Raw genomic sequence first — 119,778 nt, 5'->3', positions numbered from 1 at the left:
ATGCTGGTCCGACGGACCAAATACGACGCAAGGGAAGGTATTGGCTACTGGCTATTGAACTTCTTTTTTTTAGTCCCGTCTTACCTCATCACCTTTAAAACTAACGGATTTTTGAACGGACATAGTTTGCACGTGTGTGGCCAAGTCCGTTCGTTTGGAAAGTCCGTCGGAACTCCGCTGAAAGTCCATCGGGAAGACCGTCTGACCTAGTCTGCCGGAAAGTCAGGTCGTGTTTACGAGGCATGAGAAATAGCTTGTTCAAATGGCAATTGGAAATGGAAATTATTGAATTTCTTAATTTTCTAAAAAAAAATTGTGACAAAATACATTACAACTTCAAAAAACTTGCCTCTCACTAAATACCTCTGTCTGTCTACTGACTGTCTACTTTCCTAAAAGGGGTCCTTTGTGGGTATTTGTACTGTCCTGGCATTTTAGGGCCTCAAGCAATGAGATCGTCCATCGCTGCATAAGGATTGATCAATTTTCAAATATATATTCCATAGAGCTGGGATCTTCAAACAGTGGTCCCCCAGCTGTTGTGGAACTACATGTCCCATGAAGCATTGCAAAACTCTGAAATTCACAGACATGAATAATAGGCATGATGGGAATTGTAGTTTGGGCCATAGTTTGTAGACTCTATAACTTTCACACAAACCAATTAATACACGCTTATTGTGATTTTTTTTTTTTTTTTTTTTTACCAAAGACATGTAGCAGAATACATTTTGGCCTATTTATGAAAAAATAAATATTTTTTTTAACATTTTTTTTTTATTGGATATACACTATTTTACAGTATTTTACAGAAAGTAGAAAATATAGTTTTTTTTGTTTGCAAAATTTTCATTTTTTTTTGTTTATATCGCAAAAAAATAATAAACCCAGTGCTGATTAAGTACCACCAAAAGAAAGCTCTATTATATTATATATATTATATATATAATAGATGTAGAAATTACATCTATTTTATTTGGGTACAGCATTGCATGACCGCGCAATTACCAGTTAAAGTAGCGCAGGGCCAAATGAAGAAGGTAAAATCCTAAAGAGGTAAAATGGTTAATAAAAGTTCAAGTCGAAATGTAATGGGTTCAATGTTTTATTATTTTTAATTGCTGGTTATATTTTACATTTCGAGTTGGGGGGGAGGGGGGGGGGTGACAGCTTAGAATCCACACAGAGCCCATTGCTACATACAGAGAGTCACCCCAGGGAGGATCATAAATATGTGAGAGCCCAATAGGAGGATGGGAGAAGTATCTGACCCCATAGGGTACCCTAAGGACTGCCAGAAGTTATATATGGAAGGTCAGGAGTCATATAAGATCTGATGCAATCCAATGATAAAAACAGGATAGGCTGTATAGGACAGTGATTGGACTGTGTATGCAAACACTAAGAATCGGGGTCCATCTTTAATATTGATTGGACCCTGGGCAAACATTTTCTTGCCCTTCCATGTAATTTCGCTCTCCTCCCCAACATTCCAAAAAAAAAACAAATAAACACAGTCATGCTCAAGGGGCCGCTGCTTTGGGCCCCACAACAATGACTGGGCCCGGGGGAAGCTGCCCCTTGTGCCCTATGTTAAAGACGGCCCTGCTAAGATTGTACAATCAGAATCATTATACCCGTGAGCTAATCTCTACATACCAATTGTAAAAAAAAAAAAATGTATCAAAGCCATATGGAGACACTTTAACAATATCCAACTGTAAACATAAGAAATTAGAAAAGTAAGGAGCACATTTTGAAAATGCATGGCTAGGTTAAAGAAGCTCTCCGATCAAACAAAATACCTGTGTGATTAGTGTCAGATGGAGGCTGCCGCCGTCTAGCTTCCAGCTTTCAGGGCTGTGCAGCTTCCACCATCGGAACCCTCTCCAGTTCGAACGTTTCTTTACTCCAGACTCCTGTTAGGTGTCATTATTAGATGTATGTGCTCTTTATCCATCTATGTGTTTATATCACTCATATGGATATATATATATATATTTATTTTTTTTATTGCTAATCCAACACACAAGGATTCTGACAGCTGTCATGAATAATCTTCATAAGTTGCCCAATATGTTTATTTACTATGATCATCAGCTCCATCTGGTGGCCATATTGAGGTGTTTTCTTATTTGAGGTATTTCAGGAAATGACCACCTTCTGACCACTAGATGGAGCTGATGCTCATAAAATGTAGTGCCCTGGGGTTTAGTCAGGGAGCTCCTCACAGGTTTACTTGCCAGAAGCTTAGTTGCCCTGGTCAATTGCTAGAGATCCATTGATTTCTCCCTAAGTTTGGCCTGGTTGCACTTTTCTCTTCTACCGCTAGGTGGCCGGGTACTTGGTGGTGCTAGATAAGAGAAGGGCAACCAAAGGTCAGGTTGTGGGTATATGGGGTATCTCAGCCAATGGGCAGGGGTTTTCTTCAATCCCTTGGCCTGCTGGGAGAACCTATATATTCGGGTGAGGTCAGGTGATCTGTATTCTGTGCCATCTGGATGGCTATCTGGGTGGGAGGTGTGTTGGACGCCCCGAGCTGCTAGGCTGGAGATTGGCCCTTAGTGTTGCCACATCATCCCTTTAATCCGGGACACCTATGAATTACTCGGGTTCTGAGGCTGATTTAATGCAGATAAGGCACCAAGTGAATTTAATTACCACCTTAATCAGTCACAGAACTCGTGTAATTAATGTGTGTCCTGGATTAAAGGGATGATGTGGCAACCCTATTGGTTCTATCCCAGGGGCATCTGGCTGCCAGGCTGTGTGAGGGCCTATCCAGAAGTAAGAGAGCAGTGCAGGGTTGGGATTGCGGCTTGCAGTCCAACCAAAAGTGACGGATCCGCCAGCCGGAGAACCTGTCGTGGTCGGAGGTAGAAGAAAAGCTGTCGCCACTAAGGGTCCAATCACCTTTACCAGGGACCACAATGAGTAACTGAAGCAAGTACCAGAGCAGCATTCTCACCAAACGGGCACGGTGGAGAATCTGGAAATTTTAGGCGGTGATCAAGTCAGGGGCCCAACCAGCGGAAGTGACGCTTGCAGAGCAGCCTTGTGAGTCAAGCCAGGGACCGAGCCAGTCAGCAGGGGGTGAAGCTTGAGAGGTATCTGGAGTGCCAAGCTAGGGAGCCAGCAGAGAAGCGGGGGTGATGCTTGAGGGAGATACCACCACAAACCTTGGAGGAGCTCCAGGGATTCATAATCAGTGAATCAGAGGGCCCAGTGAGAGACCAGGAGCTCAAGGGGCTGACGAACTACAAGTAGAAGTTGTAGTGAAGCAAAGAGGACTGTAATGATTTGTGTTAGGAACTGTTAAAGACTCTTGCCATAAGACATAGCAATCCTGCACGTGCAGAGGTGGCGCCTTGCTGGGGGCCTTTCCCTGTATGGCTGTCCTGCTATTCAAGTCTTGGAGTCTGCCAACTGAAATTGCAACTGCTTAAGGGTGTCCTGGCCCTAACCCTCTTCCCCCCTCAAAATATAAAAAGGACTATTAGGAGAAATAAAACCTCTTTTACATCCAAGAAGTGTCTGGCACCCAATAACGTCATCCACCTTCTACCCACTATGCCCCACAACCCACCACATACAGAAGGATGTCGGCTATCTTTGGCTCTGAACGTTCTCATTAGACTGGAGGAGGACGGAGACTTTGCTACCTACATTTGCAATGGGAAATTTTTATTTAGACCCCTGAAAGTGTATGTCGAGGCAAATCTTTATTTTATTTTTTTTATTTTTTTTGTGTGATGATGGATTAGGACCTCTGTCAGGTTTTAACTGCTATCCAAGGCTCCATTAAAGAATATTCCCCTCCACCAAACAGGAAGTGAGTAAAAATCTCCGAACAGGGTAAAAGACAGGAAATCAAAGCTGATCAGGGGGTCTTGCCTTCCCCTTCTCTGCTCGGTATTGCTGTTGTATTGCCTGGCTACAGACGCACGTTACAGTTAGTAGGCTTGTGCAATTTGTTTCGTAACGAATCGAAATTCGGGCGAATTTTGCATTTTTCGGACATTCGGATGCATCCGAATGTCCGAATAAAAAAAATAACGAATAACAACGAATGCGAAAGAAATATAACGAATGAATTTGAATGAATTCAACATGATTCGAAATTATTTCAACATGATTCGAAATTATTTCAACCGCATTCGAAAATATTTTGTGACCCGACTTTAGGGCCATGTATCTCGGGGTCACTTGGTGCTAGACACTTCAAATTTGGATATGTTGTAGTGCTAGTATTATTGTGTTTGCATACCAAATTTGGGGTTTCTAGCTATAAGTGACCCCGAGATATGTGGCCCCAAAATCGGGTCGCAAAATGTTATTAGTTATTAGAGCAGAGAATGACATTTTGCGACCCGATTTTGGGGCCACATATCTCGGGGTCACTTACAGCTAGAAACCCCCAATTTGGTATGCAAACACAATAGTACTAGCACTACAACATATCCAAATTTGAAGTGTCTAGCACCAAGTGACCCCAAGATACATAGCCCTAAACTCGGGTCACAAAATATTTTCGAATGTGGTTGAAATAATGTCGAATCATGTTGAAATAATTTCGAATGCATTCGAAATGATTTCAACATGATTCAACATTATTTCAACTGCATTCGAAATGATTTCAACAATATTTTGTGACTCAACTTTAGGGCCATGTATCTCGGGGTCACTTGGTGCTAGACACTTCAAATTTGGATATGTTGTAGTGCTAGTATTATTGTGTTTGCATACCAAATTTGGGGTTTCTAGCTATAAGTGACCCCGAGATATGTGGCCCCAAAATCGGGTCGCAAAATGTTATTAGTTATTAGAGCAGAGAATGGCATTTTGCGACCCGATTTTGGGGCCACATATCTCGGGGTCACTTATAGCTAGAAACCCCAAATTTGGTTTGCAAACACAATAGTACTAGCACTACAACATATCCAAATTTGGAGTTTCTAGCACCAAGTGACCCCGAGATACATGGCCCTAAAGTTGGGTCACAAAATATTTTTGAATGTGGTTGAAATAATGTCGAATCATGTTGAAATCATTTCGCATCCGGTAGAAATATTTTCGAATTTGGTTGAAATATTTTCGAATGTGGCCGATTTTTCGAATTCGGTAGAAAACTAAACGAAATCCGAAAACTAATTTAAGGAAGTTAACGAATATAACTAAAAGAAATTAATGAATTAACGAATTAAAACGAAACGAAACTAAACGAATTTTTTCCTTTTGCACATGTCTAATTAGAGAGTTCCTTTGAAGCTGATCAGAGAGAGGATTTGTTTGATAAGAGTTACTTTAAGGAAGCCAACAGGCACCTTAAGGCAATATCCTTCAGGCCAGAAGGCAAAGTAAGGCACAAACAGCAGTTAAAAAACGAGTGTGCTCCAAGAGGAGTGATCTTGTCAGGTGATGCTGCGAGCTGTACAGGGAAGCTGCTGAGAGTCTTGACACTTCTCCATAGTCTACATTGTGTTCTCTGAGGTCACTTGGTGAAGGTGATGAGGTATTCCGGATAGGCCTGGACGTCATTAAATATCACGAACACTGAGGGTGTTGATAGGTTATCTGTGGCGCTGTCATACAGGTCGGTGGGGTTTGATGGGCTCTTGGCTGGAGGGACGATCATCGCGGCATTCCCAACACAGTATACACCGGTGAGGACACGGGCCAGGTACATGTATTTGTATCCATTTGTATCCGGTTTGGAGTATGTGTCTTCCGCAGAGTAAATGGCTTCAGCAGCGAAATACGTCCCTTTTCCCAACTTTGCAGCTGTACTCATAGAAAGAGAAAGAAAAGTATTCATCACAGATCAGAAATACAACACAGAATATAGACACGAGGATACCTATGTCACATCTGAGATATTATATTACTATTATTTTACCAACCCCCATAATGCACAAGGAGGAGAGACACACAATCTACAGTCACATCAATTGCTGCACCAGAGGAGCTTACAATCTAATGTCCCCTACCTCACAGTCACACACTATTATTATTATACAGCTCTGACATATACCGAAGTGTTATACAGAGATCACTGAGCCAGTCAAATCAGTCTCTGTACCAGAGGCGCTTCTCCACCAGGTGGTGCTGTTTTGAGGAAACGTCAAGCCTGGGCCTGTCCTGCAGGCTTCTCCCCCAACCACTAGATGAAGGTGGAGGATCTCTAGAGGCGCTGAGGCCTATGCATGTGCTCAAGCTGCAATGGATCCTGGGCCTGTCCCTATGCAAGGGGAGTCCTTGCCAGTCTTTCAGGATAGAGTGGTGATTGGTGAACTGACTTTGCCACATTACTAAGGAGGAAAAGAAACTTGCTGTCATGAAAGAGGATTTCAGGAAAAAGAAATCCCTGCACTGTAAGTCTGGAAGCAGTAAGAGGGAAGTCTTCAAGCTGAAGTCTCTGGAGGAGGCATATAAAAAGCAGGAGAACTTGGTCGCCTCTCTAAAGCAAAGCAGCGGTGTGTTCAATGAGAAATATGAGAATGAAGAGAGATTCCAACAGATGAACAGATGGACAGATGGGTGGCACAGTGGTGTAGTGGTTAGCACTCTCACCTAGCAGTAAAAAGGGTCGCTGGTTCGAATCCCAACCACGACACTACCTGCCTGGAGTTTGCATGTTCTCCCTGTGCCTGTGTGGGTTTCCGCCGGGCACTCCGGTTTCCTCCCACACTCCAAAGACATGCAGGTAGGTTAATTGGCTTCTGTCCAAAATTGGCCCTAGTATATGAATGGGGACCTTAGATTGTGGGCTCCTTGAGGGTAGGGACTGATGAGAGTGTGCAATGTACAGGGATAGGGACAATTGTAGACACTCACTCAGGTTGAACTGGATGGACTGGTGTCTTTATTCAACCTTACTAACTATGAAACTATGAAGGAGAGTGCCTGTGCTAGTACCAGCCAGAGGGTGGATACCACCGCAACAGTATGGATGGGGGGTAAGGAAGTGGCTTCACATGGTGGCCCCAATACTGCCCCTGTCTCAGGATCTGTTGCACCTGAGTCAGTATGTGCCCCCAACCCTCCCCAGCAGCCTGGGTCATGTCAGGAGGAGGTTGAGGAAAATGGTGGATTGCTACAGGCCATTACAGAAATGGAATGGCACCGATTAATCAGATGAAGATCTTGGTAAAGGAGTGCTTGCTGAAAATCTCTCTCAGTGTATGGAGGACTTTCCTGAGATTCTACCTGCCAACAGATATCCTTGCAATCGGCAGGGAATGCTGGAGGAGCTAGCATGTATCCAAACAGAGAAGATTCTACTGGCTGTGAGAAGGAGTCCCCCATGGACACTAAGACTGCAGAGCAGGAATGTTGCATGAACATTGAAACTGCAGAGCAGGAGGGCTGAGAAAGCTGGTGTTTTTTCTAAATGGAAGACTTTACTGGATGACGGGACTGCTGGTAACTGTGATACCTCTTGGACTATGGTGAGTGGACTGTTGTGCTGGAGGGGAGGAGGGAGGATCAAGTGGTCGATAATTTACCAAACCAGATTTCAGAGGTTCCTATGCAGCCAGTTAATATTTCCATGCAGCCAGTTGATGTGTCATCTGTCCTAGTTAGGACTGTTAAAGCGGTTCTTCACCCTAAAGGGGAAGTTCCTCTAATCTGATCCCTCCCCCCCTCCGGTGCCACAATCGGCACCTTTCAGGGGGGAGGGGGGTGCAGATACCTGGATAATCCAGGTATCTGCACCCACTTCCGGGCAGACCGCCGCAGACCCCCGCAGACGCCCCGCAGACGCCCCGCCCCGTTGTGTTCTGGGAAATACACAGTTCCCAGGACACAGCGGGGGATCTGAAGAGACGCGCAGCGTGACTCGCGCATGCGCAGTAGGGAACCGGGCAGTGAAGCCGTCATGCTTCACTTCCCGATTCCCTGACAGAGGATGGCGGCGGTGGCAGCAGCAAGACGAGCGATCGATCGTCATCTGCCGCCGACATCGCTGGACCCTGGGACAGGTAAGTGTGATTTTATTAAAAGTCAGCAGCTGCAATATTAGTAGCTGCTGGCTTTTAATATTTTTTTTTTTAGGTGCAGCTCCTCTTTAAGGCTGTGTCAGGACAAAGTCATGCTACTGGTGGTGGAAGGGAGCCAGTTGTGCAACTTTCACCTAACGCACCTTCCATTAAACGCAGGGATGTGGTACAGCTCAGGTGGGAAGGAGGAGGTATTTCACCTATCAGGAGGGTGATCGTGGATAAGATTCTAACCATGGGATTTAAGGCGGAGGATATTTATGCTCTTATCAGTACGGTTTGTTCCTATGAATACGATTTGTCATTTGTACGTCCAGAGTTACTGGAACTGTTTTGGGAATGGTTTGAGTATGTAAATGGGGGCCAGCCGGACTCATGACAGCCCTTGATAAAGAATGTAACTATCTTGACAAGGAATGAGTTTATACCCCCTGAGGATTTATGGATCTGGTTGAGGAGGTTTGGTGACATTTTGTACTTCCTAAAAAAAAGATTATGGATGATAGAGGAATCTGGACGGGTGGGTGGTCGGTGTCAATGAGGTTGAGAGTGTGTGAGAATGTGTGAGAATATGGTCAAGGATTTGCCCTCCTCTGCCTTTATTGATAGAGATAGAATTACTGTCTTCTACCCTGGTCAACCTAAGCTGTGCCATAAATGTGGAGTCAAGGGACATTTCTCCTCTTCCTGTCCAGAACAGGAGTGCTCTTTGTGTCACGAACTGGGGCATCTCCCGAGGGACTGTAGGATCATTAAATGTAACCTATGTGATAAGGTTGGTCACTCTTATAGCTGGTGCCCTGAAGCTTTGCACAATAAGCCAGAGTTAGTGGAGGAATTCTTCCGTCTGGATAGAGAAGAGTCTGGGTTGGCGGAGGTTGTACTAGGGGATCCTAGTGCCTCTGTCTCATCAGAATCTGTGTCTGTGAGGCCGGCTGTGGTGTCAGTGTCCCCCCCAGTCTGTGGTTCTCCCAGTCAGTGTCAGAAAGTGGGTTTGTCAAGTCTGTGTCCGCTCCTATTGTTTCTCCTAGTGTAGTGAAGGCAGTGGAGGGTGCTGGACCAGAATGTATGGGGGTGCCAACCCCTCTTCCTCAGCATTGCAGAAGTGCGGCTGGAGGTCATCAGACACCGAAGGGTGGAGTAAGTGATGGACTGGATGATAGTGGAGGGGGAGGTGGGAAGGGAATGAGGGTGGCTGGTGCAGAATGCAAGGTGAATGATGTGGAAGACAGGGTGAAAGATGTGTAAGCTGGGGTGAATGAAGTGGGGGAAGGGTTAATGGCGGGGTTTTGGAATTGGTGAGGGTGGTGGTATCAAATACGTTTGAGGTGTTTTCTGAGGTGGAGGGTGAGGATTCAACTGTTGAGAAGTCGGTGACTTCTATGGAGGAGGAACAGAATAATACAAACAATACAGAAGGATAGCGGTGGGGGGGGGAGGGGGGGGGGGAGGGGGTGGGGTGTTTCTTCTCACCATTGCTCCCAGCGTAGGCTCTGTTGAACCCATTGAGATTTATATTATCTGTTGTTGAACTCTCGGTGCCATGGAAAAGCCTCTTCTCGTTGCTCTTGTTACCATTCTTGGTATCGATACTGTTCTTCTTAATTTGGTAGTTCTGATGCAAATGTTTGTTCTGTATTCTCTCAATCTGGGGTGGAAGGAAATAAAACAGAATCATCATCTGTGCTCACTGACCATGTGAAAAGAAGAACAGAGAAAAGTGACGCAGGGTTCTCACAAATGCAGAGTAAGAAGCTCCACTAGTTCTGTTCAGAGCAGAGAAAGTTGATCTTGCAGCTTTCTCCGAGTTTTGTAATTAGCCGTCCGGGGTCTGGAGTCCATGAGGCTTCAAAGAGCTTTGGGAGGAAGAAAGACTGTAATCCTGTGTCCAGGTCTTACTGGAGACCCGCGGGCTTTGTGTGTACAGGTGTGCACAGCAGGGCTGGACTGGGACAGAAATTTGGCCCTGGACTTCATCCAGACTGGCCCACTTACATTTTGAGTGTCCCATCACCCGCCACTTACAACAGTGTGTCCCATCAGCACCACCTTACATGAGAGTGTCCCATTACCAGCCCCCTTACATGAGAGTGCCCCATCAACACCACCTTACATGAGAGTGTCCCATCACCAGCCACTTACAACAGTGTGTCCCATCAGCACCACCTTACATGAGAGTGCCCCATCAACACCACCTTACATGAGAGTGTCCCATTACCAGCCCCCTTACATCAGTGTCCCATCAGCACCCTCCTTAAATCAGAGTGTCCCATCACCAGACCTCTTACATCAGAGTGTCCCATCACCAGCCCCCTTACATCAGAGTGTCCCATCAGCACCCCCTTACATCAGAGTGTCCCGTCACCAGCCCCCTTACATCAGAGTGGCCCATCACCACCCCTTACATCAGAGTGTCCCATCACCAGCCCCCTTACATCAGAGTGGCCCATCACCAGCCCCCTTACATCAGAGTGTCCCATCACCAGCCCCCTTACATCAGAGTGGCCCATCACCAGCCCCCTTACATCAGAGTGTCCCGTCACCAGCCCCCTTACATCAGAGTGGCCCATCACCACCCCTTACATCAGAGTGTCCCATCACCAGCCCCCTTACATCAGAGTGGCCCATCACCAGCCCCTTACATCAGAGTGTTCCATCACCAGCCCCCTTACATCAGAGTGGCCCATCACCAGCCCCTTACATCAGAGTGTTCCATCAGCACCCCCCTTACATCAGAGTGGCCCATCACCAGCCCCCTTACATCAGAGTGTCCCATCAGCACCCCCTTACATCAGTGTCCCATCACCAGCCCCCTTACATCAGTGTGTCCCATTACCAGCCCCCTTACATCAGAGTGGCCCATCACCAGCCCCTTACATCAGAGTGTTCCATCAGCACCCCCCTTACATCAGAGTGGCCCATCACCAGCTCCCTTACATCAGAGTGTTCCATCACCAGCCCCCTTACAACAGAGTGTTCCATCAGCACCCCCTTACATCAGAGTGTCCCATCACCAGCCCCCTTACAACAGAGTGTTCCATCACCAGCCCCCTTACATCAGAGTGTCCCATCACCAGCCCCCTTACATCAGAGTGTCCCATCACCAGCCCCTTACATCAGAGTGTTCCATCACCAGCCCCCTTACAACAGAGTGTTCCATCAGCACCCCCTTACATCAGAGTGTCCCATCACCAGCCCCCTTACAACAGAGTGTTCCATCACCAGCCCCCTTACATCAGAGTGTCCCATCACCAGCCCCCTTACATCAGAGTGTCCCATCACCAGCCCCCTTACATCAGAGTGTCCCATCACCAGCCCCCTTACATCAGAGTGTCCCATCACCAGCCCCCTTACATCAGAGTGTCTCACCACCCCCCTTACATCAGAGTGTCCCATCACCAGCCCCCTTACATCAGAGTGTCCCATCACCAGCCCCCTTACATCAGAGTGTCCCATCACCACCCCCTTACATCAGAGTGTTCCATCAGCACCCCCTTACATCAGAGTGTCCCATCAGCAGCCCCCTTACATCAGAGTGTCCCATCACCAGCCCCCTTACATCAGAGTGTCCCATCACCAGCCCCTTACATCAGAGTGTTCCATCACCAGCCCCCTTACAACAGAGTGTTCCATCAGCACCCCCTTACATCAGAGTGTCCCATCACCAGCCCCCTTACAACAGAGTGTTCCATCACCAGCCCCCTTACATCAGAGTGTCCCATCACCAGCCCCTTACATCAGAGTGTTCCATCACCAGCCCCCTTACATCAGAGTGTCCCATCACCAGCCCCCTTACATCAGAGTGTCCCATCACCAGCCCCCTTACATCAGAGTGTCCCATCACCAGCCCCCTTACATCAGAGTGTCCCATCACCAGCCCCCTTACATCAGAGTGTCTCACCACCCCCCTTACATCAGAGTGTCCCATCACCAGCCCCCTTACATCAGAGTGTCCCATCACCAGCCCCCTTACATCAGAGTGTCCCATCACCACCCCCTTACATCAGAGTGTTCCATCAGCACCCCCTTACATCAGAGTGTCCCATCAGCAGCCCCCTTACATCAGAGTGTCCCATCACCAGCCCCCTTACATCAGAGTGTCCCATCACCACCCCCTTACATCAGAGTGTCCCATCACCAGCCCCCTTACATCAGAGTGTCCCATCACCAGCCCCCTTACATCAGAGTGTCCCATCAGCAGCCCCCTTACATCAGAGTGTGCCATCAGCAGCCCCCTTACATCAGAGTGTCCCATCAGCACCCCCTTATATCAGAGTGTCCCATCACCAGCCCCCTTACATCAGAGTGTCCCATCACCAGCCCCCTTACATCAGAGTGGCCCACTGAGCCATCGGCCCACCGGGAAACTCCCGGTAGTCCCAATGGCCAGTACATGCCTGGTGCACAGTCCTTATAATCTAGGGAAGGCCTATAATCATAATAAGGTTTATAATTATTGGCTTGGGATAGTTCAGGGCTCCATCTTCCCCAGGAACCCATGAGACTTTAAAGAGTTCTGGGAAGGAAGAAGCCTGTAATCCTGCATCCAGGTTTTACTAGAGGAAACAAAAAAGAAAAAAAAAAAAGGAAAAAGGAAAAAGGAGAGCGCACTGACCTAGAGAATTACCACAAATAGAGCTTTATTTAATAAAAACACAGCAAAATCTATACTATATATCTATACAAACGAGTATTGATAGAAGGCATAATCAATAAAGCAGGGTCAGCTTTTCCAAACATCGACAAGCCAGGACCTGATGACATTCTTCTTAGTAGCTTTCCTAGGCAGGGATACTATTGGCTTGTCCACTTGGAGAATAGAGCACACCAGTCACTAGAGCCCTGGTCTCAAGTCAGTACTCACTCCCAGTACAAACTCCCAGTACTCACTCCCAGTACTCACTCCCAGTACTTCACTAGAGCCCTGGTCTCAAGTCACTACTCACTCCCAGCACCCACTCCCAGCACCCACTCCCAGCACCCACTCCCAGCACCCACTCCCAGTATCCACTCCCAGTATCCACTCCCAGCACTCACTCCCAGTATCCACTCCCAGCACTCACTCCCAGCATCCACTCCCAGCACTCACTCCCAGCATCCACTCCCAGCACTCACTCCCAGCACTCACTCCTAGCACTCACTCCCAGCACTCACTCCCAGCACTCACTCCCAGCACTCACTCCCAGCACTCACTCCCAGCACTCACTCCCAGCACTCACTCCCAGCACTCACTCCCAGCACTCACTCCCAGCACTCACTCCCAGCATCCACTCCCAGCACTCACTCCCAGCATCCACTCCCAGCACTCACTCCCAGCATCCACTCCCAGCATCCACTCCCAGCACTCACTCCCAGCACTCACTCCCAGCACTCACTCCTAGCACTCACTCCCAGCACTCACTCCCAGCACTCACTCCCAGCACTCACTCCCAGCACTCACTCCTAGCACTCACTCCCAGCACTTACTCCCAGCACTCACTCCCAGTATCCACTCCCAGCACTCACTCCCAGCATCCACTCCCAGCACTCACTCCCAGTATCCACTCCCAGCACTCACTCCCAGCATCCACTCCCAGCACTCACTCCCAGCACTCACTCCCAGTACTTCACTAGAGCCCTGGTCTCAAGTCACTACTCACTCCCAGCACCCACTCCCAGCACCCACTCCCAGCACTCACTCCCAGCATCCACTCCCAGCACTCACTCCCAGCATCCACTCCCAGCACTCACTCCCAGCATCCACTCCCAGCACTCACTCCCAGCATCCACTCCCAGCACTCACTCCCAGCACTCACTCCCAGCACTCACTCCCAGCACTCACTCCCAGCACTCACTCCCAGCACTCACTCCCAGCACTCACTCCCAGCACTCACTCCCAGCACTCACTCCCAGCACTCACTCCTAGCACTCACTCCCAGCACTCACTCCCAGCACTCACTCCCAGCACTCACTCCCAGCACTCACTCCCAGCACTCACTCCCAGCACTCACTCCTAGCACTCACTCCCAGCACTCACTCCCAGCACTCACTCCTAGCACTCACTCCCAGCACTTACTCCCAGCACTCACTCCCAGTATCCACTCCCAGCACTCACTCCCAGCATCCACTCCCAGCACTCACTCCCAGTATCCACTCCCAGCACTCACTCCCAGCATCCACTCCCAGCACTCACTCCCAGCACTCACTCCCAGTACTTCACTAGAGCCCTGGTCTCAAGTCACTACTCACTCCCAGCACCCACTCCCAGCACCCACTCCCAGCACTCACTCCCAGCATCCACTCCCAGCACTCACTCCCAGCATCCACTCCCAGCACTCACTCCCAGCACTCACTCCCAGCACTCACTCCCAGCACTCACTCCCAGCACTCACTCCCAGCACTCACTCCTAGCACTCACTCCCAGCACTCACTCCTAGCACTCACTCCCAGCACTCACTCCCAGCACTCACTACCAGCACTCACTCCCAGCACTCACTCCCAGCACTCACTCCCAGCACTCACTCCTAGCACTCACTCCCAGCACTTACTCCCAGCACTTACTCCCAGTATCCACTCCCAGCACTCACTCCCAGTATCCACTCCCAGCACTCACTCCCAGCATCCACTCCCAGCACTCACTCCCAGTATCCACTCCCAGCACTCACTCCCAGCATCCACTCCCAGCACTCACTCCCAGCACTCACTCCCAGCACTCACTCCCAGCACTCACTCCCAGCACTCACTCCCAGCACTCACTCCTAGCACTCACTCCCAGCACTCACTCCCAGCACTCACTCCCAGCACTCACTCCCAGCACTCACTCCCAGCACTCACTCCTAGCACTCACTCCCAGCACTTACTCCCAGCACTTACTCCTAGCACTCACTCCCAGTATCCACTCCCAGCACTCACTCCCAGCATCCACTCCCAGCACTCACTCCCAGTATCCACTCCCAGCACTCACTCCCAGCATCCACTCCCAGCACTCACTCCCAGCACTCACTCCCAGCACTCACTCCCAGCACTCACTCCCAGCACTCACTCCTAGCACTCACTCCCAGCACTCACTCCCAGCACTCACTCCCAGCACTCACTCCCAGCACTCACTCCTAGCACTCACTCCCAGCACTCACTCCCAGTATCCACTGGACATAGTTCATTGAGCTCTCCAGACCAGGTTCCCAGGTGAGGAATCCCTTGACTATCTCCGAAAAAAGGGATCCTGGGGCCTAAATGAAAAATTCTTTAAATCAGGATAGCTGCTGCAGAAGGGGGAAGCAAGCCCCCCCCCCCCCCATCCCACCTAGGAAACGCACCTGGGTGACACCCTCCAGAGGAGGTGACACCAGGGCCACTGATAGGGGGTGCCACCAGGCCTCCTGGTGGTGACACACAGGTGGGCCCGTACAGCAGGGGGGGATAGTGAGGCGAGATGGAGGGACATTTACAGAGCTATGCACCTTGTCTGTGTCTCTCCCTCCAGCAGCTTAAAGCCGGTTTCTTCCCCTCTGCCTCCTGCCAGCTTTCAATGGGCATATGTCTCCTATTTTGGCATATGGACAAGGAAGGGACCTATAAGAAAGGTATATCCACCTTGCATACTGATTATATAAGTACGTATATCTGTACTTATACGATACATGATACATGTTCCATCTATTGTTACTATATATTCTTCTGGTGTACGGAATTTCAAGTTTTGTTTATTTACTCCCCCCCATTTTTGGATGGGGGGGGGCCCTGGCTGTCATGTTGTGGGTAGGACATGGATCATGTGTTAAGGTATTTATTTTGTCCTGTACTGTTCTATGGTGACACCCCTGTGCTGTTCTATGGTGACAAGTGACAACCCCGGACTGTTCTATGGTGTGGCAGGTAATAAACCCCATTGGGAGATCCAATCAGATCAGGTGACACCCCTGTGGCATTCTATGGTGACAAGTGACACCCCTGTACAGTTCTATGGTGACACCCCGGTACTGTTCTATGGTGACACTCCTGTGCCGTTCTATGGTGACACCCCTGTACTGTTCTATGGTGACACCCCTGTACTGTTCTATGGTGACACCCCCTGTACTGTTCTATGGTGACACCCCTGTACTGTTCTATGGTGACACCCCCTGTACTGTTCTATGGTGACACCCCTGTACTGTTCTATGGAGACACCCCTGTACTGTTCTATGGTGACACCCCCTGTACTGTTCTATGGTGACACCCCTGTACTGTTCTATGGTGATAACCCTGTACTGTTCTATGGTGACACCCCTGTACTGTTCTATGGTGACACCCCTGTACCGTTCTATGGTGACACCCCTGTACAGTTCTATGGTGACACCCTTGTACTGTTCTATGGTGACACCCCTGTACATTTCTACGGTGTCACCCCTGTACTGTTCTACGGTGACACCCCTGCACTGTTCTATGGTGACAACCCTGTACTGTTCTATGGTGACACCCCTGTACTGTTCTATGGGGACACCCATGTACTGTTCTATGGTGACACCCCTGTACAGTTCTATGGTGACACCCCTGTACAGTTCTATGGTGACACCCCTGTACAGTTCTATGGTGACAAGTGACACCCCTGTACAGTTCTATGGTGACACCCCGGTACTGTTCTATGGTGACACTCCTGTGCCGTTCTATGGTGACACCCTTGTACTGTTCTATGGTGACACCCCTGTACTGTTCTATGGTGACACCCCTGTACTGTTCTATGGTGACACCCCGGTACTGTTCTATGGTGATAGCCCTGTACCGTTCTATGGTGACAGCCCTGTACAGTTCTATGGTGATACCCCTGTACTGTTCTATGGTGACACCCTTGTACTGTTCTATGGTGACACCCCTGTACATTTCTACGGTGTCACCCCTGTACATTTCTATGGTGACACCCTGGTACTGTTCTATGGTGACACCCTGGTACTGTTCTATGGTGACACCCCTGTACTGTTCTATGGGGACACCCATGTACTGTTCTATGGTGACACCCCTGTACTGTTCTATGGTGACACCCCTGTACTGTTCTATGGTGACACCCCTGTACTGTTCTATGGTGACACCCCTGTACTGTTCTATGGTGACACCCCTGTACAGTTCTATGGTGACACCCCTGTGGCGTTCTATGGTGACAAGTGACAACCTCGGACTGTTCTATGGTGACAAGTGACACCCCTGTACTGTTCTATGGTGACACCCCCTGTACTGTTCTATGGTGACACCCCCTGTACTGTTCTATGGTGACACCCCTGTACTGTTCTATGGTGACACCCCTGTACTGTTCTATGGTGACACCCCCTGTACTGTTCTATGGTGACACCCCTGTACTGTTCTATGGTGACACCCCTGTACTGTTCTGTGGTGACACCCCTGTACTGTTCTATGGTGACACCCCTGTACTGTTCTATGGTGACACTCCTGTGCCGTTCTATGGTGACACCCCTGTACTGTTCTATGGTGACACCCCTGTACTGTTCTATGGTGACACCCCTGTACTGTTCTATGGTGACACCCCTGTATTGTTCTATGGTGACACCCTTGTGCCGTTCTATGGTGACACCCTTGTGCCGTTCTATGGTGACACCCCTGTACTGTTCTATGGTGACACCCCTGTACTGTTCTATGGTGACACCCCTGTACTGTTCTATGGTGACACCCCTGTACTGTTCTATGGTGACACCCCTGTACCGTTCTATGGTGACACCCCTGTACCGTTCTATGGTGACACCCATGTACTGTTCTACGGTGACACCCCTGTACTGTTCTATGGTGACACCCCTGTACTGTTCTATGGTGACACTCCTGTACTGTTCTATGGTGACACCCCTGTACTGTTCTACGGTGACACCCCTGTACTGTTCTACGGTGACACCCCTGTACTGTTCTACGGTGACGCCCCTGTACTGTTCTATGGTGACGCCCCTGTACTGTTCTATGGTGACGCCCCTGTACTGTTCTATGGTGACACCCCTGTACTGTTCTATGGTGACACCCCTGTACTGTTCTATGGTGACACCCCTGTACTGTTCTATGGTGACACCCCTGTACTGTTCTATGGTGACACTCCTGTACCGTTCTATGGTGACACCCCTGTACCGTTCTATGGTGACACTCCTGTACCGTTCTATGGTGACACCCCTGTACTGTTCTATGGTGACACTCCTGTACCGTTCTACGGTGACACCCCTGTGCCGTTCTATGGTGACAAGTGGCACCCCTGTACTGTTCTATGGTGTGGCAGGTAATAAACCCCATCGGGAGATCCAATCAGATTGAACATTAGTAGGAGGAGGGAGGAGACGCAGGGGAAGCGAGGAAGCAGCTGATTGAAGCTTGGAGAGAAGCCATCGCCCAGAGGGCTCCCCACAAGTGCGGGGACCCGACCTAATGACTGACTGGGGGGTGGGCGATGTTGGGGGCCACCCGTGACCCGACTGGGTCCCCCTCCAAAAAAAAAAAAAAAAAAAAAAAAAACCTCACCAGCCCACCAGCCGCCACTGACCTTAATTATTCTCATTTGACACGTCTGTGTGAAGAGTCCTTCGACCTCTGAGTAGTCCGAGTTGCTGCTGTTCAGCGGTACCACCTTCAGGTTAGTGCCCTCCATCTTATCCCAATACGGAGGGGTTACAAGGGACTCGGCTGTAATATGAAGAGTTACATTTTGGTTTCATTGTGGAATTATCAACCATCAGTGTACATCATAGGTGTGTGAAGCCTATTGCATTCGGGTGTGCCCCCCAAAGCTCAAAACATACATGCGTGTGTGTATACAGTGCCTTGAAAAAGTATTCATACCCCTTGAGATTTTCCACATTTTCTCACCTTACAACCAAAAACATAAAATGTATTTTATTGGGATTTTATGTGAGGGACCAACACAAAGTGGCACATAATTGTGAAGTGGAAGGAAAATTCTAAATGTTTTTTAAAATATTTTACCAATAAATATCCGGAAAACTGTGTGGTACATTTGTATTCAGCCCCCTTTACTCTGATACCCCTAACTAAAATCTAGTGGAACCAATTGCCTTCAGAAGTCACCTAATTAGTAAATAGAGTCCAGCTGTGTGTCATTTAATCTCTGCTGTTCTGTGAAGCCCTCAGAGGTTTGTTAGAGAACCTTAGTGAACAAACCGCATCATGAAGGCCAAGGAACACACCAGACAGGTCAGGGATAAAGTTGTGGAGAAGTATAAAGCAGGGTTAGGTTGTAAAGAAATCTCCCAAGCTTTGAACATCTCACGGAGCTCTGTTCAATTCAGGAGGATTTTAACCCTGAAGATTTGGAGAATGCATTACTGAATGAAAAAGCATCCCCTGCCCTAATGAAGCAAATAGAAATGTAGCGGCGGCTCCTGAAGAGCTCGAGCAATGTGTTTTTCAAAGTTAAAGTTATGCCTGAACTGCTGTTTGGTTTGGGTACAATTGTCTAAATTTAGACTTCAGCATCAGTCTGACTGGACTGTGAGATGTTCAGCCTGGCCACAGGGGGCACTGTCTCTTCTGGCAGGCATGGAACTGTGGTCTGGTCAGGTGCTTAAGTTACTCTCTCTCGGAGCCGCCCAGTGGGAGTGACGTTCTTGCTGTGCTTTCTGGGAGAGAGTATTTAAGATGCGGATGTCACGTGGTTCGGGGATTTCCAGTCCAGAAGGATGTACTGACTTCATGGTCCTGGCCCTCCTGAGCAGCCCCCAGGAAGGCTATGGCCTGGGGTGCGGATCCACTTGATCTTGTTGTCTCGGAGATGGCTAGCCCGAGGCAAGGAAACTAAAGGAGGATTCTGAGGTGGTTGGGAGCCGTCTCCGGTTTGGGAGAGACCCAGTGACTTTATGCTATCCAGGGGAGGACTCTTCAGAAGAAGGCCATGTACGGGATGGTTTCTTAGTAAGGGCCTGGAGGAGCTGAAGTACCCTAGAGCAGTGGTCATCAACCCTGTCCTCAGGGCCCACTAGCAGGCCAGGTTTGCAAGATAACTGAAATACATCACAGGTGATATAATTTGCTGCTCAGTGATTGCAGCATTCTAGTCTGCATCTCCCCAAGGTAATACATAAAACCTGGCCTGTTAGTGGGCCCTGGGGACAGGGTCGATGACCACTGCCCTAGAGAATCCGGTCTCGTGGATATCACCAAGCTGGCTGAAAGATCCAGGTATCCTATGAGTGTTCTACAAGTTTAGTTTTCCTACATGTTCTACAACGTCTGTGGCAGAGACTTGTTCCTGAGTAAACACCTTGTTGGCTGCTAGACCTTGTGAGAGGGACTGTCCAACCTGAGTGATCATCCAGCTGCGAATGGCTATTCTCTGGATGCAGTCAAAGTAAGCAAACGTTACAATATTGACTTTGACATTAAGAGTGCCTGAACTTCCTTTCCAACCCTCTGATCACATTTTAAAGAGACTGTTCATTGTCTACGTTTCCGCAAATAAAATCCATTCAAGTGGATCTGTTGTCAGTCTCTCGAGTTACTGGGCCATCTACCACGGGACACCCCTAGATGCGAGTGAGGAGAAAAGGAGGTAACGGTAAGCCCAATCTAACCAGCAGCTCTTTCGGGGGTTAGTGCTACAGAAAGTATGTTTAAAAAGCTTTAAAAAGCACTTCTGACCACATAACAAATAACCGCACCATAGAGATCAGAGAAATGGGTCATCGCGTGACATTACTTAAGTGTATTTGGTCAATAGCTTTAGCAAGACTTTGGTATGATATCCTGGTAAGGCAGAGAGATGCTGAGGGAGTAGGTCTGCCTCAACTGGAACTATACTATACAGCGGCACTACTTAGCAGAATATCAGACTGGTTCCTTCATGGCCCTTTCAAGCTGTGGGTTACTCTTGAGTCAGATTTATCATCAGTACCATTAACCTCTCTTCCATGGTTGCTTCCAACGGACCGCCCGCCTTCTTCGGAGCTAACACTCCTGCTTTCCTCACTTTTATACATCTGGGATAAGGCTATTGCTTCAGTATATCTTCGCACCCGGGGCCTCTTACCCCGATTTTGGGGAATCCAGAGTTGCCCCCAGAGCAATCAGACAAGAGTTTTTTATGCTGGCAACCACCACAACCAGCTCCTATCCTATATACAATCACCTCGAAGGGCTTAAAAGCTCTGAGTGAGCTTAGCTCTCCATCTAGTGTTGGCCGAGGAGACTGGCTTCACTATTTCCAACTATGTCACTTGCATGACGGATTGGCCAAGGAGCGGCTTTATATGTTTCTTACCAAGTTTGAGGAGCTGTGTCTCTCTGGCCAAAAATGTATACATACCCTTTCCAAAATATATGGAATGCTCCGGGCTCATGCATTTCTTCACTGTCCCTTTTATATCCGAGACTGGGAGCGAGAATTAGGCATTAAATTGGCTGATGAGGAATGGGATAAAGTCTTTTTTCTTATATTTAAGTCAACCTTTGCTTCCCACTCCCAAGAAAGAAACTATAAAATCATAACCAGATGGTATCGCTGCCCGGCACCATTAAATAAAATCAATCCAGCTATACCAGACCAATGTTGGTGATGTGGCGAGCCTATCTACACATATGGTGGTCTTGTTCCGGCAAATAAATCATACTGGTCCGCCATATTCCATCAAAGCCAGTTGATCTCCGGTAAGAACTGGCCAGAGACCCCAGAGGTTGCCCTCTTATATTTGAATCTGGGATCAATTACATCTATCAAAAAGGAAATATTTCGATTTTTTCTGATGGCGGGTAGAGCTTTGATACCCATAAATTGGAAATCGACAGAAATACCAACAGTACGGGAATGGGATGCAGAAGTAAACCACAGCATGCGCATGGCAATGGAGATGGAAGCCTCAGCTAATGAAAAGGATTCTAAGTTAAAGCGGAAGTAAACCCATCCATAAAATAGATTGATTTCAGGCACGTGCCGGAAATGTAACACACTCAGTGGTTGTGCTCTCAACCAAACTGTCAAACCATCCAATGGCTGGTGTCTAAACTGATCACATGTGCAGCATCATGGCAGTTGTAGATTAAACAGAGGCAAAGATGACAGCTTCCTTGGCTGAAAATGATGGGAGGGTTTACTTCCACTTTAAGGGTGATATGGACCGCATGGGTGCAGTTTCTTGAATCTCCTATACTCTTATCCTTTGTGAGTTAATAGACTTAGCTGAATAGCTACACTGGCACTGTCTTGGTCTAGATAACCTGAATTATTAGTTAGCTAAAAGTTTATGTATAGTTCTATATATGTAAAGGTACAGATACAAAAGCCTTCCTCCTCTATAGTAATAAACTAGGAATGATGGCTTGGCCCGCTCCCCCATTGTACTCCCTTTATTCCCCCCTCCCTTTTTTCTTTTTTTTTTTATCTCAATCTAGATCCAACCCCTCCGAATTTGTTGGATATGATCATTTTGTTAATGCTTTATTATATTAAAACTATACAACTCTATGCAGGGGCGGACTGACCATTGGGCCACTCGGGCACTGCCCGAGGGCCCCATGCCACTAGGGGGCCCCATCAGGGTTGCCAGACTCAGTAAAACCAGGGACAGTATGTAAAAATTTGTGGTTCTTTTTTTATATCTGTCTCTGAAATGTCCCTTACCGACATCCTTTTGGTCTAAAAATCCCAAGATTATAGCTGCCCCACCTCTCCAGTACCTTCTCAGCCAATAGAAACATGTCTGTGTATACTGTGTGATTGTATACTGTGTGTGTGTGTTTGTGTATACTGTGTGGCCCCATAATCTCTGTTGCCTGGGGGCCCCATAATTTCCTATTGCCCGGGGGCCCCATGAGTTGTCAGTCCGCCCCTGACTCTGTGTAGATAGACTACCATATGATGTGTTGAAATTTTTACCTTTGGTGGTTAGCCTCTAGTAGAGTGTACAATATTAATAAGAATTGTTGATGTTATAATACAGCATTGTCTAACAACAATAAGAAATGTACCGTATTTGCCGGCGTATAAGGCGGCTGGGCATATAAGACGACCCCCTACTTTTCAATTTAAAAAGTTGGTATTGTGCTGTACTCACTGTATAAAACGACCCTCTTGTGCAGGAATTCCGTATGTTCAGAAACGAAGTTGGCGCCGGGTAACATGCTGTCTCACAGTATACATATAGTATACCGCCCTGAGCCAATCATGGAAAGCTATGCATTCTATTATTGCATACAGTGCCTGCTCGGATTGGCAGAGGCTGTTACATTATCAGCCCGCGCCTCTCTGACTCTCACAGCCAATCCGAGCAGGCTGCAGAGGTTGTTAGTCCAATCCGAGCAGGCGCTGTATTTATTAATAGAATACATCGCTCGCCGGGATTGGCTCAGCGGTGTATATTGTATGTATACAGTATTACCGCACACTCGGCGAGTATCCGGAGGGCTTAACATCCAGCGGATGGCTGGCATATGATAACCCCAGCTTTATATCCGGTGTATAAGACGACCCCAGCTTTTTGCTCATTTTTTTTTTTACTGTAAAAGGCTGTCTTATACGCCAGCAAATACGGTATTAAAACAATAATTAACAATATTAAATATTGATAAAGATGTGAACAAGAGAGAATGGAAATTACCATTTTTTGGATTCCTTTGGAGTGTGATTTTGTTTCCTTTGGGATCTAATGCTGATTTTAGCTCTGCAATTGCCTTGTATTTTACACCGGCGATATGAATATCCACAGCAAGGTTGCCAGTATAAGCCTTTTCCAGCTCCATGTTTGTCATTTTGTCGAAGGGAATACAGTTGGTGCCTTGGTAATATCCCCATTCCACCACGTTACTCAACAGCTCCGCCTCTTGTTCTCGCATCTTCTTATCTCGCACATCTTTTATCATGGCTTGGATTCTATTACTGACCTCCAGGACATCCTTGGTGCGGCCCGTCACCTTTATGGTGGACTGCGGTGAGTCAAAACCAATATATACCCCATTGTCCCTCTGAAGCTGAGCCAGAACGTCATGGTCCTTATCATCTAATTCCTGTATCCAGGTATCTGTGATAGTATTGTCATGCTGATCCTTTATTGCAAGGCCTTGGAGCCAGTCTGAGGCCGCTTTCACAGATTCACGGCTCTCTGCACAAAGGTGGACAATGGCCGGCTCAATGTTTTCTCTCAGCTCAAAAACTTTGGGTTCTTCTACTACTTCTTCTTCTTCTTTACTGTCCTTTTTTTTGTCAGAATGGCTTGTACCAAACAAGGCCGCTATAAGAGAAGGTAAAGAATATTAGGATAAGACATAAAGAACTTAGTTTCATAGTTTCATAGTTAGTAAGGTTGAATAAAGACACCAGTCCATCCAGTTCAACCTGAGTGAGTGTCTACAATTGTCCCTATCACTGTACACTCATGTCGGTCCCTACTCTCAAGGAGCCCACAATCCAAGGCCCCCATTCATATACTAGGGCCAATTTTTTTGGACAGAGGCCAATTAGCCTACCTGCATGTCTTTGGATTGGAACTTATAGAATTGATATACCATGTAGAACAGGGGTGCCAAACCAGTGGCCCGCGGAGCACTCTGATGTGGCCCACGACCTCCTGCTCTGGGATGGAATAGAATAGAATACTGTTATTAAAGCTCAGTTTAATACTAAAATCACAGTGTATATATGGGAATATCTGTTCTGCGGTGGTTACTGGGCTGCTTTCAAACTGATCTGCAGATGCAGAGCAGTGAACCTGTGGGGTTACCTGCACTGAGCCACAGAATTCGGTTATTACCTGCGAGTTTGGTGAGCTTTTTGAAAGTGCACCAAACCTACAGAATATAATAGAAGTCTATTGCAAAGTGCAGGAAAGCCAAAGGTACACTGCATTACAGCCTTGGGCCTCTTTCACACGGTCAGTCTGACCCAGTGCCGGGACAAGGTCATCCAGCGCCCAGGGCAAAGATGCCAAACTGCGCCCCCCTTTCCCTAAGGGTTAGGGTGCCCCCTACCCCTGCAATAAACCATTGCGCCAGGGGCAGCCGCCCCTCCTGCCCACCCTTTGTCCTGGCCCTGGTCTGACTCAATGGGACTCTCCATTCACCTCTATGGAGTGGCAGATGTAAACCGACTTGTGTTTTACCTCCAATCCAATCCGCTAACTAAATAAAGAGTTTAGTGGGCTGTGTCTATGCAGAGTGGACACGGACCTGCCATCCGCCTGCTCTGCTCATTGTGACCCGTGACCGATTACCAAGTCGCTTAAGTGGCCCTCGTGCTTCAAAAGGTTGGGCACCCCTGATGTAGAAGGACAGTGATACATAAAGGAAGACTTCTTGTCTGATAGAAGATTTCCAATGGTAAAGGAAGTCAGTGAGACTTTACGTTTCCTAGTTATGTAGAAGTTTGCCCACATCATTTACTGCGCTGATTCCAGAACTTATGTCCTATCAGATCTTCATTTACAGAGATGAGATGAGCAGCTCACACCGGGGGGCACAACCTGTGGCCTTATCTGAAGAACATCCCTGAATAATCAGCAAAGTAATGTGAAAAAACTCTGACACTTACACGTCAACCTAGAAAACCAGGACTGTGATGTGGTTGCAGGTTGTGGCTCCTTCTTCTTCATACTGTCATGGAAATCTTTTACCATCGGTTGCTGGAATATGACCATCGTCACGTGTTGGACAGTCACTGCTAACTTCGATTTGACAAAATCCACCACAGCATCTAGAATTGCATCAGCCACGGCCGCAGAAGACACTCCGCCGGCACCTGGGCAAAGAGAGGGCAAGAAGAGCAGAGAGTGACCGAGAGGGCACATTATGGAAAACACCCTCACCCTCCCCAACCACAAACTTACAAACTGTTCAAAGTGGTTTATCTAATCGGCTAATACAGTATATAATTGTTCTTTGCTGATGAGTTGGTTTTATTTTTAACATTCCTTCTGTTAATTTGAGGTCATGTTCTTTACCTCACCTTCATATTGAAAATACTGACCATTTGAACATTCATGCATTGCTAGGGTTCAGTCTTGTTCTCCCTTTCCCTTAGACCCCTTTCACACTGAGGCGGTTTTCAGGCGCTACAGCGCTAAAAATAGCGCCTGTGTAGCGCCTGAAAAAACCGACCCCTTTCACTCCAGTGTGAAAGCTGGAGGGCTTTCACACTGGAGCGGTGCGCTGGCAGGACGGTGAAAAAAGTCCTGCCAGCCGCATCTTTGGAGCGGTGAAGGAGCGGTGTATTCCCCGCTCCTACCCATTGAAATCAATGGGACAGCACGGCAATACGGTTTTAACCCTTTTTTCGGCCGCTAGCGCCCGCAGACCGCCCCTAAAACGACGGCAAAGCGCTGCTAAAAATAGCGGCGCTTTACCGCCGACGGCCGCACCGCCCCCGTATGAAAGGGGCCTTATGTCCTCCAGACTTTACATAGTAACTATCTGCCGACCGGTGTCCTATCATATTGTGTCCCCCATCGGATAGTGTCCGCTGTGTACTGCGTATGCGCAGTACACAGCACACACAGATCCCGAAAATAGCCGAAGATGAACGGCGCCTGCGCCATGAGTCCAGGTTCTAGCCCCACCATCCAAGTGGACATAAAGTAAGAATATAAAAGAGCCGAGCGCAGCGAAGCATGGCGAGCGAAGCGAGCCCGTGAGGGGCCCTCGAATATCGGCAGCCCTATGTCCACTTGGATGGTGGGGCTAGCACCTCGACTCACGGCGCAGGCGCCGCTCATCTTCGGAGATTTTCCGAAGATCCTTCTGCTCCGTACTGCGCAAGCGCTGCGTCTGCGCAGTTCGGGGCGGACACTATCCGATGGCCGGACTGAATATGCCAGAACACCGGCTCCTGTACATATACGTCGGCATTTTAAGGTGGATATCTCGGTAACGGCAGCAGCTGCTGCCACAACTGAGGTATTAATCTCTTAAAGGAGCTGGTCGTGTTTACGATAACGGTGGTCTCTGCGGCGAAATCGCTTTGAGATCACCGTTATCGGTGGCCTCCCGTCACTCTCCCGCGCCCTCTGCCACTGGAGGGTGGAGGCGATCGGGTCTGTGGCTGGCTATGGAGACAAGTGAAGGGAAGATGGCCCCCCACCCGTCTCCATACCATAGCAGGGCGTAAGCGACGACATAACGTCACTTCTGCCCATAAGTCTTTAAAGGGACATTTTTTCAAAGTAATTTTTTCAAATGACAAAATGTATTTGTTTTTTAATTTTTTTATTGCATTTAAGTCCAAATATGAGATCTGAGGACTTTTTGACCTCAGATCTCATATATAAGAGGACCTGTCGTGCTTTTTTCTATTGCAAGGGATGCTTACATTCCTTGTAACAGGAATAAAAGTGACCCAATTTTTTTTTTTTTTAAAACAGTGAAAAAATAAATAAAACAAAGTAAAATAAATAAGCAATTTTTTTAAAGCGCCCCGTCCCGACGAGCTACATGAGTAGCACCCGCATGTGAAAACGGTGTTCAAACCACACATGGGAGGTATCACCGCAATCGTTGGAGCGAGAGCAATAATTCTAGCCCTAGACCTCCTCTGTAACTCAAAACATGCAACCTGTAGAATTTTTTAAACATCGCCTATGGAGATTTTTAAGGGTAAAAGTTTGTTGCCATTCCACGAGCAGGCATGATTTTGAAGCGTAACATGTTGGGTAACATTATCTTTCACAATATAAAAAAAAAATTGGGCTAATTTTACTGGTGTCTTATTTTTTTATTCAAAAAATTTAAATTTTTTCCCAAAAAAGTGCGCTTTTAAGGCCACTGCGCAAATACGGTGTGAAAAAAAATATTTAAATGACCGGCATTTTATTCTCTAGAGCAGTGATGGCAGACCTTGGCACTCCAGATGTTTTGGAACTACATTTCCCATGATGCTCTGGCACTCTGCAGTGTGGTTGAGCATCATGGGAAATGTAGTTCCAAAACATCTGGAGTGCCGAGGTTCACCATCACTGCTCTAGGGTGTTAGAAAAAAACAATATATAATGTTTGGGGTTCTAAGTAATTTTAAACTTGTAAACACCAAAAATCTATAAATGAGGCTTGTCCTTAAGTTACTGCAGTGTCCCCCAATATGTTTTATTTGTTAAATTTTCACCATTTATGTTGTCCATCTGTGGACTTTTTTTTTTTTTTGTGAAGTGAGGTCTTCAGAGTTGTACACAGTATTCTTACAGTGCCTTGAAAAAGTATTCATACCCTTTGAAATTTTCCACATTTTCCACATTATGTCATGTTACAACCAAAAAATGTGAATGTATTTTATTTTATGTGATAGACTAACACAAAGTGGCACATAATTGTGAAGGGGAAGGAAAATGATCAATGATTTTTCGAATTTTTATACAAATAAATATGTGAAAAGTGTGTGTGTGTGGGGGGGGGGGGGGGGGGCATTTGTATGGCGCCCCCTTTACTCTGATACCCCTAACTAAAATCTAGTGGAACCAATTGCCTTCAGAAGTGTCACCTGATTAGTAAATAGAGTCCACCTGTATTCAATTTAATCTCATTATAAATACAGCTGTTCTGTGAAGCCCTCAGATGCTTGTTAGAGAACCTAAGTGAACAAACAGCATCATGAAGGCCAAGGAACACACCAGACAGGCCAGGGATGAAGTTGTGGAGAAGTATAAAGCAGGGTTGGGTTATAATAAAATCTCCCAAGCTTTGTTCATCTCACGGAGCTCTGTTCAATCCATCATCGGAAAATGGAAAGAGTATGGGCACAACCGCACACCTACCAAGACATGGCCGTCCACCTAAACTGACCGGGCCGGGCAAGGAGAACATTCATCAGAGAAGAGCCAAGAGGTCCATGGTAACTCTGGAGGAGCTGCAGAGATCCACAGCTCAGGGGGGAGAATCTGTCCACAGGACAACTATTAGTCGTCTCTCCACAAATCTGCCCTTTATGGAAGAGTGACAAGAAGAAAGACATTGGAGAAAGAAAGTCATAAGAAGTCCTGTTTGTAGTTTGTGAGAAGCCATGTGGGGGAGGGGGCAGCAAACATGTGGAAGAAGGTGATCTGGTCAGAGGAGACCAAAATTCTACTTTATGGCCTAAAAGCAAAACGCTATGTGGGGGGGAAACTAACACCGCCCATCCCCCGAACACACCATCCCCACCGTGAGACATGGTGGTGGCAGCATCATGTGGTGGGGATGGTTTTCTTCAGCAGGGACAGGGAAGCTGGTCAGAGTTGATGGGAAGATGGATGGAGACAAATACAGGACAATCTTAGAAGAAAACCTGTTAGAGTCGGCAAAAGACTTGAGACCGGGGCGGAGGTTCCCCTTCTAGCAGGACAACGACCCGAAACATCCAGCCAGAGCTACAATGGAATGGTTTACATCAAAGCATATTCATGTGTTAGAATGGCCCAGTCACAGTCCAGACCTAAATCACATTGAGAATCTGTGGCAAGACTTGAAAATTGCTGATCACAGACGCTCTCCATCCAATCTGACAGAGCTTGAGATATTTTACAAAGAAGAAGAATGGGCAGAAATGTCCTCTCTAGATGGGCAAAGCTGGTAGAGACACCCCCAAAAAGACTTGTAGAGAAAGGGGGTTCTATAAAGTATTGACTCCGGGGGGCGCCATACAAATGCCCCTCCCCCCACACTTTTCACATATTTATTTGTATCATTTATCATTTTCCTTCCACTTCACAATTATGTGACACTTTGTGTTGGTCTATCACATAAAATCCCAATAAAATACATCGCCAACAGAATATTGGCATTAAAAAGGGTATTCACTCCAGAGATAAAACGATAATTCTCCTGCTCTACAAGACTCTGGTCCGGCCGCACCTGGAGTATGCCTTCCAGTTCTGGGCTCCAGTCCCCAGTAAGGATGTGCTGGAACTGGAGAGGGTCCAGAGAAGGGCAACAAAGCTAATTATGGAACTGGAGGATCTCAGCTATGGGGAAAGACTACAAGCACTGAACTTATTCTCTCTGGAGAGGAGATGCTTGAGAGGGGATATGATATCAATGTACAAATACCGTATTTGTTGTGACCCCACAATAGGGAAAAAACTTTCAGTGAAAGGGAATTTAAAAAGACAAGCGGCCATTCACTAAAATTAGAGGAGAAGCGGTTTAACCTTAAACTGCATAGAGGGTTCTTTACGATAAGAATGTAGAATTCCCTTCCACAGACAGTGATATCAGCGGGGACCATCGATAGTTTCAAGAAACTATTAGATGGGTACCTTAACAACCACAACATACAGGGATATACAATGTAATACTGACATATAATCACACACAGGTTAGACCGGATGGACTTGTGTCTTTTTTCCAACCTCACCTACTATGTAACATTTACGTTTTTGGTTGTAGCATGGCAAAATGTGGAGAATTTGAAGGGGTATGAATACTTTTTCAAGGCACTGTATATAAGGCAATCAGGACCTCCTTCCTCCCGCTAGTGGTTCCTCAAGTGAAAACTAAAGATCTTAAGGCCGCGTACACACGGGCGGATTGTCTGTCCAACTTAGTCCGCTGAACAGTGTTTCAGCGGACAATCCGCTCGTGTGTGGGCTTCAGCGGACTTTTTCAGCGGACAGTCTGACGGACTTTGTCTTTCAGAATTTCCGTAAGACAGTCCGTCCAAACTTGGTTTTGTCCGTCCAAACTTGGTTTCAGCGGACAATCCGCTCGTGTGTAGGCAAGTTGGACAAGCTAAGTATGGCGCATGCTCAGAAAGGATTTACACGGCCGAAGGTTGCATTGCAGTGTATTGGACGTCGTTTTTCTAGTCCCGTCGTACGTGCTGTACACGTCATCGCGCACGCTTTCAGCGGACTGTCTGCTCATCGTGTGTGGTCAAGTCCGTTCATTCAAAAGTTGGACGGACTGTCTGTCAGACTGTCTGACGAACTTAGTTGGGCAGACAATCCGCCCGTGTGTACGCGGCCTAAGGCTCAAGTCACTCCTATGCAGTTTGTTTTTGATCTGTTTCTACTGTACTTTTTGCGGTGCATTCTGCATTTTTTTGCACACAAGTTTTTCATTCTTTTTTCACTTTTTATTATGCATTTAGCCTTTTGCATTTTTTATTCTTTTGTAAAATTTTGTGGCCAATCTGTTGTTGGGTGGATTAAAAAATGCAAAAAGCAAATCATGGAAAAACGCACTACATGCTTTTCTGCAGCTTCTCCATTGAAGTCTTTTGAAACCAAAAATACACTGAAAAAAGCAATAAAAAATCCATAGCCGTGAACAGAGCCTTATAGTGGAATCAGGACCTCCTTCCTCCTGCTGGCAGGGGCGGATCCAGGGGGGGGGGGGGGCAACAGGGCAATTGCCCCCTCCGAGAATGCGGGTGATCAGGCGGGAGGCTCTGCGGGTGTCATTCTGGGCAGGCGGCTCCGTGTCTGACAGCGAGCGGTTCCGCTGGTGTTTTTCCGGGTGGGCAGCTCAGCGGGTGACAGCGCTGGCAGGTGAGGTTGGGACAGCTGGGCGGCTCAGTGTTCGAGCAGGGGAGCAGGGAGATGACATCATCTCTCACTTCCCTGCATCTCTGCATTTCCGCCCTCACTGTGCGGGAAGCAGTGGGCAGCAGAGAGATTACATTATCTCTCTGCTGCCTAATTTCACTCTGAGAACAATCCGCAACGTGTGGCAGGTGACATGGCAAGTGACAATCCGCAACGTGTGGCAGGCTTAGTGGCAAGTGGCAATCCACAATGTGTGGCAGGCTACGTGGCAAGTGACAATCCGCAATGTGTGGCAGGTGACGTGGCAAGTGACAATCCGCAATGTGTGGCAGGTGACGTGGCAAGTGACAATCCGCAATGTGTGGCAGGTGACATGGCAAGTGACAATCCGCAATGTGTGGCAGGCTACGTGGCAAGTGACAATCCGCAATGTGTGGCAGGCTACGTGGCAAGTGACAATCCGCAATGTGTGGCAGGTGACGTGGCAAGTGACAATCCGCAATGTGTGGCAGGTGACGTGGCAAGTGACAATCCGCAATATGTGGCAGGTGACGTGGCAAGTGACAATCTGCAATGTGTGGCAGGCTATGTGACAAGTGACAATCCGCAATGTGTGGCAGGCTATGTGGCAAGTGACAATCCGCAATGTGTGGCAGGCGACGTGGCAAGTGATAATCTGCAACATATGGCAAGTGACAATCCGCAATGTGTGGCAGGCGACGTGGCAAGTGATAATCTGCAACATATGGCAAGTGACAATCCGCAATGTGTGGCAGGCTACGTGGCAAGTGACAATCCGCAATGTGTGGCAGGCGACGTGGTAAGTGATAATCTGCAACATGTGGCAAGTGACAATCCGCAATGTGTGGCAGGTGACGTGCAAGTGACAATCTGCAATGTGTGGCAGGCTATGTGGCAAGTGACAATCCGCAATGTGTGGCAGGCTATGTGGCAAGTGACAATCCGCAATGTGTGGCAGGCTATGTGGCAAGTGACAATCCGCAATGTGTGGCAGGCTATGTGGCAATCCGCTATGTGGCAAGTGACAATCCGCAATGTGTGGCAGGCTATGTGGCAATCCGCTATGTGGCAAGTGACAATCCGCAACGTGTGGCAGGCTATGTGGCAAGTGACAATCTGAAATGTGTGGCAGGCTACGTGGCAAGTGACAATCCGCAATGTGTGGCAGACGACGTGGCAAGTGATAATCTGCAACATGTGGCAAGTGACAATCCGCAATGTGTGGCAGGTGACGTGGCAAGTGACAATACGCATTTGGTGACATGTGACAATGTGCAGTGTGTGGCAAATGACGTGGAAAGTGACACCCTCAGGGCTCCCACTGATTCTGCATTATGGTGAGTTGAACCATTTATTTTTATATTACAATGTAAAAATAGAAATAATACGCTTCAATCATCCTGACACCATAACAACCATGGTGCCGTGATGATTGAAGCGACAATACCAGCCATTTCCCATATAAATTGCCCCCAAAAAAACATATTTTCTAGCAGTGCCCCTCCCGAGACTAGACTCTGGATCCGCCCCTGCCTGCTGGTGACCCCTCTAGTGATATAAAGATCTATATAGAGGAATCAGGACCTCCTTCCTCCTGCTGGTGATCCCTCTAGTGATATAAAGATCTATTTAGAGGAATCAGGACCTCCTTCCTCCTGCTGTTGACCCCTCTAGTGATATAAAGATCTATATAGAGGGATCAGGACCTCCTTCCTCCTGCTGGTGACCCCTCTAGTGATATAAAGATCTATATAGAGGGATCAGGACCTCCTTCCTCCTGCTGGTGATCCCTCTAGTGATATAAAGATCTATTTAGAGGAATCAGGACCTCCTTCCTCCTGCTGTTGACCCCTCTAGTGATATAAAGATCTATATAGAGGGATCAGGACCTCCTTCCTCCTGCTGGTGATCCCTCTAGTGATATAAAGATCTATTTAGAGGAATCAGGACCTCCTTCCTCCTGCTGGTGATCCCTCTAGTGATATAAAGATCTATATAGAGGAATCAGGACCTCCTTCCTCGGGCTGGTGACCCCTCTAGTGATATAAAGATCTTTATAGAGGAATCGGGACCTCCTTCCTGCTGGTGACCCCTCTAGTGATATAAAGATCTATATAGAGGAATCAGGACCTCCTTCCTCCTGCTGGTGACCCCTCTAGTGATATAAAGATCTTTATAGAGGAATCGGGACCTCCTTCCTGCTGGTGACCCCTCTAGTGATATAAAGATCTTTATAGAGGAATCAGGACCTCCTTCCTCCTGCTGGTGACCCCTCTAGTGATATAAAGATCTCTATAGAGGAATCAGGACCTCCTTCCTCCTGCTGGTGACCCCTCTAGTGATATAAAGATCTATATAGAGGAATCGGGACCTCCTTCCTGCTGGTGACCCCTCTAGTGATATAAAGATCTATATAGAGGAATCAGGACCTCCTTCCTCCTGCTGGTGACCCCTCTAGTGATATAAAGATCTATATAGAGGAATCAGGACCACCTTCCTCCTGCTGGTGACCCCTCTAGTGATATAAAGATCTATATAGAGGAATCGGGACCTCCTTCCTCCTGCTGGTGACCCCTCTAGTGATATAAAGATCTATATAGAGGAATCGGGACCTCCTTCCTGCTGGTGACCCCTCTAGTGATATAAAGATCTATATAGAGGAATCAGGACCTCCTTCCTCCTGCTGGTGACCCCTCTAGTGATATAAAGATCTATATAGAGGGATCAGGACCTCCTTCCTCCTGCTGGTGACCCCTCTAGTGATATAAGATTTATATAGAGGAATCAGGACCTCCTTCCTCCTGCTGGTGACCCCTCCAGTGATATAAAGATCTATATAGAGGAATCGGGACCTCCTTCCTGCTGGTGACCCCTCTAGTGATATAAAGATCTATATAGAGGAATCAGGACCTCCTTCCTCCTGCTGGTGAAGGGATCAGGACCTCCTTCCTCCTGCTGGTGACCCCTCTAGTGATATAAAGATCTATATAGAGGAATCAGGACCACCTTCCTCCTGCTGGTGACCCCTCCAGTGATATAAAGATCTATATAGAGGAATCGGGACCTCCTTCCTGCTGGTGACCCCTCTAGTGATATAAAGATCTATATAGAGGAATCAGGACCTCCTTCCTCCTGCTGGTGAAGGGATCAGGACCTCCTTCCTCCTGCTGGTGACCCCTCTAGTGATATAAAGATCTATATAGAGGAATCAGGACCACCTTCCTCCTGCTGGTGACCCCTCCAGTGATATAAAGATCTATATAGAGGAATCGGGACCTCCTTCCTGCTGGTGACCCCTCTAGTGATATAAAGATCTATATAGAGGAATCAGGACCTCCTTCCTCCTGCTGGTGACCCCTCTAGTGATATAAAGATCTATATAGAGGAATCAGGACCTCGTTCCTCCTGCTGGTGACCCCTCTAGTGATATAAAGATCTATATAGAGGAATCAGGACCTCCTTCCTGCTGGTGACCCCTCTAGTGATATAAAGATCTATATAGAGGAATCAGGACCTCCTTCCTCCTGCTGGTGACCCCTTTAGTGATATAAAGATCTATATAGAGGAATCAGGACCTCCTTCCTCCTGCTGGTGACCCCTCTAGTGATATAAAGATCTATATAGAGGAATCAGGACCTCCTTCCTCCTGCTGGTGACCCCTCTAGTGATATAAAGATCTATATAGAGGAATCAGGACCTCCTTCCTCCTGCTGGTGACCCCTCCAGTGATATAAAGATCTATATAGAGGAATCAGGACCTCCTTCCTCCTGCTGGTGACCCCTTTAGTGATATAAAGATCTATATAGAGGAATCAGGACCTCCTTCCTCCTGCTGGTGACCCCTCTAGTGATATAAAGATCTATATAGAGGAATCAGGACCTCCTTCCTCCTGCTGGTGACCCCTCCAGTGATATAAAGATCTATATAGAGGAATCAGGACCTCCTTCCTCCTGCTGGTGACCCCTCTAGTGATATAAAGATCTATATAGAGGAATCAGGACCTCCTTCCTCCTGCTGGTGACCCCTCCAGTGATATAAAGATCTATATAGAGGAATCAGGACCTCCTTCCTCCTGCTGGTGACCCCTTTAGTGATATAAAGATCTATATAGAGGAATCTGGACCTCCTTCCTCCTGCTGGTGACCCCTCTAGTGATATAAAGATCTTTATAGAGGAATCGGGACCTCCTTCCTGCTGGTGACCCCTCTAGTGATATAAAGATCTTTATAGAGGAATCAGGACCTCCTTCCTCCTGCTGGTGACCCCTCTAGTGATATAAAGATCTATATAGAGGAATCGGGACCTCCTTCCTGCTGGTGACCCCTCTAGTGATATAAAGATCTTTATAGAGGAATCGGGACCTCCTTCCTGCTGGTGACCCCTCTAGTGATATAAAGATCTTTATAGAGGAATCAGGACCTCCTTCCTCCTGCTGGTGACCCCTCTAGTGATATAAAGATCTATATAGAGGAATCAGGACCTCCTTCCTCCTGCTGGTGACCCCTCTAGTGATATAAAGATCTATATAGAGGAATCAGGACCACCTTCCTCCTGCTGGTGACCCCTCTAGTGATATAAAGATCTATATAGAGGAATCGGGACCTCCTTCCTGCTGGTGACCCCTCTAGTGATATAAAGATCTATATAGAGGAATCAGGACCTCCTTCCTCCTGCTGGTGACCCCTCTAGTGATATAAAGATCTATATAGAGGGATCAGGACCTCCTTCCTCCTGCTGGTGACCCCTCTAGTGATATAAGATTTATATAGAGGAATCAGGACCTCCTTCCTCCTGCTGGTGACCCCTCCAGTGATATAAAGATCTATATAGAGGAATCGGGACCTCCTTCCTGCTGGTGACCCCTCTAGTGATATAAAGATCTATATAGAGGAATCAGGACCTCCTTCCTCCTGCTGGTGACCCCTCTAGTGATATAAAGATCTATATAGAGGAATCAGGACCTCCTTCCTCCTGCTGGTGACCCCTCTAGTGATATAAAGATCTCTATAGAGGAATCAGGACCTCCTTCCTCCTGCTGGTGAAGGGATCAGGACCTCCTTCCTCCTGCTGGTGACCCCTCTAGTGATATAAAGATCTATATAGAGGAATCAGGACCACCTTCCTCCTGCTGGTGACCCCTCCAGTGATATAAAGATCTATATAGAGGAATCGGGACCTCCTTCCTGCTGGTGACCCCTCTAGTGATATAAAGATCTATATAGAGGAATCAGGACCTCCTTCCTCCTGCTGGTGAAGGGATCAGGACCTCCTTCCTCCTGCTGGTGACCCCTCTAGTGATATAAAGATCTATATAGAGGAATCAGGACCACCTTCCTCCTGCTGGTGACCCCTCCAGTGATATAAAGATCTATATAGAGGAATCGGGACCTCCTTCCTGCTGGTGACCCCTCTAGTGATATAAAGATCTATATAGAGGAATCAGGACCTCCTTCCTCCTGCTGGTGACCCCTCTAGTGATATAAAGATCTATATAGAGGAATCAGGACCTCGTTCCTCCTGCTGGTGACCCCTCTAGTGATATAAAGATCTATATAGAGGAATCAGGACCTCCTTCCTGCTGGTGACCCCTCTAGTGATATAAAGATCTATATAGAGGAATCAGGACCTCCTTCCTCCTGCTGGTGACCCCTTTAGTGATATAAAGATCTATATAGAGGAATCAGGACCTCCTTCCTCCTGCTGGTGACCCCTCTAGTGATATAAAGATCTATATAGAGGAATCAGGACCTCCTTCCTCCTGCTGGTGACCCCTCTAGTGATATAAAGATCTATATAGAGGAATCAGGACCTCCTTCCTCCTGCTGGTGACCCCTCCAGTGATATAAAGATCTATATAGAGGAATCAGGACCTCCTTCCTCCTGCTGGTGACCCCTTTAGTGATATAAAGATCTATATAGAGGAATCAGGACCTCCTTCCTCCTGCTGGTGACCCCTCTAGTGATATAAAGATCTATATAGAGGAATCAGGACCTCCTTCCTCCTGCTGGTGACCCCTCCAGTGATATAAAGATCTATATAGAGGAATCAGGACCTCCTTCCTCCTGCTGGTGACCCCTCTAGTGATATAAAGATCTATATAGAGGAATCAGGACCTCCTTCCTCCTGCTGGTGACCCCTCCAGTGATATAAAGATCTATATAGAGGAATCAGGACCTCCTTCCTCCTGCTGGTGACCCCTTTAGTGATATAAAGATCTATATAGAGGAATCTGGACCTCCTTCCTCCTGCTGGTGACCCCTCTAGTGATATAAAGATCTATATAGAGGAATCAGGACCTCCTTCCTCCTGCTGGTGACCCCTTTAGTGATATAAAGATCTATATAGAGGAATCTGGACCTCCTTCCTCCTGCTGGTGACCCCTCTAGTGATATAAAGATCTATATAGAGGAATCAGGACCTCCTTCCTCCTGCTGGTGATCCCTCTAGTGATATAAAGATCTATATAGAGGAATCAGGACCTCCTTCCTCCTGCTGGTGACCCCTCCAGTGATATAAAGATCTATATAGAGGAATCAGGACCTCCTTCCTCCTGCTGGTGACCCCTTTAGTGATATAAAGATCTATATAGAGGAATCTGGACCTCCTTCCTCCTGCTGGTGACCCCTCTAGTGATATAAAGATCTATATAGAGGAATCAGGACCTCCTTCCTCCCGCTGGTGACCCCTCTAGTGATATAAAGGTCTATACAGAGGAATCAGGACCTCCTTCCTCCTGCTGGTGATTCCTCTAGTGATATAAAGATCTATATAGAGGAATCAGGACCTCCTTCCTCCTGCTGGTGATCCCTCTAGTGATATAAAGGTCTATATAGACGGATTAGGATCTCCTTCCTCCCACGGTTGATCCTTCTAGTATTATAAATATCTATGGTATATAGGGGAATACGGACCTCCTTCTGCCTGCTGGTGATCCCTCTAACGGTAACTAAAGATCTATATGGAGGAACCTGAGAATCTCTCACCTGTTCCCATGGCTGGGAAGGCCACTGAAGTTGCTTGTTGTCTCTCACACATTTGCAGGACATTTGTTACGCACTGCCCTATTAAAGCTGGTTTAGTATGGCCGGCAACATGTATTATATTCTTACAATGGAGGTTTCCTGCTTGTGTGACCACATACCCATTGTTGGGTTGGGTTCCTGGAAGAAAAAGAAGTAAAATATTTAAGCAGTGTACGAGCTCACCTTTAGACATGGGGTTCAATTGGTGAATATCACATAAATAACGAAAGGAACCTCAAAAGACGGGATTGTATCTCAACTGCTGGAGGTGTCAGAAGGAAAAGACGGAAACCCCATTTACCAGCTACCATTACCTGAGCAGCCAATCAGTTCAGATCCTACAATGTGTGGTGGCTCCAGAAGTGATTGGAGGGACCCCCAAAACTGCTAGTGGTGAGAATGTAAGGCTGTAGGGTTTGGTCTCATTGAAGAGCACCGAGGGGGAAATATAGCTGCACTCGGGGGTTTACGTCCAGTTTAAATTGGGCTGATATCCAACATTTAAAAAGTTTGTCTTTCCTTAAAAAAATGTGTATTAATATCACTTTTTTACATCAATGGCACCAAAAACCATAAAGGTTTCATTTCACAAACAACTGTTCTTCATTAATTTGTTACTACAATCATCAAAATTCAGACATCAAAGAAACAAAAAGATGAAAAATAGGTAAATTCTGTAATAAATCACTATACATCTGGGGAAATAAATTTGTCCTCAACTGATACCCCAAATCTGTGTACCCAAGTGGGTGTACACACTAGATTTCTCTATAGGTCCTATATGAAATTACATTATATTCTAAGGCAGAAAATCCAAACACTCATCCAAAGAGCTGGCCAATCCCTTGTGTTCTTTATTTACTGATAACCAAGGCATGATGAGACCCCGGGGATGCAAATGTAAGGTTTATAGTTCCAAACTAAATGTGATTTTTGTAAACAATGTTCAGAGCATTCAACAGTTCATGTTGTTAATGGCAGGATCTTGCAAAGACAATCCATGACTTAAAAATAGAATGTTTGTATATAGAAGAACCACATCAGTTATTTCAATGTTTTCAAGATCTGGGTACATGCAGAAATGGACTCATCAGATCTGGTGGCTGTACCATGTGCCAATGACATTCAGGAAGAGTGTTCAGTTTCCAGTCTTAATTTTAACCTTTATTAATATAAATTTCTGATTTAAAGATAAAAAAAATCCCATTTCTTATTGAAATAATTACTTTCTTCTCACTATTTAACTTAATGTACGCACGTCACCAAATTTCCTGGATAGTTCCCTTGTCCAGTGCAAGATCTGCATTTCTTTATGAACTACAGTGCCTTTGCGAAAGTATTCGGCCCCCCTTGAACTTTTCAACCTTTTGCCACATTTCAGGCTTCAAACATAAAGATATAAAATGTTTATTTTTTGTGAAGAATCACCAACAATTGGGACACAATTGTGAAGTGGAACGAAATCTATTGGATTTTTGAAACTTTTTTAACTAATAAAAAAATGAAAAGTGGGGCGTGCAAAATGATTCGGTCCCCTTGCGTTAATACTTTGTAGAGCCACCTTTTGCTGCGATTACAGCTGCAAGTCGCTTGGGGTGTCTCTATCAGTTTTGCACATCGAGAGACTGAAATTCTTGCCCATTCTTCCTTGCAAAACAGCTGGAGCTCAGTGAGGTTGGGTGGAGAGCGTTTGTGAACAGCAGTTTTCAGCTCTTTCCACAGATTCTCGATTGGATTCAGGTCTGGACTTTGACTTGGCCATTCTAACACCTGGATACGTTTATTTGTGAACCATTCCTTTGTAGATTTTGCTGTATGTTTGGGATCATTGTCTTGTTGGAAGATAAATCTCCGTCCCAGTTTCAGGTCTTTTGCAGACTCCAACAGGTTTTCATCCAGAATGGTCCTGTATTTGGCTGCATCCATCTTCCCCTCAATTTTAACCATCTTCCCTGTCCCTGCTGAAGAAAAGCAGGCCCAAACCATGATGCTGTCAGCACCATGTTTGACAGTGGGGATGGTGTGTTGAGGGTGATGAGCTGTGTTGCTTTTATGCCAAACATATCGTTTTGCATTGTGGGCAAAAAGTTTAATTTTGGTTTCATCTGACCAGAGCACCTTCTTCCACATGTTTGGTGTGTCTCCCAGGTGGCTTGTGGCAAACTTTAGACGAGACTTTTTATGGATATCTTTGAGAAATGTCTTTCTTCTTGCCACTCTTCCATAAAGGGCAGATTTGTGCAGTGTACGACTGATTGTTGTCCTATGGACAGACTCTCCCACCTCAGCTGTAGTTCTCTGCAGTTCATCCAGAGTGATCATGGGCCTCTTGGCTGCATCTCTGATCAGTCTTCTCCTTGTCTGAGCTGAAAGTTTAGAGGGACGGCCAGGTCTTGGTAGATTTGCAGTGGTCTGATACTCCTTCCATTTCAAAATGATCGCTTGCACAGTGCTCCTTGGGATGTTTAAAGTTTGGGAAATCTTTTTGTATCCAAATCCGGCTTTAAACTTCTCCATAACAGTATTACGGGCCTGCCTGGTGTGTTCCTTGGTCTTCATGATGCTCTCTGGGCTTTCAACAGAACCCTGAGACTATCACAGAGCAGGTGCATTTATACAGAGACTTGATTACACACAGGTGGATTCTATTTATCACCATCAGTCATTTAGGACAACATTGGATCATTCAGAGATCCTCGCTGAACTTCTGGAGTGAGTTTGCTGCACTGAAAGTAAAGGGGCCGAATAATTTTGCACGCACCACTTTTCAGTTTTTTATTTGCTAAAAAAGTTTAAAATATCCAATAGATTTTGTTCCACTTCACAATTGTGTCCCACTTGTTGGTGATTCTTCACAAAAAATTAAAATTTTATATCTTTATGTTTGAAGCCTGAAATGTGGCAAAAGGTTGAAAAGTTCAAGGGGGCCGAATACTTTCACAAGGCACTGTATTTACCAAAATATTCTTGTTTTATTTCATATATTATAAGCAGGGCTCAAAATTTCAAGTCCTGAGCTACTAGCCAGGTCTCAAGGGTTACTTGCCACCAGTTTCCCCACAAAACCGTTACCCTGCCCTGCCCCTAATCACGCCATCATAAATTATCTCATGAAATTACACTTCACTGTGTCACCAGTTCCCATAAATGCAGCGTGACCTGTGCCCATCATTGCAGCCTCACCGTACCCCACATTGCAGCCTCACCGTGCCCCACGTTGCAGCCACGCTTTGCCCCCATTGTAACCTCACTTTGCCCCTGTTGTAGTCTCACTGTGTCCCACATTGTAGCCTCACTGTGCCCCACATTGCAGCCTCACTGTGCCCCACATTGCAGCCTCACTGTGCCCCACATTGCAGCCTCACTGTGCCCCACATTGCAGCCTCACTGTGCCCCACATTGCAGCCTGACCATGCCCCACATTGCAGCCTTACCAAGCTCCACATTGCAGCCTCACTGTGCCCCACATTGCAGCCTTACAGTGCCCCCATTGCAGCCTTACAGTGCCCCCATTGCAGCCTTACAGTGCCCCCATTGCAGCCTTAAAGTGCCCCCATTGCAGCCTTACAGTGCCCCCATTGCAGCCTTACAGTGCCCCCATTGCAGCCTTAAAGTGCCCCCATTGCAGCCTTACAGTGCTCCCATTACCGTCTTAGATTGCCCCCATTGTAGCCTTGCCAGGGTGGAGGAAGTGAGAGGGGTGGCCAGATCGTGACTGGAGTTATAGGAGAGCGAGGATCGCAGAACGGTAAAACACGCTGTAACAGCTTACATTGAGTCTCCGCTCTGCTCATGCTCACACAGCCCCGCCTCCTCCTAACACCGCATCTGTAATAAACAGAATGCGTCCCAGCATTGGACCCATGTTCTTAACCCCAGGCACGGGGTTAGGAGGAGGCAGGGCTGTGTCAGAGTGAGCAGAGCGGAGACAGTCTCATTGTAAGCTGTTACAGTGTGTTTGACCGTTTGGTGATCCTGCGGCTCTCCTCTAACTCCATGCACTCTTCCACCGGGAGTACGGCTCCTAGTCAACCCCACCCGCCGGCGATGCTCACCCCCCCTCCCCCCACCCCCAGGCGGCTCAGCTCCTCACCAGCCCTCATTTTCCACTCACAAAATGCGAGTAGGCGAGTGGACAATTTTAGGGCTGTTATATGTCACATGATCTCTTTCTCACTCTTTGTCCACATGTAAAAATGTCTTCATAACGTTTCTTACCGAGCGTGGCACATTCATTTTCAACATTAGGCCCCGCTCCTTCCAGGATGGCTTTAGAAACTCCTGTAACAACAACACAACATATCAGCTTCACATTGTCAAAATGGGATTCAGTATTTTTCAGTGAGTAGAACCAGAAACATTCCTCTACGAGGTCATATGAAAGAAACCCAAGAGAAATATTTTATCGCTAAAATTTTGAGATTAACTAAAGTCCTTTTCATTTTTAGTTTTCATCCATTAGTGAATGTCTGGGTGCCTTGTAGGGTTCATTTATTCCCTTCAAACATTATCTATCAAGTTTACTCTATGAATAAAGAGAGTCTTATAAATATATGAGAGTCTATTATTGGAGAATTGGAGATAGTTGATGTGAAACATATCCTCACTCCTGTAAGATATATCAGATTTTACACTCACCATCAAGATAACACATCTCCATCATGACCCTCCATAAGATAGAATATACTCTGCTCCTGACCTTCTCTCTACCTTTCTGATTACACTCACTACCAGGACATCAAACCTCCAACATGACTCTCCATAAGGTAGAAAAATACTCCGCTCCTGGCCTTCCCTCCATCTTTTTGATTATGCTCACCACCAGGATATCACATTTTTTAATATGATCCTCCATAAGATAGAACATAGTCTGCTCCTGACCTTCACTGGTACTAGTTGATTACACTCACCACCAGGATATGACTCCTTCAACATGACATTCTATAAGATAGAAATTACTCTGCTCATGACCTCCTCTCTGACTTTCTGATTACACTCTCCACCTGGATATCAAATCTCCAACATGGTCCTTCATATGGTAGAACATACTCTGCTCCTGACCTTCTTTATGCCTTTCTGATTGCAATCAAGATTGGTGTATCACACCTTCCAACATGACCCTCCATAAGAAAGAACATATTCTGCAGTGTTTCTACCTTTCTGATTACACTCACCACCAGGATATCACACCTCCAACATGACCCTCCATGAGGTAGAAAATGCTTTGCTCCTGACCTTCTATCTACCTGAATATAATATCTCCAACATGACCCTCAATAAGATACATACTCTGTTTCTGACTTTCTCTCTACCTTTCTCATTACATTGACCACCAGGATATCACACCCTGCATGAGGTAAAAATTTCTGTGTCCCTAACCTTCTCTCTACCTACTGTCTGACTACCCTCACCACCAGTATGTCATATCTCCAACATGACCCTCTATAGGATAAAACATACTCTGCTCCTGACCTTCTTTCTACCTTTCTGATTACACTGACCGTCGAGGTATCACACCTCCATTATAGCCCTCCTGGTAGAAATTACTTTGCTCCTGACCTTCTCTTTCCTTGCTGTCTGATTACGCTCACCATCTGGATATGGTGGATATCACATCTTCAACATGACCCTTTATAAGACAGACCGTACTCCTGACCTACTGTATATCTTTCTAATTACACTCACCACTGAAAAATCACACCTCCATCATGACTCTCCATATGGTAGAAAAATACTCTGCTCCTGACCTTCCCCCAGCTTTCTGATAATGCTCACCACGGTATATCACATTTTTCAATATGATCCTCTATAAGGTAGAACATACTCTGCTCCTGACTGTCATCCTACCTGCTGGTTGATTACACTCACCACCTGGATTTCAAATCTCCAACAGTACCCTCCGTAAGGTAGAACATACTCTGCTCCCGACCTTCTCTCTACCTTTCTAAATACACTCACTACTGGGATATAACACCTCCAACATGACCCTCCATAAGATCATAAGATAGAACATACTTTGCTCCTGACGTTCTGTCTACCTTTCTGATTACATGCCCCAATGCACCACCAGGATCTGACACCTCCAACATGACCCTCCATAAGGTAGAAATAACTCTGCTCTTGACCTCCTCTCTGACTTTCTGATTACACTTACCACCTGGATATCAAATCTCCAACATGACCCTCCATATGGTAGAGCATACTCTGCTGCTGACCTTCAATATGCCTTTCTGATTACAATGAACATTGGTATATCACACCTTCCAACATGACCCTCCATAAGAACGAACATATTCTGCAGCGTCTTTATCTTTCTGATTACACTCACCACCAGAATATCACACCTCCAACATGACCTTGTATGAGGTAAAAATTGCTTTGCTCATGACCTTCTCTCTACCTGCTGTCTGATTACCCTCACCACCAGGATGTCATATGTCCAACATGACCTCCATAAGATAGAACATACTCTGCTCTGACCTTCTCTCTACTTTTCTGATTATTCTGACCGCCGGGGTATCACACCTCTAACATGACCCTCCATATTGTAGAAATTACTTTGCTCCTGACCTTCTCTCTACTTGCTGTCTGATTACACTCACCATCTGGATATTAAATCTCCAACATGATCCTTCAGAAGATAGAACCTACTCTACTCCTGACCTACTGTATATCTTTCTAATTACACACACCACCGGGAAATCCCACCTCCAACATGACCCTCTATAACAGGGATATGCAATTAGCGGACCTCCAGCTGTTGCAGAACTACAACTCCCATGAGGCATAGCAAGACCCTGACAGCCACAAGCATGACACCCAGAGGCAGAGGCATGATGGGACTTGTAGTTTTGCAACAGCTGGAGGTCCACTAATTGCATATCCCTGCTCTATAAGGTAGTAATTCCTCTGCTCCTGGCATTCTCCCTGATTACACTCACCATCATGTTATCAAAATTCCAGCATGACCCTTCATAAGGTAGGACATACCCAATGGCTCAGTGGGTTGTAAGCTCTGACCTATATGGTCTTCTGATGTTCAGGTCATTTCACAGTTCTCAAAAAGATTTTTCGCATTTTATGAGCCCAACAACATTCTTGTGAATACCTGATTTAAGGTTGAACGTGTTATTGGTTGAGTTGACAATGACGTCACACTTTTCCTTTGTTATATCTCCAGTTTTCACCTGGTAGGTGAGAGAGCCGATCTTCATTTCATAAACATTCTGTGCCGGGCTTTTCACATTGCCGAACAAAGCTACAAAACAGATCACAATGGCTAGAGGTCATCAAAGCCCCATCATTGTATTCCAGACCATTCCTATTCACTGCGGAGTCTGTATTTGTGCTGCTATATTTTTACAGAGTAAACATTATATTTTTTTTTAATAAAAAAATTACATTTTTTTTTAGATTTTACTGTTATAAAAATCTTACTGCTGAAATTTTATGATGCAATCTGCATTCAGAAAGAGACATCCGGGACATTCCTCACCAATGGCGGCTTTGCACATTCCATCATTATTATGAAGCACATTGTCTGCAGTATATGGAGTCTATAATGTTCCTATACAACTGATATAACTTACTTTGGGGTTTTTCTTCTTTCTTCTGTCCTCCAGTGTTGATCTTTTTCTCCAGCTCAGAGGAGAAAGCCTGAAATCAACAATACAGGATGAATATTTGCTTAGAAAAATTGCTCATTACATTGGAGAACCACAAAATCGCACAACATTCTGTTACCTCACCCTTCTAACCACGATCACATGAAAACTCCACATTACCTTTATAGTTTCTTGGTCACTCGGGTGCAGCATGAAATCCACTTGTTTCAGATATTGGGGTTGTTTTTTGCTGCTGAACTCCAGAATCTCCTCATACATTGAGGTAGCCACAATGTTCTTGGGGAATCCCAGCATTCCAGTTCCAATTGCTGGGATTGTGATGGATCTGTATTGTTTGGATTCTGCGGTGCTCAGGCAATCACTCAGAATTTTTCTCAGAATCTGTCAACAAATAAGATTAGTATTCTATTACAGAATATATTACAGATATAGATGGTGGATAGACGGGTGGATGGATGGTGGATGGATGGATGGTGGATGGATGGATGTATGAATAATAGAAGCAACTCAACAGGCTGCAGAGCGAGATGCCTTCAGGTCAGTCTTGCTAAGGAATGGACTGGACCATTATCTGCTATCAAGTTAAGTAAAAATTGTCATTTTTATTTTTTTTGTGGTGTGCAAGTGTGGCATTATTCACTGTTACTATATGGAGTGGCCTAAATTGCATATATGATGGGCTTCCTTGGAGTCACCGAAAAACAATGTTTGCCAAACACTACAACTATTCCACTTCTGTTAAAGATTGTTATATGTTCTTAGAGCTGAGAGGAATAATCTCTCTTTCATTTCCATACCGTCTTAGAAGAATCACCATTCCACTCTGGAACCACAGCATGGATAACAATTTCACAGGGCAGCGCACAGCCATCAGTAACAAATATGGAGCCGTCTTCCACCGGCTTCCCCTGTCTCTCTGTAGTCAGAAGATCCTGAAGTTTGTTTCCGGCCTTCCTGAACAAAGCCTTGGAGACGGCTCCAGAATTAAGATTTAGCTCTGTCCCCACACTGTTCACCACCACATTGGTCTACAGAAAGAAGACAGACCATTACTGTCAAATCCAATAGGAAACAACATTTAGAGAAGTTATGGACTAAAATTTCAACAATTACAGTCATGTAAAATAGTAAGTGAACCCCATGGAAATTGTTGACTGTTTCAACATATTTAAATAGGCCGACATTAGATATTCATTCAAGCAGTGCCTACAGATAAAGGTGATAAGCTTGAACAAATGACACATCCAATTGACATGGTATATTCATTCTTCTCATCTAAATAAACAAAAATGTGTTTTTTTTTTACATGGAAAAAGTAAGTACAGCCCTACATTTACCACAACTTCAAACCCATTAAATTAGAATCAGGTATTTCTGTTTAGGCGATAACGTTTAGATCCTTCTTAAAGAGTTATGCAGGTGAAAAAAAAAACTCAAATCTCAGATATCTAGGGTCTGGTCTTCTCTATTGATGTGTGTGGTGTCATCATTCTAAGATCAAAAGAGCTCTCCAAGGCCCCCCGAAAGAAAGTTGTGGATGCCTATGAGTCGGGCAAGGGTGTTCAGAACTAGCTGGCAGAGCAAATTCAACCTAAATGATGACTAATGATCAAAAAAAAGTCTCCTGGAACCCCAAAATTACATCACAAGGTCTGCAGATAAGACTGCAACAGTTGGTGTCAACAAGCATGCATCCACAATCAGAAAGAGATTGCACCAATTTAGCCTACATAGGAGGTGTGTCAGAAAAAAATCCCTTGTTGTCCAGTAAGAATATGAAGCAAGTCTACAGTTTGCCAATAAACATATAGGCAAAGGCCAGGCCTGGCGACTAATCAATCAAGACCAGATCTTCTAAAACAATGGGCTGAAGAATGATCAAAGACCAGACCTTCTAGAACAATACTGTTCTAGAAGGCCTGGTCTTTGATTCACCAGTCTTCAGTGCATAGTCCAAAGATCGAACCTTCTAGAACAATGTGCGGAAGACTGATCCATCAAAGACTAGGCCTTCTGGAACAATCTGTTGAATAATGATCAATAAAAAAAGCAGACTATCTGGAACAACATACTGAAGACTGATCAATCAAAGCTGGAGTTCTTTGGACACAGTAACAGTAGACGTGTCACGGCTTACCGCTGGCATTAATTCATAAAATGATTACCCTGTATTCTTGCCCATCAGCTTGTATTAGAGTGAATGGCCTACAATCGGATCCGGTTCCTATATCTGATGGGACCCGTCAAGGTTGTCCTCAATGTCACTCCTGTTCATATTAGCAATGGAGCACTTGGCAACTGCCTTGTGGACTAACAACTCGATAGGCGGGGTGGACTTGTTGGCAAGCAATATAAAATTAGTTTGTTCGTGGATGATTTTTTGCTTCATGTAACTAACCTATTGATAGCTTTTCCCTCTTTATTAAATGAATTGGAACTCTTTGGTACTCTAAGTAATTTCAAAATGAATGCAGCAAAATCACATTGCCCACATTGCCCAAAATCAAGCCCTTAGACATGGTGTATCTAGATAAAGGAAGGCCCGTAGACGTGGTGTATCTAGATAAAGGAAGGTCCATAGACGTGGTGTATCTAGATAAAGGAAGGCCCGTAGACGTGATATATCTAGATAAAGGAAGGCCCGTAGACGTGGTGTATATAGAGAAAGGAAAGTCTGTAGATGTGGTGTATCTAGATAAAGGAAAGCCCTTAGACGTGGTGTATCTGGATAAAGGAAGGCCCGTAGACGTGGTGTATCTAGATAAAGGAAGGCCCGTAGATGTGGTGTATCTAGATAAAGGAAAGCCCTTAGACGTGGTGTATCTGGATAAAGGAAGGCCCGTAGACGTGGTGTATCTAGATAAAGGAAGGCCCATAGACCTGGTGTATCTAGATAAAGGAAGGCCCGTAGGCATGGTGTATCTGGATAAAGGAAGGCCTGTAGACGTGGTGTATCTAGATAAAGGAAGGCCCGTAGACGTGGTGTATCTAGATAAAGGAAGGCCCATAGATGTGGTGTATCTAGATAAAGGAAGGCCCGTAGACGTGGTGTATCTAGATAAAGGAAGGCCCGTAGACGTGGTGTATCTGGATTTTGCAAAAGCATTTGACACAGTTCCCCATAAACGTTTACTGTACAAAGTAAGGTCTGTTGGCATGGACCATAGGGTGAGTACAGGTGAAAACTGGCTACAAAGGCAAGTTCAGAGGGTGGTGATAAATGTGGAGTACTCGGAATGGTCAGAGGTGGGTAGTGGGGTCCCCCAGGGTTCTGTGCTGGGATCAATCCTATTTCATTTATTCATGAATGACCTGGAGGATGGGGATGGGGGAAACAGTTCAATCTCTGTATTTGTGGACGATACTAAGCTAAGCAGGGCAATAACTTCTCCGCAGGATGTGTAAACCTTGTAAAAATATCTGAACAAATTGATGGGGGGAGGCAACTACATGGCAAATGAGGTTTAAAGCGGAGGTCCACCCTAAAGTGGACCTTCCGCTCATTGGAATCCTCCCCGCCTCCGGCGCCACAATTGGCACCTTTCAGGGGGGAGGGGGGTGCAGGTACCTGTACAGTACAGGTATCTGCACCCACTTCCGGGATAGCTCTCTGCGGAAAGGGGTGTGAATCTACGCCCCTTTCCGAAAGTCCTCCGCTGCCTGCTGGGAAACACACAGATCCCAGAGGCAGCGGGTCCATCCTTATTGTGCAGCGCGACTCGCGCATGTGCAGTAGGGAACCGGGAAATGAAGCCGAAAGGCTCCACTTCCTGATTCCCATACCCAAGATGGAGGCGGCAGCACCCGAGAGACGATCGAGAGATCGGCTTCGGGTGCCGACATCGCGGGCGCGCTGGACAGGTAAGTGTCACTATTTTAAAAGTCAGCAGCTGCAGTATTTGTAGCTGCTGGCTTTTAAAAAAAAAAAAAAACGCGGACTCCCGGCGGACTCCCGCTTTAACCAGTTGCCGACCGCCGCACGCCGATGTACGTCGGCAGAATGGCACGGGCAGGCATAAGGGCTTACATGTACGTCCTTTGCCTCCCGCGGGTCGGGGGCCCGATCGGGCCCCCGCCCGGTGCCTGCGGCGGTCGGTATTCGTTCGGGAGCGATCCCGGACGAGGGGACAGCCATTCATTCATGGCCACCCCCTCGCGATCGCTCCCGACGAATAGAAATCCCCGGTGACATCACTTCCTCTCCTGTAATGTAAACACAGGAGAGGAAGTGATGTATTCTCTCCTCCGTGTCGGTATTTTTCGTTCCGACACGGAGGAGAACGGATCGGTGAGTTGCACCAACACTCTACACACACAGTAGAACATGCCAGGCACACTCACACCCCCCCTTTACCCCCCGATCACCCCCCCAATTACCCCTGCCCCCCAGTCACAGTGACACCAATGTCATTTTTTTTTTTTTTTTTTGCATTGGTGTCATTTGTGACTGTAATAACTGTTAGGGCAGTTAGGGTTAGCCCCCTTTAGTTCTAATGTACCCCCCTAACCCCCCCAATAAAGGTTTAACCCCGTGATCACCCCCCGTCGCCAGTGTCACTAAGGCTGGGTTCACATTGCAGCGGTTTATGAGAACGAATGTGATTCGCACCGCACTGCAGTGCAAATCACATCCGATCTCTGTGCGATTCGAGTTCAGCCATTCGCCGCACCCGCCGCACCCGCCGCACCCGCCGCAAATTCGCACGGGACCCTTTTTTTGGCCCGCAGCAGAATCGGATCGCATGGGTGTTCACACCATGCGATCCGAGTTTGCAGATCGCACTGCGATATGCGAACTGATCTGGGGGTGTCAGTAACATTTCACTGACACTCCCAGCAGTTCGCATAGGGCAGTGTGAACTGCCGCCGGGAGGCATGCGATGCGGGAACCCGCCGCGGATTCGCGGCGTTTCCGCATCGCTCAAGTGTGAACCCAGCCTAATAAGCGATCATTTTTCTGATCGCCGTATTAGTGTCACAGGTGACGCTAGTTAGGCAGGTAGGTATTTAGGTTCGCCGCAGCTTTTTATAGCGCCAGGGACCCCCATATACTACCGCATAAAGCCCCCTGATTGCCCCCTAGTTAACCCTTTCACCAGTGATCACCATATAACTGTTACAGGTGACGCTGGTTGGTTAGTTATTTTTTTATAGTTTCAGGGCACCCGCCATTTATTACCTAATAAAGGTTTAACCCCCTGATCACCCGGCGGGTGTCATTTGTGACTAATAACTGTTAGGGCAGTTAGGGTTAGCCCCCTTTAGTTCTAAGGTACCCCCCTAACCCCCCCAATAAAGGTTTAACCCCGTGATCACCCCCCGTCGCCAGTGTCACTAAGGCTGGGTTCACATTGCAGCGGTTTATGAGAACGGATGTGATTCGCACCGCACTGCAGTGCAAATCACATCCGATCTCTGTGCGATTCGAGTTCAGCTATACAGATAGTATGGCTGAATTCGTGTCGCACCCGCCGCACCCGCCGCAAACTCGCACGGGACCCTTTTTTTGGTCCGCAGCAGAATCGGATCGCATGGGTGTTCACACCATGCGATCCAAGTTTGCAGATCGCACTGCGATATGCGAACTGATCTGGGGGTGTCATTAACATTTCACTGACACTCCCAGCAGTTCGCATAGGGCAGTGTGAACTGCCGCCGGGAGGCATGCGATGCGGGAACCCGCCACGCATTCGTGGCGTTCCCGCATCGCTCCAGTGTGAACCCAGCCTAATAAGCGATCGTTTTTCTGATCGCTGTATTAGTGTCACAGGTGACGCTAGTTAGGCAGGTAGGTATTTAGGTTCGCCGCAGCTTTTTATAGCGCCAGGGACCCCCATATACTACCGCATAAAGCCCCCTAATTGCCCCCTAGTTAACCCTTTCACCAGTGATCACCATATAACTGTTACAGGTGACGCTGGTTGGTTAGTTATTTTTTTATAGTTTCAGAGCACCCGCCATTTATTACCTAGTCTCACTAGTGTACCCCTAAATTTAGGGGTGTCTACTTTCCAAAATGGGGTCATTTGGGGGGGGGGGGTTTGTGCCATCTTGGCATTTTATGGCGTTCAAAACTGTAACGCCCTTAGAAAGCCTGAAGGCGGTGCTTGGTTTTCGGGGCCCCGTACGCGGCTAGGCTCCCAAAAAGTCCCACATATGTGGTATCCCCGTACTCAGGAGAAGCAGCAGAATTTATTTTGGGGTGTCACTTCACATATGCCCATGGCATGCGTGAGCAATATATCATTTAGTGACAACTTTGTGAAAAAAAAAAAAAAAAGTTTGTAATTTTCCCGCAACTTGTGGCAAAATATAAAATATTCCATGGACTCAACATGCCTCTCAGCAAATAGCTTGGGGTGTCTACTTTCTAAAATGGGGTCATTTGTGGGGGTTTTGTGCCATCTTGGCATTTTATGGCCTTCAAAACTGTAATAGGTAGTGAGAAGTGAACTCAAAAATTTACGCCCTTAGAAAGCCTGAAGGCGGTGCTTGGTTTTCGGGGCCCCGTACGCGGCTAGGCTCCTAAAAAGTCCCACATATGTGGTATCTCCGTACTCAGGAGAAGCAGCAGAATTTATTTTGGGGTGTCATTTCACATACGCCCATAGCATGTGTGAGCAATATATCATTTAGTGACAACTTTGTGTAAAAAAAAAAAAATAATTTTTTTTTTTGTCATTATTCAATCGCTTGAGGCAAAAAAATAAAATATTCAATGGGCTCAACATGCCACTTATCAATTTCCTTAGGGGGTCTACTTTCCAAAATGGGGTCATTTGGGGGGGTTTTGTACTGCCCTGCCATTTTAGCACCTCAAGAAATGAGATAGGCAGTCGTAAACTAAAAGCTGCGTAAATTCCAGAAAACGTACCTTAGTTTGTAGATGTGACAACTTTTGCGCAAACCAATAAATATACAATTATTGACTTTTTTTTTACCAAAGACATGTGGCTGAATACATTTTGGCCTAAATGTATGACTAAAATTGAGTTTATTGGATTTTTCTAATAACAAAAAGTAGAAAATATCATTTTTTTTCAAAATTTGCGGTCTTTTTACGTTTATATCGCAAAAAATAAAAATCGCAGAGGCAATCAAATACCATCAAAAGAAAGCTCTATTTGTGGGAAGAAAAGGACGCAAATTTTGTTTGGGTACAACATTGCATGACCGCGCAATTACCAGTTAAAGCAGCGCAGTGCCAAAGTGTAAGAAGACCTCTGGTCATTTACCAGCAAAATGGTCCGGTCTGAAAGTGGTTAAAGTATAAAAATTTAAAATAATGCATTTGGGTGGCAAAAATATGAATGCAATCTATAGACTGGGGGGAGAACCTCTGGGGGGATCTAGGACGGAAAAGGACCTGGGGGTCCTAGTAGATGATGGGTTCAGCAATGGCAGCAGACATACAGGGATATACAATGTAATACTGACATATAATCACACACATAGGTTGGACTTGTGTCTTTTTTCAACCTCACCTACTATGTAACACAAGCTCAGGTATAAGTTTCACAGTACTTTCTTACATAATGTTGAAGTTAAACACTTCTGGAAATGTTTTATGGTTCCTTTCTTCACAGCAGTACAGCAGCTCACCATGGCACACAGAAGCTAGTGGGGATTACTCTAGTAGTGATGATTAATACAGTGACCTTCAGCTTCCACGAGGGTCCCACAGGTTTGGCACATTCATCCAAGCTAGTGCAATGTAACTATGTAAAAATTGCCATACCTGGAATTCAGCTTTCAGTGTCAAAGTGCCATAAACTTTTACTAGATTTAAAGCAGAGTTCCAGCAGTTTTTGTGTTTATTAAAAGTCAGTAGCTACAAAAAGTGTAGTTGCTGACTTTTAAAGAACACACACTCATCTGTCCCACAATCCAGCAATGCGGCCCGCCCGAACCCTCGGTTCCCTCCCTCGCCTCTCCCCGTTGCCGGCATTACAAGTGTGGACACCTGGCTGGCTGTGACAGCATGTGGCTTCACAGCTGGGTGTGCTCTGCGCATGCGCAAGTCGCGCTGTGCCTCCTCAGTGGCTGGGAAAACTTTTATGACCAGTGACATGTCCCAGAAGATTGCAGGGAGAGAGGGGGGAGTGGAGAACTTCTGCTTGAGTTGCTTAGGCGGAAGTGGCAGCTGGTATGTGTCAAAACTAGGTACCTGCTTCCCCCCACCCCCCAAAAAAATGACATGCCAAATGTGGCATAGAAGGGGATAAGGAGTGCTTAAAGCGGAACTTCCACTTTTGGGTGGAACTCCGCTTTTTTTAGGTGCGGCCCTCAGTAGACATAATGCAATCCCCATTAAGATTTATTCAAAGTTCCACCTATCTATTTGATAGAGGTCAATATTTCTTTACCTTGTATTTTTAATTTGATGAAGAAACCTGAACTGATTAGAGCTTACCGTTGAATTTTCAATATTTCCTTGTTTTATAGTGATGTTCAACCCTTCCCTGGTGGTCACCATTTGATCACTGGCTTTAATCGTCCTTTCTACTTTCTTTGGAGTGGTCTTCCTTTTCGTGCCATGTTTCGAAGGAACCTGGACATGTTTTTGTTCAAACTCTTCATTCACGAATTCAGTGATAGTCTTTAGAATGCCTTCATCACTGTCCACAAGATGGATGTTTTTGATGGTGTTGGCTCCTACTTGGCTTTCTGTGTAAGTTTTTATGGCTTTTACAATGTTTTGGGCAAACAAGTCCAGAGGAGCCCCAGAAGTAACAAAGTCACCAACAGAAAGTGCGACAGAGCTTTGACCATACCCTGCAGCCATCTCCAAGCTCTCAGTTATCACTTTTCGTAGAAGACGCTCACATTTTGAATCTCCTTTTCTATCCAGTCCGGGACCAAAGGCATGAATCACCTTCTTACACGATAAATTACTCACATCTGTTATGACACACTCTCCCGGCTCCAGCTCCCCTTCCTTCTGAAGGATGCGATCACATTCTTTCTGAAGATCGGGCCCTGCTGCTTTCACCAAAGCCAGTGCTGGTCCCCCAGTGGGCTTTAAATTCTTATCGGAGGAAATTATTATGGCATCAGCATTGTGTTGGCAGAGGTCACCTTTATATAGAACCATTGTGGCTCCCTTCTGGAGGCTGACTTGGCAACGGAACTCATTTAGATGGGAAATTCTGTCATCTACCTCCTTCTGTAAGTGCATCACACAGTTGTATTTGTTCCGTACTGTACTAACATACATTTCTTCATGTTCAATAAAGGCTTTTTTGACCCCAGGTTTATCAATGTATAGGGTGTCAGAAAATATTTTGGAAATCATTTTTCCTATGCTGGTTTCTGCCTCCTCTACATAGGACTTTGGGCCAGACAAGGAGATGAAGTTCTGTTTCTTCGCAACCTCCACTTTCTGTATTATTCCATTCCATTCCTGCTTCCTTTTTTCTTCCATAAACTGCAACACCGCCACTGACTTCAGCTTGATGTCCTTCCCCACCACAGTGTTCTTCCCCACAAAGTCATGGATCTGCTCGTAGGTTTCTTCTGCAGGTGAGGATAGACCAGTGATCACCACCTCAGCTCCATCCTTCATTGGGAACTCCTCTATGGAAACTACTATACCATCAGCATTAAACATTTCCTTTAGGAAGCTCTTCAAATTTCTCCACTCCGGAATCTGAGTGACACTTTTATCCTCAACAGAAATCCGCTTACAGACCAATTCCTTCTTCATGGCTTCTTCGCCATTTCTCAGATCTTCATCAGAGTAACCAGTTAACATGACTGCATTATCTTTCACCTGAAAAGTTGCTTTTATGTTGTTTTTCATAAGAAGACTAGACGACAATTCTTCATTGTCCACTTCCTTCAGAAACTTGATGAGGTGTGGATCGAGGTGAATGAATTTGTAGTTCAGGCCTTGCTTAATATTGAGAATTTCACATTTTGTAGTGAGAACTTCATCTCTTGGCCCATAAAGTTTAACTGCTTTAGAAGTTCCATCATAACTAATCTTCACATGTGGCGAATCTTCCAGGATGCTTTCTTCCAGACCTTGCTCCAACATTAATTTATAAGCTTCGGGTTCAAGAAGCACCTCATCTTCCACTCTGCTCAGCTGTCTGGTGGTTTCTTCTACTTGTTTTCTGAATATTGGCTCAATCTTTTGAACATCTTCTGAAATACCCACAATGAAAGCCTTCTCTGCAACTAAGTCTGGTTTTATGAGGACTCCATCATATGATGAGCTCTTTTCTTTGATGGCTTCCCACACTGGTGGCTTCAGGTCGCACTCTGTGGCTTTATACTTTGAAATAAAAGCATTAAACTTTCTGTGGATGTTATCACTCCATGTTGGAACGATCTTTGCCAAGGTTCGGAGGTGACTGGAAAGGTTCCTAGACAAAGACAGCTTCATGGCAGGAGTGGGGTGGTCCACATTTGGCCATGTGATATCACAGGAAACATTTGCCATTTCTTTTTCAACATTTAGTTTTATCTGTCCATCCTTCAAAATAAAAGCCAGTATATGTGGACAGATGGGGATTTCTACCGAATCGGGCATTTCTATATGAGGCCCATCCTTTCCATACAAGCAATGTCCAATGGATGGGTAATATGGGTACACCGATATTTTCTTATTATTGAGCATATGCTGCTTTGTCATCACCGTCTTTAGAACTGCAATAAAGAGAAATAAAGTGCTTGTTAGTTAGAAGGTAAGAGATGTAGTAATAAAACAGGACATACATACATCAGAAATAGCGTCAGCCCTCTTGGCAACACATATAATATGATTATTATTTTATAGCAGTCATTCTCAACTAGGGTTCCTTGAACTTTTGGATGATTAAACTCGCATTTGATGATGCCTGCCTAGTTTCGGGTCCAACGCCACCTGACAGAGCCAACTTGATGACACCAATGAACTTTTTCGCTGTGTGAAAGGGTGGCCGCCAATGTAATGGGCTTTATTTTGAATGAATTGGTTTTAGCAGTGGTTCTTCGAGACCTCAAAAATAATTCAAGGTTTTCTCTGGAGCAAAAAAGGTTGAGAAAGACTGCTCTATAGCAGTGGTCCCCAAACTGCGGCCCTCTGTTTGCTTTTATCCAGCCCTTGGGGAAATATTTTGTCCATTGACACCAACAATGGGGCACAATTCCCCCCACTGGTACCAACAAAGGGGCACAATTCCTCCCAATGACACCAACAGTGAGGCACTATTCCTCCCAATGACACCAAGGATGCAATGATCACCAATGGCGGGGCACAGTTTCTCCCAATGACGCCAACAATGGGGCATGATTCTTCCCAATGATTTCAACGATGGGGCACAATTCCTCTTACTGACACCAAAGATGGGGCATTGTTTACTCCCACTGATGCCGGGACATTTTCTACTCCCAATGGCTACAGTCTGCCCCCCTATCCCCCCTTCCATAGTCTGAAGGACCGCAAATTTGTCCTTTGTTTAGACCGTTTGGAGACCTCTTCTCTGTAGTATCATTTTTGGTAGCAAACCAAGCTAAAATGAAGGTGGAAAATATAAATATAGGCCATCCTTTTTGTATTAATTAAGCTTTTAGTAATATTTTAAAATAGTAATACAAGGTCTAATACAATCGAGCCCTTCTGTTTTCTATATAAAGTTTACCATGGCACCTCTAGGAGGTTAGGCCACTAGACATTTAGGTGCCCCTTTTCAATAAAGTTCTGGGGGAAGGTAAAGTGAAGAGAAACATAAAGTACAGCTATAGCTTCTTATTAAAGAATGTGTTCAGCACCTAAATATACAGTAAGTGCATCTAGTGGTACAAAAATACAGTAGGGGAAATCTCTGTAATGAAGGTAAATATTGCAGCAAAATATAGAACACGAAAGACGCATAGCGGAGGAGAGAAAAAAAAAAATCCCAAGAAATTCTTTAAGTATATATACAATAAAAAAGGGAAGACGGACCATATTGGCCCCATAAAGAATGAGAATGCGTAAAAATTGGTCTTTGGGTGTTGGTGGCGCCTTCCCACCGTAACCCTATAGAGGTAATCTTGATGAAAACAAGAATTGGTCTTGCTGTAAAAAAATTGCAATGATATTCCACCTGACAAACAGGTGCTGAAAAATTGGTCTTTGAGTGTCGGTGGTGCCCATGAATCCTATACCAAAAACATTCTTCCAAATGAAATGATTGAACAACTTCAAAGCTAGGAAGCCTCGAAGTCCTGCAAAGATATCACATCCCAAAAAGTCTTAATCAGTGATATCGGCATCAGGGGCTTCATAGCTGGTAATCCAGGACTGATTCATTTTTATAAAAGTCAAATGGTCCACATTTGGCATTAAAGTTGCAGTAACACACACAAAAAGATATGGCGTTAGACTGGCAGTAAAGCACACAAAACAATATGGCGTTAAACAGGCAGTAACGCACACAAAACTAGACATGTGCAAAAGGAAAAAATTTGTTTAGTTTAGTTTTGTTTTAATTCGTTAATTCATTAATTTCGTTTAGTTATATTCGTTCAGTTCCTTAAATTCGTTTTCGGATTTCGTTTAGTTTTCTACCGAATTCGAAAAATCGGCCACATTCGAAAATATTTTAACCAAATTCGAAAATATTTCTACCGGATTCGAAATGATTTCAACATGATTCGACATTATTTCAACCACATTCGAAAATATGTTGTGACCCGAATTTAGGGCCATGTATCTCGCGGTCACTTGGTGCTAGACACTCCAAATTTGGATATGTTGTAGTGCTAGTACTATTGTGTTTGCATACCAAATTTGGGGTTTCTAGCTATAAGTGACCCCAAGATATGTGGCCCCAAATTCGGGTGACAAAATGTCATTCTCTGCTCTAATAACTAATAACATTTTGCGACCCGATTTTGGGGCCACATATCTCGGGGTCACTTATAGCTAGAAACCCCAAATTTGGTATGCAAACACAATAGTACTAGCACTAGAACATATCCAAATTTGGAGTTTCTAGCACCAAGTGACCCCGAGATACATGGCCCTAAATTCGGGTCACAAAATATTTTCGAATGCGGTTGAAATAATGTCGAATCATGTTGAAATAATTTCGAATGGGGTTGAAATAATTTCGAATCATGTCGAATTCATTCTAATTCATTCATTATATTTCTTTCGTATTCGTTGTAATTTGTTATTTTTTTATTTTTAAGATGCAAAATTCGGCCGAATTTCGATTCGTTACGAAACGAATTGCACAAGCCTACACAAAACTATATGGCTTTAAACTGGAAGTAACGCACACAGAACTATATGGAGTTAAACTGACAGTAACACTCGCAGAACTATATGGAGTTAAACTAGCAGTAACGTGCGCAAAACGATATGGCGTTAAACTGGCAGTAAAGCACACAAAACAATATGGCGTTAAACAGGCAGTAACGCACACAGAACTATATGGCGTTAAACTGGCAGCAACGTGCGCAAAACGATATGGCGTTAAACTGGCAGTAAAGCACACAAAACAATATGGCGTTAAACAGGCAGTAACGCACACAAAACTATATGGCTCTAAACTGGAAGTAACGCACACAGAACTATATGGAGTTAAACTGGCAGTAACACTCGCAGAACTATATGGAGTTAAACTAGCAGTAACGCACACAGAACTATATGGCGTTAAACTGGCAGAAATGTTTGCAAAACGATATGGTGTTAAACTGGCAGTAACGCACACAAAATGATATGGCATTAAACTGGCAGTAACGCACACAAAATGATATGGCGTTAAACTGGCAGTAACGCATGCAAAACTATATGGCGTTAAACTGGCAGTAACATACACAGAACTATATGGCATTAAACTGGCAGTAATGCACAAAACTATATATGCATTAAACTGGCAGTAACGCACACAGAAGTAAATGGCGTTAAACTGGCAGTAACACACACAGAAGTAAATGGCATTAAACTGGCAGTAATGCACACAGAACTAAATGGCGTTAAAATGGCAGTAATGCAATCAAATAGATGGTTTTCAACCGTCACTACACTGATGCTATCTGAACTGTCCCTACTCTAGCTACACACTAATGTAAAGATCACTGACACAGTCTCACTACACTACACTGAAACTATCTGAGCTGTCCCTACTCTAGCTGCACACTATGTGAAGCTGAATGATTGTCCTCCTCACTACACTCACACTATCCCTAGACTGACACTAAACTGATATTCTACACTGACAATTGAAGCAAAATAGCACAGTATAGCACACTAACTCATAGCACTGAACAGAGCCCTGTTCTATCTCTCTCCACACCGAAATCACACTGAAAATGGCTGCCATTGAAAGAATACTTTTCTACTGTGGGTCTGGAATGAGCCATGATTGGATAAAGTCATGATGACAGTGTCCTGTGATGACAATGACTCTGACAGTGCTCTGTGCCCTGATTGGCTGAAACTTTCACTGCTTCAGCCAATCAGGGCTTGCAATGCAATGTTCAGCGCATTGTGGTTGGTTCGGGGGGGGGGGGGGTGCGAACAAACGGTTGAACAGCTGAACAACTGAACAAAGAAAGTTTGACCCAAACTTATGCTCGGGCCGAACCATTCGCCCATCCCTACTGGCTACTACAGGGGCGAGTTGAGAGGGTGGTGATAAATGGGTAGCATTTGGAATGGTAAGGGGTGGAAATTGTTCCTAATTTTTACTGACAGTCTACTGACTGGAATGGTACCAGCTGATTGGAGAAAAGCCAATGTAGCACCAATATTTAAAATACATCCGTGGGAATTACAGACCAGTTAGCCTAACATCAATAAGTAGGCTTTGGTTTTTTCCTGGGCATTCCCCAGGTTTTTGTTGTTACCTGTTTTAGCCCTCCAATGCCGCTTACTGCGATAGCCAGCTATAGATGAAGGTGGTGGCAAGTTTTTTTGTTATCACATTGGTGTTTGCATTGGTCCAGCAACACACCAAAACCTTTGCAGCCATTGTGCTATTTGCTGGGTGTTTGGTGTGCTCCTGTACCTTTAAGAAGGGGCGGGCTCCCCTTCAGTCCACCTGCCCTCATATATCCATCAGAACGCATATGCCTCCACTGTGGGGACACTCATACTTTAGTTTTAGGACCACAGATGCCGTGACGTGGCTCTGTGGCTCGCGCATGTGTTTGAAAATGCGTGCGGACTAAACCCCTGTTTTTAACGCATACTGTTAGACAGGTTTATTCGGTTGTCTATGAGCTGGTGGTAAGTAGGCTTTGGTTTTTTTCCTGGGCATTCCCCATGCTTTTGTTGTTAACATCAATTATATGTAAGCTCTTGGAGGGGATAATAAGGGGCTATATACAAGATTTTAGTAATGAGAACAGTAGCATTAGCAGTAATTAGAGTGAATTCATGAACAATCGTGTTTTGCCAAACCAATCTACTAACCTTCTATGAGGTGATGAGTTGCTATCTAGATAAATGAAGGCCCATAGACGTGGTGTATCTGAATTTTGCAAAAGCATTTGACACGGTTCCCCATAAACGTTTACTGAACAAAGTAAGGTCCAACCAATCAGACCAGTTAGCCTAACATCAATAGTATGTAAGTTCATGGAGGGGATTATAATGTACTATATACAAGATTTTAGAAATGAGAACGGTATCATTGGCAGAAATCAGCATGGATTCATGAATAATCGTTCTTGCCAAACCAATCTATTAACCTTCTATGAGGAGGTGAGTTGCCATTTAAAGGAAGGCCCGTAGACGTGGTTTACAGTTCCCCATAAACGTTTACTGTATAAAATAAGGTCCGTTGCCATGGACCATAGGGTGAGTACATGGATTGAATACTGGCTACAAGGGCGAGTTCAGAGGGTGGTGATAAATGGGGAGTACTCGGAATGGTCGGGGGTGGGTAGTGGGGTCCCCCAGGGTTCTGTGCTGGGACCAATCCTATTTAATTTGTTCATAAACGACCTGGAGGAGGGGGATGGGGGAAACAGTTCAATCTCTGTATTTGCGGACGATGCTAAGCTAAGCAGGGAAATAACTTCTCCACAGGATGTGGAAACCTTGCAAGAAGATCTGAACAAATGAATGGGGGGAGGGGCAACTACATGGCAAATGAGGTTCAATGTGGAAAAATGTAAAATAATGCATTTGGGTGGCAAAAATCTGAATGCAATCTATAGACTGGGGGGAGGGGAACCTCTGGGGGGGTCTAGGATGGAGAAGGACTTGGGGGTCCTAGTAGATGATGGGCTCAGCAATGCCAAGCTGCTGCTAACAAAGCAAACAGAATATCGGCATTAAAAAGGGATCAACTCCAGAGATAAAACGATAATTCTCCCGCTCTACAAGACTCTGGTCCGGCCGCACCTGGAGTATACTGTCCAGTTCTGGGCACCAGTCCTCAGGAAGGATGTACTGGAAATGGAGCGACTACAGAGAAGGGCAACAAAGCTAATAAAGGGTCTGGAGGATATTAGTTATGAGGAAAGGTTGTGAGCTCTGAACTTATTCTCTCTGGAGAAGAGACGCCTGAGAGAGGATATGATTTCATTATATAAATACCGGACTGGTGACCCCACAATATATAAATACCGGACTGGTGACCCCACAATATATAAATACCGGACTGGTGACCCCACAATATATAAATACCGGACTGGTGACCCCACAATATATAAATGCCGTACTGGTGACACAATAGGGAGAAAACATTTCTGCGAAAGTAAATTCAACAAGACACATGGCCATTCTCTAAAATTATAAGAAAAGAGGTTTAACCTTAAACTATGTAGAGGGTTCTTTACTGTAAGAGCGGCAAGGATGTGGAATTCCCTTTCACAGGCGGTGGTCTCAGCGGGGGGCAACGATAGTTTCAAAATACTATTAGATAATCACCTGAACAACCGCAACATACAGGGATGTACCATGTAATACTGACATATAATCACACACATAGGATGCACTTGATGGACTTGTGTCTTTTTTCAACCTCACCTACTATGTAAAAGCTGGTTATTTTTCTGTTAGCTTTTAATGAGCTATTGTATTTCTTTGCAATAGGTAGGACTCTCTTGATTTTTTGTGTAGGGTGACAATATACAGTATGACGTCTGCCCCCTCCTGCCCCAGATTAGGAGTGCACCGAATAGGATTTTTGGTGCCAAAACCGATACCGAAAAATACACTAGGCTGAAAACTGAAAACCGATACCGAAAATGACCGATACAGAAATATTTTATACAGGAGATGGTGAGAGACTGTGGAAATGGTACAGGAGATGGTCAGATACTGGGGACATGGTAGAGGAGATGGTCAGAGACTGGGGACATGATACAGGAGATGGTCAGAGACTGGAGACATGATACAGGAGATGGTCAGAGACTGCCAACATGATACAAGAGATCAATGCAGCCTCACCAGTGCCCGTCAGATGCAGCCAGCAAGTGTCCCCAGTATTGCAGCCAGTGTCCCCAGTATTGAAACCAGTATCCCCAGTATTGCAGCCAGCCAGTGTCCCCAGTATTGAAGCCAGTATCCCCAGTATTGCAGCCAGCCAGTGACCCAGTATTGCCATCAGTGTCCCCAGTATTGCAGCCTCTGTCCCCAGTATTGCAGTCAGACAGTGTCCCCAGTATTGCAGTCAGACAGTGTCCCCAGTATTGCAGCCAGACAGTGTCCCCAGTATTGCAGTCAGACAGTGTCCCCAGTATTGCAGCCAGACAGTGTCCCCAGTATTGCAGTCAGACAGTGTCCCCAGTATTGCAGCCAGACAGTGTCCCCAGTATTGCAGTCAGACAGTGTCCCCAGTATTGCAGCCAGATAGTGTCCCCAGTATTGCAGCTAGACAGTGTCCCCAGTATTGCGGCCAGTGTCCCCAGTATTGTGGCCAGTGTCCCCAGTATTGCAGCCAGACAGTGTCCCCAGTATTGCGGTCAGTGTCCCCAGTGTTGCGGCCAGTGTCCCCAGTGTTGCGGCCAGTGTCCCCAGTATTGCAGCCAGTGTCCCCAGTATTGCAGCCAGTGTCCCCAGTATTGCAGTCAGTGTCCCCAGTATTGCAGTCAGTGTCCCCAGTATTGTGGCCAGTGTCCCCAGTATTGCAGCCAGACAGTGTCCCCAGTATTGCGGTCAGTGTCCCCAGTATTGCGGCCAGTGTCCCCAGTATTGCGGTCAGTGTCCCCAGTATTGCGGTCAGTGTCCCCAGTATTGCGGCCAGTGTCCCCAGTATTGCGGCCAGTGTCCCCAGTATTGCGGCCAGTGTCCCCAGTATTGCAGTCAGTGTCCCCAGTATTGCAGTCAGTGTCCCCAGTATTGCAGTCAGTGTCCCCAGTATTGCAGCCAACCAGTGTCCCCAGTATTGCGGTCAGTGTCCCCAGTATTGCGGTCAGTGTCCCCAGTATTGCGGCCAGTGTCCCCAGTATTGCAGTCAGTGTCCCCAGTATTGCAGTCAGTGTCCCCAGTATTGCAGTCAGTGTCCCCAGTATTGCAGCCAACCAGTGTCCCCAGTATTGCGGCCAGTGTCCCCAGTAGTGCAGCCAGCCTGTGAAGGGAAGAGAGAGGGGAGCCGCTGCCGCTACCTGGTTAATTAGAGCGCCGGGAACATCCTGGGAGGGGTGATCTGTCTATCAAAGTTCCCCGGACAAAGGGGAGGGGCTGTATGTGATGGCATGCAGCGAGGAACACGCAGCTATTAAAATTAAACTGTGATGTTCCCGGCGCTCTAATAAACCAGGTGGCGGCGTTGGTGGCTCTCCTCTCTTCTACGCTATAGGAAGCCCCCATGATAGGCGGCAACAGGGGTGGGGGGGTGGAGCCCCGTCCCATTTTCGGCTCCATTATCGTCTGTTTTTCTCTTTTTACAAATTTCCGAAAAGGCCATTTTCGTCTGACATGTTTCGGCGGCCGAAATGTCGGTGCATCCCTACCCCAGACAGCAACATCCACCAAGGCCAGTGCCTTCCTCATTTATCCCTCTCACCTCCTGCCTGTTGAAATGTGACCAGGGCGGCTCCTTCATCTGATAACATCTTCAAATCTTCTACACTCCCTCCTCCGTTCCTTGCGCTCTCTAGGTAAAGTGTGACCATGTCCTCCGGGGTGTTGCGGGGGATCCCCTCCACTCGGACACTTCTGGTTTCTTCCAGACTCTTTGCTGTTATTTTCTGCTGTTTGACTCTTGGGCTACCGGAGAATTTTCCAATGAAGTCGGCAATATCTGTGAAAAAGTAGATACAGTACATGCTTGAAATTTACTTAAAGGTCATGTAACCATTGTGACCCACAATAAATGCTTAGTGGACCCCACTCAGGCTAACAAGGTCTGAGGAATTGGATGCCACTGACTTGTGAGGGTGCAGTCTGGGGAAAGGTTGGTCCAGACCCAAAGCATGCTGTAGAAATAAGAAGAAAAAGCCCAGCCGCTGCACACCACGTCCCGCCCCGAGTAGTTAGCAGGTAAAAGCAGCTTTAGCCCGATTCATCCAAGCCATGCCCACAACAAGTTTCACCCTGCCCCTGAGGCTTAATCATGGAAATATGTTGGTGGCATGGCTTGGATGAATCAAGCTGGGGCTGCTTTTACCTGCTAACTTCTGTAGCAAACTGCGATGGGTGCGATGGGTCGCCGAATATGTCATTACACCGGTTCAACCCCAAAACTCGGTAAGGGAAAGGCGTGTTCCGTGTGCGCACTGCACGTGATCACACTGCCTTTGTGAGAGCATGTGGGTGCCAATGAACTGTTAATGGTGCACCAAATCGCGTGTTATGGTATTACCATGCAATTTGGTGCAGTGTGTGCTAGGTAGCACTTGCACTACTTTTTTCCCACATTCCAGTGCTTATTTTGTAGCCTGTTCACATGAATGGGCTGCAAAACGGGAGAACAGCGGAACGTGTAGGAAACACACGGGAAGGAGAACGTCGCGGCATGAACTTACCCTGAAAGTTGCTGTCTGACGCTTCGGAGAGGTCCCATTAATGGATCCCGATGGGCATCATAAAATGGATAAAAGGCACCACCCTCCCATCTATATACATGCGTGTCGCCTGCCTGGCTCGGCACCGATTGGATGTCAGTTGTAGTAATACGCCAATAGTGATTTCCAATCTGTGGAGGGCAGTTTCATGCACACAATTATTCTATTTATTTTACCCCCATAGTGCTGCAAACCTTGGCTGCACAGGGTATGGCCAGATTGGGTCGGGCGCCTTGACAAGACTGACTAGTGTGTTAAAGAATTAGTGACCAGTTCCCAGGAGGGTCCTTCTCCAAATGCTGGCCCTGCAACTCCCCGCTCACCAAACCAGGCCGATTAATGTGAATTGGAGGAAAAAAAAAAAGGTAAATATTTCTGCAGCCCACACCAACCAATCATTTATCATCTTCTGCTCTCTAAGCGGCACTGAGAAGATAAAATATGGAATTTGATTGGTTGTTATGGAGTTGTTGATAAATCATTGTCTTTGTCGGGTGTCTGACCTATATCACATGTGAAGGTGATGACAGCAGATTGGATCTCCGGAATCCTCTCTATGTAGAAGTCCACGTCCACGGATCTGTCACTGATATTCTCCACCAGGAGGTTTAATATCTCCGAAGTGCAGCTGTCTGGGATGTTCTCAATCAGAACCAGAGAGGACAAACGGCTGGGGGACACCTCCGGGGGACACCTCTCCGGAGTTGGTTTCCCTGTGAGTAAAAGTGGAAAGATTTAAAAAAAAAACTGCATTAAACGTGGACATATTACTGCTCTATCCCAAATATCTCCAATCATCCATCGTTATCTTACCCGTTATGTACATATAAAGCCCAGAAAGGGGCCTGAGTAATGTCCTCCTTCCTCCTCCAGAACATACTAAGCTTTGTCTGTATTTCCCATGAGAACTGTTCACAGTTGGCTTCACCTTTCTGTAAGTACAAGTTCTGCCTGTCATATTTTCCCCCTCGCCCCCACCCTGGCCATATGTGGACAGCTCAGAAATATTGCCCATTTGCCCTTTTACCGTCTATTGAAATTTGCAGATATTGAATGGCACTGTGACCATTGCTAAGTAGGGATGGGCAATACCCTTGTATGGATTCTAATACAATCTCTATGTTGGTGACTGGTAAATCTGTTATATCAGTATGGAGGCCAAGCCAGAACCCTTGAAATAATAATGAGGTCTCGGAGAACTCCCGGCTAACATTGATTATAGCTACAGCTTGTGGTACATTAGCCCCCCTCCCCCCCACATTGGTGGTCACTGAGAGAAGGGCTTCCTTGTACTGGTGGTCAGTGGAAAGCATGAGTGGTGTTAGTTTCGGGTTGGGCTTGGCCCCTTAGTTCCAGTAAAGGGAAGTCTTAAGGTGTCAGCATACCAAGACATTTTGGACAATTTCATACTCCCAACTTTGAATGGCACTGTGGCCATGGCTAAGTAGGGATGAGCAATATCCTTGTATGGATTCTAATACCATCTCTATGCTGGTGACTGGTAAATCTGTTATATCAGTATGGAGGCCAAGCCAGAACCCTTGAAATAATATCGAGGTCTCGGAGAACTCCCAGCTAACATTATTTATAGCTACAGCTTGTGGTAAATTAGCCCCCCTCCCTCCCATGTTGGTGGTCACTGAGGGAAGGGCCTCCTTGTACTGGTGGTCAGTGGAAAGCATGAGTGGTGTTAGTGTCGGGTTGGGCTCCACCCCAAACTCGTTTATCCATGTCTTTATGGACCTTGCTTTGTGCAGTGGTCCAAATAACTTGGTGGAGGGGGGATTATGGTGTGGGGGGTTGTTTTTCAGGGGTTGGGCTTGGCCCCTTAGTTCCAGTAAAGGGAAGTCTTAAGGTGTCAGCATACCAAGACATTTTGGACAATTTCATGCTCCCAACATTGAATGGCACTGTGACCATTGCTAAGTAGGGATGAGCAATATCCTTGCATGGATTCTAATACCATCTCTATGCTGGTGACTAGTAAATCTGTTATATCGGTATGGAGGCCAAGCCAGAACCCTTGAAATAATATTGAGGTCTCTGAGAACTCCCGGCTAACATTAATTATAGCTACAGCTTGTGGTACATTAGCCCCCCCCCCCCCCCCCATGTTGGTGGTCACTGAGGGAAGGGCCTCCTTGTACTGGTGGTCAGTGGAAAGCATGAGTGGTGTTAGTGTCGGAACTATTCAGGTGGGAAATCAATTCATCACTATTCATAACTCAATGGACCCCTAGCAACCTGTGGAGGAACCCCGGTATAGAAAGGCTGGAAACCCCCGATATAAATACTTTCCTCAGGAGGCTTATATGTTGCAGTTCAATCAACATTGTTCAGTTACCTGGGAGTTTCTGGCTCTTCTTGGTTTTACAATCCTGAAAAAAATAAAATAAATAAAAATCACATTTCTGTAGATGTCTCGTTTTTTTTTCCCAAAACCTGAAGCCTTCTCGGGGGCCCAATATAATTTATTAGAATTAAAGATTGCATTCCTGGGGGTTGGGGTCTAATGCCCACCCACTGAAGACCTCATGTTCAGTATGAAGTACCATGGCAGATTCAGGGCCATCTTTAATAATGATTGGACCCTGGGCAAACCTTTTCTTGGGGGCCCCCCCCAATACAATTTTGCTCTCCACCTGCTCTGAGACATACAATAAATAGCAGCTAGACTTAAAATCAGTTTACTGTATCAGATCAGGCAGCGATTGCAATTGGTTGGCAAAGGTTACAGTGTATCATTACCCCTTACTGACTGGTTGCTAGAGGTTACAGCACACATTACGGCTCACTGATTAGTTGCTAGAGGTTACAGCACATGATTTCTGCTTGTTAGTTGGTTGCTAGAGATTACTGTACAGTAATACTGCTCACTGCAGGGAGCATGATATCCATATGAATGCCGCCTTTATTTACATATCTATGCCTTAGGATAAAGCTATTTACATAGGAATGCTGGGTATTTACATGTAAATACAGGGTCTGCAGGTGAGTCATCTGTACACAACAATAGGGCAGAACTGGGCAGCATTCACACTGAGATATCAGGACATAGCAAGGGACTAAAAATTCAAGGGGCAAGGGAATTTAAACTGGGATAGTTGGCAAGTATGAGGCAGCTGCTTTGGGCCCCAAAGCAATGACAGGGCCCAGGGCAGCTGCCCCTTTTGCCCTGCCTTTAAGACGGCCCTGGGCAGATTAGATTAGTAAAAACAGAAGGTAGTGAAGGCAGAAACACAGGCTGCTCTTGGGGCAGACACTTCTATGGTGGGTTCCTAGAAGCTCGTACTCAAGAAGTCTCATGAAGCCATTTGGCTCTTTGGCTATTTCTCCAACCTCTCCTCCGGGCATTGCCACCCATTGGAGGAGAGGTTGGAGAAATATGACTTTTGGACCTTATTTCCTTAAAGATCAAGTTCCTGTCCAACAAATACTTCCTCCCCTACCTGTATGTAGAGAGCCAAATGGCTTCATGAGACTTCTTGAGTCCGAGCTTCTAGGAACCCATCTGACCCCTTATCCTGATTTTACCAATTAAAATAGCAAGTAATTCCTCCCTTCCAGTCCTAATAAAACGGCTGGAAGAAATGTTCACATGGATGTCACAATCCTTCTCGTTCTTCATTCTACCCGATAGATATCGTTACTGTTCATACAGATAAAGCAGCATTTATATTGCTGCGGTGTCATCTTCTCCATGATAACAATATTTATGACTAGCCCTATAACTACACAATATTACCAAAAGTATTGACATTCCTGCATTTGCACACACATGAACTTTAATGGCCTCCCAGTCTCAGTCCATAGGGTTCAATAGTGAGTTGGCCTCGCCCTGTGCAGCTTTAACAGCTTCAACAACTCTTGAAAGGCCGTCCAGAAGGTTTAGGAGATGTGTCTATGGGGAATGTTTGACCATTCTTCCAGAAGAGCATTTGTGAGGTCAGGCACTGAAGTTGGACGAGAAGGCCTGGCTCACAGTCTCCGCTCAAAATCATCCCAAAGGTGTTCTATCATGTTGAAGCCAGGACTCTGTGCAGGCCAGTCAAGCTCCTCCACCCCAAACTCATTTATCCATGTCTTTATGGACCTTGCTTTGTGCAGTGGTCCAAATCACTTGGTGGAGGGGGGATTAGGTTGGGGTGGTTGTTTTTCAGGGGTTGGGCTTGGCCCCTTAGTTCCAGTACAGGGAAGTCTTTAATAATGATTGGGCCCTGGGCAAAAATTTTCTTGGGGCCCCCCCATGCAATTTCACTGTCCACCTGCTCTGAGACATACAGTAAACAGATTTTAAGTCTAGCTGCTATTTATTGTATCAGATCAGGCAGAAATTGTGATTGGTTGCCAGCAGTTACAGTACAGCATATCATTACTGCTTACTGACTGGTTGCTAGAGGTTACAGCACACATTATGGCTCCCTAATTAGTTGCTAGAGGTTACAGCACATCTCCTCAATGCAGGAGAGCATGATATACATATGAATGCTGCCTTTATTTACATATCAATGCCACCGACCGCAGCTATTTACTTAGTAATGCTACCACTATTTACATATGAATGCCGGTTATTTACATGTAAACACAGGGTCTGCAGGTGAGTCATCTGTACACAACAATAGAGCAATGCTGGGCAGCATTAGTAGCAGCACTTCACACAGATATCGGGACACAGCACAGGACTAAAACTTAAAGGGACAATGGAATTTAAACTGGGATAGTTGGCAAGTATGAAGCAGCTGCTTTGGGCCCCACAACAATGACAGGGCCCAGGGCAGCTGCCCCTTTTGCCCTGCCTTAAAGACGGCCCTGGTGTCAGCATACCAAGACATTTTGGAAAGTTTCATGCTCCCAACTTTGTGGGACGGCCCCTTTACTGTTTCAACATGACTGCACACCAGTGCACAAAGCAAGGTCCATAAAGACATGGATGAGCAAGTCTGGGTTGGAGGAACTTGACTGGCCTGCACAGAGCCCTGACCTCAACCAGATCACCTTTGGGATGAGTTAGCGTGGAGACTGCGAGCCAGGCCTAATTGTCCAACATCAGTGGCTGACCTCACAAATGCTCTTCTGGAAGAACGGTCAAACATTTCCCATAGACACACTCCTAAACCTTGTGGACGGCCTTCCCAGAAGAGGTGAAGCTGTTATAGCTGCAAAGGGCGGAGCCAACTCAATATTGAACCCTACGGACTAAGACTGGGATGTCATTAAAGTTCATGTGTGTATAAAGGCAGGAGTCCCAATACTTTTGGTAACATAGTTTATGTTCCTATGAAAGTTTGGAACAAACCTCAAGCCTGTTTGCTCTGGAGGGTTCTTCTGTTTCATTCCTGTGTCCTCACTGGCTCTTTAGGGATGGAGATCACTCTGGACTGACTCGATCCATCACTGTCTGTAGGTAGGTGATGACGTGGGTGGGCAGGAAGAATTCCCTTTCAAAGATTTGTACTCAACTTGAAAAGAGCTGGTAGTGAGCCCTATGGGCCCTGGTCTGCTGCCTCAGGGTACGACAGTATGGCCGATTCCGCATGTTACCTTGGAAAGTAGATAGAAATGGGCGCCTGGTATCCGGTAAATGTGAGTTTGAAAGTGGGTTTATAGTCTCTTTATTGAAGGTAGCAACGAGTAAAAATCAAGCATACGCGTTTCAGGGGAACAGAAACTCCCCCTTCTTCAAGGCTTCTTCAGGGCCAGGGGCGTAACTATAGGGGGTGCAGCAGTCACGACCGCAACTGGGCCCTGTGATGCAGGGGGCCCATGCAGCCCCCTCTACATATGGCTGGCAGCAGCATAGGCAGCTAGGGGTACTAGTGCACCATGCACACGGGTGGTGGAGGTGGAGGGTGACTAGCAGAGCTCCATGCTCGACTATCGCACTGGCTGCTCTTTAGTTGTGCATTCCCCGCATGACCTGTGTCCTCGGCCGGCTCCTCAGAGTACCCCTCTCCTGCTCCATGCATTGCCGCTCAGTCCGATGTCTGTTCTCCCCAGCCAGAGTCCCGCCCACACTGCACTGCATACTTCTACCAGGTAAACAAACTTTAAGCACACAGATGCAGTGCAGTCCTATGAGTGCCCCCTGGAGGACACTGCAGGCTTGTCTGCCAGTCCCCCTCCTCCCCCGTCATACACAGATGATGAAAGGTCTTTCTGGGAGACATGCTGATCGCCCGTCCAGCACACTGGATGGAGCCCAGACCAACATGGATGAGTGCGCGGCCTACAGCTTGGTCATGGTGAGTGAGAGGACCCCATCCCCCACACACCATTACATACCCCCTCCATCTCCCCCTGGGGACAGGGACCCCCTCTCACCTGGGGGAAGTAACTTCATCTGCCCTGGAGAAAAGGACCTCATCTCTTCTGGGGACGGGGACCCCATCCTGCCTAGGGACAGTCCCCCAATAGGGCACCTAAAAATAAAAAAAAAATAATAAAAATAAAAAACTACTGACACCAGTGGTGGAACTACAGGGCTCACAAAGGTCATACCTGTGACCACGCCCTGGAGTTCCACCGCCGGACTCGGAGGGAAGGGTCCTGGCTGGGGTTCAGGGGGGCCCTTCATGGTTTCTTGCATCGGGGCCCTGAAGGTTCTAGTTACGCCACTGTTTAGGGCTATTATTTTTTGAACAGGGGGAGCCTCAGAAATGCGTTGCCTTCATTTTACTTGTTGCTACCTTCAATAAAACGTCTTTAAACCCACTTTCATACTCACATTTACTGGATACCAGGCACTCCTTTCTATCTAATTTCGAAGGTAAGGTGTCCTCACTGGAGCAGACTATAGAGTGCCTATAAAGTGACTGCACACCTTGTGAAGGATGTGGACCTCCCTTACTTACAGGACAGTCAGAGTATATACAAAGCACACATGTGTGTAGGAAGGGCCATTGCCCGGTGGCATTGGGGGATCCATGCTATACGTCTCACCTGCCTCACTATAGAACTGTGTGAGTTTCCACCCGCAGATGATTATCTGTTTCATCATCCCGTCAGGCCCCCTACCAGAAGGGCCACGTCTCCTTAGCCAGTGCCATTGGTCTGTTCCCACCTATCCCGGCACTGGACTTCAGAGCGTATTGAAGTTAACAAAACACCAAATATCCTCCAACGGTTCTTCAGCCCATCACACTTGTCTTGCTCCAACCCGTAAGGTTTGGAAGGGGAACGTCATACACACAGAAGGTCTTAGTTCTTTCGTAGCCCAGGCCCTGTCCCTAGGAAAGTTCTGAACCTGAGCGGCCCTAGGATTGGGACCCCCTGCTGAGAAGGACATGTTTAGCCACTTGCCGCCCGCCCTATTACAAATAGACGGCGGCAAAGTGGTTTCATAATCCTGACCGGACGTCATATGACGTCCTCAGGATTATGAGCCGCTGCGCGCCCCCGGGGGCGCGCATTGCGGCGATCGTTGTTGCGGGGTGTCAGTCTGACACCCGGCAACTACGATCTCGGTAAAGAGTCTCCGACGGAGACTCTTTACCACGTGATCAGCCGTGTCCAATCACGGCTGATCACAGTGTAAATGGGAAGAGACGGTGATCGGCTTTTCCTCACTCGCGTCTGTCAGACAGTAGAGGAGAGCCGATCGGCTGCTCCTCTGACAGGGGGGTCTGTGCTGATCGATTATCAGCACAGCCCCCCCCCGAGGATGCCCACACTGGACCACCAGCGACGCCACCAGACCCCCAGGGAACAGGTAATCCTCCCTAGACCACCAGGGATGCCAATGGTCAGCACAATGGATGCCAATCAGTGCCCATAATGGATGCCAATCAGTGCCCACAATGGGCATCACTGATTGGCATGCATTATTGTTTGGCACTGATTGGCATCCATTAGTACAGTATAACACCAATGCCGCCTATGAGTGCCCACCTGTGCCGCCTATGAGTGTCCACCTGTTGAGTGCCCACCTGTGCCGCCTATGAGTGCCCACCTGTGCCGCCTATGAGTGCCCACCTGTGCCGCCTATCAGTGCCCACCCATGCCCATCTTTGCCGCCTATCCATGCCCATCTGTGCCGCCTATCCATGCCCATCTGTGCTGCCCATCCATGCCAATCCGTGCCAGCTATCAGTGCCAATTTGTGCCACCTATCAGTGTCCATCCGTTCCGCCCATCCGTGTCGCCCGTCCGTGCCGCCTATCAGTGTCCATCAATGCCATCTCATCAGTGCCACTTCATTGGTGCCCATCAGTGCCACCTTATCAGTGCCCATCAGTGTAGCCCCATCAGTGCCCATCAGTGAAGGAGAAAACGTACTTATTTACAAAGTTTTGAAACTGAAACAAAAAAAAACATTTTTTTTTTCAAAATTTTCGGTATTTTTTTATTTGTAGGGAAAAAAATAAAAACCGTAGAGGTGATCAAATACCACCAAAAGAAAGCTCTATTTGTGGGAAAAAAATGATAAAAATTTAATTTGGGTACAGTGTAGCATGACCGCGCAATTGTCATTCAAAGTGCGACAGCGCTGAAAGCTCAAAATTGGTCTGGGCAGGAAGGTGTTTAAGTGCCCCCCGGTATTGGAGTGGTTAGACATACACCAGACCACCCTTCCGACTAGAACCCTCCGTCACCGGCCATCACCATCCCCGCCCTGGACTGGCTACTCTTCCCTCCGTACCCCGATGGTACAGGTGCCTGAGGCCTATATAACCTTCTGAAGGGCACATCTGAAATGACCAGACTGCTGGTTGGAAGGTAACCAATGGGGGCCCTGAGTGGAGAGTGAACAAGTTGTGCTTTTGTCTGCTGGTGATTTGCATTTTTAGATTATTTTGGGGCTTTTCCTTGTAGATTGTTATCACCTTTTTCCGTCACTTTTTAAAACAGACTGTTTTTTTTTTTCTTTACTTCCTTCAGCCTACTAATTAAGGGGAGTGGCTAATTGGTTACAGGTGCCTGAGGCCGATATAACTTCCCGTACAACTCATTCAGGATGTGGAATCCTTGCAAGAAGATCTGAACAAATGAATGGGGGGAGGGGCAACTACATGGCAAATGAGGTTCAATGTAGAAAAATGTAAAATAATGCATTTGGGTAGCAAAAATCTAAATACAATCTATAGACTGGGGGGAGGGGAACCTCTGGTGGGATCTAAGATGGAGGAGGACCTGGGGGTCCTAGTAGATGATGGGCTCAGCAATGCCAAGCTGCTGCTAACAAAGCAAACAGAGTTTTGGCATTAAAAAGGGATCAACTCCAGAGATAAAAACGATAATTCTCCCCTCTACAAGACTCTGGTCCGGCCGCACCTGGAGTATACTGTCCAGTTCTGGGCACCAGTCCTCAGGAAGGATGTACTGGAAATGGAGCGACTACAAAGAAGGGCAACAAAGCTAATAAAGGGTCTGGAGGATATTAGTTATGAGGAAAGGTTGTGAGCTCTGAACTTATTCTCTCTGGAGAAGAGACGCCTGAGAGGGGATATGATTTCATTATATAAATACCGGACTGGTGACCCCACAATATATAAATACCGGACTGGTGACCCCACAATATATAAATACCGGACTGGTGACCCCACAATATATAAATACTGGACTGGTGACCTCACAATATATAAATACCGGACTGGTGACCCCACAATATATATATACCGGACTGGTGACCCCACAATATATAAATACCGGACTGGTGACCCCACAATATATAAATACCGGACTGGTGAACCCACAATATATAAATACTGGACTGGTGACCCCACAATATATAAATACCAGACTGGTGACCCCACAATATATAAATATGGGACTGGTGACCCCACAATATATAAATACCGGACTGGCGACCCCACAATATATAAATACCGGACTGGCGACCCCACAATATATAAATACCAGACTGGTGACCCCACAATATATAAATACAGGACTGGTGAACCCACAATATATAAATACCAGACTGGTGACCCCAAAATATATAAATACCGGACTGGTGACCCCAAAATATATAAATACCAGACTGGTGACCCCACAATATATAAATACCGGACTGGTAACCCCACAATATATATATACCGGACTGGTGACCCCACAATATATATATACCGGACTGGTAACCCCACAATATATATATACCGGACTGTGACCTAACAATATATAAATACCAGACTGGCAGTCACCGCGGATTGCAAACCTGCTTGTTTGCAAGGTGATTTGACGGGGCCTGAGAGCTGGTGATCGGATTGACGAGGCCCAGAGATGCTTATCGGAGTATTGGATCCAGCCAGTGGAGTGGCGCAGAGCGTCTGCCCAGCTGATACAGAAGCAAGCTACAGTTGCCGGATCAAAGTCATCACCCAGAACTCCGATCCAGTTGGTGAGCGGGTTACGGCCCACCGTTTGTTAGTTTTCTGCACACAGTTAGACTCACTTACAGGCCTCGCTGGAACCTGTTGTTCCACGGAAGGCGTAACCGAGCAACTGACATTGAGCAGGCTTGAGGCCTACTTCACTTTAGTGCCCAAGCGTTGTGTATAAGTTCTTGGAGTTATACCTGGAGTACCTTAACCTCTTCCCGATCAGCGCACGACGATGTACTGAAAAAGGAAAAGAGGAGACATTTAGGGACTTTTAGGAGACCTAGACCTGGTAAGGTCACGTATGTCCATCCCTATGGGACTTTGAGTGAAATCATGACCCGGTAAGGTCATGTATTTCCATCCCTTATATCGAGAAGAGGGGAGCAAAGGAATTGGGACTTTATATGAAGCACAGGATAGCGAATGGATAGTTAAGGTTGAACGAAGGGATTTTTTATTCACATTATTAAATATACATATGCTGTTAGAATCAGAGTAGACGGTAAATACAGTAACAAAAATATCCATAGTAATGCAATTGTCTCAGAATATGACAACTGATGTCGAATAGTCAGGAATTATACAAGGTAACAAAGCAGTACAATGGTACACAATTGTCATGAGTAAAACTCTAAAAAATCCCGTAGTTCCACCAGGGCAGGGTTAAGTACATTGATAGTTACAAGTTAAAACTTGCGGGACCTAAGGCCTCACTAAGCCTGTTAGGGGTAATAGTAGTATTGTAGTTTGAAAATCTGGATGTATGTAGATGGAAACACGGCATAGAATAGCTCTACGCGTTTCGTGGCTGATATGCCACTCATCAGGAGCATGCACGTGGTAGTTAGTGGAGATCCGTCAGTTAATGGTGTGATAATGGGGTGCCGAGGCATCGAATACAACTCCCAACCGGGAGCCCTGGCAGCCAGCCCACCAGGGGCGCACACGCTGGCACCGATCCGGGCGAGCATGGAACTATAGTAACAAAGAGGCCAGGGAAAGGAGGAATTCCAAGTAGTGTGATTGAGTGTGATGAGAGCCTCGAGTGTCAAGACGATGTACGTCGACAGAATGGCACGGGCAGGCATATTGGCGTACAGGTACGTCCAATATTCGATGCCGCTCCTGCCATCAGGGGGTGCGCTGCCGGCGGCGCGCTCCCGCGCTGGTCGGGACCCCCGTGAGTCCGGTCGCGGGACCCACGGACTCAATTGCCGCGGGCATCCCCGCGATCATCTCACGGAGCGGCCGAATGGAGGAAATGCTGTATAAACAACATTTCTCCATTCTGCCTAGCAACTAGTGACGCTGATCTCTGCTCCATGTGATTGGAGCAGAGATCATTGTACACTAAATGAAAGCCCAACCCCCCCACAGTTAGTAACACGCCCCTAGGAACACTTAACTCCTACACTGCCACCCACTGGTTAACCCCTTCACTGCCAGTGTCATTTACACAGGAATCACTGCATTTATATAGCAGTGATTACTGTATAAATGACAATGGTCCCAAAAATGTCTGATGGGTCCCCCACAATGTCGCAGTCACAATAAAAATCGCAGATCGCCGCCATTACTAGTAAAAAAAAAATAATCACTTTTGCGCAAACCAATCAATAATCGCTTATTGCGATTTTTTTTACCAAAAATATGTAGAAGAATACGTATCGGCCTAAACTGAGGGAAAAAAATGTTTTTTTATATATTTTTGGGGGATATTTATTATAACAAAAAGTAAAAAATAATGCGTTTTTTTCAAAATTGTCGCTCTATTTTTGTTTATAGCGCAAAAAATAAAAATCGCACAGGTGATCAAATACCACCAAAAGAAAGCTCTATTTGTGGGAAAAAAAGGACGTCAATTTTGTTTGGGAGCCACGTCACACGACCGCGCAATTGTCAGTTAAAGCGACGCAGTGCCGAATCGCAAAAAGTGGTCTGGTCTTTGACCAGCAAAATGGTCCGGTCTGCAAGTGGTTAAGCTAACTCTTACCTACATTTGGATTACAAATATCAGAGGAGCCATCTCTAGCTAGCGAAGAAAGAAGAGACGGGAGAGAGTACTTTAAGTGAGGCCTCACGTATAACTTTAAAGTAGCGGGAGCTCCCAGGTTTAGATCCATAGAAATATATATATATCTTTCATATTGTATTTGTCTGTTGATATATATTGTACTGACATCCTACCCCCTGGGATGGCAGTGCAATCTCTGTAACCACCTGCTTTAATATACTTGCAGTAAAAATATTTCTGGTTAAGTGCCCAGTTGTGTGGCGTGCTGTTTTTCCCCACCAGGTGGAGCCAGAGGATCCTGAGGGTATTATACAGGTACTTTACATTGTTTTATATTGTACTGTATTACATTGCACCACGGCTGTGCCAAGGGGATTGAGTCAGGTTAGTGGGGTTTCTTGGTAGAGTGCAGGCCCAATTCAAACCAGCAGCTCCTTCCAGCGCCTAGAGGCGATTCAGTTCGCATTGTGCGCTATACAAGTATTTCATTCATTCATTCATTCATTTGGGGGGTAAGTGCTACATAGCTATGTATTTGGTTCCCCTCATTGCACAAACTATGATGGTTGGTGCCACACACAGGGCCGGTGCTGGACATGGAAACTTTCTCACCTCCTTGCCAACATTAGCGTACCTCATCGCTTACATCACGATCCATTCCTACTCATTGCAGGAGTCGGGCAATGCAATCACGTGAGTGCAGAGACTGGAAATCTCTGTACCCCCTCCCCCTTCTCTGTACCCCTGTGAGCCCCTCCCCCTTCTATGTACCCCTGTGAGCCCCTCCCCCTTCTATGTACCCCTGTGAGCCCCTCCCCCTTCCCTGTACCCCTGTGAGCCCCTCCCCCTTCTCTGCACCCCTGTGAGCCCCTCCCCCTTCTCTATACTCCAACACTTACCCCAGCCTCATCCCGTGGGGCAGGGGAGGTCTCTGTACTCTGTATGTCTTCCGGTAATCGGACTTCCAGCTGTAATGTCGTCCCATCCGGTAATTTCAGTTCATGAGTCTTCCTCTGCAGAACCCGATCTCGTGCTGTGATAGAGAAGATAACAGATATTCTATATTCTACCAATGGAGTTCTGTCCCCCAATGGAGGAAACATGTCAGCATTCACAATTACTATTGTAGTGTATGAGGATCCCCTCCAGTCCCCAGTACTTACCTCCCTCCTCCTTGTAGTGTATGAGGATCCCCTCCAGTCCTCAGTACTTACCTCCCTCCTCCTTGTAGTGTATGAAGGTCCTCCTCCAGTCCTCAGTACTTACCTCCCTCCTCCTTGTAGTGTATGAGGATCTCCCTCCAGTCCTCAGTACTTACCTCCCTCCTCCTTGTAGTGTATGAGGATCTCCCTCCAGTCCCCAGTACTTACCTCCCTCCTCCTTGTAGTGTATGAGGATCCCCTCCAGTCCTCAGTACTTACCTCCCTCCTCCTTGTAGTGTATGAAGGTCCTCCTCCAGTCCTCAGTACTTACCTCCCTCCTCCTTGTAGTGTATGAAGGTCCTCCTCCAGTCCTCAGTACTTACCTCCCTCCTCCTTGTAGTGTATGAAGGTCCTCCTCCAGTCCTCAGTACTTACCTCCTTCCTCCTTTTAGTGTATGAGGATCCCCTCCAGTCCTCAGTACTTACCTCCCTCCTCCTTGTAGTGTATGAGGATCCCCTCCATTCCTCAGTACTTACCTCCCTCCTCCTTGTAGTGTATGAGGATCCCCCTCCAGTCCTCAGTACTTACCTGTCTCCTCCTTTTAGTGTATGAGGATCCCCTCCAGTCCTCAGTACTTACCTCCCTCCTCCTTGTAGTGTATGAGGATCCCCTCCATTCCTCAGTACTTACCTCCCTCCTCCTTGTAGTGTATGAGGATCCCCCTCCAGTCCTCAGTACTTACCTGTCTCCTCCTTTTAGTGTATGAGGATCCCCTCCATTCCTCAGTACTTACCTCCCTCCTCCTTTTAGTGTATGAGGATCCCCTCCAGTTCTCAGTACTTACCTCCCTCCTCCTTGTAGTGTATGAAGGTCCTCCTCCAGTCCTCAGTACTTACCTGTCTCCTCCTTGTAGTGTATGAGGATCCCCTCCATTCCTCAGTACTTACCTCCCTCCTCCTTGTAGTGTATGAGGATCCCCTCCAGTCCTCAGTACTTACCTCCCTCCTCCTTGTAGTGTATGAGGATCCCCTCCAGTCCTCAGTACTTACCTCCCTCCTTCTTTTAGTGTATGAGGATCCCCCTCCAGTCCTCAGTACTTACCTCCCTCCTCCTTGTAGTGTATGAGTATCCCCTCCAGTCCTCAGTACTTACCTCCCTCCTCCTTGTAGTGTATGAGGATCCCCTCCAGTCCTCAGTACTTACCTCCCTCCTCCTTGTAGTGTATGAGGATCCCCTCCAGTCCTCAGTACTTACCTGCCCGCTTATAGTAGTAGATTAAATTGCCCTCACCCCACCCTAGTACCTACCTGTCTCCTCCTTGTAGTGTATGAGGATGTACCCCTGGGTGCAGTCGGTGTCTCGGATCTCGCACTCTCCTCCGTCTGATTTGCTCTTACTCCCGAAATACAGCTGCAGTTTATTTCTCAGCTTTTTCAGTTTCTGTGGCCCCTGGCTCCAGGTTAGGGCCACAGGGTGCAGGTACTTGCTGTCCCCCATGGCGATGACATTTAGTGGGGGTCAGTTAGCGGAAGGCGGGGTGGTACAGCCCAGTAGGATATGGAGGTCGGTGTTTTCTGGGCGAGGATCGAATATTTATGATAAAAGAAACTCTAAAGATAGTTTCACTTTCTATTACTGCAGATCACATGACTTTCCTTCTGTGACGGGGAGTTCCTGGAAACGTTCCGTCTGTCAGTCCCACAATCTGCATTGACTGTCTATGAGGGATTGCTGGGACTTGCTGTCCCATATTGTACATTGGAGGGTCTCCTCTCAGGCCTGATTGGACAGGGGGAGGGGTAGCCCCCACCATCCTCAGGAAGAGGAAATACAAAGATTGTTTCTTCTAAAGTTTTATATTTACAAAGTTTCAATTTGCAAATAAAGAAGAAGAGGAAATAAAAGAAACATATTATGTAACATATAAAGATAGATGTAATCTCTGAGGGCCCATCCATGACATTCCCTTTGCTCTGTGAATTATTATCATAGACAATTGTCTTCTTTTTTTTACAAAAACAATTCATGTGTTCGGCTTTTTTCCTTCTTTGTTGCATCCCAATGCTGCTGATCTCCTGCAGCTGCTTTGCAGCCAATTCCTGTCTACATGTACCCCAGTGATGGCTGCATGACATTTCTCAAGGTGGGTTTCCTGGTGACGGTAGTGGTTTTGTTTGTTAAAGTGACACTAAAGTCTCTTTTTGTGTGTTAAAAATAACAAACATGTCATACTCAGCTGCTCTGTGTAATGGATTTGCACAGAACAGCCCCGATCCTCCTCTTCTCGGGTTCCTCTTCACTGCTCCTGGCTCCTCCCTTCTGTTGAGTGCCCCCCACAGCAAGCAGCTTTCAATGGGGGAACCCAAACCGAGTCACAGCCCAGTGTCCATTCAGACACCTCTTTCTCCCCTTTCTCGTCTCATTGGCTGGCAGACTTTGACGGCAGCGGGAGCCAATGGCGCTTCTCTGCTGTCTCAGCCAATGAGGAGGGGAGTCCTGGGCAGCCAAGACACACCTGCAACATCGCTAGATCTAGAAGGGGCTCGGGTAAGTATTAGGGGGTCTCCGAGGGCAACTGCTACACACAGAAGGCTTTTTATCTTAAAGCGGGAGTCCGCCGGGACTCCGCGTTTTTTTTTTTTTTTAAAGCCAGCAGCTACAAATACTGCAGCTGCTGACTTTTAAAATAGTGACACTTACCCGTCCAGTGCGCCCGCGATGTTGGCACCCGAAGCCGATCTGTAGATCGTTTCTCGGGTGCTGCCGCCGCCATCTTGGGTATGGGAATCAGGAAGTGGAGCCTTTCGGCTTAATTTCCCGGTTCCCTACTGCACATGTGCGAGCCGCGCTGCGCAATAAGGACGGTCCTCGCTGCCATGTTCTCCTATGTGTCCATGTTCTCTTGTGTGTCCATGTTCTCCTATGTGTCCATGTTCTCCTATGTGTCCATGTTCTCCTATGTGTCCATGGTATCCTATGTGTCTATGTTCTCTTGTGTGTCCATGTTCTCTTGTGTGTCCATATTCTCCCATGTGTCTATGTTCTCCTATGTTTACATGTTCTCCTATGTGTCCATGTTCTCCTATGTGTCCATGTTCTCCTATGTCTCCATGTTCTCCTATGTGTGTCCATGTTCTCCTATGTCTCCATGTTCTCCTATGTGTCCATGTTCTCCTATGTGTGTCCATGTTCTCCTATGTGTCCATGTTCTCCTATGTGTCCATGTTCTCCTATGTGTGTCCATGTTCTCCTATGTGTCCATGTTCTCCTATGTGTGTCCATGTTCTCCTATGTGTGTCCATGTTCTCCTATGTGTCTCCATGTTTTCCTATGTCTCCATGTTTTCCTGTGTGTTCATGTTCTCCTATGTGTCCATGTTCTCCTATGTGTCCATTTTCTCTTATGTCTCCATGTTCTCCTATGTGTCCATGTTCAACTATCTCTCCATGTTCTCCTATGTCTCCATGTTCTCCTATGTGTCCATGTTCTCCTATGTGTCCATGTTCTCCTATGTCTCCATGTTCTCCTATGTGTGTCCATGTTCTCATGTGTGTCCATGTTCACCTATGTGTGTCCATGTTCTCATGTGTCTCCATGTTCTCCTATGCGTCTCCATGTTCTCCTATACGTGTTCATGTTCTCCTATGTGTGTCCATGTTCTCTTGTGTGTCCATGTTCTCCTATGTCTCCATGTTCTCCTATGTCTCCATGTTCTCCTATGTGTCCATGTTCTCCTATGTCTCCATGTTCGCCTATGTGTCCATGTTCTCCTATGTGTGTCCATGTTCTCCTATGTGTCTCCATGTTCTCCTATGTGTCCATGTTCTCCTATCTCTCCATGTTCTCCTATGTCTCCATGTTCTCCTATGTGTCCATGTTCTCCTATGTCTCCATGTTCTCCTATGTGTGTCCATGTTCTCCTATGTGTCTCCATGTTCTCCTATGTGTGTCCATGTTCTCCTATGTGTCTCCATGTTCTCCTATGCGTCTCCATGTTCTCCTATGCGTGTCCATGTTCTTCTATGTGTCCATGTTCTTCTATGTGTCCATGTTCTCCTATGTGTACATGTTGTCCCGTGTCTCCATGTTGTCCTGTGTGTTCATGCACACACAGGCTGTTATCTGCGTTTTATGACAGGAGCCCCCCCCCCCCCCCCCCCAGAACTATTGCGTTTTGAAGAGGAGTTATTTCTGCTTTCTCTAATGCTGAAGAACGGGGTAAAATGCGGTAAAATGCGGTAAAATGCGGTAAAACGCGGCTATCCGTATGAACATTTGTGAGGCTCAAGCGTTTTCTTGCTCCAAAAAATACAAAATCGTCAATGCGCTAAAAATGTGGCAAAACTCGTTTTTTTAACGTGGCAATGCTACTGCTATTTTTAGAAGATCCCGCATGCGTGCGGCCCTACGCAGCTTAAATAGGAATCATCATCTTATTTCACTTTTATACCTTAATGTATTTAATCCAATATGTTTCCATTTCGATTTTGAATTTGGATAATAAATGTCATTATTATTTATTTTCGGATTCGTTGAAATTAGTTGCTACTGTGATTCAGAAAATCGGATACATCCGAATTACAGAATAATGGAATTTCATCTGGATCTCGATTCGTACATAAACAAAGCTCACCTGACAACGCATGAGCAGAATTAGGAGGCCGGGACAGAGCGTTGTCACCATCTGTAACAGGAACAATGATCTTCCTGGCAGGATCGCCAGGTTAAAGATTTTAAAAGATTGAAAATGACTCTTGAACAGAGGTGGACTGACCCATCGGGCATTGCCCGAGGGCCCGGGGCCATTGGGGTGGCCCCATGAGAGGCTCTTCAACAGATGAACTCTAGTGCAGGAAGCGCCTGTGATAACAAGAACTGTCACCGCATGTCGCGCACTGCCCCCCACCGCCTCCTCCTTCCCTCCCGTTCACCCCAGGGGCTTGTACATGACATCGCCTGGGATGGACGAGTAGAGCAGAGGGGCCGCACGGTGACAGTTGGCATCCGCCTGTTTCCTCCCCCCACGGCCTCCTCCTATGTCCCCCCATGGCATCCCCTGTGTCCTCCCCCCCATGGCGTCCTCCTGTGTCCCCCCCCATGGCACCCCCCTGTGTCCTCTCCCCGCAGCGTCCTCCTGTGTGTCCTCCCCCCACAGTGTCCTCCAGTGTCATCCCCCACAGAGTCCCCCTGTGTCCTCCCCCCACAGTGTCCTTCTGTGTCGCTCTCCCCCACGGCATCCTCCTGTCCCCCCCATGGCGTCCACCCGTGTCCCCGCCATGGAGTTCCCCATGTGTGTTTTCCCCCTCTGACGTCAGCCTGTGTGTCCTCCCCCCACAGCATCCTCCTGTGTCCCCCTCCATGGCATCCCCCTGTGTCCCCCCCAGAGCGTCCTCCTGTGTACCCCCCATGGCATCCCCATGTGTCCTCTCCCCACGGCGTCCTCCTGTGTGTCCTCCCCCCACAGCGTCCTCCAGTGTCGTCCCCTCCACGGCATCCTCCTGTGTCCCCCCCACAGAGTCCCTCTGTGTCCTCTCCCCACAGAGTCCTCCTGGGTCCACCCCCCCCACAGCGTCCTCCTGGGTCCCCCCATGGCATCCCCTGTTTCCTCCCCCCATGGCATCCGCCTGTTTCCTCCCCCCACGGCCTCCTCCTATGTCCCCCCATGGCATCCCCTGTGTCCTCCCCCCCATGGCATTCTCCTGTGTCCCCCCCCATGGCATCCCCCTGTGTCCTCTACCCACGGCGTCCTCCTGTGTGTCCTCCCCCCACAGTGTCCTCCAGTGTCATCCCCCACAGAGTCCCCCTGTGTCCTCCCCCCACAGTGTCCTTCTGTGTCGCTCCCCCACGGCATCCTCCTGTCCCCCCCCATGGCGTCCACCTGTGTCCCCGCCATGGAGTTCCCCATGTGTGTTTTCCCCCTCTGACGTCAGCCTGTGTGTCCTCCCCCCACAGCATCCTCCTGTGTCCCCCTCCATGGCGTCCTCCTGTGTCCCCCCCATGGCATCCCCCTGTGTCCTCTCCCCACGGCGTCCTCCTGTGTGTCCTCCCCCCACAGCGTCCTCCAGTGTCATCCCCCCACAGTGTCCTTCTGTGTCACTCCCCCACGGCATCCTCCTGTGTGTCCTCCCCCCACAGCGTCCTCCAGTGTCATCCCCCCACAGTGTCCTTCTGTGTCACTCCCCCACGGCATCCTCCTGCCCCCCCCCCCATGGCGTCCCCCTGTGTGTTTTCCCCCTCTGACGTCAGCCTGTGTGTCCTTCCCCCAAAGCATCCTCCTGTGTCCCCCTCTATGACATCCCCCTGTGTCCCCGCCATGGAGTTCCCCATGTGTCCTCCCTCCACGGCGTCCTCCTGTGTCCCCCCCTCACAGTATCCTCCTGTGTCCCCCCCACAGTATCCTCCTGTGTCCCCCCCCACAGTATCCTCCTGTGTCCCCCCCATGACATCCTCCTGTGTCCCCCCCTCACAGTATCCTCCTGTGTCCCCCCCACAGTATCCTCCTGTGTCCCCCCCACAGTATCCTCCTGTGTCCCCCCCACAGCATCCTCCTGTGTCCCCCCCACAGAGTCCCCGTGTCCTCCTGTGTTGTCGCCCCCCCCACAGCGTCCTGCTATGTCCCCCCCACAGTATCCTCCTGTGTCCCCCTGTGCTGCCCCCCACCACAGAGCCCTCCTGTGTCCTCACACAGGAGGCCCCATGATCTTCTATTGCCCGGGGGCCCCATGAGTTGTCAGTCCGCCCCCCCCCCCTCCCCCTGCTCTTGTAATGACATGAACCTGTTGGAGCTTCTATGAGAGTTTAGTGATAAAATTCTGTCACCTTACAGCTTATCAGAGAGAAGAAATCTGCCCGGAGCTCAGTGACATTCATGACAGGGTGTGGCGGGGCGTCACTGACATTTACTTCATTTTATAGATTCCCTTCCCCCGCTCTCACCTGCTGGAGAATAAAAGAGATTTTGTTGTTCTTATTAAAAAATGTTTTGGTTGGCGGCAATGAAGGGCGCAGAGGAGCAGCCCGGAGAGGTGGCAGTTCATTCATTTTACTGCAGATGACTCTAATGCTGCGTACACACGATCGAATTGTCCGGCGTACTTAGTCCACCGAAACACATTTCAGCGGACAGTCCGCTCGTGTGTGGGCTTCAGCGGACTTTTCCAGCGGACAGTCTGGCGGACTAAGTCTTTCGGAATTTCCGTAATTTTGTCCGTCCAAACTTGGTTTCAGCGGACAGTCCGCTCGTGAGTAGGCAAGTTGGACGGACTAAGTATGGCGCATGCTCAGAAAGGATTTACACGGCCGAAGGTTGCATTGCTGTGTATTGGACGTCGTGTTTCTAGTCCCGTCGTACGTGCCGTACACGTCATCGCGCACGCTTTCAGCGGACTGTCTGTTCATCGTGTGTGGTCAAGTCCGTTCATTCAAAAGTTGAACGGACTGTCTGTCGGATTGTCTGACGAACTTAGTTGGGCAGACAATCCGCCCGTGTGTACGCGGCCTTAGTCCGTCCAACTAGCCTACTCACGAGCGGACTGTCCGCTGAAACCAAGTTTGGACGGACAAAATTATGGAAATTCCCCGCGGCCCCCCCTTCCCCAAGGCACCCCCCCATGTTGAGGGCACGCGGCCTGGTATGGCTCAGGAGGGGGGGCGCTCGCTCGCCCCTCCTTTCCTGGCCGGCCGGGTAGTGTGCTCGGACAAGGGTCTGTTGTGGACTTGGGGGGGACCCCCACGCCGATTTTTTTCGGCGTTGGGGGTCCCCTTTAAGTCCATACCAGGCGGCGGGGCCAGCGACATCTCCTTCGTGGGCCCCGCCTACCTGGATACCCGCTCGAAATGAGCGGACTTTTCTCCGGGCGGGAAAAGTCCGCTCATTTCAAAAGTACGGCGGACTGGCACACACACGGCCGGATTGTCCGCCGAAATGCGAGTCCGACGGACTGTATTACGGAAATTCCAAAATACTTAGTCCGCCAGACTGCACGCTGAAAAAGTCCGCTGAAGCCCACACACGAGCGGACTGTCCGCTGAAATGTGTTTCGGCAGACTAAGTTGGACAGACAGTCCGCCCGTGTGTACGCGGCTTTAGAATGACGCATGCTCTGAAGCAAGTACGAAAAAGGAAGCTACTGGCTATTGAACTTCCTTTTTCTAGTCCCGTCGTACGTGCTGTACGTCATCACGCTAGCAAACGCCGGACTTTCTGTGTGTCCGTGTGTGGCCAAGTCCGTTCGGTTGAAAGTCCGCCGGACTATCCGCCGGATTGTATGTCGGACTAAGTACGTCGGACAATTCGATCGTGTGTACGCGGCATAAAAGTATTTCCCCCACCTCCTCCCCCTCCATGTCATATTACCAAAAGTTTTGGGACACCTGCCTTTACACGCACATGAACTTTAACCACTTGCTAACTGGGCACTTAAACCCCCCTCCTGCCCAGACCAATTTTCAGCTTTCAGCGCTGATGCACTTTGAATGACAATTACGCGGTCATACAACACTGCACCCAAATGACATTTTTATCATTTTTTTTCCCACAAATAGAGCTTTCTTTTGCTGGTATTTAATTACAGCTGGGAGTTTTATTTTTTGCTAAACAAACAAAAAAAGATGCAAAAAAAAATAAAAAATAAATCATGTTTAATAGTTTGTTATAAAATTTTGCAAACAGGTCATTTTTCTCCTTCATTGAAGTGCGCTGATGAGGCGGCACTGATAGGCTGCACTGGTGGGCACTGATAGGCTGCACTGGTGGGCACTGATAGGCTGCATTGGTGGGCACTGATAGGCTGCACTGGTGGGCACTGATAGGCATAGTTAAGGCGGCACTAATAGGCACAGATAAGGCGGCACCGATGGGCACAGATAAAGCGGCACTGATGGGCAAAGATGGGCACAGATAAGATGGCACGGATGGGTGTCACAGATGGGTGGCACGGATGGGTGACACTAAGGGGCACTGATAGGTACCACTGATAGATGGGACTGATGGGCACTGATAGGTGGCACTGATAGGTGGCTCTGATAGGTGGCACTGCTGGGCACTGATGGGCGGCACTGCTGGGCACTGATGGGCACTGATGGGCGGCACTGCTGGGCACGGATATGTGGCACTGGGGTGCAGCACCTATGTTGAGGCAGATTGTGGGCACTGCTGGGTGGCACTGCTGGGTGGCACTGTGGGCACTGCTGGATGGCACTATGGGCACTTCTGGGTGGCACTGACAGGGGGGGACACATTTTTTATTCATGTGGCAAAGCAGGGGGCAGGTGGGCACTGGCAGGGGGCAGGTGGGCACTGGCAGGGCTGGCCGTGATCGGGACTGAAAAGGAAAACGAGATCCGCGCTGTAGCCATCATTCGGCTATAGCGCGGGTCTCAAGTGGTTAATGACATCCCAGTCTCAGTCCCGAGGGTTCAATATTGAGTAGGCTCCGCCCTTTGCAGCTATAACAGCTTCACCTCTTCTGGGAAGGCCGTCCACAAGGTTTAGGAGGGTGTCTATGGGAATGTTTGACCATTCTTCCAGAAGAGCATTTGTGAGGTCAGACACTGATGTTGGACAATTAGGCCTGGTTCGCAGTCTCCTCTATAATTCATCCCAAAGGGGTTCTATTGGGTTGAGGTCAGGACTAGTGATGGCCGAACGGTTCGCCCGGCGGTCGTTTCGCGGCGAATTTCGGTCGTTCGCGGTCCGCTCGTTCGCTCGCCTTTTCCCGTCGTTCGCCCCGGCGGACTTCCGTGTTTAATGTGTAAAAGAACTTTGACCTATGATGACACGTCTATCATGGGGTACAGGACAGCCAATTGAGACATGACAGCACATGGACACTCGGACATTCCCCCTAACTTATAAATACACCCGATCCGGTGGCCATTTTACATTCTTTCTTCTGTCACTATAGGGAAAGGTTGCTGTGTGGAGTAGGGAGAGATAAATCGCTAGCTATTTGGTACACAAAAGTTCTTTTCAGGACTGGTATAGGTGTTAGGTGTATATAGGTTTGCTGTGCTACTGATTCTTGCAGCAGCCTGAGTGTCTTTTGTCAGTTTAGAGAAAGGGACAGGACGGTGTGTGCTACAGGGGCAGCCAGATTAGTCGTCATCATCATCATCATCATCATCATCATTAGCTGTTACTATCAGGTCCACAAAAGAGCTATTCCTGTAACCACTAATCGTTCCAGTCTACTCTTTTTTGCCACTTTGTATAGGGACAGGAAGGAAGCAGTGTTGTCAGGCAGTGAGGGTCAGTTTAAAGACTTGCTGTTACTATTAGTTCCACAAAGGTTCTTTTCAGGACTGGTATCAGTGGTACGGTAATAGGCTTGTACACGTATAATATTCTTTCTTCCAAATATAGAAAGAATATTATACTTGACTGCTGCCCTTCTGCTGCAGTCTGCTAATCATTCACAACTCACTTGTTCCACAAAGCTCTTTATCAGGACTGGTAACTTGGTCTGTGTAGGGTGCTACAGTACATAGGGTTGAGTGCGGTACAGTCTGCTGTTCTGTAAGGACCGCTATCGGTCCACAATAGATAGGGTTGAGGTGCACCACTGCTGACCGCTGCCCTATACTGCAGCAGTCCTTCATTGGTATAGGGACTGAAGTACAGTCTGCTAATCACTAACACACAACCTGCTTGGTCCACAAAAGTTCTTATAAGGACTGGTAACTTGGTCTAGGGTGCTACAGTACATAGGGTTGAGTGAGGTACAGTCTGCTATTCTATAAGGACTGTTATCGGTCCACAATAGATAGGGTTGAGGTGCACCACTGCTGACTGCTGCCCTATACTGCAGCAGTCCTTCAGCGGTATAGGGACTGACGTACAGTCTGCTAATCAGTCACACACAACCTACTCCTACTTGGTCCACAAAGGTCCTTATAAGGACTGGTAACTTGGTGAAGGGTGCTACAGTACATAGGGTTGAGTGAGGCACAGTCTGCTGTTCTGTAAGGACCGGTATCGGTCCACAATAGATAGGGTTGAGGTGCACCACTGCTGACCGCTGCCCTATACTGCAGCAGTCCTTCATTGGTATAGGGACTAAGAGTTTTGTCACAGGGTCATTTAAAAAATGACAGGCAGAGGAAGAGGCAGGCCCTTCCGCAGGGGTGGTAGGGGTAGGGCAGGAGCAACAGCCTTGAGCCAAAGTAGAAAGTTGCAGAAGGTGCGTTCAATTACTTTAAAGGACGCACCAGACTTGGTTGAGTGGCTCACTCAGCCTTACTCTTCTGCACCCTCCTCATCCTCTCGATCTGCACCCTCTTCTTCACTCTCTGCTATGTGCACCCCCAAAGACACTACCACCAACAACACCACCACCACCACCACATACCTTCCGCTTGAGTCACAGTAATTATTTTCCGATCCATATCAAGAGGACATTTCTGATGCGCAGCCACTCTTGGTATTGGATCAGGAAGAGGAGGTAGCAACAACCGCTACTCAGCAGTCTGACGACAGTACCCAGATCAGCTCAAGGAGGAGGTTGGTCCCCGGTGTTGCTGCCTACTCCGAGATCTCCACTTATAGCGGTGGGGAAGGTGACGTTGATGATGACGTGTCTAGTGATGTCACGTGGGTGCCCACAAGAGAGGAAGAGGAGGGGAGTTCAGAGGGAGATATGGACCAGCAGATAGGGAGGAGAAGCAGGAATAACTTACATTGCACAGGAGGGACAAAGCAGACTGCAAATGTATCAGGAGCGAGTCATCGACCATGTACGGTCACATCTGGCGCTCCCAGGACACCGGCACATGGCTCCGCAGTGTGGGCTTTTTTTAACGTGTCCGCTGCTGACAATAGCGTTGCCATCTGCAATCTTTGCAGTCAACGCATTAGTCGCGGTAAGCCCAACACTCACCTAGGGACGACCGCCTTAAGAAGGCACATGAGCAGCCATCACCGAGCCGAGTGGGAGCAACGGAACACTCAAAGCCACACTGCAGGCTCTCACCGTCCAGCCTCGTCTTCTACTTCTCCTTCTCCTCTCTCCTCACAATTGTCCTCCACTCCACCTTCCATCACGCCAAGCTCACGTTTTTCTGCAAAAAGGCAGGCTTCCGTGGGCCTAATGTTCGAGCGTAAAAAAATGATGACGCCGGATAACCCTCTTGCCCAACGGTTGACGGCTGGCTTATCAGAACTGATAGCCCGCCAACTACTGCCATATAAACTGGTGGACTCGGAGGCCTTTCGCAAATTTGTGGCCATTGGAACACCACAATGGAAGGTCCCAGGAAGGAAGTATTTCTCTGAGAAGGGCATCCCAGAGCTATATGGCCATGTTCAGCGGCAAGTGAATGTATCTCTGGCACACAGTGTCGGTGCCAAGATACATCTGACCACAGACACGTGGTCTAGCAAACACGGGCAGGGAAGGTATATCACTTTTACTGCCCACTGGGTGAACCTTCTGACGGCCGTCAAGCATGTAACCCGTGGCACCCGTGTAGATTTGGTTTTACCGCCACAGATTGCATGCAGGCCTGACTCTTCTTCTCCTCCTCCTCCTACTCCATCCTCCTCCCTCTCCTCCTCAGCTGGCTCCTCCTTTTCCGCTGCTAGCGTCTCTTCCGCTGCACCGCCCAAGCTCCCCAGAACCTATTCCACATGCCAGGTGAGACGTTGCCATGCCATGCTGCGTCTGTTGTGCCTGGAAGCCAAGAGCCACACTGGCCCGGCACTCCTTTCAGCTTTGCGTTCACAGGCAGATCAGTGGCTAACACCGCTCAATTTGACAGTTGGTAAAGTGGTGTGTGACAACGGTGCCAATCTGCTTAGCGCATTGAAACAGGGCAAAATCACGCACATGCCATGCATGGCACACGTCTTAAACTTGGTCGTGCAGCGATTCCTTGTCAAATACCCTGGGGTCCAGGACATCTTGCGGCAGGCAAGGAAAATCTCGGCCCATTTCAGAAGATCTTACACGGCCATGGCTCGCCTTGCTGACATTCAGCGGCGACACCATCTGCCGGTCAGACGTCTTATTTGCGATTGCCCGGCGCAATGGAACTCAACCTTCTGTATGCTTGATAGGCTGCTCCAGCAGAAACATGCAGTTAACGTCTACCTGTATGAACTCTGCGAAAGAAACGGTTCTGGGGAGCTGGGTTTTTTTTCACCGCGCCAGTGGCTGCTCATGTTCAATGCATGCAGACTTCTGCGGCCATTTGAGGAGATCACCAAACTGGTCAGTCACAGCCATGGCGCCATGAGTGACATGGTACCTTATGCCTTCTTTATGGAGCGTGCATTGCGTCGTGTCTTTGATCAGCCTGTGGAGGAGCAGGAGCGGGAAGATGAGGAAGTCGCAATGCTGGATGAATTCCCAGAGGGGGATACTCTATCTGAGACAAGTCAACAACAGGAGTCTGAAGAGGAGTCAGAGGAGGATGGTGCCGGGGCGGATGAGGAGGAGCAAGAAGAGCATGCTTTAAACCTTTCTGGGATCCCTGTTGTGCGTGGATGGGGAGAGGAGAATGAAGAGGACGACATTATCCTAGATGATAAGCAGGAGCCAGGCCACCACACCGCTTCCACTTTAGTGCAAATGGGGGCCTTCATGCTCCAGTGTTTTAATAGGGACCCCCGTATAAAAAGCATAAGGGTCAAGGACCAGTACTGGGTGGCAACGTACTTAGACCCCGGTACAAACACAAAATGGCGGAAATGTTACTGCCGTCGCAGAGGGCTGTCAGAATGCAGCAATTCCAGGCCTTGCTTCGAGAAATGCTGCATTCTGCTTTTGCGTGCGCTGGCAGAGGAGCAATTCCCACTCCCAGAGAAGGAGTTGCGGGTACCAATCCAACAGCGCCTGCAAGAAGAGGCCGGTTTGAAGATGTGTTGGTGACTTCGGATATGAGGTCATTCTTTCAGCTGACCCATCGACAGGTGTCATCCGGATCCAGCATCAGGGAACGCCTAGACCGTCAGGTGTCCGACTACATTGGGTTAACGGCCGATGTGGACGCTCTGAGGAGTGATGAACCCCTGGACTACTGGGTGGGCAGACTTGACCTCTGGCCAGAGCTTGCCCAATTTGCAATCGAACTGTTGGCTTACCCCTCATCCAGTGTCCTGTCCGAAAGGACGTTCAGCGCAGCAGGGGGGATCGTGACCGATAAGCGTACTCGCCTAGCTCACGACAGTGTTAACTACCTCACATTTCTAAAAATGAATGAGGCATGGATCTCGGAGGAATTCAACACATGTGACCAGTAGACCATGTATATGTCTATAAACTATTTTTTTTAATCAAGCACACAGACCTTCTTTCTTCATTTGGCTCACTTCCTTGTCCCAAAAAAGCACACCGTACTATATGCCCCTACCCTCCTCTTTGAAGAGGTTGAGCGGTGTCAAATTTCTACTGGGGCTGCTTATGAGGGGATCACACCATCCCTGTGCTGTGCTGACATCCTCCTGGGGGTTCTTATTATGAGGGGATCACACCATCCCTGTGCTGTGCTGACTTCCTCCTGGGGGTTCTTATTATGAGGGGATCACACCATCCCTGTGCTGTGCTGACTTCCTCCTGGGGGTTCTTATTATGAGGGGCTCCCGCCATCCCTGTGCTGTGCTGACTTCCTCCTGGGGCTGCTTACGGTGCTGCTGTCAGTGCTGCATATCACGGTGTTGGTGAGAGTGCTTAATGTCACGCTTCTGATGTCAGTGCTCTCTGTCACGGTGCTGCTGTCAGTGCTGTATGTCACGGTGCTGGTGTTAATGCTTTATGCACCCTCTTCTTTGCCTACCCTGGTCCCTGACCTTCCCTCTCCTCCATTGCCTTCATGCGCTCCACAGTCCTGAATTGTCAGAACAATTTTCCATATAAAAAAAGAATGCTTGTAGTTATCGATCCCAAATTCACCTCATACATGTGTTATGTCATTGGCCATGTGGTGGGACCATGTTTGCCCACCTAATAATTATCCTGTGGCAGCAAATTCGACCTAAAGGTTTGAAACGTTCGCCTCCCATTGAAGTCAATGGGGCCCGCCGCGAACGTTCGGTTTCGCGAACGGTCGGCCCCGTTCGCGGTCCGCTTTCCCGAAACGTCCCGTCGGAAGTTCGTCCATCACTAGTCAGGACTTTGTGCAGGCCAGTCAAGTTCCTCCACCCTAAACTCTCTCCTCCATGTTTTTATGGACCTTGCTTTGTGCACTGGTGGGCAGTCATGTTGAAACAAGAAGGGGCCGTTCCCAAAACTCTTCCCACAAAGTTGGGAGCATGAAATTGTCCAAAATGTCTTGGTATGCTGACGCCTTAAGAGTTCCGTTCACTGGAACTAAGAGGCCAAACCCAACCTCTGAAAAACAACCCTACACCATAATCCCCCCTCCCCCCACACCATAATCCCCCCTTCACATAATGATTTACAACAGTGCAAAAAGCAAGGTCCATAAAGATATGGATGAGCGAGTTTGAGGTGGAGGACCTTGACTGGCCTGCACAGAGTCATGACCTCAACCCCCATAGAACACGAGGGATTGGTGAGCAGGATGGCTGGGTGTGCACTGCTGTCAAATCCGAGCTGTGATGTCGGGTGTGGGCGGGACTGCTACCCAGACCCGCCCCTCTGTCCAGCAACCACTGCACAGTGAGAGAGGAATTTTTACTTCAAGGTCCCTCAAAAATTCTTTAAGCACCCCCAAAATTGATGTTGGTATTTGCAGATGTTACTATGTTTTTTTATGTCATTGCCTGCATATCCTCTATTGCTGCCTGGAAACTGGGAACTATTTTTTCTTGTGGAGGGATACAACAGTCTGGCCGCATAACCCGATGATCTTTACTTAGTCCCGGTGTCCTGCCGAAAAAGGCCCCCCAGCGGATAATTCCCCCCCCCCCGGACTGCACAGGCGCGGCGATTGCGCAGTACGGAGCCGTGGAAAATAGCCGAAGATGAACATCTGTGAGTCAGCTGTACACAGCGCCTGCGCAATGAGCAGACGCTGCCGCACGCCCTGGATGCTCGTGCTGCTCTGCAAGGGGCGGGTCTATTACTGTTACGGGGCGTGTTTAAACAAATGGAGGGGCGGATTTTGCAATCTCGATGGGCGATTTCATTACTTGCCAGAGTATGAGCGGTTTTAACCATAAACTACACTTCTTCAGGTCATGCAAACCTGCCCATCAACACTGCGAAACCCGCCCCTTCATTTCATTAAACACGCCCCGCGAACAGCTCTGCCCATTCATTTAAAAGTCGCCCTTTTCTGTAGCATCCGCTCCTTACACCATATATCACTAATAGACCCGCCCCTTACACCGTATAACAGTAATAGACCCGCCCCTTACACCATATAACAGTAATAGACCCGCCCCTTACACCGCATAACAGTAATAGACCCGCCCCTTACACCGCATAACAGTAATAGACCCGCCCCTTACACCATATAACAGTAATAGACCCGCCCCTTACACCATATAACAGTAATAGACCCGCCCCTTACACCATATAACAGTAATAGCCCCGCCCCTTACACCATATAACAGTAATAGCCCCGCCCCTTACACCATATAACAGTAATAGACCCGCCCCTTACACCATATCACAGTAATAGACCTGCCCCTTACACCGTATAACAGTAATAGACCCGCCCCTTACACCAAATAACAGTAATAGACCCACCCCTTACACCATATAACAGTAATAGACCCGCCCCTTACACCATATAACTGTCACAATCCGGGTAGGGAGGCCGAGATGCTGAGAGGGCTCCCCTTGCGGCAGAGTGCAGTACAACCCTGAAGATGACACAGGGATGCAGTGCCCACAGTAGCACAGGTTGCCAGGTAGCAGCAGCAGATGACAGAGCTGGGGAGACCAGTCTTGGGGGCAACTGTGCAAGGAAGTCCAATGGCAGGGTCAAGGCCAGGCCGAGGGTCAAACACGGGAGATCAGTCCAGAGGTCAGAGCAACGGGTCCTGAGCTGAGAACCGGAGAGCAGGAGCCAAGCCAAGCCGAGGTCGGATGCCGGGAGCAGACAAGGAACGTCAGATGCAAGCCAGAGGTCGGAGCCAGGAGAACAACAGAAGCAGGTCAAACAAGCCGGGTCGGAGAACGGGAGATCAGACAGCAGGAATCACGGGCACAGGTACTCAGGAGAAGCTGACGATAATCCAGCGATGAGGCTCTGTCAGGTGAGCGTTTAAATAGGCAAGGTGCCTGGGTTACGTCGTGTGCACGCCATAGCGTTCGTACGCCTACGACGTGTAACGTTATGCGTTCGTCCTACACCGCGTACTCGCACTCGATCAGACGCAACATTGGACGTTCGTCTAGGAACCGTATAGCGCCTCCATGTGCGCTGACGCGCGTTAACACGGCCGTACCTCGCGAGGTTACGCCTATTTCCCTGACATTAACAGTAATACACCCGCCCCTTACACCATATAACAGTAATAGACCCGCCCCTTACATCATATAAAAGTAATAGACCCGCCCCTTACACCATATAACAGTAATAGACTCGCCCCTTACACCATATAACAGTAATACACCCGCCCCTTACACCATATAACAGTAATAGACCCGCCCCTTACACCATATATCACTAATAGACCCGCCCTTACACCATATAACAGTAATAGACCCGCCCCTTACACCATATAACAGTAATAGACCCGCCCCTTACACCATATAACAGTAATAGACCCGCCCCTTACACCATATAACAGTAATACACCCGCCCCTTACACCATATAACAGTAATAGACCCGCCCCTTACACCATATAACAGTAATACACCCGCCCCTTACACCATATAACAGTAATAGACCCGCCCCTTACACCATATAACAGTAATAGACCCGCCCCTTACACCATATAACAGTAATAGACCCGCCCCTTACACCATATATCACTAATAGACCCGCCCCTTACACCATATAACAGTAATACACCCGCCCCTTACACCATATAACAGTAATACACCCGCCCCTTACACCATATAACAGTAATACACCCGCCCCTTACACCATATAACAGTAATAGACCCGCCCCTTACACCATATAACAGTAATAGACCCGCCCCTTACACCATATATCACTAATAGACCCGCCCCTTACACCATATAACAGTAATAGACCCGCCCCTTACACCATATATCACTAATAGACCCGCCCCTTACACCATATAACAGTAATAGACCCGCCCCTTACACCGTATAACAGTAATAGACCCGCCCCTTACACCGTGTAACAGTAATAGACCCGCCCCTTACACCATATAACAGTAATAGACCCGCCCCTTACATCATATAACAGTAACAGACCCGCCCCTTCACCATATAACAGTAATAGACCCGCCCCTTACACCATATAACAGCAATACACCCGCCCCTTACACCATATAACAGTAATACACCCACCCCTTACACCGTATAACAGTAATACACCCGCCCCTTACACCATATAACAGTAAAAGACCCGCCCCTTACACCATGTAACAGTAATAGACCCGCCTCTTACACCATATAACAGTAATAGACCCGCCCCTTACACCATATATAATTAATACACACGCCCCTTACACCATATATAACTAATACACCCACCCCTTAACCATAAAACAGTAATACACCCGCCCCTTACACCATATAACAGTAATAGACCCGCCCCTTACACCATATAACAGTAATACACCCGCCCCTTACACCATATAACAGTAATACACCCGCCCCTTACACCATATATAACTAATACACCCACCCCTTAACCATAAAACAGTAATACAGCCGCCCCTTACACCATATAACAGTAATACAGCCGCCCCTTACACCATATAACAGTAATAGACCCGCCCCTTACACCATATAACAGTAATACACCCACCCCTTACACCAAATAACAGTAATAGACCCGCCCCTTACACCATATAACAGTAATACACCCACCCCTTACACCATATAACAGTAATAGACCCGCCCCTTACACCATATAACAGTAATAGACCCGCCTCTTACACCATATAACAGTAATAGACCCGCCCCTTACACCATATATAATTAATACACACGCCCCTTACACCATATATAACTAATACACCCACCCCTTAACCATAAAACAGTAATACACCCGCCCCTTACACCATATAACAGTAATAGACCCGCCCCTTACACCATATAACAGTAATACACCCGCCCCTTACACCATATAACAGTAATACACCCGCCCCTTACACCATATAACAGTAATACACCCGCCCCTTACACCATATATAACTAATACACCCACCCCTTAACCATAAAACAGTAATACAGCCGCCCCTTACACCATATAACAGTAATACAGCCGCCCCTTACACCATATAACAGTAATACACCCACCCCTTACACCAAATAACAGTAATAGACCCGCCCCTTACACCATATAACAGTAATACACCCACCCCTTACACCAAATAACAGTAATAGACCCGCCCCTTACACCATATAACAGTAATAGACCCGCCCCTTACACCATATAACAGTAATACACCCACCCCTTACACCAAATAACAGTAATAGACCCGCCCCTTACACCATATACCACTAATACACCCATCCCTTACACCATATATAACTAATACACCCGCCCCTTAACCATAAAACAGTAATAGACCCGCCCCTTACACCATATATAACTAATACACCCGCCCCTTACACCAGATATAACTAATACACCTGCCCCTTAACCATATAACAATAATACACCCGCCCCTTACACCAGATATAACTAATACACCTGCCCCTTAACCATATAACAATAATACACCCGCCCCTTACACCAAATAACAGTAATAGACCCGCCCCTTACACCATATACCACTAATACACCCATCCCTTACACCATATATAACTAATACACCCGCCCCTTAACCATAAAACAGTAATAGACCCGCCCCTTACACCATATATAACTAATACACCCGCCCCTTACACCAGATATAACTAATACACCTGCCCCTTAACCATATAACAATAATACACCCGCCCCTTACACCATATAACAGTAATACACCCACCCCTTGCAGAGTTTCACGAGCATCAAAGCACAGATACACAAATGTTCAGCTTTGGCTATTTTCGGCGGCTCTGTTGTGGTTCGTACTGCGCAAGCGCTGCGCCTGCGCTGCTGCGCAGTACAGGGGCCTTATTATCCGCCGGTGGGGCTTTCTTGGCAGAACACCGGCAAGAAGATTTCAGAGGCGGATTGATATACAATCTCTCTTCTGCCTCCTCAGCCAATGGGAAAGACTGAGTTGTATTACCCGGCACTGGAAGACAGTGAGTTGTATTACCCGGCACTGGAAGACAGTGAGTTGTATTACCCGGCACTGGCAGACAGTGAGTTGTATTACCCGGCACTGGCAGACAGTGAGTTGTATTACCCGGCACTGGAAGACAGTGAGTTGTATTACCCGGCACTGGCAGACAGTGAGTTGTATTACCCGGCACTGGCAGACAGTGAGTTGTATTACCCGGCACTGGAAGACAGTGAGTTGTATTACCCAGCACTGGCACACAGTGAGTTGTATTACCCGGCACTGACACACAGTGAGTTGTATTACCCGGCACTGGCACACAGTGAGTTGTATTACCCAGCACTGGCACACAGTGAGTTGTATTACCCGGCACTGGCACACAGTGAGTTGTATTACCCGGCACTGGCACACAGTGAGTTATTCTACCCGGCACTGGCACACAGTGAGTGGTATTACCTGGCACTGACACACAGGCATGGACTCGCCATCGGGACTACCGGGAGATTCCCGGTGGGCCAATGGCTCAGTGGGCCAGTCAGATGCAGTCCTGGAGCCGCTCCTCTCTGACAGTGAGTGAGTGCAATTTCACTCCTGTCAGGAAGAGCAGCTCTGTTATTTGCTGGAGAGAGCATTAGGCGTTATGCTTCCTCCAGCCTGCAGGGGGAGATAGACAGCCGGCAGACTTTCCTTCCTCTCTCCCCTTATCACTTATTATCACATGACTGGATTGAGGAAGAAAAGCTGCCTTCAAAACTGTGAGTACATGTGGGAGCGGGAGGAGAGGGATGACACTCTGGTGTGAAGGGGACTCCTGATGGGGACTCTTATGTGAAGGGGGCTTCTGATGGGGACTGATGTGAAGGGGGCTTCTGATGGGGACTGATGTGAAGGGGGCTTCTGATGGGGACTGATGTGAAGGGGGCTTCTGGAGGGGACTCTGATGCGAAGGGGGCTTCTGATGAGGACTCTGATGTGAAGGGGGCTTCTGATGGGGACTCTGATGTGAAGGGGGCTTCTGATGGGGACTCTGATGTGAAGGGGGCTTCTGATGGGGACTCTGATGTGAAGGGGGCTTTTGATGGGGACTCTGATGTGAAGGGGGCTTTTGATGGGGACTCTGATGTGAAGGGGGCTTCTGATGGGGACTCTGATGTGAAGGGGGCTTCTGATGGGGACTCTGATGTGAAGGGGGCTTCTGATGGGGACTCTGATGTGAAGGGGGCTTCTGATGGGGACTCTGATGTGAAGGGGGCTTCTGATGGGGACTCTGATGTGAAGGGGGCTTTTGATGGGGACTCTGATGTGAAGGGGGCTTCTGTAGGGGACTCTGATGTGAAGGGGGCTTCTGTAGGGGACTCTGATGTGAAGGGGGCTTCTGATGGGGACTGATGTGAAGGGGGCTTCTGATGGGGACTCTGATGTGAAGGGGGCTTCTGATGGGGACTCTGATGTGAAGGGGGCTTCTGATGGGGACTCTGATGTGAAGGGGGCTTCTGATGGGGACTCTGATGTGAAGGGGGCTGCTGGTGGGGACTCTGATGTGAAGGGGGCTGCTGGTGGGGACTCTGATGTGAAGGGGGCTGCTGGTGGGGACTCTGATGTGAAGGGGGCTTCTGGTGGGGACTCTGATGTGAAGGGGGCTTCTGGTGGGGACTCTGATGTGAAGGGGGCTTCTGATGGGGACTCTGATGTGAAGGGGGCTGCTGGTGGGGACTCTGATGTGAAGGGGGCTGCTGGTGGGGACTCTGATGTGAAGGGGGCTGCTGGTGGGGACTCTGATGTGAAGGGGGCTTCTGTAGGGGACTCTGATGTGAAGGGGGCTTCTGATGTGGACTGATGTGAAGGGAGCTTCTGATGGGGACTCTGATGTGAAGGGGGCTGCTGGTGGGGACTCTGATGTGAAGGGGGCTGCTGGAGGGGACTCTGATGTGAAGGGGGCTTCTGGAGGGGGCTCTGATGTGAAGGGGGCTGCTGGTGGGCACACTCAAAATTAAAGTGGGCCGGTCATGATGAAGTCCAGGGCCAAATTTTTGTCCCAGTCCAGCCCTGCTGATACATAGTGCCCTCCTGATCCCTCCCCTGTGTACATAGTGCCCGCCTGATCCCTCTCCTGTGTACATAGTGCCCTCCTGATCCCTCTCCTGTGTACATAGTGCCCTCCTGATCCCTCCCCTGTGTACATAGTGCCCTCCTGATCCCTCCCCTGTGTACATAGTGCCCTCCTGATCCCTCTCCTGTGTACATAGTGCTCTCCTGATCCCCCCCCCCCCTGTGTACATAGTGCCCTCCTGATCCCTCTCCTGTGTACATAGTGCCCTTCTGATCCCTCCCCTGTGTACATAGTGCCCTTCTGATCCCTCCCCTGTGTACATAGTGCCCTTCTGATCCCTCCCCTGTATACATAGTGCCCTCCTGATCCCTCTCCTGTGTACATAGTGCCCCCTGATCCCTCCCCTGTGTACATAGTGCCCTCCCGCTCCCTCCCCTGTGTACATAGTGCCCTTCTGATCCCTCCCCTGTGTACATAGTGCCCTCCTGATCACTCCACTGTGTACATAGTGCCCTCCTGATCCCTCCACTGTGTACATAGTGCCCTCCTGATCTCTCCACAGTGAACATAGTGCCCTCCTGATCCCTCCACTCTGTACATAGTGCCCTCCTGATCCCTCCACTCTGTACATAGGGCACTCCTAATCTCTGCATTGTGTACCTAGCGCCCAACTCATGATCTCTGCATTGTGTGCATAGTGTACCCCTGAACCCTGCACTCTGTACATAGCGCATTCCTGAGCCCTTCACTCTGCATGTAACGCATTCCAGAACTCTGTGTGTAATGGGCTCCTGAATCCTTCTGCCCTTTGTGTAACACACACTTCCATCGTTCATGGAAAACCATTTGTAACGGAAGCTCTTCATTCTGTTTGAGTTTTCCTCATTCTGAAGTTCAAAAGTTGGGAGGTATGCAAAATGTTCTTCTGGAAGAATGGTCAGACACCCTCCTAAACCTCGTGGACAGCCTTCCCACAAGATTTTATTGGTAGTTCTCACACCGCAGATAAATAGTACAAAAATTCAATATAATTAACCCCTCCAATACAAACAATTCAAATTAAGACAAAGTCTTAAATAAGACACCGATGTCTAACAAACGTACTCACCCGCACCACCCATTCAATCCACACACATCACTCATCATATTGGAACAAAATTGAACCATGCATGGTACTAAAGAAATGTGAAAGATATGATGAAGAAATTCTTTAACTGGTTCCCGACCAGCGCACGCCGATGTACGTCGACAGCATGGCACGGGCAGGCATATTGGCGTACAGGTACGTCCAATCCTCAATGCCGCCCTGCCATCGGGAGCGCGCCGCCGGGGGCGCGCTCCCGTGCTGGTCGGGGCCCCCGTGAGTCCTGTCGCGGGTCCCGCAGACTCGATCGCCGCGGGCATACCCGTGATCATCTCACGGGACGGGTGAATGGAGGAAAAGCCATGTAAACAGCATTTCTCCATTCTGCCTAGCAACTAGTGACACTGATCTCTGCTCCATGTGATTGGAGCAGAGATCAGTGTTCACTAAATGAAAGCCCAACCCCCCCCACAGTTAGTAACACACCCCTAGAAACACTTAACCCCTACACTGCCACCCACTGGTTAACCCCTTCACTGCCAGTGTCATTTACACAGGAATCAATTCATTTATATAGCACTGATTGCTGTATAAATGACAATGGTCCCAAAAATGTGTCAAAAATGTCCGATGGGTCCCCCACAATGTCGCAGTCACAATAAAAATCGCTGATCACCACCATTACTAGTAAAAAAAAATAATAATAAAAAATTATTAATAAAAATGCTATAAAACTATCCCCTATTTTGTAAACGCTATAACTTTTGTGCAAACCAATCAATAATCGCTTTATTGTGATTTTTTTTTTTTACCAAAAATATGTAGAAGAATACGTATCGGCCTAAACTGAGGGGAACAAAATGTTTTTTTATATATTTTTGGGGGATATTTATTATAACTAAAAGTAAAAAATAATGCGTTTTTTTTCAAAATTTTCGCTCTATTTTTGTTTATAGCGCAAAAAATTAAAACCGCAGAGGTGATCAAATACCACCAAAAGAAAGCTCTATTTGTGGGAAAAAAATTACGTCAATTTTGTTTGGGAGCCACGACGCACGACCGCGCAATTGTCAGTTAAAGCGACGCAGCGCCGAATCGCAAAAAGTGGTCTGGTCTTTGACCAGCAAAATGGTCCGGTCTGCAAGTGGTTAAATAGTCTTATTCAAAATTCCATCGATGTGTTGATTGACTCCACTAACGTGACAACTTTATTGCTACAGATATCCTGTTCGTTTTCTCTTTGAATGAAGGTGAGGGTGTAGAGAATTATCTATGGATGAGCGAACGCCCCCCCCCCATCCTCCTGAGCCGTACCAGGCCGCATGCCCTCAACATGGGGGGGTGCTTTGGGGAAGGGGGGCCCTGCGACCCCCCCCACCCCAAAGCACCTTGTCCCCATGTTGATGAGGACAAGGGCCTCTTCCCGACAACCCTGGCCGTTGGTTGTCGGGGTCTGCGGTTGGGGGGGCTTATCGGAATCCGGGAGCCCCCTTTAATAAGGGGGCCCCCAGATACTGGCCCCCCCCACCCTATGTGAATGAGTATTGGGGTAGCATGTACCCCTACCCATTCACCGCCCGCCGTCCGGGGGGTCTTCTTCTGACTTCGGGGGTCTTGTCCCCCTCTTCGGTTCTTCTTGCCGGGCCTCCGCTATCTTCTTATAGCTCTTTTACTAGCGGTGGCCCGGTCTTCTGTCACCGCCTTCTCTTCTTCTGACTTCGGGGGTCTTGTCCCCCTCTTCGGTTCTTCTTTCCGGGCCTCTGCTTTCTTCTTCCAGCTCTTTTACTAGTGTTGGCCCAGTCTTCTGTCGCCGCTGCCTTCTCTTCTTCTTCCTTGAGATGTTGACTTGACGCTCTCTCTGGCCACAATGACAGGGACGCGTTGTGCGGCGACTTATATAGGGACAAGGGATGGGGTCACCGGGTGATGTCACATGGTGACCCCGCCCCTTGTCCCTATATAAGTCGCCGCACAACGCGTCCATGTAATTGTGGCCAGAGAGAGCGTTGAGTCAACATCTCAAGGAAGAAGGAGAGAAGGCGGCGGCGACAGAAGACTGGGCCAACGCTAGTATAAGAGCTGGAAGAAGAAAGCGGAGGCCCGGCAAGAAGAACCGAAGAGGGGGACAAGACCCCTGAAGAGGGGGACAAGACCCCTGAAGTCAGAAGAAGAGAAGGTGGCGACAGAAGACCGGGCCACCGCTAGCAAAAGAGCTATAAGAAGATAGCGGAGGCCCGGCAAGAAGAACCAAAGAGGGGGACAAGACCCCCGGACGGCGGCGGTGATGAAGAAGAAAGCCAGGCTCCTCCGCTAGTAAAAGAGCTAGCAAAAGAGCAGAAGATAGCGGAGGAGTCCAGCGAGAAGACCCCCCCACCAAAGCACCCCCCCATGTTGAGGGCACAGTGCCTGGTACGGTTCGGGGGGGGGGGGGGGGCGCTCGCTCGTTCCCATCCCCTTTCCTGACCAGCCAGGTTACGTGCTCGGATAAGGGTCTGATATGGATTTTGCCGTGTTTTTGGTGTAGCGCTTCCCCTTTAAGTCCATACCAGGTGACGGGGCAAGCGTGGTGTCAATCTCGCCGACGAAGGCGGAGACATTGACTTCCATCGCTAGTCCCGGCTACCTAGAGCCACGTTCAAAACTAACAGACTTTTCTCCGTGTGTGGGCAAGTCCGTTCATTTCAAAAGCCCGGCGGATCTCGCCGTAGTCCGACGGATTGTCTGCCGGAAAAGTCCGGTCGTGTGTGGGCAGGTCTGCTTGTTCGGAAAGTCCGGCGGACATCCGCTACAAAGTCCGGTGGTTTGTTCCGCCGGACCAAGTCCACCGGATAGTCCGATCGTGTGTACGGGGCATTAGATGCCTCCCACTTGGCTCTAGGGGCGATCCTATCCCAAAGATCATCCATTGATGGACCTCTTCACCCTGTTGCCTACCATTCCCGATCCATCACTCCTGTTGAGATCAATTATCCCATAGGTGAAAAGGAGTTGCTAGCAGTGAAAGACACCTTGGAGACTTGGAGACACCTACTCGAGGGTACCTCTTTACCCTTTATAATGTACTCAGACCATCGAAACCTCCAATACATTCAGCGTAACAAGACACTCACCTCCAGACAGATACGCTGGGCCCTCTTCTTTGATAGATTCCACTTCATCATCACCTACTGACCCAGATCCAAAAACGGAAAAGTGGATTCGCTTTCTCGCCTAGATGAACACCAAACTACTACTCAAACGCATTCCCAAATCATCCCACAGCAAAAAATCGTATGCACCATCTTGTCCTTCAAAGAGGAGTTGCAACAGGCCTTACACTCAGAAAGACCCCCACTGCAGTTAGAGTCAGGTGTAGAAGGGTTCCTCTACAAAGATAACCGGTTGTACATCCCGATGACTCTACACCAGCGTGTTCTTCAACTTACCCACGGCGTTCCACTAGCTGGGCATCCCGGTATCACTAGCACCCTCGATCTCCTTCGCCGTCACTTCTGGTGGCTGAAAACGGAGGGGACAGTAAGGCAGTGCATATCCTCCTGTGAGACTTGTGCCTGCTGTAAACGTGATTCTCTACCCCCTTTTGGTCTCCTCACAAGTCTCCCTATTCCCGAAAAACCATGGCAGGCCATTTCACTTGACTTCATTGTTGAATTACCTCGCTCAGGCGGGTACAACACCATTCTAGTTGCAGTTGATTACCTCACCAAAATGGCTCTTTTCATGCCCCTCTCAAAACTACCAAACTCCAAAGAGACGGCAGAAATTGTGACACAGTATGTTTTCAAACTGCATGGAATCCCATCCAGAATTGTGTCCGATAGAGGATCACAATTGATCTCCAGATTCTGGAAGGCCCTCTGCCTAAAACTCCAAATTGACCATCGATTATCATCAGCCTACTACCCTCAAACGAATGGACAAACCGAAAGGGTAAACCGCTGTCTAGAACAATATATTCGTTGCTATTGCACTTATCTACAAAACAATTGGCATGAGTTACTCCCCCTCCCGGAGTTTGCATATAACAACCACACCAGTTCTACCACAGGTTTTTCACCTTTTTATGCAAACTTTGGCTTTCATCCCTCAGCAGATACCTACTGTGACAGACCTAGCCGGGACACAGGCTTTTTGAGAGGACTGAATGCGAGCCTCTTGCCGACTGATTATGGGTCCTGGATTTTAAGGGGCACAGGGTGAATGAGAACCCAGCTATAATCTGTGCTAGTCAGGTTCAATGCTGTATATATGTATATATAATGTGTGTTGTCTCATGCTGTTGGGACACAAACTGTTAGATGCTAATGTCATCAACTCCAGCCACCTGTCTGTTGTGTAAATGAGTCTAGTCTGGCTTGTAGGAGTATTCACACATTGTTGTTTGTGCTAATTAACCCTGTTTTTATGTTTATGGTAATGTTTATTGAATTGTTAGTGAGCTAGGAGCCGAAAAGTCTTATCCCTCAGTCAACTAGTCTGAGTGTTGATTTAGATAATTAGCTCATGCTAATTAGGTTAGGTTTTAGTCTTCTACTGTATTATAAATACTTGGCATTTTGGTTCTAATAAATGAGTCCATGTTAGCACTAAGCAAGTCTTGTCTTGTTTTGTGCTTGTGAGCGGTTGGAATATCTGATATCTATATTCAGACTTAGGAAGCGGTATACTGACGGAAGCACTCAATTGGAGTGTGGGATCAGTTCCGTCACACCTACCAACAATCCTGCAGCTGAAGAATTTATCAGCACCTTGAAAAACCTCATCCCTCATCTGCGTGCCAACATCATTAGAGCCCAAAACAGACAAAGGGCTTTCTACGATCTCCGCAGAAGAGCTCCACCTTCATACAAACTCGGTGATTTAGTATGGCTTTCCACCAAACACCTTAACCTAAAGACGCCATCATGCAAATTTAGTGGTTTATTCATTGGTCCCTTTCCCATCATCTCAGTTATCAACCAGGCTGCAGTGAAGCTAAAATTACCATTGACCAGGGGAGGGCTGGCAGCCCTAGGCCAGGGGGGCAAGTCCAGTCAAGTGGCCCATATAACCAGTGGTGGCAAAGTGATGGATAGGGAAAACAGACTAAGGTTTTCCATGATCACAAAGGTGGGGGGGAGGGTCAGGGAGGACAATGTGGCCCCCCAGGGCCCGTGGAGGACTTGTACCACCATGGCCTCCAAGAACTAAAGTGCAAACAAGTCCTTGTATGAATCCCTCAGAGCTGAGGACCTGACCCCCCCCAGACCAACCTGTGAGGGACTACAAGTCCAAGCATTACCGCCTGAGATTTAAGGATTTGACCCCCCCAACTAGTGAAGGACTACAAGTCCCAGCATGAAACCCTGAGATCTAAGGATGTGTCCCCTTAGGTCCTGAGCCCTGAGGGGTTCATGCTAGGACCTGTAGCCTTTTACTTTTGGGATATCACATCCCCAAAAGTAAAGGACTACAAGTCCCAGCATGACCCCTGGCTGAGATTTAAGGATGTGATCTCCTCCTCTGCTACCAGCTCATTCTCCCATGACACATATGCTCCACATTACACATATGTTCTAATTCATTCACTGCTCCCTCACCTCAGGCAGAGGTGCTTCTGTCAGTCAGTGACCGTTCCCTTCCCTCAGGCAGGCTCCGAGGCGCATGTCGCCACACAGGAGAAGATGGAGGGAGGAGGTTAGTGGATAAAACACTAATAGGTGTGGTGGAGGTGGAAGATCCTTTCCTCCTGGGGACTATGACATCACTGGTTGCTAGATGCCAGTCAATCCTAGCAACCCCTGCAGATGATAGCGGCCAGCAGAGTCACTTTTTGAGTAAAGCTATGCCACACAGACACACCGCTCCACATTTCCCTGCACAGCGAGAGAGAGACCCTGCTCCACATTTCCCTGTGCCTGATTAGAGCCATAGGCTCTAATAGGCTTCAAAATAGGGTGGACTCAGAGCGCAGAGCATTGCAATGAATATTTGCTTTTTTTTAAACACTGAATCAGCTCTCCACCAATCAGGATAGCGCAGGTCTAATACCCATCACCTGATTGGCTGGAAGGTCAGGCGCTCCTATTGGACATCTAGTAGGAGGAAGCATGGAGGACACAGGAGCCACTGCCTGACCCTCTGCCCGTCCCACAGCTCACCCTGTCATCTGCTGCCTGACCCGCCACCAAGATGCGGTAAGTGGCAGTCAGAAAGCGAGCGGGCAGGGGTTGTGCTGGTTAAATGCTGCTGGGGGGGTCGATGCGGCTGCATTTGATGGGCACAGTGAGGCTGCATTTGATGAGCACAGTGTGATTGCATTTGATGGGCACAGTGAGGCTGCCTTTGATGGGCACAATGTGGCTGCAATTAATGGGCACAACGAGGCTGCATTTGATGGGCACAGTTTTGCTGCATTTGATGGGCACAGTGAGGTTTCATTTGGTGGGAAAAATTAGGTTGCATTTGGTGGGCAAAGTGATGTTACATTGGTGGGCACAGTGAGGTTACATTTGATGGGCACAGTGAGGCTACATTTGGTGGGCACAGTGAGGCTACATTTGATGGGCACAGTGAGGCTGCATTTGATGGGCACAGTGAGGCTGCAATTGATGGGCAAAATGAGGCTGCATTTGGGCACAGGGTGGATGCATTTGATGGGCACAATGTGGCTCCATTTGATGGGCATAGTGAGGTTGCATTTGGTGGGCAAAGGGAGGTTGCATTTGGTGGGCACAGTGAGGTTACATTTGTGGGCACAGTGTGGTTGCAATTGATGGGCACAGTGAGGCTGCAATTGATGGGCATAGTGAGGCTGCAATTGATGGGCACAATGAGGCTGAATTTGGGCACAGTGAGGTTACATTTGGTGGGCACAGTGAGGTTGCATTTGATGAGCACAGTGTGATTGCATTTGATGGGCACAGTGAGGCTGCCTTTGATGGGCACAATGTGGCTGCAATTAATGGGCACAACGAGGCTGCATTTGATGGGCACAGTTTTGCTGCATTTGATGGGCACAGTGAGGTTTCATTTGGTGGGAAAAATTAGGTTGCATTTGGTGGGCACAGTGAGGTTACATTTGGTGGGCACAGTGAGGTTACATTTGCTGGGCACAGTGAGGTTACATTTGGTGGGTACAGTAAAGGTTACATTTGGTGGGCACAGTGAGGTTACATTTGGTGGGCACAGTGTGGCTGCATTTGGTTGGCACAGTGAAGTTACATTTGGCGTGCTAAATTAAGGTTGCATTTGGTGAGCACAGTGAGGTTACATTTGTGGGCACAGTGTGGCTGCATTTGGTGGGCACAGTGAGGTTGCATTTGGTGGGCACAGTGAGGCTGAATTTGGTGGGCACTTTGTGGCTGCATTTGGTGGGCATAGTGTGGCTGCATTTGATGGGCACAGTGAGGTTGCATTTGGTGGACACAGTGTGGCTGCATTTGGTGGGCACAGTGAGGTTACATTTGGTGGACACAGTGTGGCTGCATTTGGTGGGCACAGTGAGGTTGCATTTGGTGGGCACAGTGTGGCTGCATTTGGTGGGCACAGTGAGGTTACATTTGGTGGGCACAGTGTGGCTGCATGTGACAGGGGGGGGACATGCAGGAAGACAGTAAGATCAGCAACACTGCAGCACACCAGTGTGAGCCCACATCATAGGACCAGCTACTGCACATGCTGCTGAAAGAAACTTCCTTATCTGCAGAGAGGGGGAGAGACTGGCCATAGCTCACTTACTTGGAATGAAGGACCCAGCATGAGGCTCAGTCATCACAGCTTCCACAGCGTCCCATAGAAAGCACTGTCTGCTCTGTTTAAATGTTCCCGCCCACACATCCTATTCAGACGCAGCACATAGGCTGCTCAGAGTGTGGGCGGGCACAGAGAGAGAGAGGGGGCTGGAGGAGGCGGAGCGGATCCACCCTCTTCCATTCGGCTGTGCTCGCAATGGACACAGACTGTCAGCTCAGAAGCCAGGGACAGCACTGTGACAGGACAGATGTCCGCTCACAGCATAAACGTTCCTGCGCTTCTGGGCTGTTATCCAGCCCTGTCAGCCTCCCTCCGGACCGAGCAGTAACATGTGGCCAACTGCGGAACTGCACATCATGTGTACTTCCCAGCTCAGCTGGCAGCACATCAGCCTTTTTATAGCGAATCAGAGCAGCCCAGGGGGAAAATGCCTCCCTGCCCCCCAGCCCAGCCCGCCCCTGCCATTGACCATAAGTCCACCGGATAGTCCGATCGTCTGTATGTGCTAAATATGCCGGAGTTCACATCACACAAATGTAGTGATGTCTCTAAATGCTTACATGTTTCGCTTGTAACCAAGCTTCCTCAGAGCATGCTCAGTGAGTCCAAATGTATCCTTATATATCTGTGCTGCCCATTAATCAATTTTCAATCACAGGAATCACAGACATCCAGGTCTCACTTCCACACAAACAGACATTCATTCATAAATTCCACAAACCAAGTACTAATGAGGGACGGTATATATCTACAGCCCAGTACAGCCGGGGATGACGATATTTTTATCTAGTCATGCTTCAATTTGTGCAAACCCAAGCTTGGATTAGATACTTCTTTACACGGTCACTTTCATTCAAATGGAAAACTAACAGGATATCTGTAGCAATAAAGTTGTCACGTTAGTGGAGTCAATCAACACATCGATGGAACTTTGAATAAGACTTTAACCACTTCAATACCGGGGGGCACTTAAACACCTTCCTGCCCAGACCAATTTTGAGCTTTCAGCGCTGTCGCACTTTGAATGACAATTGCGCGGTCATGCTACACTGTACCTAAATTAAATTTTTATCATTTTTTTTCCCCACAAATAGAGCTTTCTTGTGGTGGTATTTGATCACCTCTACGGTTTTTATTTTTTGCGCTACAAATAAAAAAATACCGAAAATTTTGAAAAAAAAAATGTTTTTTGTTTTGTTTCAGTTTCAAAACTTTGTAAATAAGTAAGTTTTCTCCTTCACTGATGGGCACTGATGGGGCTACACTGATGGGCACTGATAAGGCGGCACTGATGGGCACCAATGAAGTGGCACTGATGAGGTGGCATTGATGGACACTGATATGTGGCACTGATAGGAGGCACTGATAGGCGGCACTGATGGGCGACACGGACGGACACTGATAGGTGGCACAAATTGGCACTGATAGCTGGCACGGATGGGCATGGATAGGCGGCACAGATGGGCATGGATAGGCGGCACAGATGGGCATGGGTGGGCATGGATAGGCGGCACAGGTGGGCACTGATAGGCGGCACAGGTGGGCACTGGTAGGCGGCACAGGTGGGCACTGGTAGGCAGCACAGGTGGGCACTGGTAGGCGGCACAGGTGGGCACTCATAGGCGGCACAGGTGGGCACTCATAGGCGGCACAGGTGGGCACTCATAGGCGGCATTGGTGTTATACTATAGTAATGGATGCCAATCAGTGCCAAACAATAATGCATGCCAATCAGTGATGCCCATTGTGGGCACTGATTGGCATCCATTATAGGCACTGATTGGCATCCATTGTGCTGACTGGCATCCATGGTGGTCTAGGGAGGATTACCTTTTCCCTGGTGGTCTGGTGGCGTCCCTGGTGGTCCAGTGTGGGCATCCTCGGGGGGCTGTGCTGATAATCGATCAGCACAGACCCCCCCTGTCAGAGGAGCAGCCGATCGGCTCTCCTCTAGTCGCTTCTGACAGACGCGAGTGAGGGAAAGACGATCACCGGCTCTTCCCATTTACACTGTGATCAGCCGTGATTGGACACGGCTGATCACGTGGTAAAGAGTCTCCGTCGGAGACTATTTACCGAGATCGTAGTTGCCGGGTGTCAGACTGACACCCCGCAACAACGATCGCCGCGATGCGCGCCCCCGGGGGCGCGCAGCGGCTCATAATCCTGATCACGTCATATGACGTCCGGTCAGGATTATGAAACCACTTTGCCACCGTCAATTGCCTATAGGGCGGGCAGCAAGTGGTTAAAGTTATTTAACCACTACAATACAGGGCACTTTCGCCCCCTTCCTTCCCAGCCCAATTTTCAGCTTTCATCGCTCTCGCGCTTTCAGTGACAATTGCGCGGTCATGCTACACTGTACCCAAATGAAATTTTTATCATTTTGTTCGCACAAATAGAGCTTTATTTTGGTGGTATTTATTCACGACTCCGTTTTTTATTTTTTGCGATATAAGCGCAAAAAAGCGGAAATTTGGAAAAAAAAAACAATATTTTCTTTTTTTCTATTTTAAAAGAAATCCAATAAAATCAGATTTTGTCATAAATTTAAGCCAAAATGTATTCTGCTACATGCTTTTGGTAAAAAAAAAATTTCGTTAAGTGTATAATAATTGGTTTGTGTGATCACGGACATATGTACGCAAATGATCATGTACATATGTGTGCAGGTGATCACGTACATATGTGTGCAGATAATCATTGGGACATGTGATTTTAGTGGGACATATGTGGGGGACATGTTTTTATTATTAGGGACATGTGTTTTTATTATTTGGGGACATGTATGTTTTGGGGACATATGTGGGGACTGTGTTTACACTGTGTGGTGTGTTGTGTGGTGACACTAGACTGGTGATCAGTGAGTAAAAAGCTGTATAAAACAGCTCATACTCACTGATCATCAGCCGGCTGCAGCGATCTGCTCTCCTCTCCTCAGCGATGACTTCCGCGTGAGGAGAGGAGAGCCGATTGCCTAGCAACCGGCTGTTTGTTTACATCACATGACGGCCGTGATTGGACACGGCCGTCATGTGATCAGGAGGGCCAATCACAGAGCCCTCCTGCCGATCCGGGTGACATGAGCACATCGGGATTGCGCCGCTGCGCGGGCGCGCGATCCCGCTACTCCTGAAGGACGTTCCTGAACGTCCTATCAGAAGTAGACGGCTCCCACCCGGCCGTATATATGCATTGGCCGGGTGGGAAGTGGTTAAAGAATTTTTTCACATTTTTTTAGTACCATGCATGGTTCAATTTTTTTTCCAATAGAGTGATGTGTGTGGATTGAATGGGTGGTGCGGGTGAGTACGGTACATATGTTAGATACCGGTGACTTATTAAGACCTTGTCTTAATTTTAATTGTTTGTATTGAGGGATTAATTATATAGAATTTTTGTACTATTTATCTGTGGTGTGAGAACTATCAATAAAGCCTTGTTATATCCGGTATACCCTCCTTGAAGAATATCTTTTTGGAAATTTTCAGTCCTTTTCTAATATATGCTTTTTGTGAAGGGGCAGTGAAGGGGTTAAGTGTGTCCTAGTACGTGTTTTAACTGAAGGGGGGAGGGGACTGTTAAGGGGTGATGACAGATTGTCTGATTATACCCTGTATGAACAGACAATCTGTTCTCCCCTCAGAAAACCGGAAAGTGTGTGTTCACACACGGAGATTGCGATTCTCGGTGTGCCCCAACCGCCAGGAATTTGCAACAGCTCTGTGGGCGAGCAGTGGGCCGTCTATGGTATCGACGTACCATGACGGCGAATTGCGCAGCCGAGCCATTTTGCTGCAGTAGAACTGCGCGGCTGGTCGGCAGGCGGTTAATATAACCCCAACTGTAGACTATATGTCCATTACTTGCATTGCACCCCTTTAGTAACTTCAGACCAGGCAAAGTTTCAAAATTTTACTTTAAGAATAATTTAACATGATGACAAAGACAGTGGACAGCCCAAGATACAGTGCAGACACTCTGTAACGTTCCTAGTCCCTATCTACAGGTTTGTGGCTGCCCCAGCATACCTGTTCAAGCAAATTCCAAGTCCATATCTGGAATTTAACTCCGGATTTGGCAAGATACGGGCCATCCAGACCCCGGCATTATAACAAAGCATCCCTCTTCAAGTGTGGATTCCTCTCCAGGAGCTGCAGCAGCTCTGTGTAACGGCTGGAGACTACATGCTGGATTTTTTTCCATGCAGACTGAGAATATGTGTGCAGAGACCTCCCCCCTTTTATTTACAGCACAGGAAGGGAGAGGCAGAGCTCAGCAAAAAAATGCGGGAAACAGGTTAACTGTTTCCCTCCAGGCTGGGGCAGCATTAACCACTTACTGCCTACATAGCACTTCTGCCTTTCTCCTCTAGACACAAATGATGTTCACAGCTAGAGACTGCGCATGCATGGATGTGCCACGAGACTTCTGTCCCAGCACAACATATGTATGTAAACAGAACATGTATGGGAGTCCCATACCTACAGGGAGACAGCGAAAGTCTCCGAAGATGAACGGCGAAGGTTCAAGCCCCACCAGGGACATATAGTTATAATAAAAAATTGCAGAGAGAAGCGAGGCTGTGCCGAAGCGTGGCAAGTGGCCCTCTTACTACGTTCTACCGTATGTCCACTTGGATGGTGGAGCTTGAACCTGGACTAAGTGTGCAGTATGGGGCGGACACTATCCGATGGGGGACAGTTTTTGGCAGAACACCGGCGCTATACAGGAAGCATCGGCTTCCTGCAGCCGCTTGCTTCCTCTAGTGTTGGCTCCATTCACAACACTGAAGCTCTGGGATGGCGGGTTGGCGACCTACGATCTAGGCTTGCCATCCCAGAGCAGGAGATCGCGGGCCACATCAAAGGGCTCCGCGGGCCACGTGTGGCCCCCGTGCCACTGGTTGGGCACTCCTGCTGTAGACGTATCCTGTAGACCTCAACACATTATCTGAATCTCTTTAGAAGAGAAAAGGCAGATTTGCCACCCATAGACACCAACCGGAGATGTCCGATGTGCTGATTGGTGGCCCAGCAAACATCTCCAGAGCCGAGCAAAGCATTTCATTTCCAGTGAATGCAAACTGTGACATGCCCTTGGTTTTCTCTGTCTTTTACATTTATTGGGCTTGTAATATACCATGAGGCACACCTCCCAACTTTCTGAGATGGGAATGAGGGACACCTATAGGCAAAAGTATGTAGGCATAGGACACGCCCCCTGCCCTGCCTAAAGGGGAATTGTGCAAAAAATTATGATTGGTTAAGCTCACAAGTGCTTTTTTTTTTTTCACCACTACTATTCCTTTATATTGGCTTTTGAAATTTACAGTTGCCGCGATTTAGGCCCCTTTCACACTACCGATCCGTTCAGATCCACCTGTCAGTTTTTCAGGCGGACCTGAACGGATGCTCCATAGAGCTCTATGGAGCGTCGGATATCAGCGGTGACATGTCCACTGACATCCGACCCGCTCCGATCCGAAAAAGTGTGACGGAGGAAAAAGCTATTTTTCCATCCGACCACTGCGGTCCGTCGTCACCCAATCTCCCATAGGGCAGAGCGGCGCTGTGACAGGTCCGTCCCCTGCGCAGTGTGCAGAGACAGACCCGTCATCTCCCTGCTCAACGGAGATCGCTCCGGCAAACCCCGCTATGCAAGCGGATATCCTCCCCGTGTGAAAGGACCCTTATGCCCCGTACACACGAGAGGGATTAAGTCTGACAGACCTCCAAAGGAGTTCCGCCGGAGTTCCGACGGAGTTCTGGCGGACTTTTCGACCGAACGGACTTGACCACACACCATCACACCAAACTCCGACGGAGTCGAACGTGATGACGTACGACTGGATTCGACGTAGGAAGTTCATAGACAGTAGCCAATAGCTGCCCTAGCGTCGGTTTTAGTCCGTCGGAGTAGCACACACACGAGCGAATTTTTCGAAGGGACCGGGGTCCGGCGGAGTTCCGTCGGGAAAATTTGAAGCATGCTTCATTTCTAAAGTCCGTCAGACTTTAGCGAAGCTAAAGTCCGTTGCAGCCCACACACGATCGGATAGTCTGATGGACTCAGTCCGTCGGAGTTTGGATGTCGAAAAGTCCGCTCGTGTGTACGGGGCTTTAGACATTGGATGAAAGGTTTAGCGCTGGGAAACACTTTTTGATAGATAAATAGTGAATTGTATATAGAACTTAATAGATCAGACCAAAATGAGGGACAACTGGGGAGGAAAGGGGGACAGAGGGACTTTGTTCCAAATCAGGGACAGTCCCTCCAAATCAGGGACAGTTGGGAGCTGTGTGCCATGAAGAACCGTAACATCAAACAAAATACAGATACCTGGATTGGCCAGCAGAGTCCTCTCTGCACCGAGGTGACCACAATATATGTCAGACAGTGCTCCCTCCCCGGATTGTAATGTACAGATATGGCCGCACCTCTGTGTGTATGGAATTATACAATAGACGTTTATACAGCTGCAGCAATGACCCCCCATCACCCACAATATCCAATGTGTCAGGAGGGCCCATGAAGGTCTCCGTGTCCCAGTTATTGACTATCTACAAGCAGCCGGCCCGGGAACGGCGGGGATTTCCTTCAGATAGAAATGCATTCTGATCTTTGCACTACGACAAGGAAGTGTCATCCATCACAACGGCCCTGCTGACAAATTATTTCCACATCTATATCTCTTAAGCATCCGTCATGGAAACTTCTGTAAAGATTTTATTTCAGTATCAGTTAATGTAATCAGCTCCCATGGAATGTAATGTGGATATTAGTTAGGGACAGTGGCGGCTTGTGCTCCATTGGTCGGGGGAGGGGGGCGGCAGACAGACCTGACCACAGAAATCCCCCCCCATCACTCCAGCCCATCACAGAAATCCCCGCCATCACTCCAGCCCATCACAGAAATCCCCCCCATCATTCCAGCCCATCACAGAAATCCCCCCCAACACTCCAGCCCATCACACTACTCCCCCCCATCACTCCAGCCCATCACAGAAATCCCCCCCATCACTCCAGCCCATCACAGAAATCCCCGCCATCACTCCAGCCCATCACACTACTCCCCCCCATCACTCCAGCCCATCATACTACTCCCCCCATCACTCCAGCCCATCACAGAAATCCCCGCCATCACTCCAGCCCATCATACTACTCCCCCCCATCACTCCAGCCCATCACAGAAATCCCCGCCATCACTCCAGCCCATCACACTACTCCCCCCCATCACTCCAGCCCATCACAGAAATCCCCGCCATCACTCCAGCCCATCACACTACTCCCCCCCATCACTCCAGCCCATCACACTACTCCCCCCCATCACTCCAGCCCATCATACTACTCCCCCCATCACTCAAGCCAGCCACCACAACCATACCCCCCCCCCCCCCCCGGTCGCCAGCTCGCTCGCTCAGCCCTGTACTTACCCCATGCAGGTCACGGCTGCCCCCCTCTGTCTCCTCCGTGTCCCCACGTAGCTTCTCCCGACTAATCGGGTCTTTGGATTCCTGGCCAAAGGGGTCTTATGACTCCCGGCGAATGGGGTCTTATGACTCCCGGCCAATGGGGTCTTATGACTCCCGGCCAATGGGGTCTTATGACTCCCGGCCAATTGGGTCTTATAAACAAGTTTCAAAAAGAACCAAAAACACTGCGCTATTCGAATGTGTAACCAGTATACAAACAGCAGCTAACACAACATCTAGGTGTACAAATGTGACATAATAAATTTTTGTGAAAAACGTGTAGCGCTTATTTGTTTTTACCACATTACAATGTGACCAATGTAATCAATACATGTGTTAGACTGTGCACAAAACACATAAAAAAGAAATATATAAACACTCAATTACTGTATATGTAAAGCTAGAATGTCCAAGTAAATAAATATGAAAAAAATGTGTCCACAAAAGTGGAAAAACAGCATGAAAACAGATGAAGAGTTCTCCAGATTTTCCAAGGTTACTGTGTGTGACACGATGAAGTGAAAAACAGTCCTACACCTTCTCCAAAGGATAATCACACAATCACCGCGTGAACCCTCCACCACATAAAATGGGGGCTTACCAGATTTAATGGATCCTACTCAAAATTATATTTGGAGGATCATATGTGCTTGTAGGTATACATAGGCTATTTTTGGAGTGTTGTCTTTTTCTGGAAGGCTTTCAAGTGTAGCTATTTTCTCTGCGGTATGTCTCCATCCACATAGATCATCATAGGTAGTGGGATAGATATAAAGGAAGAGAGCAGGGACCAAAATAGTGTAACTCCGTTTTTCGTTTCAAATAATTTAATTAAAAATTATCAAACTCACGTGTACAAAGAACATAAGCGCTTTTTCAGTAAAATCTCAGGCTGCAGTGAAGTCCCGACGCGTTTCGTCTTAAGCAGACATCATCAGATGATGTCTGCTTAAGACGAAACGCGTCGGGACTTCACTGCAGCCTGAGATTTTACTGAAAAAGCGCTTATGTTCTTTGTACACGTGAGTTTGATAATTTTTAATTAAATTATTTGAAACGAAAAACGGAGTTACACTATTTTGGTCCCTGCTCTCTTCCTTTATATCTATCCCACTACCTATGATGATCTATGTGGATGGAGACATACCGCAGAGAAAATAGCTACACTTGAAAGCCTTCCAGAAAAAGACAACACTCCAAAAATAGCCTATGTATACCTACAAGCACATATGATCCTCCAAATATAATTTTGAGTAGGATCCATTAAATCTGGTAAGCCCCCATTTTATGTGGTGGAGGGTTCACGCGGTGATTGTGTGATTATCCTTTGGAGAAGGTGTAGGACTGTTTTTCACTTCATCGTGTCACACACAGTAACCTTGGAAAATCTGGAGAACTCTTCATCTGTTTTCATGCTGTTTTTCCACTTTTGTGGACACATTTTTTTCATATTTATTTACTTGGACATTCTAGCTTTACATATACAGTAATTGAGTGTTTATATATTTCTTTTTTATGTGTTTTGTGCACAGTCTAACACATGTATTGATTACATTGGTCACATTGTAATGTGGTAAAAACAAATAAGCGCTACACGTTTTTCACAAAAATCAATTGGGTCTTATGACTCCCGGCCAATGGGGTCTTATGACTCCCGGCCAATGGGGTCTTATGACTCCCGGCCAATGGGGTCTTA

General features: G+C 47.6%; 1 protein-coding gene across 1 annotated transcript; it reads right to left on the bottom strand.

The window, feature by feature from the left end:
- Window positions 1-2,000: 2,000 nt before the first annotated feature.
- On the bottom strand, window positions 2,001-81,093 carry LOC143925130 (protein mono-ADP-ribosyltransferase PARP14-like). Its single transcript, XM_077449747.1, has 17 exons — window positions 80,776-81,093; window positions 79,225-79,358; window positions 68,337-68,370; window positions 66,496-66,705; window positions 64,993-65,229; window positions 54,468-56,707; window positions 46,852-47,082; window positions 46,214-46,435; window positions 46,019-46,085; window positions 45,538-45,687; window positions 42,648-42,710; window positions 38,391-38,567; window positions 25,468-25,674; window positions 23,543-24,172; window positions 18,481-18,620; window positions 9,474-9,648; window positions 2,001-5,781 (listed from the first exon to the last, which is right to left on the bottom strand). The coding sequence occupies exons 1-17, from the start codon at window positions 80,963-80,965 to the stop codon at window positions 5,492-5,494; spliced, it is 5,397 nt and encodes a 1,798-aa protein (XP_077305873.1). The 5' UTR covers window positions 80,966-81,093; the 3' UTR covers window positions 2,001-5,491.
- Window positions 81,094-119,778: the final 38,685 nt, after the last annotated feature.

Source organism: Lithobates pipiens, unplaced genomic scaffold, assembly GCF_037356315.1.
Source record: "Lithobates pipiens isolate NorthernLeopardFrog02 unplaced genomic scaffold, aLitPip1_a1.2 Scaffold_22, whole genome shotgun sequence".
Classification (NCBI taxonomy): domain Eukaryota; kingdom Metazoa; phylum Chordata; class Amphibia; order Anura; family Ranidae; genus Lithobates; species Lithobates pipiens.
The sequence above is the reverse complement of the archived record's forward strand: the minus strand, read 5'-3'. Positions and strand labels throughout refer to the sequence as shown.

What these genes read in the sequence shown, in the direction of transcription:
- LOC143925130 (XM_077449747.1), bottom strand. Translation starts at nt 80,965, where the DNA reads ATGGGGGACAGCAAGTACCTGCACCCTGTGGCCCTAACCTGGAGCCAG. An exon ending in GAAAGAAGAAAAACCCCAAA is followed by an intron (nt 45,688 to 46,018) that starts GTAAGTTATATC and finishes TCTGTTTTGTAG; the next exon opens with CTTTGTTCGGCAATGTGAAA. An exon ending in CCAAAGGAATCCAAAAAATG is followed by an intron (nt 18,621 to 23,542) that starts GTAATTTCCATT and finishes TTCATATTACAG; the next exon opens with CCGAGTCCCTTGTAACCCCT.